Genomic DNA, 144179 nt, shown 5'->3' with positions numbered 1-144179 from the left:
AATTTTTAGGAGACAATTGTGGCTCTTGTTCCATCCTTCCTCGAGGAATACGGTTTTAATTATGTTCGGAGGTAGAATTCTAGCCGACTTCTGATTTCTAACTGTCCTATTCTATTCCTCGTGATCATCGAACGTCCGAATTGTTCTATCAGATAGCAGGCATGGCCTTGAATGGCATCCTGAAGATTGGTGAACGGGAGGAGGCTGAACGTCGGCTCGTTGAGCTGAACGATGAGAAATTCAAAACAATCTTCGGGCTTCTCTACAAGGTCAACGCGAAGGTCGATCTCTTCGCCAAATACAATGTCGACGAGTTGTTCGAGTGCCGAATCCTCAGCGTCGATGAAAACTTCCGTGGAAGGGGTCTGGCGAACGTTCTGATGGCGGACAGTATAGAAACTGCGAGAAACGCTGGCTTCAAGGTAACTATACCACCGGTTTAATTGTTGTGATACACTTTACGAAGTTTCACACACACACACACACACACACACGCACACACATGTAATTCCGTGTGTAGATGTTCGCTGCATGCATTGAGTTCAGTCAAAAAAAAAAAAAACTTACTTGTCCCTCTGAAACGATGCTCCATGACCTTCATCCACTCCCTGACGCCATCGTGTTCTAATTTTATGGCACGCCCATCCTCCCCTCAATGTGGAATTGTAATTTTCAACAGGGTCCATGTCATTGTTTGCATCTTGACGGTTTGAACCTATTACAAAACCCTCGATCCCGACCTAAAGAAAAGGATACAAACAAAATGACGAAATTTAACTGGTTTTCGATCTCCTAAACCTGCCAAATGACGTCGTCGCGGGACAGCAATCAGTTCACATTCTGTTTTTGTTTCAGCATGTTCTTCGATCGTAAATGCATGGGGGTGATTGTTCGTTTACCAAGATGTGTAATTGCATTGCACTCGTTACTTTCGCGGGAGGTACTTTCCTTTGCACGCGGTGTACTGTCGAAGTGTATGTAAATGTTCGTGTAAGACAAGAACCTCCAAAGAGCTTGGTTCACGAGTTTTGTCGATGTGTTTGCAGGTGTTCAAGGCGGATGCCACCGGGATGTTTTCCCAAAAGGTGTGCTCGAAACACGGTTTCCAGGTGGAGGCGGAGATTCCGTACACGGAACTCGACGAGTCTATCCGACCAGCTCCGCCCCATGAATCTCTAAAGCTGATGGTAAAGATATTGAATTAAAAGAGACAGAACAAAAACAGGAGATTCAACATTATTTTGAGAAATATTCGATGATCAGAAAAGATCTTACGGATGAACAAGTAGAATATAAAATTATATGTATCGTTGTGTGACAATAACAGCTCTCTAATGTATGTTCGTCTAAAAAAGAAGACACAGTTACAAGAAGTATTTATAATCTAATAAGAGGGGCTGGGATGCGCGTGTTTCACGTAGAACGTATTAAAAAAATTCGAAGCATCGTCTCCTGTCCCCCTCTCTATGTTTCAAGCAGAGTTGGGCATAATTTTATTCTAATAATACATAGTGAAAGGCAGCAGTATCTAAGATCATCATCTTCAGCTTTAAACAGTTAATAAGATTAAACAATTGCTTGTCAAGTGTCTACTCATTCGAGAAGAAATGTTAATTTATTATAAAAATTGAAATGTCCAAGTTTAATCAACTAAAAATAGTGAAATACTTTTTTATTTTTTAATCGTTATTCGAAATTCTTTATCTAGATTAATAAATTTGCCCATCTCTGGTTTTGAACGGTGTGTTGTTACGCAGAAAAGAACAGAGGAAAAGCCTGAAAAAAAAAATATATTGAAAGACAAACGAAACACTTAAAGGATCTATATTTAGCGTTACGTTCGCTGAACTTTCGTTCCGCATTCTGTTAATTCAGAAGAAACTCGGCGAGGTCAGCTGATCTGGTTCACATGGTAGAAAAGGTCCACGAAATACAGTTATACATGTTTGTATGTCGTGTAAGAGGAAGAAAATGAAACCGCGGTTTCAAATGTCGTAGTTTGACATCTGTTCGACTCTTCTGTAGATTCTGCGGTTTCGCTGATGGAAAATTGAAAGTATATCGTATACGTACATAGTACACACACGCGCGGGCATTTTCGAGGTTTTCGGAATCGTCTACGAATTTTTTTACAGCCGTGTCATGGGTGATCACGGATCGATTCTGGATCCGTGCATAAGAATTTATGGAAAAACAGTGATTTAGCTCATGGTTTCAGGAATTACTGGATAACGGGTCCATTATGAGTATAAACTAAAATGTAACAAGGAATATTTTTGTTGATATCACGTGTTACGAAAATATATTACAAGTTATTTTGTAAGAATATCCGCCAAATAAATATTTATTACAAAATAAACATCCATGGCTCGTAATATACCCTTCTCACTCCTAGAGTGTAATAATACGGGAATAAGTCGTATTAAATAACTGTTAGTAAATTTAATAATGTTAATTTTAATTATAGAGTATCCTTCATCAAAATAAATTTGATATGGAGAGAAGTTTCTCATCGCTTGATCCAATAATTGTGACCAACAAACTTCAAGTGCAGATTTCAATTAAATAAGTACAAGTTTATTTCAGCAATAATTGTATAAATATGCAACGCAGTAAGCACGCCTAACAATTAGTTTAGCATAAAAATTCTAAAATTTAAAAGGAATGCAGTCTTGCAACAATATTTATACATGTTCTAGAGAGGTCTAGAAGTTTACTTGGGGTCTAAAGTATCTTTGTAATTTGTTCGCCTTAAACTGCAATTGTGTAGAGTATTTAGCTTGTATTCTCTGCATGTATTTAATATCCTTGGCTTTCTTAACAGCAATCTCTTTTTGAGTATCTGTCCATCCAAGAGCTCTATATTGTGACAGTACTTTTCGGATTTTTTCTTTCTTTGGTATTGCCACTATTCTGTTTGGATTTAAGTTTTGTTTATAGTATCTCATTAGAGCTCTATGGCCAATAACATTCCCTGATGGTAAGACCAGTTGATAGTCATTATCATCTAGCTCAGGTATTTCGACCTCTGTATCTGGATCACCATTCTCAGCATCGGGATAACTGGATGAATAATCATAAAATTCTGCATATTCTGCTAGCGCGTCTCCTTCATGTAGCATTTTACAATGTCCCTTGTCCACCATGTGTGCCCTAGCAGCATCAGAACTTTGGAAGCTCTTCCCTATTAATGTGTTAAATAATATAATATATGTGATAATTAATATATGGATTATTATAAAAGTTCTCAAAAAGCAACAGATTGAATTTCCTTACCAGAATCATTGCACCAGATGCACATATATCCTGCAAATATTTTTTCTCCAAGGTATGTAAGCAAACCTTTAATATCTGTACAATATTCAGGGTCTGGTATGAAGAAGGAATGTGCAACAGTCATATGCTTCAAATTGCGTACCAAAGACCTACTATGATGATCACAAAACAAGCAATCATTATTTTTTATTGGGTTCTCCGCATCCTCCATCCATTCATCTGAATCTATAGATTCAATATCAGAATCTAATTCCATTTCTTCTGCTGGTCGCTTGTTGGTATTGCTAGAACCTTCTCCCTGAATATTCCTCTTTATTACAGAATTAGGAGAAGAATCAGCTGTATTATTTATACAGTCATTGGTAGTTTCTTCTATAGTGCTTTGTCTTGCACATTTCTCCTTATGTTTTTTCGATAACAAGTGATTCTCATATTGATTTCTTGTGTTGAAGTTTTTTCTACATATTTTACAATTCGTTGTTTCTTCTTCCCTTTGTTTGTCATCTTTGTTCCTCTGTGCAATAACTCTCTTTTGGAATTCTTCCACAGTAACAGGAGGCAGTTCAGCTACTTTCCTCTTCAAGTTATATCTATGCCAATCCGATTTGTAATGCTGTCGTTGCACCTCTAAATCTCGAAATGCCACACGGCATGTGATACAAGTAAACGGCGAAGTCATTTTTTCCGACGCGTTTTGATATTCTACAAGCTCAACTTAACGATGAACATTAACAACTTATGAAGTTCAACTTTTACGACTGATAACGGTCGAAGTATTATTTATATTGTAATAACGTTCAACACGATTTATTCGTCATAATATAAGCAAATGTAAGTAGTATCAGGTATACCAGCAATTACATTTATTATAAATCAATGTATATACAGTTAAAGAGATGTGTAACACCCATCACGTGCGCATTTTCTTTTTGCACTGACGTTGAGGTTATATTGCCTGATATTGCCGATCACAGAGTCATCACAACTCTGTTACAAATATCACAATTAGGTATATCTGATGTTGCATCAGAGTAATATAAAATGTGAAATACCAAGCGCTACGTTTAAAAAGTATGAGAAATCTATTACGAATCACTAGGAAAAAGTCGTGTACTTGATTTTAGCGGCAAGTTTAAGAAACATATGAATGAACTGCAGATGTTTATGCAAATTCAAATTTTTGTGGATTAATTTTAGAAAATTAAAAGTTAGTAGAAATTGATTATCTTCCTTAATGATTCTACCAGATTCAAAATAAAAAGGACAATTTATTAAACTGTATTAAAATCTCTACTTCATTGCATTTTTTGTGTAGCATATCTAAAAGTATCGGACATTGAGACGATAACAAAGTGTGCATATAATTACAAGCTACACAGTTGCATAAATAATCACAGTAATAACAGTTCCTCATTATTTATATCTTTGTTTCCCATCAACGTTAACTAAGATCTTTATCATTTCATTATATAATGTAACAATGTTTCCTTCCTTCTACGACAATTATTTGTTAACACACTAGCACACTAGGTACTGTTACTTAAACACAGACTATGATCTACAATTAGACAAGACTACCATGTTGCCAAAAAGTTTTCTTCCTTAAGGTTAAGTAGGTAATTGGTTAGTAAACAATTTATACTTCGGCTTGGTGGGCAGAACTATAAAAATTTGCTTGGAAATAATATTAAAAGGACCAAATGTATAACTCTGATCGTCGTATTGCGTCATTTCGAATGATATGTGAGTATCACGTGATCACCGAAAAAAAAACGTTCACTGAGGCGGCGCTATCACGAACCGGGAATCCCTGAATCATGTTACGGCCCTGGTTTGGTCGTTCGTTCGCAGTTGTATTCAGGCAGTAGCCGTCTCAGAAGCCGGAACGTAACTGAGTGCACGTCGTGGTCGAATAAAGGTACGCACAGCACGTAAAGCCGAAGATTTTGAGTTCGTACAACGATTCGACAACAGGGACACAGCTTGTCGTCGAGCACGAAGAATCATTGAATAATTGGAAGGAAAGCATCGTCACGGTGTCACTTCGAAGCGACTGGGCTGTCTTCACGAGCGACTCTCGCAGGCAATATCGTGTAGCGAGACGTAAAACGAGACACTGGGGTGCACCCGACAGTGCGATCCATCTGTCGCGATCCACCCACGATCCACCCGTTCAATTTTCACGCTAGAAGGCGGCCGTCCAGCAGGGCGATACCATTTTATATGACTTTTCTTCGACGTCAAGGTGAGTGGAACCAGGGCAGAGTAACAACGACGACGTCCTATCCGGTATCGTTCCGTTGCTTTCCAACGCTAATTTTAGCGATCAGCCATTTTGGACACGAGAGAACGTGCGCCGATTCGCGTCTCCATTTCTACGGGAAATGAAACGTTTCTTTCGTCTCGTTTTCCATTGTCCCTATCCTTCTTTCACTCGTTATTCATTCCCCCTGCATCTATCCTGTTTTTGCCTCCCTTTCTTCGCGAGAGTTTTATTTGCTTCCGCACCGGATCGATATTGCTCACCGAAATTACTCTTGCACACGTCCGAAGCGTACCGAAAAGGCCTGGTTAGTTTCGCGGAACCGGATTCGTGGGACCGTGATAGCACGTGTAAATCGTAGTGCTGAGTAATTTCCATTTTTCGATGGCTGACGGGAAATAAACTATACGGAACGCGATGCACGTTGGAGGAAAGCAACGAATCGATCCAACTTAATCGTTTGTTCTAATTATACGATAGAATCGATAGTTTCGAGTGGTTCTGTTTCACGAATTCTTACACATGATATTAATATTTATTTCCGCGATCGCTGTAAAGCGCAGCGTCATCCGATTAGCGATTATGATAAATCAGCCGTTTTTTCAAGGAAACTGAATTGCTTCGTACCGAACCGATATACGTTTAAACTTTTGTGCTAGTTGATAAAACATGAAAAATAGATATCGTTGTGTACCTCGGCGCGATTACATGTTTTCTTCGAACGACCAAGAAATATTGTATTGATCCAAGTATGACACTACGCAAACTGTTGTATTAAATCGTGCCCGCACTTTGCACGCTTATCATGGTCGAATACGTTTCTTCAATACGAAAGCACATTTTTGTACGATCGTGTGTTTATCGACCGAGTGTATACACCTCTCAAAACGTAAATAATTCAATTGCAATAACCGGTTGCGATTGCAATGGAAGTTTTCATTGGCGACGATTGTTTAACTACACTTTCGCTGTAAACTATTTTGTAAATTAATTAAATATGTGTTTTATTATATTATATTATACATATAGAATTATTTTTCTGTTTACGTTATTCATCCCCTTCAGTTTGAAACCAATATGGCGTACCGCTGAAATCAACTAAAAAATACGTAAAGCATCATTAAACTCTCGATAATTGTTTTTTTTTCTCTACAGATTGCTACTCAACTTGTCTGAATACGAGTTCGAAATAACCATTTTGCAATTATTTTAACGTCCATCACATCTAAGCATATTTTAATCGGTGACGAATTACGAATCACGAGAATATTATCGGAATAATAATAATAACAATTGTGATCGATAGCGAGGCGTCGATTTGTGCAACGTGTATTTGTATACGTTCCAAGAAACAATCAATATCTCGAAGTATCTTCGATTTCGAAATCAAATTGAATGTAGCACGGGATTGATGTAAAGTGAGATTATACAAGGTTTACTCTTAATTCGTTGAATATACTTGTTAACCGTTCATACAGTATTTATGTTTCGGTCCATTGATCCGATTCGGTTTGAACAAAATTTTAAATAAACAACCAATATAACGTCCGCTTCAATGAATATTCTGTTTCAATCAAATCCCTACGCGTGTATGCTCTGTAGAATAAAGACAAATAATTATTTCGAATAAAAATGATAACTATGCGAGGCTTTGTCGCCCCCATTAAGAGTACAAACTTCGTTCCTGCAGAATTTACTAAATAAGAAAAAAAAATTGTTATTCCACCGTCGGTGACCGATAGCCCATTAAATTATACTCTTCGTATACACTTTACGATCTCATAAATACAACGAGTAATAGCGTGTACGTACACAGAGATTGCAAAAAGCTTAAACAGAGATATATTTTATCGTCGAACGTTTTGAATGAGATAAAAAATATTTTATAGTCAGTCAGTCGGTCAATCTTTGCGAATTCAGGTTCGGGTCACGCTGGTCCTCCGATCGCGTCTCGAAGGAAACGTCCGGTTCTCAAAACCGATTCCCCGAGCGGTCGCGTCTCGTTGTAATCAGACCTTCTTCTCTCGTTCCTTTCGTGCGCGCCGCCTCGTCTTTTCTTTTTTTCCTTTTTTCCATTATCTGCGGCTTAAGATGGCCTGCTTTGACCCTAAAGTATGCACAGGGTTGGCACACGATAGTGATGCAAAATAATACCTCTTAATCAGTCTCTCAGTGGCTCTCAAACGTTCGTGTGTGTACCGCGAACCGGAAATCGGTTCCAAGCACGCCACGCCACGCCACGCCGTCCACCAACGAACGAGAAACACGCAAAACACGATTCCGTCAACGTCGCGTATACATATACATAACTGTTTCATTATTTTCCGATCGATCTGTATCTATCTTCGCCTCTTTTGTGTGTGCGCGCACACACATAACAGACGCATAATGACGGTGACGCATCGAAGATTAACTCTCTTGTGACGTCTGGGACCGATAAACAATTAAAACATTAACGATTTGCCGGAAGATCAACGGAAAGCCATTTCCTCAAGGGGTTCTTTTGCTCCTCTTCATTCAGGTTGAAACTGCTTCTGATATAGTGGTCGGAGACTGTTGATTTCTCCTTTTTGCAAGTGGTGCCAGGAACTTATGTATACATACATATATCTCCAATACTGCGTAAAAAAACTCACGGTTATTAATATTAATGTTTTCAGAGTGAATAGATAAGACCCTCCACAGCTGTTTATAGTATCTTCCACCGTGTAAATGTATTAATAGGATTATCGGATTAGTTGCACATTTTTTCTTGTTATTCGTGTAATATAGGAAATGCAAGGAAACTTGAAAGCACCATTTTCTGCACGAAATACACAACGGACTCGTCTTATACACCTATAGTACATATACAGAATGATACAAAAAAGGGTTCATAACTTCTGGGATAGATAGTACTCGCCAAATAATAAAAAAAGGTTTTAATTTTTTCTTTAGAAATGATAGTCACTTCCTTTAGCCGAAATAAAAAATTGTTTATAACTTGGAAAATATTAATCTTCCGACCCATGCTTACTAGAATATTTGTTCATCATTCTACGAGTACTATATACCCTAGAAGTTATCAACTCCTTTTCTTGCATCACTCTGTATATCACTATATCATTCGCCCACGGTTTTCTCGAAAGATCACTTCTTTTCGAGACCGGGCACGCGCACGCACGCACAGCTTACGCAACGTGTTTCACAAAGTGAAAGTCGCCCCATCCCCCCTCGGTTGGCGGTTAATTTAAAAACTTGCTCTAGTAAACAATCGCTAAGCCACCGTACACGAGGATCGATTCCGGTTGGTCGAGTGTTGTGTTGCACCGGCCGTTTTCTCTGTGTCAAGTTCGGTCAATGCGCAATTATCACCTCCTGCAATATAATCCCCCCGCAAGCCGTAATTAATAGTACGTAGCTTTCTTGCGCCTCGAATTCCCATCGTGTTCCACCCTTCTCGATCGAATCGTATATCTGATGCACACATACGCACCAGGCTTTACCCTTATCCTCCCGGATTCCACCATTTTTCTTGCTATTTGTCGCTGATACTCTTCAATTTATTCTCAGTATAATATAATCTGTGTGAATTTTTATAGCTTTGTACCATGCTGTTGGGTTTCTTTCATTTAATTTTTCCATACTGGGATTTTATTTTCAAACAAAATGTGAAGTTTGATACTCGCGAAGACTGGAGTAGAACTTCTTGGAATATAGAGCTTTTGAGGGGCCGTGATCGATAGAAAGCAGAATGGGTATACTCCAAGGAACTGCATCGTCGATCACAAGTGACTGCAGTGTCAGGCATCCTCAAAATCGATGCAACGAAATGTATCAACGCTAAACGTTCTAGTTTCGCGAAAAACCTTCGATAGCATCTTTATTGGGCAAAGTCTTCTTTCTGCAGAAACGCATCGAGTTAACGTGGAACCTAACATTACAATACTTTCAAAAAGGACCCAACGGATGTGTCCGTCTTCACGAATTTCACGGATTCGATATTACCATACCCGATCACCGTTCGAAACAGGTGTCAAGACTATTATTTATATCAGTTTTTTTACTTACAGTCTCGACGGATTTTAGCATACTCGATTTCGTCTTCCATCGAATGTCACTTTCTCTACATTTTTCCATCGGATAGATACACATCGAACCATCATCACTTGGAGAGAGTTTCTGGCTTTACAGAAACCGTGAACTCAATGGGGCGGCAAACCCACCGTTAACACGTTGGCGACCGATTTTTGACCTATAAAGGGTTAATAGCTGTTTCAAATAAAAAAGGCACATAGGTAAAACTGTTGGTCGACGAGCTGGAGGAATGTCACTAATTTCCTAATTGCCCCCTGAAATATTAAAATTGCCTCTCGATGTTCTTCCGGCGACGTGTTACGCCCCGAAGTTGGGAAACACTGGTTCAGAGAAAATCTTTCGATCGTAAATCCTCGCCAACGACTACTCGGGATTTGCCCTTAACCACCATCACAAAATCATTTCCATCGATTACATCACAGTTCGCTAAAGTCAGAGGGAATGGTCATCGAGAGAGCATTTTCTTGGATTTCATGATTTTCCCATTGCGTCAGATCTAGTGTGGCTCCATAATCAAGTGAACTACTCGCAAATAAAGTAGATTTTTCATTTCCAAAGTCTACTAAATTTGATGTTCGTGTAACAACACTGCGACAATGGACGCCAACGCGTCAAAGGCTCTGCTTATCTATCCGTGAATCCGTAAAATCAGCCCGGTCCATTAGTGGCGATAAAATTTGGTCGTATTCCTGCACACACACACACACACACATACACATATATATATATATATGCACGAATAGTGCCGCATTTCGCAGCCATCGTAGCAACCTTCACCCTTTGCTGCCGGTTCGCGAAACGTTTGCGCGCGAGCCAGCCGTATTTGCATAAGGAGTTGCATGCGGCATTTATCGCGTCTCAAATCTGTCTCTCGGGCACGATACATAACGTCTTTCCGCCGACGCATCGGGGACCATCTGGCCTTGCCCGGAACTTTACCTATCTGTCATAAAAGATTTATTGTGTCCAGAAAATGCATAATGCATACTGAACTGACCCACCCTCCTCCAATGGATAACAACCATACTACTAACTATATTAGTGCATTTTGACTGTAATATTGTTCTGCCTGAAAGAATTTGTATATTCATATATCATAGTGTAAATTGTATATTACAAATCACTCCCACATATTTTTCTCGAAATTACATCGTTACAAAATATTTATACTTAGATATAAATTAGAGTACACAGGCAAATTGTGATAAGAGAGAACAAGAAGATAAAATCAAATACCGATTACAATTTTGCCCGAGTTAAATATGAATTGAGTATTGTAATATTTTTCAGCATTATAATATACAAATTCTTTTACACAGAAAAAATAGATTACAGTCGAAATACACTAATACATTGCCGGCAATAATTTCCAATAGAAATAAATCGCTTTCGAACGATTTTATTAACAATAAATGCGTTGCAGTCCACCTCAATCTTAACGATATTTTAACGACACTATCGATCTCTAATCAAATTTCACGCTGACGTCGGTTTCCTTCCCGATCCAAGCGAAATCCATCGTAACTCACTAGTCCTTTTTCCAATTCCTTTTCTCACCAGCTAATCCATAGAAACGAATGGTTTGATTACCCCCGTCGATCGAGCCCTACTTCTACAAACCCTTCAGAACTAAGCACGACGACACTCTTGAACACCGCGCGTATACGATCGGGAAAGCACGAGGCACCACCATTAGAGGAGGCGCCGGTTCCTCGTGGCCGCTGGATCGCCTGAAATCTGACCTTGCCTGGAGTGTCCCAGGCGGGGACGGCGCGCACGGTAGCATGTACATACTAGAAATTCCGCGTCGTCCGTCGTCGTCGTCGCCGTCGTTTCGTTACATCCGGATCGGGCCACGTTCAGATCAATATACGCCGTGTCCCCCAGCCCCCAGCGGTGGACGCGTGCGCGAGCACCACCACCGTAGGGAGACCTCGTTGGAGTAGGTCGATCCGGGCGCAACCGAGAGTGCCGCCGCGCCGAGCACGCACGCACGACGACGACTACGAGGATTCGAGTTACGACAGCCGGCAGAGACTACTCACGCGTGTCGGTTCCACACAGGCCACGTCGAGCAGCAAATAATCCGTCGTTTTAACGTGTGTGCGATTCATCACGTAAGCCCCTTCCCAGCCACGTGAAAAACCGAAACGAAATATATAACATCAAACGGGAACCGTGGCGCCGTGGATATAATATCCTCTTTCTCGATCTGTATTAGCTCCTCCGGTTTGTCTGTGGCGAGAGTTTCGAGAGGAAGCCACCCAAAAGAAAGAGAGAGAGAGTGAGAGAAAGAGAGTACCGGCAGCTGCGGCCACGCTGGCAAATCACGACTTATGCGTCTGTACCGAGCAGGTAATGATCATCATCATCATCCTCCTATTGCTTAGGACAGTCTACTTAGGCTGTAGTCGATGGAGGTGTCTTTTGGTGCTTAGGGAGTATATGCTTCCGATCATGGGGGGATCATGTGGGGATTGTCGTCGCTTAGACCAAGAGTGCTCCGAGAGATTGGATGAGATTTCGGAGGAGATAGGTGTGATTCACACTTTGGATCATCTGTGATCGGCGAAAGCTCTTCAGGATCATCATCCTCCCACTGGAGTATCTCGTAAATGTCTACTGTATTCCGTGATCACCCGCACGATTCTCTCGCCCCTTACGAGAGAACGGCGTAACGTGCATTGACGTGTGGCCTCTTTGCGCATTCCGTGTGATACACGGTGTGCAACGTGACACACCGGTAATGTGCGGTACACGGTGGTGTGCACCGATTTTTCGTTCTTCATTTTTTCTCTTTCTGTCGTATCGAAGTGCTCTGGCAAGTAACTTATCCACCGAACGTTTACATACTACGGATTTGGTTTTTTTTTTTTATCTAGATCCCGGTGGAATGGTTGAAACGTCAGTTGCCAGTGAACGAGAAGTGGGATCACACCAGAGAGAGTCTTCGTGATCGAGGATACCTGGGGATTGAGGAATCCTTGACGTGTGTATCTTCTGTGGAAATTTGGGATTCTTCCTGGATGTATGCGTCTGACCGATTGGTTTTTCGAAGACTCCATTGAATCCAGCTGTCAACCGTTTGGAATCATTTCCACTTAGCCAGAAACCTTGCAGTCGCATCGGTTCAACGACAGTTATATCCAAGTTGTCCAGATCAAGGATCGTTATCGCGTTCAAGATTACATACATTCCTTCCGACAGAAGTATACCTGCCTTCTGTTTGTCCGTTAGAGGTTTCGTCGTCGTCGACGAGCAAATCAAAGATTATACACCGTACAAACTCTGCTCTGACGTGTTCACCATCGATTGATTGTATTTTGTATTGCCTTGAATCTTCAATAATCGTCCGACAACTTATACAAAATTCCCCGATTTTGTGACACTCACCCAGTTTCGTGCGTAGCCGACGATCGATGATACTCTTCTTCGGTTCTCCAAGGAATCTATCTCTGTTAGAGCCCATTCCTCTTTCGTTCGTTCATTAACGTTCCCAAAATGGAAATCGAATGATGTTCGCGTCGATAACGCCGTTAATTGGGCGATATTTCACGGTTCGTATCGCCACCGTACACTTGACTCGATCTCGCAGAGTATTGTCCGCTATGGCGACCGGAAACCGAGCCGCTCCAGTTCACGATATGAAACTTCTGTTTCCATTTCGAAATGGATCGATAGAGGACGAGGGGGGAGAAACAGCAGCAGCCAGCAGCACTTCGTTGCTCGTCGCCGCATTGATAAACGTTTATCGGTACGGGAACCGCGGCTTGGAATTCTAGGCTGTTATTTTACACCGCGTGACCGGCATCGACGCTCATCCCTCCACATCCTTTACCTCCCCTCCTGCACGTGAGAACGTGAATAATTTATAGGGCGTTGATGAAGCGCGGAGGCATCCTTCGGAACCCCGAGAAAAATACTCTCCTCGATCTTATTTTCCTCGAGCACACGTCCTCCAGATTTATCTGACTCTTCCGTTTTGAAATATTACGTCGTTCGTCAGAGCAGGTTGGTACGAGATGTTAATCAAGCAATAGAGGCGTACAGTTTTGGTACCGTGAAGTTCCGTATGTTGGGTCCATTCGTGTCCTATCCGATTTTTCTGTATCATTCGATGGTGTATTATCAGTAGACTACGGATTGTATGTGTTTACGTAACATACAACCATCAAAGTAGATCAATAAAGTTTCTACTTTATTGTCAATTTAATAGATCAGAAATATAGCTGGTGGTTGCACCCGAGGACGAGATTCAGTGTCTTCTGGTCTAGTCGAATCGAATGTTCGATTACATTTCAGTGATAAGTTTCATCTGTATATTCATCTGTAGAAAATTGTTCTCGGTAAAGTTGCCACACGACAAAAATCTACACGGGCGCTTCCGTGTGGGGCGACACTCGTATCGCGTTCCTCGATGCGATTAACAATCGCCTCTTATCTGTTCAGACCCGATTTACGTGATTCAGTCGCCTCTGATGATTACACACCACGAACGTCGTCACCCGTGTCACCGTATCTCTCGAAAGCGGATTACTCGTGTGTTTTTGCATAATAGGATTTCGACCACCTATCAGAACACCAATGCAAACCCTAGGCAAGCGCCGATAAAACCACCGGGAGAAATATGTTTCAATATTTCGTCGATCGTTTCCCATTCACTGGATTCTTATGATCCATTTCACCGTCGCGCTTCCGTTCTCCTCTTCTGAATATACTCGTCGAGTATATATACTGGGTGAAACGAACAAATGAAAAAAATCTCCTCATAAACATGGGTGGAAAAATTAATATTCTCAAACAATGAAGGAGAATTGTAAAAAACAATATCTAATATGAATGGTAGAAAACCTTCTGTAACCAGGAAAAGAAGAAATAATAAGAAAATTCATTGTTTCCATACGATAGCTCCCGAAACCGAGAAAGTTACTCGCTCTAACCGAAACCGAAAATTATTTATAACTTCGTAAATATCAATTTTTTGACCCATGGCTTATTAGGACGTTTTTTTTTACATAATTTGGCAATTACTATCTAATCCCGAAGTTACGAACCCTTTTTTTGTTTCATCCTGTATACCCAGACAATAGAGACATCGTTTCTCTGTTCCATCTTTCGCATTCGACATACGTAGCCGGAAGCGTGCTCATGGCTTTGCGAATCCCTTCTGGCTTCGTGTCGGGAATCACTGTGGTTATATTAAGACCGATACGTAACCGTGATCGTTTTGTCCATCGGTTTCTTGTCCTCCGATCACGCGCGGTGGGTCCTGTTCAAATAGATCTCTTAAAACGAGGGTCATTCAAAGAGATAGTAAAGACAATAAAGTACCTCACGTGGATGTTAAACGATCTTCGAGGGACCCTTTTAATCATTCGAACAGATCAGGAAATCTCAAAACAAAAAACACTTGTTGTTAGACACTCTTATACGATTCTCCCAATTCGATAAAAACTAGCCCCACACGATGACCGCTTGCATAAAACATACACCCGTCTTCGAATCGATGGAAATCAGGGAAGACTCGATCGACCCGTTATCAGTCATCGTTTCTCATTTGTCGTCCATTTTTCGTTTGTTCGGTTCACACGACGATAGAAGAGATTTAGTGATGATCCCGTGAAGCCTTCGATTTCCCGGCTCCCGACGACACCACGAAACCGCGTTTTCTCTCCGGCAAGCACGTCCGCGTGTGGCTTTCGCTATCATGATTCTGGCATGGTCGATCACCCTGAAATGTCGTCCAGATGACCGTTAGTTTAAGCCGTGGATAAATGAGAGACTCGGAACTGGACAAAATTCTGGAACGACGATCATCATCGCAACACCGCCCCATAATCGGGAAACAGGCAGTCGACGTACAAATGACCGAGCAGCCGATGTATGTTCGCGCCCGAGTAACCTGCTGAAAGTCATCATCATCACTCACCACCACCACCACCGCCGACGCCGCCAAACAAATGGTCCCATCGACCGCAGCAGAACGTTTTTAGCAGGCCCCACGAAGCAGCAGCTCTCCTTGAGTCGTCTAAAGTTGCCTTTTGCACACGAATGGAGAAAGAGGCGACCGCGATAAATTCGTTTTACAACGTTTTACAGTTATACCGTTTAGCGTAAAGAACAAAACCTCCCCCGATGGTCCGTATCCCCCGTTCCTCCTCAGGTTGCGATGATTCGGGTCACTGAACACAGGTTTGTGCATGATCGAACAGACACTATGTAGAATACGCAGCAGCGTTCGAAGAGTGCACAAAGACGCCATTTCGTTTTTAGTTACCCTGTCACATCCCCTTTTGTATTATCATTGTATATTTTTCTCTTTCCGACGAACGTTTCGTTGATTCGAGTAGAATTGAATTGGACTTTTATATTCCGTTGACAAGTAATAACGTGGGATTTATATTTCGTTGCAGAAACATCCAGGATATCATCCAGAGGGAAAAGATCGGTGTACAGCAAAGGTGGCGGTAGTAGGACACTGTCCAAGCGATTCATAAACGGCAACACCATCACCTTCGCACGGTATAATCGTTCGTTACGAGCAACCTGTGAGTTAACCACTCCAACCTGGTACTATCCAGGCTTTCTTAGTGGCACAAGCAACGGACAGGCAGCGTGTATGATCATTGAAAACCATCCCCCTCTGCTCACCAAACCGAGGCAATATCTGCATCAAGATACCACCCAACGATTTCTGAACCATCTGGTCCTGCCTAAGCACAGGACCTCAAAATTTTCCAGGTTAGTGTCGCAGGTATAGTAAATGTAGACGAGAGGCAGTAAAGTATAGAAAGGCCGTCCGTTCAGAAAGCTTATTTTGTGGGCCTGGTTAGAGTTCTCGAGCCACAGTATTGTCTTCAGCGTCGCAAACGTTATTAGAACTGATCTGAAAAAAGTAATTAATTTAGAAAACGCGTGAGCATTGCACCGGTCTAGGCGACAGCTGATTTTACTGCCTGACGCTGTTTTATAACCGAAAAATGTACTTTTGTTGTTCAAACAGAACTTTAGGACTAACACATGGTTCTGTTACAGTAATAGGCATCGGAAGTTACAGTCGTTCAGAGAAACGTGACTGACGTCGGCGGGTAGTGCGGCACACCTTACCGCAGATAACGAAAATCACCCTGACTCGACACGTAAAGAGCTACCATCGGGTAGCCATTACCTGGCAACGTCGCTGCACAGCAATCAAACTGCCGCTGGGAAGCGTGAAAAGTAGATCTAGAAGGACGAGGACGAAAACGTTACCTACCTGAACCAACAACAAGATAGAGGCCGGAGGGATCAGAGCACGATATCCTTAACCAAGCGAGAAAGCCACATACGGCTTGAACAAAGTCACTCTGCTCGCCGGTTGTTGTCAAACGCGTTCACAACGTCTCGTCAGGGGTTGCTGTCACATCTGAGGGGGATTAAGTCGGTAAGAACAATAGACAGAAAACAACGACGGTCACCATGGGGAGCGTCAACGTTAATCGTAACGTCAGCGATGCGTTCTATCGCTACAAAATGCCGAGGATCCAGGCGAAAGTCGAGGGCAAGGGTAACGGTATAAAAACCGTTATCGTGAATATGGTCGACGTGGCTAAAGCAATCGGCAGACCGGCCACTTATCCGACCAAGTACTTCGGCTGCGAACTTGGCGCCCAGACTCAATTCGATTTCAAAAACGAACGATTTATTGTAAACGGTTCCCACGACGCTACCAAATTGCAAGACCTCCTTGATGGATTCATTCGGAAATACGTACTATGCCCCGCCTGCGATAATCCTGAAACCGAGCTGATGGTCAGTGCAAAGAAGGGTACGATATCTCAGGGGTGTAAAGCGTGCGGCTATCATGGCTTATTGGAGAGCAATCATAAATTGAATACTTATATATTGAAGAACCCACCGAGTCTGAATCCGGCAGTCCAAGGCAGCTCCTTAACGGAAGGGAAACGCGGGAAACGTTCGAAACGCGCGAACGGCGACACCACCACCACAACGACCGCTACCGCGAACGGTGATCGATCTGGTTCCCCGGAGAATGAAACCAGCGCCACCGACATCGTGATCGAAGCTCCTAAAAAGATCGCCGACGAAGAGGGAGACGATGTTAATTGGGCAGTCGACGTGTCAGAAGAAGCAGTCCGAGCTCGTCTGCAAGATCTAACAGATGGGGCGAAGGGGATGACCATCACCGATGATCTCGAGAAGACTGAAAAAGAGAGGATGGACATGTTTTACAAGCTGGTTAAGTGTCGTCGCGACGCTGGCCAACTGGACAACCATAAAGAGCTGGTTGGAGAGGCTGAACGTCTAGAGATCAAAACGAAAGCGCCATTGATCTTGGCCGAGTTACTCTTCGATCAGAACATTGCTGCTCAAGCCAAAAAATATCGAGTACTGTTACTTCGTTTTACCCACGATGATATTAAGGCACAAAAGTATTTAATCAGAGGTATCGAGCAAGTGGTAGCCCTGCACAAGGATGTTTTAATGCCCAAAGTACCCGGCATTTTAAAGGTAAGAGGAACCAGCCTAACTTTCCGATGATTATTTAGAGTAAATAACTTGATCGGTTGCATTTGTTCGTAGCTCTTTTACGACGCTGATATTTTGGAAGAAAAAGCCTTATTCGAATGGTCGAGCAAAGTCACTAAAAAATACGTACCAAAAGATTTGTCTCAAGAAATTCATGATAAAGCTGCGCCATTCCTGATTTGGTTGAAGGAAGCAGAAGAAGAGGATTCCGAATCGGAAGAAGAAGATGATGATTTAGAAGTCAGTACAAGTAGAATACTGCTTTTAATTAAATGCAGCTTAATTGATGATTGAAAATTATTATGTTTATTTTGTTTTGCAGATTGAATATGATGATAGAGCCAAACAGTCGCTAAAACCGCAACAGTCACCGCCTGCGCAGAAACCTGCTGCAGTCAATGATGACTCGGATAATGGAGATGATTTTGATATTGATGCCATTTAAAGTTGAAAAGATGCTCAGCAGTCGGACATGACGAAAAATATCAAAGGAAGGAGGCGAAGAAAAATGTGTCCGATAAACAATGATTAACGATCATTTCTCACATGATACAAAGAGTCGCAATGCAATCTCTTATTATACATAGCATTTTGTTATTTTAGGCCAAGGAGTGATTATAATGTCTTTACGCTGTACGAAAAAAATTTTAATTGTTTCCCAAGTTTAGTAATATTTATCTGTACGGTAAAAATATTTTTAATTGTTTTTAAATAAGGTGATTATGAAATACCAAATATCGTTATTCCTAATTATTATTGAAAGGTTCTTTTAAAACGATCCATGCTTCTATACCTTGATAAAGCGTCTCTTTCAGAAAAAGAAAATGAAAAACGATATTAATAGTTCACCACTGTTACTGGGATGTTGGCCTGCTAAAAGCGTTCTCTATTGTATCTATTTACTATTCAAATAATAATTATTCAAATAAATATGGTTTACTGCAATTTACAATATTATGTATTATTAAATTTCCCACTTTACATCTAATATAATAAAATTGCACGTGAAAAAAAAATGATTATACTTTCCTCTGATAATATGTCTTGAACAACATATCTAAATGATGGACTAACGAGCAAGTTTACGATTACTTCAATTGTTTCAATCCGTTAAACTGTAAAAAGAATTTCCACTGCATGACTTGAGTTAATTTTTCAGTAATACCGTAAGACTTCCAGGAAAAGCATTGTCTCATAATAATTCACCAATGTCCTTACACATAAAAAGTACATACAGATCAGTTTCTCACATTCGTAAGAGGATTGCTTCGAAAAGGTGTTCAGTAAATTTTTCGTCTGAATTCGGTTCATAGAAACCACCGTAAGGTTCAGTAAGTTCTGGCGACTAGCGCTGCAATCGGGAAGTCGCTTCAGTCGCGTTTTTATGATCGGCTGACGGTGGTCTTTGCAATACTTCAGATTTTCTCTTGATTTTCTCCTCTTGGGAAGTGGATTTTCCTTTTGCATGGTATTTCACGAGAATCTGTTGTGTAACGGGGACGAAAAGCAACGTGTAGCACTCGTTCATCACGAGTCTAAAAAGTAAAATATGCGGTTGTTGTGCTCGCATTAAGTTTCACGGTTCTCGCCATCTTAGTCTGTCATCAAACGTGTGGGCACAAAATTCGTGCTCCGTCTCGCGTTCCGTAAAATCGTTCGCGACAATATTTTAAGAACGACACTTGCCACTTTCTTTCAAAACCGTGGCGATCCCTCCATGGTGAATTTGTAACCGGTGAGAGTGAAACTCCTTTTCTTTCCCAACCTTATCGCTGGCAGTGTCGTTGCCGGACAGATACAATATCATCTTACAATCTGTGTAATTCTTTTATTTGGAAGTGATAATACCTGAGAACGCATTTTTGACAGTGCATCGAAGATCCTGTTCTTCAAGGAAGTGGGATGATACACTGAACAGAGAAGCAATCCTGCATGGACCGTTCTGAAGAGTAAGTCCAACAGCTATAACTTTCCTAATGTTTTTTAATGCTCATTTTTCTTGCTCTTTTTCAAACATGTATGATAAAAAAGCGTATCATTTTTCTGGACTTCAATCGCCACGCCTTCTGTAGCCAGGTACTGCCGGAAGTACTTAAATCGTTTCAATCCATTTCCGTAAGATCCTGCGGAACCATGACAGAAAATCACCGAGCATGACGACGATTGTGATGATAATTATCCCTGTCCAATGTGCTCAGAAATGAACGCGTTCCGACGAATTTTCGCTAATTTATTATAATGGAACGAAACTCGAACCGGAAAAACGTTTTCACTCTGTTGTTATTCGTATGTTGTGTGTTCTGCGTGCATCATTACATAAATGGAGACTGATTACAGACTGTCAGATAAACGAAAAACAGATATGCAGAATAACAGACAGTCAATGAAATAGATTAACAATATAATGATAGGCTTCTCTATACTCAAAAGTTGTGCACAATTCCATTCCAATGAGAAATCAGAGTGAACGAAATAGTGTCTAAGAAAGTTAAGCTTTTCTTGAAATATTATTATAAACTGTTACTATTATTTGTTATATGTAAACGAAACTCCATACATATATGCGATTGTCACACGATCCGAATGTTAATCAACCTTTTAACTGTTACGTCTTACAAATATAGACGTACAATTGTCTTACGTTGTCGCGCCATTTGTGGTTGAAAAATTCATTGCACTTGTTCGATCTGTCGTTGACCCCTTTCTACTTTCGAAAATCCGATACGGAAACTTCATTCACGGACTGCATGGTATTTTATATTTAGTGCACGCCAAGATTGTACAAAATACTTATATCAGGGTATAATGTATTTTTGTTTAGATATTTTTACACCAATTGTTTACTTACAATTAGTTTACGTAAGATGCCAAAGTGCTTGCCCTTTTCAATACCGACATCGATGTTTCGTTCCTCTACTTCGTGAAACAAATGCAGCAAGAGTTAAACTCGCATTTCGGTTATCGGAACAAAGAGTTGACAAAAATATGGAGCGAGAAGTGTCTTGGGGTCTCACTGAGGGTCGTGACGAACTGTCTAAACTTTATATCTTATGAATCTTCCTCTTTACCTAATCTAAACCCTGACCCTATGCCGTGTTACCTGATATAGATGACCATCTTGAAAGATACAAATAAGAAGACATTTTGTTATATTTGTCAACGCCATACGACAATCAATGGCAGTTATTTTGAATAATTTATCACCGAATTTATCACGTTGACCTGAAAGTTCACTAAAAGTATACCCGAAAAAGCAATTTCAAGTGATGCATACGCACCTGCATATAGTACACTTCTCTACGAGCGAGCGCACATGGTACAGTACTTCCAATGTTCTGTCGTCATGCCGTGAGTCATCAGCCACCAGTCTCTGTTCCTCTAGAAGCCGAATGATTGCGAAAACGGTGTACGCGCTGCGGTTTTTTGCTACGAAGTACACCGAAATATTCCACCGAGCCTGTCGAGAATCTAGTTGGCGAAATAATTGCTATGTGAAATTTGATTCGCCATCGACGATATGTATCTGCGTCGGAATTCCATTTAACGCGATACGGTTTTAAGTCTGGACGTTGTGGCTAAATATGCCAGCCTAATTGGGAAAGAAAGTTGGGAGGAAAATAGGTAAAGGTATATACTCGTTAATTTGTAAAACGTACAGTTGTTCGAACGAGAGTAAAACGTATTTGAATCTTACAGAATCGGCCACTAGGTGGCTATTGTACCCAGCTGATTTTCGCGCTGTGAAAATTCACCGATGTTTCCTATCTGCAGGCAACCTGTTCAACGTCTGAGCACTTTTGAAGTGTGATGTTGAGTTCAATGTACTTTCATAAAGGAAACATATTTTAAAAGAGTACTTTCTTGCATTTGTCTTGCATTCGGTATAACACTTCAGGATAACGTTGATAATACATTTTTATTTTCCTTTAATATTGTACTATCATGTGTAACACACTCCCTGTATATTCTCTGTTAGGTTTTGAAGGGGAGATCATAAAGGTGGACAACGAACCCCATCCCTCCGTCTGTGATGCGTTAAAGTGTCATCCACGCGTCACCCTCGTAAGAGCTTCATTCATCGCACCCTTACGCACCCTTGGATTATTCTTACTGACCGACTGACGCCTATTTGCGTATCGTTGTGCTGACGAACGTATCACGAGGCTATCTTATACGGAAACGTGTATCATTCATTCCGTCATATCCATTGGACACTCGTGTGTCCGTGCACGTATTTCGTATGCAATATACAGTAACAACCCTCTGGAATTTGAAACGCATGCGCAATCCACCCCCACTCGCCTTACGACTCCACCGTTTCATGGCTGAGGGTGCGAAGCCAAACGTAACCCCCTCAGTAAAGAATTAAACGCGATTCCGCGAGGTGCCCCCCTCTAAACCTTAACACCGCGGGCAACTATAGTGTACATACATATATACATATATATATACATACATATTCTATATTTTTATACGTTTCAACCGAGCAGATAAATGAATTTTTTACAAAAGATTCGATTGACTGAAAGTGACAATACGTCCGCGACTGTCCCCGAAGAAACGGTAGACAGATCGACATAGTAGAAAGTTCGAAACTCTTTTTTTTTTTTTTGCGAATTAGGTAGGTCCAACAGAGTCCAACTTTACCGATGGGTAGAACAGATATGTCCAAAACGCTGAACGCTTATAGAATGTGAGTAGTTCACCCCTACTTACAAATCTTCATACACCATTCCTGATTATTATATCCGATCCTTAGCCGTTTTTTCCTTTTCGTTTCTGTTCCCCTTACACCGAACGCCGTCGCATTCTTTTTTACGTAAACATACCAAGCTCTAATTGCCACGCACTTTCATTAGAAACCTCACACGATCCCCGTTTTTACCATAGCCCCCTCAGCCAGCGATCACGGGCCATCCACATCGTACACGCGATCCAGGAAATGCCTGTAACTACATGCTAGAGACAAAGGGAACGAATTACTCGGTATCGCGACGTCGACGTAGAAAACACGGGGTTCCATCGGCTGTGAAAATACTTTCCCCGATCATTTATCATGAACGCAGTTTTCCATGAAAAATCAATGCGTCCAGCCGAAGACTTTCGAGCATTTCCTGCGGCATCCACCATTAGTTACATTGAAAAATCCAGACACAGTGGTTCTCGTTTATTTGGCCCTTTCAGATCGATTTCCTTTAAAGCGTAAAGCTAAAGGAAACTACCGTTTATGGTCTCGTACGAATCATTCGTTAGACGGTAGCATTTCAGCGAGGTCAAGGCTCACGCGGAAGGACGATTGTACGAGGTCAAGGTTTATACAGATGCGGAACTTGAATGTCGAATCTTTATTTTTAATAACGTTACTATTTTTTTCGTGCAGCTATATGTGAACGGATACTTTCATAAACATTTAACGATTTTACGAATATCCCTTCTTCCATTGAAAATCTGCTGTACCTATATACATTCTGTCGCATGAAAGAATACGTTTCGGCGCACGCGCTGGAGTATCGAGCCATTGATTTTGCTGGGTTTAACTGGGGTCTGGTGCATGGGACAGGTTTCCCGTCAATTTGAATATTACTCATAATTGTTCCTTGTGTTATCAATCGACATTTACTTACGTCGTCTGGATCGTTTACGTATCGTGGTATCGGTTATCATATCCTTGAAAATTCACGTCACTGAATATACTGTCGTGTCGCATAAGAAAAAAGCATCTTGACAGTTGCGCATGCGAGTACGCATTAAACCATTGATTTCTGTGGGTTTAACGCGGCCCTAACATGGGGTAAGTTTTACTTGAAATTAATTCTGTTATAATCGGTCTTAACTGTTTCGAAAACAATCTCGAATGGTTGTAATCGTCTATAGAGTTGCAAATACTTGTATGTTTACGTAAAAACGAAATATTCTGGTCGGCTTTGATCTGGAAACGCTCTCCTCTGCGCGCGTTACCAATGCCGGATACGTTCTGGTTACCCCGACCGAAATACTTCTCGATGCCTATTTTTGAGTGTGGTTAATTATTGGCGCGTAAAGCAAATCGTTCCAAATACCTTTTACCGCTGTCTTACCTTTTTCTACGCGCTTCTCCTTCCAAGTGTCGGCTAACATTTGCAATTAAAACTAGGAATGAAGCTCTGCATCTAGCTACAATATATTTTTGCTTGTTAATTTACGTTGAATTACCTACATTTTGGTGTTTTTGGTTGCAGCAAAAAAATAGAAAATATTGGTAGAATGACGGCCATGACGCAGGAAGAAATCGTGGCTGGCACCAGAACTGTGGCCCAGGGTCTGGAAGCCCTTCGTGTTGAACACGAAGGACTTCTACAGGGGCTACAATCTCAGGATGCACCGGCTGCAAGAGACAAAGCCAGCTTACTGTCAAAGAACATTGAGATGATAGAGTTGGGCCTCGGTGAGGCTCAGGTCATGATGGCTCTGGCTAACCATTTACAAAAGGTCGAGGCTGAAAAACAAAAGCTTAGAACACAAGTTAGGAGGCTGTGCCAAGAAAATGCCTGGTTAAGGGACGAGTTGGCTGGAACACAGCAGAAATTGCAAGCTAGTGAGCAGGCAGTAAGTAATCGCATTACAATCAGTCTGTGTTGAATGTATGCAAGGAATTTGGCCTGCAACAATAATATCCATGATTCTTTGTAGGTAGCCAAATTGGAAGTAGACAAGAAGCAACTAGAATTCATGGAAAGTATGAGGCAATATGATCCTGATCCTCCTGCTGATGATGAGACTACTAAAGACAGACCAAAAGATGATCCTGTGGTCGATCTATTCCCCGATGACGATGCGGACGACCGAAATAGTAAGTGTAGGTTCATCTTTGATTCCTCTAGCCAAGCATCACCTGCAGATGCTTGAATTTTCCTTTAAGTCTGTGTGAATGATACCGATGAATATTACTTGATTCTGCTTTGAATCTTTTGTATCTGAGAGTGTATTTGAAATGGTACCCATGTCGTGTTATTGACACCCTTATTATCGTTACGTAACAATGCTGCAGTGAAATTCTGTGTCTTCACGCAGACTTGATTCTTCGATACGGACCACTTTTAACAATGTTCGATATTATTATTACAGCGATATCGCCGACACCGCCATCGCAATTTGCACAACAAGTGAACGCCGGATACGAAATACCTGCGCGCTTACGTACACTGCACAATTTGGTTATTCAGTACGCGGGCCAAGGTCGCTACGAGGTGGCAGTGCCTCTTTGCAAGCAGGCGCTGGAGGATTTGGAGAAAACTTCCGGCCACGACCATCCCGATGTGGCTACGATGTTAAACATTCTTGCTTTAGTATATAGAGACCAAAACAAGTATAAGGAGGCTGCGAATCTATTGAACGATGCTTTGTCCATCCGCGAGAAGACACTAGGCGAAAATCATCCTGCGGTAGCCGCCACGTTAAACAATCTGGCCGTTTTATATGGAAAACGAGGCAAATACAAGGAAGCAGAGCCGCTGTGCAAGCGTGCTCTTGACATCAGGGAAAAGGTTCTCGGACGAGATCATCCGGATGTCGCGAAACAGTTGAACAACCTCGCGTTACTTTGCCAGAACCAGGGTAAATACGAGGAGGTTCAGCGTTATTACCAACGAGCACTTGAAATCTACGAGGCGAAACTCGGGCCGGATGATCCAAATGTCGCGAAAACGAAAAACAATTTAGCCTCTTGTTTCCTGAAACAGGGGAAATACAAGGATGCCGAAGTTCTGTATAAACAAGTACTGACCAGAGCGCACGAGAAAGAGTTCGGTGCTATTGCTAGCGATAATAAACCAATTTGGCAGGTAATGTTGTTTCCATAATTCTCGGTTATATTACGAAGTGCACTCGCGAAGGGGATTTGTTACGACGGGTGCTTGATCTTCAGGTCGCAGAAGAAAGAGAGGAAAATAAGCATAAAAATAAAGAGAATGCTCCTTACGGAGAATATGGAGGTTGGCACAAAGCAGCAAAGGTAGACTCGCCCACGGTTACGACTACTCTGAAAAATCTTGGTGCATTATATCGAAGGCAAGGAAAATATGAGGCGGCGGATACTCTGGAAGATTGTGCTTTGAGGTCACGAAGGGAGGTTAGTTAAATTATTATTCGATCTAGCTATACACGTTCATCCACAAGGTTTTACTGTAGAGAAAAAGTTTTAATTCACGTAGTACAGCGAACGAAATATTTTCGATACATTATTCGTTAAGTTCAAGATAGGGTTGGATTTAATATGCATACTTGTTGCTCAAGTTGTTTGTTTCTTTTGAGGCAGACATTAGAGTTCGTGAAGCAAGGAAAAGTCGCGCAAATACTAGGGGATGAGAAAGGATCGACAAGACGCGGCTCGCGGTCCAGTTTGGCAAACAGCGAACACGAGCAACACGACGAGGTAAGTTGTGTTAGACAGTAATAGATATAAATATTAGTCGCACTGCATGTCGTAGCACACGATTAGTCGTCTACTATCCTTTTCTTCTTTCTTTTTGTTCTTTTTTCGTTATCCGGCCCGTTCTGATGAATTGGCGATACAACACACAATCACAGGGCTCGCTGCCGCTGGTACAAAGGGCGCTACACGAAGGACAGTCTGGCCACCACGACGCTAGTCCTAACAAACCCGGTTTTAAAAACAAGTTCTTTCAAGCTCTCGGGATTCACTCTTCCACGTAGGATTATCCTTCGTCTGTAGTATTGCTACTGTTGTTCAATTATGCCCGATCACTCGCAGAGATTTGTCGGTATATCACTCGAGGTCTGTACTCTTAGGACGAGTGAGAGCGAGAGAAAGAGAGAGGAGAGAGTGGAGATATTTAATTGCTGATAAATATTAACTAGCATTTATCGGAAAAGTGCCTGTCAGTGATTCCTCTTGTTATTAAGTCCGAGTGTTCCCCGATTAAGAACCGCCTACGGACATAATTTTTGTAAATAACGCCAATCATTGGGAGAGGCATTAAACGTGTAGTGGAATTCTAGGAACGGGTCTTTTTGATAATTCTGGGCATTTGATACTGTTTTCCGCAGCCAAGTATCCCCGGTAACAGCACATCGTAACTGCACATTCTTTTAATACATTTACAGGGCGTTACGAGTAACGTTCGTTGCTACTTCCACGATTGTTGCGGGAATGTATTTCGCATAGAAAAAAATACTGAAGCCTTTTACAAATCACTTCCATTCATAAGCTGTGATAACAATGTTCTTCGATTAGCCTCGTTTTTTGCTTTCCTTTGTTATCATTTTTAACGAAATAAAACGTCGGAGATATTTGTATGTCATATTTTGAAGAAAAAAAAGTTAATCAGAATTCGATGGAGGTGTTTTCCAATGGAGCATTTTGTTCTCCGCATTGCATTATTTATATTTGTAATTGACAATAGAAAGATGGACACTTTTATTACGCTTGTATTATACACAGCCATATATAGAAAGCGATTAGAATAAACGAAGCTTCCAGAGGTCATTATTTTCGTAATAGAGAATTACTGTTTACCGTTTTCACGTGATATTCTTGGCTGACAGAGAGCCGGCAATAGTGGAAACGAAAGAATCGAACCGTTCTTTTTTCCTAAAGCCAAAACACTGCGAAGCTACGCACATAAATTACTACGAGTAGTCAATTCTTAGCAGCAGCTTTGCTCAACTATATAGTCCAGTATAGATTTGCAAAGATGATCATTTTGATATAATTGATGTACAGGGAAGATTAATAGTTCTGTGACCATCGACAGGTGAACGAGTGAAGAAAACACATTTATTCTCTGTAACAAATATCTCGTACGATATTTTCGTATAAATTATTCTGATTTTAATACACACCAAACACACACGTACTGTCTTCTTCGAGTCTTACAATGCATTGTATCATCAATTTACATTCATTATCCCGTTTATGTAATAATGTGTTTAATTTACACTTTTTAAATGAGAAGTTTTATCTGGCTTAGGGTTACATTGATTGTGTTTTATTTATAATGTGATATGAGGTGCCTCGAAATGAATGTAACATTAATAATTCTCCCTTCAGAGTAATATGTATTTGTAAGGAACGGATGCAACTTGTGCAATTCATGTTATTTATATACATAGTATATATTATACTATTATTATGTTTTTAAATGAGTCTCATTTGTGTGACAAATGATTATTATATTTTAGGAAGATCTCAAGAGCGTATGAAGGGTACATTAAGGCCGTCCTTCGAGGCACCTTATATCCAAATTTTATTAATTACAGATGACACTTCGTGTTTCCATTTAGACAAAAGAGTAACGAATACATTGTTATGTTAACCGATATATGGTATAATGTTTGAATTTGGAATCAATAACTACGAACTGGAATAATTTAATATAAGTAGTGCCTTGATACTTTAATGAGCGAATGAATAAATTATTTTCTAATTGACACAATGTATCTTGGTTATTCGATTTACATTCTGGGATATCCTATGTACAGGACCTTTTACATTTTTCATGTGTCTATGTTCATTATGACTATTGTTTTGTTAATAATGACTATGTGTAGAAAGCACACGATCTTCTTCTTTTGTACAAAGCAGAGAATGTGTATAACCGGTTTGCATTATTAATTCTCCTCGCACGTATTTGTGTTTTTAACCACCATTGTTACAAGTCGTCTTTTTTTTCGATATCCTGCGTTGTCGTTTTGTTTCGCTTTGATTTGAGTACTCTGCGGGCCGGGACTTAGATAAAAGGATGTCATCTTACGGAATACGATTATCGTCTGGACCGAAAACGGAACAAAAATAATCTATTTAACAGGTGCGTATTCGTAGATACATGTATATGTAGAATGTATTCCATATTATTTAAATGTTTTTCGTGTCGATGCACAGAAAAGTCTCTTTTTGCCATTACCAACTGTTATATATATATATATATATATATATTGCCTGACTCACTCTTTTTTCCTCTATTTTTTTTTAGATACTGAAAGATGCAGACCTTTCTTTTGAACTGTACCAAATATATTAAAAGTCGTGTGTTATCTTGTTGGCAAGATTGATTACTGCTCCTAGCATGGAACGTTTAACAACTACCATATGTACATATACAAATTCATTTTCGTACGAGCAGTAATTGATTGCACTGTAAATGTTATATTGTCGGTAGATTATAAATTTGCTTGTGTCATGTATATCGAAATTTATATCATGTTTTTTCAGCTTCTATATTGATCAGAGTTATCCAAGGGTCTTGTGTCTTCGATGAGAATCTATGAGAGAGAAGTCTATGATCAGGAAATCTTGGCATTTTAGAGGGAAATCTGGTGCAGAATACAGCGGACGTTGAGTATTAAATAAATCCTAGAATGTAATCCTCTTTGAACTCTTCAGCCTACCCTCAAGTATCATTACAGTTGAGAATCTCGTTCCTAAGATTTATTTATACTTACTTCCATCTACATTTTGCACCAAATTATATCCAAACGAGAAGTCCCGCTAATCCTAGACTTTCCTTTTCAGAGAACCTTCTCAGTAGACAGTGTTCTGTCTAAGAAATCTGTATCAAGCGCCGAATTGTAGACGAAGCACTAAGCAAATCAAATAAAATCGAAGACGCAGGATCATCAGTGTTGCTGGAAGGGATCTCTCTAGAAACATTTCTCCTTCTGTTTCAGGACAGGAAGTATTTCGTTCGTGCGCAATAGAGGATACTATTTAAGAAATGTATGCGAAGCGATGAGAATTCGGATGACGTTCAGGGCTCGGCATTGTTTAACTCGGAAAACATTGTCTGATGTCCGCCCTCTGTCTGGATCGTTTAACGTATACAGCACATTCCAGCTGCTTTTAATCAGACGCACCGTTAATGAAGTACTTCACGTTGCTCGATTTAAACCGGAATTAATTACTTTTTCGTGCTAGCGACTGACGATTTGGAATAGCGAATGGTCACCAGGTGGATTTGGACTACCTTGCTTCGATCGTACTATCTAAATCAAAAAACTAAAAAAGAATAGCATGAAAATTTAAGCGAACTATGTAGTAGCGAGAAACAGAACGGGAGCGAAAACTGAATTACTGACCTAAAAAGACCGTGATGTATTCAATCCCCCCTTCGCATCGTACAGAACGATGAACAGTTTCAGACGCGTATACATATCCTTTTGTTGCTCATGTACGTTACGACCGACTACCGCGACAGGAATCATTCCATGAGCCAGCTTTTTTCGATCAACGCTACTGAAACGAATTCACGTTTAGAGTAATGCTTCAACATCGCTCACTTCAGCCCAAGCCGAAATTAAATACCATACCCGATTATAATCGAAAATCCTTTTAATTTTTTTTTCATATTTTTAAATAACATTTATGAATCGTTGTTATTTCTCCTTATTTCAAAGGAAATTTTCTTGGGACAAGTTAAGGAAGTCTTGAAGCATTATCATAAAGACTAGCAGAGAACGTTTGTATGTCGCTTAGCATTAAATGTACTCTTTACACAACCATGCACGTTAGAATTATGCGAGTATATCATCGTCATTCATCATATTGAGACTAACGAGTTGTAACATGCTAGGAGGAAGAACCGAGGTTTCGTTTTCGTTTGTTCTATAACAGAGGTGAGGTTAACGCGTGATAGTAGCGGAAACATAGTACGGCAGGCGACATTGATTTCTTTGTCCTATTTAGAATTGTATTACTTAAGTACTTATACATATTATATGTTATATTATATATTTATGTATTCGAAATATTTATATTTATTTCTACGTTCGATTCGTTGAATGAGAATATTTCGCGTATAAGCACGACGGATATGTATTATAGGATCGCGAGTTAAGTCGAGAAGAAATTTAGAAACGCGTTTATTTAAATTATGTTCTGAAATTTCTATCGTTTAATGGGAAATAGGGATTCTCTCCGCGTGTGTATCACGACAACACGACGCATCGCTTGCATCTACAAACAAGGATCATTGCAACCGGCTGTGAATGCAAAATATTCATCGAATTTGAAATTGTTTGTTGTGCAGCTACGACGGAATGGAATGGTGATCGTTTGAATTAGTCAAATCCTCGTATAGGTTTAAGATCTTTTAATTAATTCTTAACACATCTTTGTTTCATTTTATATCTTTTCGAGACGGGCTTGATAACGCCTCATAATGTCCCTTTTCTCTACGTCTTTTGCATTTTCTTTTATAGAGGAAGAGTCATTATAGCAGCTGGAATATTAAAATGGTTAATTATTAACCTCTTCGTAATGATAGGTGGTATGGTTGATGATAGTGTTCATCATTGGTACCACCAGTAGCAACACAGAATAATTTTGTATCATTCTTCGTTCATGATGAGTTAATACTTTTAATATCATCATCAACCACAGTGAAAGGGTCGAAGGGACTCGAAAAAGACTATGTAGTTCAAAAGATTCAAGACTCACTACTTGCGCACATGATACCGCAATGATTCTTATCGCTGCTAGTGTGGTGACTTGTGATCCCCAAGGGAAGAATCACTGTACATATTATTGTGCACAATTATCATTTATAGTCGTAGCAACGACCATTCGTTTTAAATTTCGTGCAATTCTGAAAGCGAAGCAGGATTCCCTTTTTCATTTGAGAGTTACAGACGTGACTCGACCATCAGGTCTTGGGTTCATCAGTTATTTCTTCTCTTTGGTCGTCGTCTTCTTCATCCTTTTCATTTCATGTTACATGTTTTTATCTTACGTTCATGTGTGCTCTCATTACCCTCAAACATGCATTTATAGATATGCATATTCTGCGCCTGAGAGCTTGATGGCCTAGAACTGAAAATTTTATTTTGCTCGGATTCATAATAGACATTTTGTCTGTTGGTTCCGTTTCTCATTTTTAAGTAGAACGAAAAGACACGTTTGAAAAAAAAACAATTTATCAACCGGCACTGTGAGATACCTTTGGCGAATATTGCGTGCAATCAAAAATTAAAATTGTTTTACACAGAAAAATGCACCGCACATGTACCGCATATTTCTTAATTAATTAAGATGCACTTGTTCATGCAAAATGTGCAAGGATATATGTATTCTGTAATTGTTTTCTGATTTTAATTTTAAGCATCTGGAAGAAGATTCATCGATATTGCACAAATGGAAAATGTCCTGTGCAATTTTTAATTTATTTTAGTCAACTTTTTAATATTATATTTATTAGTGTATTACTCCTCTTCTGTAGTGATAGGAGGGTCTTGCGTTTTTTTAATTAGAAAGTTCGATTTTTTTTAAAATGATTAGTTTTCAAAGAAGCTATATACATCACGTGAACCACCAATGCTCTATTTTACACTTAAGGGATAGATAATGTGATACAGTATTAGGGTAAGATTAGTGTCCCGTTTACCGTCGAAAGTAGCTATTCCTTTCTTATAAAACGAGAAAACTTTAAGGTATTGTAGCTCTCAGGTGCGAGTACTGTTATTTAAATAATATGTAAGATTTGATTTATAATAAATATTTCCACTTGTAATCCTTGTTCATCTGCCTCTATCGCGTGGGTAAGGATGTTTCCAAAACAAAGGTGTATGTATTGAAAAAGACAAATCATTTTTAAGTTACATTGTATTGTACTCATCTTCCAATTCTATTAAACCAGCATTGCTCTAATATTCATGTTAATTTCGACCCTTTTAGTTGATATCCTAATTTGATCTTTTAAGTTCAACATCCTTAAAGTGTTTTCTATATGTATGTACATATTTTACTTTTATTTCAGTAGATAATTCCTTTTTGTTTGAAAAAAAACTCGCGCTTGAAAGACATGGTCGTGGCATCTAGCGACAAAAATGTGAAAGCAATTGGTTAGTAGCTTGAATGTTTTATTGTAGATGGTGTCACTGTTACAATAAGAAGAAAAAAAGTTTATACGTAGCAGTCACCGCAGCACACAGGAATAAACGTCAGAAGTTAGAGCAGTTAGAGGACCATGGCGCCGAACCAACGTCAACGTCAGCTTTTCGTTTCAAAAAAAGAATTGAAAAAGCTTAATGGCAGAAGATTCTCAAAGTAGAGACAGTATTTTGGGCTGTTTATTGATAAAAAATGAATAAGTTATTTTCTTTTTTTTCTATCGCGCCAAATAACTTGAAGCATATACGCCGGTTAACCATTTCTATTTATTTAACGTTATAATATGTATTTAGTTATGTATTACAGATCCTTTAAAAACGTTATAGAATAATATCGCGTAATTGATACGTTTTGCTTCATTTATATATTCTACTAATTTATGAAAACTTTGATGCAAAGTACTTAGTATTACACAGAAAAGTTGAATGTGAAATGTGGGAGAAGGTGATAAAAGATAAATAAAAAATAAAATGAAAGATACCTATATGTTTCAGACCAGAAGAATCATCTGATGCTGGTCTTATATATCCTGGGGTAGATACAGCATTCAAGCTGATTTTATCAGCTAGATTTTGCTCTGCTATATGGAGTCATATAACAGATTGCGATGAAGCATATAATTATTGGGAACCAGTAAGGAGTAGTTTTACCAATTTATTTTTAATGATTCAATTGACTATTGCTAAAAACAAATATATCCTTCATATTAGAAGTACAAATTTATACACTTGTAACATATTACTTTGTTTTAATAAATGTGTTGTTTATTTTAAATGGTACTTCATTTTATCCAATGTGCTTGATTGTTTTATTGTAGAGTCACTATTTGCTTTATGGAACTGGTCAACAGACATGGGAATATAGTCCGCAATATGCATTAAGATCTTATGTATATTTGTTGATTCATATGGTACCAGCAAAACTTTATCATTATTTGTTGGAACCAAATCCTGCTCTAGTCTTCTATTTTGTAAGGTGTCTCTTATCTGTGGGTTGTGCACTATCTGAAGTATATTTTTATAAGTAGGTTTTATTTATAGTATCATTAATGAAAAAGATTTGCAGAAGCATTGTCTAAATAAATATTGTTTCAGAAATGTGTGCAGGGAATTCGGAATTCATATAGGAAGATTAACATTAGTGTTTCTTATTGTGAGTTCTGGCATGTACATTGCTAGTGCTGCATTCTTACCATCTTCTTTTTCAATGTATGTACATATACGCAATAATGTTTAACAAAGCAAGCATAAAGTATTAAAACTAATCTTCATAACTAATCTCCCTTATTTTTAACATAGGTATTTAAGCACTGTTGCTATAGCAGCTTGGTATGGTCGTCAATATGAACTAGCTATATTTGCCACTGCTATATCTACTTTATTAGGATGGCCATTTGCTGCATTACTTGGGTATTATTATGTGTACATAGTATTAAAGTACCCAATATAACATGGCTAGTTATACAAATTTTCCCTTATCTTTTATTATTTAAAGATTTCCAATTGCAATGGAAATGTTAATCCAGAAACAAGAGTGGAGTAAATTTATGAAATGGGTAATTATATCTGCTGCTGTTATACTGATACCAATGGTTTGGATTGATTCAATGTATTATGGAAAATTGGTAATAGCACCATTAAACATTGTAATGTACAATGTTTTTACTAATCATGGGCCAAATCTTTATGGAACAGAACCACTCAGTTATTATATCTATAATGGATTTTTAAATTTTAATTTCATTTTCATTGGTGCACTTTGGGCTCCATTTGGATTGGTAATAATTATACAGTTTATGACCATTCATGATTCACAGTATTTATTAATATTTTAATGAGTCTTGTAGCTTTTAGTGTGGATGTTTGTACCAGCACGACCAAGAGACAGACAATGTTTATCATATTGGTATTCTCTGGCACCATTATACTGCTGGCTTTTAGTCTTTTTCTTCCAACCTCATAAGGTGACATAAATTAATGTGTTTGTACACAGAAGTTAATATAATATATGTTCCAGTATAATTAAATTTTATTTTTAGGAGGAACGATTTTTATTTCCTGTGTATCCAATGATCTGTTTGGCTGGGGCAGTAGCTGTGGATGTCGTCCAAAAATTATACTTTTTCATTAGAAGAAAGTTCAACCGTTTGCACATTTCTTACCATTATTTACAATACACTATTCATATTACACTTCTCACTATTTTAATATGCGGTTTTCTTGGAGTATCAAGATCATTGGCAATATATAAAGGCTACTATGCACCAATGGGAATAATGATTGAAACTAATAAACTTGGATCAGAAGGAGAAATGCCTAAAGATATCAATATAAACTTTTGTATTGGCAAAGAATGGCATCGATTCCCTAGTAGCTTTTTCTTCCCGTCAAATAAGTAAGCAAAAAGACGAATGTATCTATCGAGATGGTGATCATAAGTACATCATAATTATCAAACAACAATATTATTTTCAGTTGGAAACTTCAGTACTTAAAATCAGAGTTTAAAGGGCAATTACCACAACCTTTTCTAGGTCATGAAAACGCGACTAGCGTAATTCAGCCTAATTTTAATGATATGAACAGAGAAGAACCATCACGCTATGTAAGTTTTCCGATATAGCACATTCGAAAAACATTAGAATGTTCAATTTTATTAACAATTATGTTTTCAATAATTTTAGTTTAATTTAGAAAAGTGTCATTTCATATTAGATTTGGATATTGGTACTGAGACACCTTTAGAACCAAATTATTCTCAATTAAGCGACAATTTTACAGTAATAAAATCGTCTAAATTTTTAGACACTGCAAGGTATGTGCATTAAAGTTAAAATTTTCTGTATTATCATATTCGATCTTTATTACATATTTATTATTTTTCAGGTCACATCAATTTTTCAGAGCATTCTATATTCCTTTCATATCATATAAATTTTGTACATATGGTTCATACAATTTATTACAAAATACTAAATTTAAGCCCATTTCCCACTCAATGAAAGAAAAAAATACAAAGTCCTCTTAAGTGGAGGTTTTTAAATGTTTATACTTTTAATGTACAGGGCCTCTATTAGGGAAGTTGTACCAAAAATGGAGTAATGTGAAATTATTAAAAAAGTAATATGTGTATCGTGTCACTTTTTGAATTGTGTTGAAAAAGGTTGTAATAGAAATCGTGTTCCAAATTATCCATTATATACTATACACATGAAACAAAGTTTTTGTATGAACATTTTTACCAAGTCAAGTCACATTGTTCACATGAACAATACTTAATCTAATAATATATGATACTTATACGAATATCACATACATAGTACATACTAAACATTGTAGGTGGAATAGCATACGTATATTGGCTTGTTTGCATTTTAACATATGTATACACATGAGTATTTTATCATTGTGTGTAAAAATAGATTTTATCTCTTGTTTCTTAAAACAGTCCGTATAATAATGAGTGTAAATGAATTTCATTCTTTTTCACTAGAAAAACAATATTTGTTACAAATTTTTTATTGAACTCACAAGTACTTTTTGGTACAATTAAGTAGTTCATTTTTTATTCAACGGTTTTTTGTACATATGTTAGTAAAGGTATAAGTAGAATGTAGTTTTGAAAATGTGTATATTATAGGTTTCAATTGTAAATATACTATAAATTAAGTTATGATCCTTTAAAAACATCCATAGTTTCAATTTACTTGTTAGTGGTTCTACAAAAAGTTTAAGTAGTACTTCTAATTGTAAGTATGATGCAAATTCATTTAAAATAGCCTAGAAGACTTTTAATAAAGATGTATGAATACTTGTGATTTAATTGTTGTAATACATATATGATAATTTGATGCAATACATGGAATTTTATACTCTTATATCTACAAGTCACTGTCGTATAAGAGGATAAACTTTTGTAATTTTATTGTGTTTAAATAAATAAATCTCACGTAACATTAGTGATACATGATATATTTTTGCAACTTGTTTACTTATTTATTTTTTCGAAGGAACACAGAGTAGTTCTTATGCGTTAAATGATTTTATAATCACATATCGATATGACTGAAAATTTTTTAACAAAATCGTAATATGCAAATTGTAGTTATCTTAATTTATGAATGTTATCAAGTTGCGGCTATTATCAGGCCGTCTATCTTTTTGTTGTTGAGCATGATTAAGCATTCTCAATCGTGCTTGTCTCATTGCTCAAATTTTTACCGCCGTATGTATTAAATGGCGCCTCCGTCTGTGACATTAAATAGCCATTTTTAAATCAACAACGCTGTAAGTTTCAGGCAAACAAGTGTTTAAATTTATGTACACGTTCATGTGCGCCAAGAGAGGAGAAACTTTTTTTTGATGTACAGATGCGATATCGTCGCACAATGTTTGATTAATGATAAAACTTTTGTTCATCGTAATGTAGTTCTTACACCGCCAGCCAGGACGTAAGAGCACCAAACACGATTAGCGACACAGTGTCAGAAAAGAATCGATGTAAAATGGAAACGGCAGAAATCGACAACGAACAGGGTCATGCAGATCCCATAAAATTGCCAGCTGCGGTTGAGGTGTTTGCAAATTTGAAAAATGCTCAAAAATTCGCAATTGATATCGGTACGTATTCCATTTCATACTGAACGTCAGAGCATACTTACACTAATGTATACACCTATGCACACAATTAAATCATATTGGGTTTCTTCATAGGAGTGTTTACATGTTCTTATTAAAAATTAGATGTACATCACATTATGCTTTCTCTTTGAGATCATTGCTTTTTTTATTTTGTTTAATTGCAGGCTTATCATTGACAAAAATAGCTTATTACTCAACAGTTAGTTATCGTAAAGCATTGTATGAGGATGCAGGTTTAGGAAACAGTGGAGAGCGAGCATATAAAGTATATGAAGGAAGTAGACTACATTTTGTTAAGTTTGAAACACAATACATTGGAAACTGTTTAGATTTTGTAAAAGAGAATTTAGTAAACGTTGAAAGGTTTCATGGTAAAAGCATTAAAGTCACTGGTGGAGGAGCATACAAATATACTGCTTTATTACAAGAAAAATTAGGCTTGATGTAAGTGGTCTAATGTATCAGAATAATGTGACTTCATTACACATTGGCTGTATCACTTTATAATTCATAGATAAAAAGAATCAACCTGTTATTTTAGAGTTGATAAGGAAGATGAAATAGCATGTTTGATAAAAGGTTGCAATTTTTTACTTAAAAACATACCGTGTGAAGCATTCGAATTTGAGAGGCATGGAAATCCTGAATATAAATTTCAAAAGGCTGGTCCTAATATATTTCCATATATGTTAGTGAATATTGGTAGCGGTGTTAGTATTATGAAAGTAAGTAACAATGTATCAATTAAAAACTCACACAAAGAGTTGTTTCTCATAATTTAAAGGTTTGTGTAACATTTTTTAGGTGGAATCCGATAAAGTATTTGAGAGGGTTGGTGGCACAGCTACTGGAGGAGGAACCTTTTGGGGTCTAGGATCTTTGCTGACAAAAAGAAAGGTATGACTATGCTTCAATATTTCAAAAACTTATTAATTGTTAATGTCTCATTGTGATCACACATAAGTATTTATTAGAAACGTCACATTACCAACCTGCAGCTTAATATACATAAATCTCTTTGAGTAAAATGTATGTAGTAGTAATTATTTTATTTTAATGTAAAAAATATATTAAATTTTACATTTGCATAATATCACTGAGACAAATTTACACATTTAAAAAGTGACTTTAAAAATACCCTGCTAGGGCTTTGATGAATTGCTGCAACTTGCAGAACGAGGAGATCATCGTAACGTTGATATGTTAGTGAAAGATATTTATGGAGGTGATTATTCTTCTCAAGGACTACCTGGAGAGCTTATTGCATCTTCTTTTGGCAAAGCAATGTCTTGCAACAATAATAACGGTAAGAAACTTAATTATAAAAAAAATCGTAGGCAGTTAGATAAAAAAGTTTAATGAAGCCTTCACTATTTATTTTGTTTTTCCTTTAGGGCGGCCAAAATTTTCCGAAGCTGACCTTGCAAGAAGTCTTCTGTTCACAATAAGTAATGACATTGGACAAATAGCTAGTTTATATGCAACTGTGCATAAAATGAAAAATGTTTATTTTGGAGGATATTTTCTTCGTAATCATCCTTTATCAATGCATACTATTTCATATTCTATCAAATACTGGTCACATGTGAGTTATCAAATTTCTATTCTTTTAATAATATATTAAATAAACGATCTGTTATTTAGTGGTTTTTGCTTTAACAATAGGGTAACGTGAAGCCACTTTTCTTACGTCATGAGGGCTACCTTGGCGCAATTGGAGCATTTTTATATGGTGCTGAGCAATCAGATGAGCATAGCTGGTTAGAAAATTATGCAGGTTCTTCAGGATTTAAGGATTCAATATCTACTGATCTTGGAATTAAAGTTGATCAGCTGGAAATAGATCAAGCAGAAAATGCTGTTACATTTTGTCCATTTTTAAAGGATCCTGCAACTTACAATCCTGACACAACAGATCTTGCAGAAGATAAAGAAGCTAGGTAAATTATAGTGTTTTATGATTACTGTCAGTAATGGATTATATATTTTGACAAAAATTTAAACTTTGCAGAGATTATTGGCTTCAGTGTTTTGAAGAATCAGTGGATAAATTTGTGGCAAGAGCTATCCATAGTCAGCCTCATAGTCCAACTGCTAAAAATCGAGCAACAAAACTTAAAGAGAAATATGTTAATAGACTACATTATCTACATTTGCAACCATTGTAAGCTAGAAACATTAATAATATACTATGACATAAAATTTTGTAATGTAAGATTAATTATTCTTACATTATAGTGCATATGGAACCCTCACTGTAAGAGTATTATTGGATACTATTGAACACTGTATGAAGGAATTCGACTTCCCCGATCCCTATTTGCACGTAAGTTATTTAAAAAGCTGAAACATACTACAAGAGTTTAGTAAATACTACCATTCTAGCCTAATAAGCATTTTTTAACATGCAGCAAAAGAAAAAGGAAAATGAAGAAGCGTTAAAACACTTAAAAGAACGAATAACTGTTTTGGATAAATTGAAGGGATCAGAAAAAATAGAAACTTTAATATTAGGTGTTTTAAGCGGTAACATGTTTGATTGGGGTGCACAGGCTGTTGCTACTTTGATGGAAACATCGGACTTTGGTTTCGCTGAAGCTGAGGCAAAGATACCAGGTGCGAACAGTTGACTTAGTAAAATAGATAATTATAATAAGATTAGTGATCCATTTTTTTAAACCACAGGTAGACCATGGTTGCAGGACGATTTAGATGATTGGATAGAAAGATTGGAAACTGGACCACCCCATAAGTGTGCAGCTATTTTTGTTGACAATAGCGGAGTTGATATAGTGTTGGGAATTTTGCCATTTACGCGTGATTTATTACAGCGGGGAACGAAGGTCAGTGAAAGTTGATAATTACTAAAGTGAAATTACTAACTGTACAATAAATTGAACATGTAATTCTCATTGCTTCAGGTTATATTGTGCGCTAATTCTATGCCAGCTCTGAACGATGTAACATATCCAGAACTGGTTGTAACGTTAAGAGATGCAGCAAAAATATGTAAAGTTATTAAGCACGCACTGAAAGAAAATCGACTGATCGCTATGGAAACAGCTCAAGCAGGTCCTTGTCTTGATTTGAGGTGAGTATTAGAAAGTAATAATACTTTTTACAGATTAACGGTATTAATGAATTTAAATTGTTTAATATTTAATAGCCGCCTGAATCTCGACTTGTGTCTCGCGATGGTAAAACATAACGTTGATCTTATTGTGCTCGAGGGAATGGGCAGAACTCTTCATACTAATCTTTATGCAAAGTTGACTTGCGAATGTTTAAAATTGGCAGTTGTAAAAAATCGGTGGCTCGCGCTTCGTCTGGGTGGTGATATGTATGCCGTAATATGCAAATATGAGCGGCCACCAGCGAAAACGAAAATTTATGATATAAGTGTGACGGAAAAGTGTCCATCGGAATGTATGGAGGTAGCAGCACGAATTTGTACATGCGAGGATCATGATTGAACTACACAGATGTATGTAACTATATTTGACAATACATTTTGAAACATTGGTCTATTCAGAAATTTTATTTCAGTTTTGCAGACTGAAAAATAGTGTGTTAAAGTATTGATCTATATTTATGTATGTATATAATTACTTTGAATACTTTTTATAACATTTAGCGTTATTTCTTTCTAACAATGCAACACTACAAAATCGATGAACAATAAGGAAATGAACTTGGTTGATTTTGTATTATACGTGTTGTTTTACGACAAGTTAACGAAGCTTAATCTGATATTTTTACATTAACCGAACATTAGAATTTTTAATATGAAATTAACCAAGTTTCACAAATTACCTTATTTCTTACTCGAAAATGAGGATCGTAGCGTTGACAAAGAACACTGATAAATAATGATTAACGCCTAGTCAACGAATACAAAATTATTTTTCCTGTTGTTTAAAACAAGTTACCGTAGCTTAAAGAAAAAGTAATGACGACCAATTCTACCACTTGTGGACATGTATGTAAACTACGTTTCTCGTAGACGTCGGATGCATCGCACACCTACATGTACGATATAATGTATGTACAGTACATCTTCTGTGATAATGCAATACTGAACAAAAAGATTATATGTTTTTGTGAATTATAATCAAAAATACCTTTAGAAAGAATGTTCTAGACGTGGAAAGATTTTGTACAAGGATCTTTAGTGGTACAGTTTCATTAAGAAGGCAAAGATTATTGAAAGTTGAAGCAAACAAAATGGTGTCTAAAAATGCAAAGCAGATAACGGTTTGTTAATACTCAACCTAGATATATGTGTATGTGATATTTAATTTGATTTGAAATGTGTAAATAAAACGTCAACTTTTTTTTTTCAAATATAATTGCCGGGTATTAATGACTAAGTAACAGGATTTCATTACTATATTGTAATTTACAGTAAAATTTACCAACGAATTTTTATGACGTATTACGAAAAAGCAAACGATCTTTCTCGATTACAGTTTCACTTCTATTTGTTGGTCAAATGAAAATGCAATATTTACCGACGTAAATATATTTATTAAGTTCGGTATATAATATTTATATGTAATAACATTCAAGACGTTGGATCTTATACGAATGTACAATACCTTGTCGTGTAAATAGAATGGAAATGTATTTTTTAGTAATAAATTTCGTACAAAATATACCTGTACCCATCGACGCTTCGAATCCTTTTGCAGATGACCGGATGGATCGAAGTTGACACGAACATCGGTACTTATTTGCAGATGAGCCTGTTATTCCCATACCAGGCGGAAACACACAGAACCTCTCTTTTGTTTGTTCCGCTCTCGGATCTACGGAACTAGCGTTCCTCTCTACAGAATATTTATCCGAATTGAAATTCAAACATCAGTCTATATACTTGTACGGGATTCATAAACTCTGGAACTTCCTTCCCTGAGATCATCAAGATTCAAGCTTTTCCGTATAAAATGGAAATTTAAGCCAGCTGGGTACAATCTTTATCATTTTTCAGCCATGTCCAGTAAAGCTGCAGGAGAAGAAGTATCCCCGGAGCAGGAAAGAGATCATTCCTAGGAAATAGGGGAGAGAGAGAAAGAGACAAGTGTCGGTTAGTGAACTGGTTGCCAGGGTGAGAAAAAAACGAGGAGAAACCGAAGAACCGAAGCGAAGGAGAGAGATAGAGAGAGAGAGAGAGAGAGAGAGAGAGAGAAGAAGGGCTTCTATGCATGCTGGACACGCTCTACGTTCATTTCTTTCAGCCACGTCCTACGCAACGTCCGGAGGTTCGGCTTTATTAAATTCCCGTTCTCTGATATTGTCCGGTCCGTCTAACTTCGAGTTTGTTCACGATCCGCTTTTCGAACCCGCTTCGAATAGTGTTATCAAACCATTTTCTCACCCCCTATTTTTAACGCATGCATCTCAAATAATATTTTATTATCTTTCTATCTCTTCAGCGTTACGAGAAACCTTTCGTAATCGTCGACACCGCCAAGGAATACCAAGAAGAGCAGGACCTTTGCCATCGACTCCTCATAGCCCTTCCAGGCCACGAGCGCGCCACGGTCTTAATGCTAACGCCCTAATTACACGTGATTCCGTAATTTCATGCAGATTATGCAACCGGGCTGCGCGTGTGCGGTTATTTGCGAGCCCCGTATACACGCCACTGCGATCCTTGTATAGGTAGATATTTCGAGAGCGCTTCCACAGCCGTCAGCTTTAATTCCTTCACGGGATTCCTTCACCGACTCCGGATTGTAGTTGCGCCCACGTAGTGTATTCCCCGACCCTTAAACCGCTCGGTGAAAATTGCACGAGCCAGTGGTGTCGAGCATAGCTGGAATAGATAGAGCTTACGCCTAAAAGATATGACTGTTTCGAGGTGTTTGTCTTTCTTGATTTTTTTTTGATACACGTCGGATTAGAGACCAGGAGAATTTTCTAAAAGTACCATCGACGAGGTGTGGGAGTAAACCGGTTATTCAATGTATTTTTGCGGCCCAGTTTTCTGGGTCGCTAGCACTCCATTACTATGTACTACAGATTAGGTGGGTCGCCAGGTCCCGTAAGGTGACTGGCGACAAGTCTATTACTATACCTCGTCGGTGATAGTACATCCATTCGATGAGAAAAAAAAGAAAATAATCGAGAAAGAACTTCGATCGAATTCCACTTGGATTCGTGTGTGACGGATGACTCGAAATAAATGAAACCTTTTCGCAGGCAGCAATTTCACCGATTCGCTTTTACGGTGGGATCCGAGAAGTAGTATATCGAAAGAACGAAGAGGACACCGCGTTGGAGCATGTTCGTAACTCGTGTCTCTCCTATCGTGGAAAGTTCCCAATCTCCTGTGTGTCGTGGCGAGGCAAAGCCGAGCGTGGAGAGAACGTTGTATATACGTTTCGATCCTGAGCCAGCCATCACTCGTAAGCTCTATCGAGCTTCGACAACGACAGGAGAACTTCGAACCGCGCGTGTAATTTCGGCCTCGCGGGACTCAGAGGTCCGGGTACGGCATAGGTGCAATTGCGATCCGCAATCGCGGAGGAATCCTCCGACAGGGGGGCGGTGGGATTATAGCTGACAGGTAGAGCTCCCCGAGTATCCGATAGACAAAACGGGACCAATCCCTTGCTGTGATTCCAGGGCAAATATAACCTATATGTACAGAGTGTCGCAAAATAGCTTCGATTTCCGGAAATGGGGGTTTCCTGGGATGATTTGAAACAACGTTTCCCTTGGAAAAAATGTTATCCGAGGCTTTGTTAACGAGATATTAACGGAAAACCCTGACCAATCAGAACGCGAGTTCCCGCGGTAGCGTTGGCTACCAATCGCAGCGCGTAGATTTCCTAAACTATTTTGGGACACTCTGTATATACACTGTGGTGAACGGAACGGTTGTCGGCGAAACCACGAGGAATTTACGTGACAATAACGTTTCCTTATTCTTCGCAAGGCTTAAATATCCACGGGAATATTGTAAGTACGCCTCGGCGTATCTACGTGTGTATTTGCATATCCATGAAACTTTGCATGTGAGAACGCTCCCGTTGAATGCATCTCGCGGGCCAAGCGGCGGCAGCTTTCCGCTTCCAGCCTAGCGAGGATTATCGCGCCGCAATGGGGTGTATTCGCGAACGTTATGGACGGGGTGGGTTCGATATAATGGTCGTGAGAGCACATTGAAAAGGGAACCGTTATCGTTAAACTTCTTTTACGGCAAGTTCCCTCCGGTCCATGTGGAGAACGGAAGTGAAAGGAACTCTAGCGGTGAATGAAATTGATCTGTAATAAATAGAGTTTTTCTTTGACCGTACAAGTCTGCTTGGTACAGAAGCTTAATGCGTGGAAATTTAGCCTTCTACACCACCGAGAAGATCAATTATCGAGCGTTTACTGTAGTACTATACACTTTTCCGCCTTATTTTCATAGTCGTTTGAAAAATTTCCGAGCCACGAAACACCAGGGAGTCCATTCGTCATTTATACACGCGAAATGAAGTTATTAAGATAGATGCGACGATACCTGGGGGTATCTGATAGATGGAGAACGAGCGCAAGTACGGTACCGATAAATGTTCCGAAACGACAAGGCGAAATGATGAATGGTCCCCGAACGTTTTATTGTGGCTGCTCTAATTAACGTTAATTTCGTAATAGTAGCACGGTATCGTTCGTACGAAGCTTATTGATGCACGCGATGCATAAAATGTTTTAATTGGTTACGATTTTTTCAACCATCGCTAGTTGGCTTTAACAATTATGTGAAATTGGACGTTAAAACGTCCGTTCTTTGAGTCCTCGAAGTTTGTAAAGAGGGTCAAAAATCGCTGCGAAGGAGGGACAGATGAAATGTTTAAGCTTGGTGCACTTTTAAACACAAATTTAGGTAAATTCTCATCGAGTGAAGTCAAATTGTTATGAATTTCTTAAAGTTGCCTGTATAAATTATTGCAGAAGAATCTTCAAAAAATAACAACTAAAAAGCGCGTTAAAAAAAAGAATAGGCTCGTCTAGGAGAAGGAAGAACACGCGTTTATGAAAGAGGATGCTTTACGAGTGCCGCTCGGTTTTAATTTCGCCCGAAAGGCAGCCTGTTTATTACGATTTCACGGCGTTCAACGGTGGACTCGTGGCTTCAAGATCTCCCACCGAGAGTCGCATCGGATTCAAGACCGCGCATTAAAATAATTTCATCAGTCGGAAGTGAAATATTCTTCTCCCGTCCGGCGATTTTAATCTTCCCTGGCTTTTCATATTACAGGATTTATTAAATTTGAATTTCCTCAACGGACGGTGGCGGTGGTCCTTTGAATCGGGGAAACTGTCTTCGGATAAAGTTGTCTTTTAATTGCACACCGGAAAATGGAGTCGTTTAAATTTGCGTTTCTCTTTAATTCTGTGTTTTGTTTTCAGATGGAAGCAAACTCTATCGGAAAGATGCGAAATCTTTTCGGGAATAATAATTTTTCAGGCATTATTCGACAACGAAATACAAAAGGAAAGAAATGCGAGCATTTATGCCCAACGGACACCGTTCACCGTTTAATGCCTTCAACCTCGAACAGAGAGTGGTTTATTGCGATTACATCTCGGTCGGAGATTCACGTTCGCCACTGGATTTCCTTTTGCGCTTTCACGGCCGGGATTAACGATGTCGTTAAAACGACTTGGGAATTACCTATCTTGGCAGTCGGTGAAATTTTAATTCTCCATTGGAGCGGCATCGACGAAGATCGAACAGATAACGGGGAAACGAAAAATAGAGGCCAGTGTTTCCGACACGATAATTGGATTGTTGCTATTTTTATGAATACGTATCACCTGGTCCTTTCGTTTGTTAGCAGAAATCAAACTGAAGGTAAATACATAATTTAATCGTGTAGCATGTGACAGACAATTACATTGCATGTTACGTCTATTCGTCTGTGCCGGAACACCTGCTTCGGGCGAGATCTGCGAAACGTATTCGCGAGAGAAACCCTGGCTGACCACAATTGCTTCGTGCTACTGGAAACTTTCTCAAGAACCTGTTGATGCCACTTCCGCCGATGTTTTCCCGCGATCAGCTCTCGACAAGCTCGAGGATCATTTCTCTGCTTCGAGATCTCTTCTAGTTTGCCGATATTGTTTTTCCTCGAATTCATTTTTACCATCGTCGTTTCGTGGGTGGTCTGTGGCCCTGAGAGCATAACGGTTAACGTCGCATTAAAAGGTGATATATATATACATATTTTATATTAGCAAATAGGTGGCAAAACGATGAATAGTTAATCATCAGTATCATTATATTTTCTGTAGGTCACGAATTTCGGCCTGTGTTCTGCCAATATTTCGGCCAGGGTATCTTGGATCGGTAAGACAAGACAAAAAATTTCGTGAAAACTAATTAAATGTTTTTAGATATATAAATGCTTGATGCATTCAGTCATCGACTAAGGAATTATGTATCCTATAGTTTTGTTGGAAAAAGTCTGCACACAGAGATACGCTATGAATTAAGCCCTTTCATTCCCAAACAAGAATGCAAGAGGAGCGTATATTTTGAGAGACACGGGGCGACGATGGATTAAGTAGTTTCATTTCCCCCCTTCGCCTCACCCCTTTCCCAGCCTGGACAAAACGAGCAAGAACGGAGAGAGATATTCCCCGTGTGGAGAACCTTCTATCTTTCTCCTCGACGTTGTTGAGAGCGACAATTTTTTTTCACCGGCCCGTCTCGCGGATCTTGCTTAATCGTCCTTTCTCGTCCACCCCTCCACGTCTCCCTGCGAGCATTTTCCACGCGGGGTGGGGCCTATTTATCAACGTCCGCTATCCAACCACGGCCAGATAAATAATTTTACTTCGTTTCTCCGTGAGTGATTTTCGTCCGAGTTGTTTCATCTCCGTTCGGTTCCCCTTTTCTTTCTCTTCTTTTTTTATTTACTTATAGCATTTCAAGCTTGTAATGAAGCTGGTTTCTGCTTTACATTTATTATACATTATACAGGTTACATGAAAGTATCACCTTATACAGATTTCTGACATTGTTTCCAGTAGTTGAATATATAAGCACAAGCTTGAGTAGTGATCCAGCAATTAGATTTTCAATTTTTTGAGGTAATTGTAGTTTTATACCTATAATTTATCCATTAAGTCTTTTCGCTGTGCATTGCATAACGAGTATTGCCAAAGTAAGTTTAGATCTTGGTCTTCGTCTTGACATTTGGAGCTTTTTACTAAACCCACCCGAGCGAGGGAGGCTGCACAACTTTCTCTTTTATATTTCCCAGTAATAATCTAGTAAATGGTATGATTATGGTCTCCGTCTGAGAATTTTTAGACGTGTTTTGTTGCTAATTTACGCCTCATATTTCCAACAATGCGTGTGCGCGAGGGGATCCAAAGAAATTTGATTATTACATTAGGATTGTTATTCGAGTAATCTTCGCTCCATTTTCTTTCAATGTATTCGATCGCGAACTCTTCGTCCACTAGTGTCGATCAGCTATTCATTATCGAGCAGAACCGAGCGATAATAGGGTTAGAACAGTGTGCCGGTTCGAGTTACGGTGGGAAATTTCGAAAATGTCCGGTAATAGTTTGATGGCCGGAGGAAAATCACGTGGGGCGAGGCGATATTTTATCTCTCGTTGGTTACTGATCCCCATTAGTGTAAGTGCTGTTTACGAAGTTCGTTCGCATCCAGTGATGGGAACATTCGATCGGTGAACTGGTTTAGCTGTCGCCACTACTCAGGCCTGGGGGAAATTCGATCGCATCGATATTTAGGGATCCATGGTTCGCGTTAGCCTCTTAGCAAACTTTTCGTCGGGTTACCAGATCTACCCTTTCCTTAACCGTGCACAGCTTTGGCGAGTCCCTCGAAGCAATTTCTTCCCGAAATCTCGCTGACTTTCCCTTCTTTTTGCCGCAGCTACTGTAAACACACTTAAAGAATCGGTGGCACTGCAGGGGACAAAAATGTTCACAAAGGCTCCTTCAAAGTATTTTCTGTTTCTTTCAGAGACACCGAAGAATCGCCAAGGTTTCAGAGTACTTACCATTGCGGACCCAGTTTCTGATCACTTAACGTGTTAGCAAAAAAATTAACCAAAACCAGAAGGATTGTTGTTACTCGAATAAATCTATCGATCTAACGTTTTAAGTAAGAAGTGCAGAAGGAGCAATTTCTGATCATTTAGATCTATCTATGTCCTCGATCATATATCTGTATCTCACTCTGAGCTATCGAATGTTACGTGTCAATTTCGGCAATCGTTAATAATTATCTAGTACTTTTTTTTGAAAAAGAAACCTTTCATTATAATAGATTTATTATATGGTATCTATATACAAATCTGTTCAGGAACTGGGTTTGTGACAATACCTACGTTCGAAAGATTGCTTTCGGAATCAATCATTGTTGAATAAAATTTGAATACAGTTCTCCTGGCTACGTTGGCTTACGAATGTAAACAGTACTCATCAGTCAGAAACGGTCTCTTTTCTTCCGTATTCTCGAGTACAGTCACGATCTCCATAATTGAGGACACAGAGTCGTCTTCTTTAAAGCCTATTACGATCCTCGACGTTCGGTCTCGTACTTTTCTCGCGGGTAACGAGATCGGTAACAAGATCCTCGGTAATCACCTGCGTCGACTGTCGAGTGTGCCTAATTCGGTTCGCTTAAATTCACAAAATGAAACGTGGCGTTACGAGGGAGATACGAGCGAATCAACGACGATGCTGACGGTTAATTAATCTTAATCGGTGACTCAACCCATTATGTCAGCCGCGCGGAAGCCTTTTTCTTTTCACGTTCTCAAGATGAGAACACGGCGGTTTCATCTGTTTCTTCTATTTACACACTCGCCAAGGTCACCGAAGAAAGATCCTGAAAGCACTTACGTGTAAACTCGGCTTTCGTTAGGGAGAAAAGTGACATAGGGCAAGGGTGTCTCGTTCCATTCAGGAATTACTAAAATATATGCCAAATTAACAGTCGATTTAACATTTATATTTTAGTATACTTGACCACCAACCGTGTTTCGTGTCGAATGTTAATCACCTAAAAATCCACAGACGACGGAGGACGATCCAGGAGAAGGGATTTTTCGCGTTGGATTCCGTATCAACGGTGGACCCAAATTCATTACCGGGCACGTAGGGAGTTGTCAGCGGGGTGGTCGCTGCTAACGAGACCAGAAACAAGGCGAGATACACGTGGAAAACGAAAAATACTGGCGGTAGAGGTGCAAGAGACAAAATATAAATATAACAGAGATAAAAGAAAACATTTAATATATCAGGGACAGAGACGATGAGAAAAGCGAGAAATACGCGGCTGATTCAGTCTAGATAGCACATGACGTCTCGAATACGTCTATTTTATGACTATTTTAGGGTCTAAGACGCCCTTAAGTCGTTTTCAAGGTGTCATTAGACGTCGCGTGCTATCTGGGAGGAAACAGGCCTGCTGGAGATAAAACGTGTCAGGCACAAATCAAATTCGAAATCCTCGATAATGTTCTTCTAATCTACGCGAACGAACAAAAAGATAAAAAAACGTTTCGCCGGGTTACAGGTGCGTTTTACGTTTTTGTTCGGTTCCCGTGGAGGCAACGTCGATATATACAGTCGCGGTAGTTACGTTCATGCGCGTCAGTCGCGAACGCAGACTGCATACAGACGGGGCGAATTTGAATTCGTCGATGCACACGGTGTCTCGCGAGAATCGTGACCTGAACGGGGCCACTCGACATGAAAAATCGAACGGTGTGCACGCGCGTTTCGACGGAATCGTTCGATGCTCGAACTCGATAAACCGTGTTATACCTATTTATGCGATGATATTGCTATATCGAATGATTGTAGTGTTATAATACGATTATGGTATTAGTATTTGTATATCTGGACCACAGAGCCAGGGTATGTTACGTTCGTTTTATTTAAAAAAGGACATTTCTTATGAAAAAATAATCAAATCTGTTCATTTAAAGCTTAGTTTTCAAGAAAATCGACTTTGAAAATCTGTTAGGTACGGGGGCAATTCAATATGACTGGGCTAGCGCGTCTGTTCATTGAATCAGTTTCTACTTACTACTATAGTGAAGTCTTGAAACTAAGCCTTAAATGAACAAATTTGATTATTTTTTCATAAGGAATCACCTCATACCCGTTAGTAGATGTTATTCAGCTGCACCATGTACGTAAATATATATCTGACAAAAATTGTTATATTTATGACAGTAGAATAATTCAAGCTGATCATGTTTCGTGGTCCACCCTGTATATATATATATATACATGGTTATTTACTAGATAGTTCGTGGTTTTTATCGGGGTGGAATTTTCTTTGGGGACACTCTGCAAGAAAGATCCACGATCCATCAGCCCGTGCATCGATCGAAAGAGATACGTCTGGCCAATGGCATACTTACTCGAGAAAAAAGTACGCGTCCACGTTTCACGGGGCCCCCCACTAATGCCACGGATCTTTTGCCATCATTACGCGGTTAGCTCGCGTTTCATCCGCGACTTAAATATCCATTACTTTAAGCAGGAAGTTGGCCGCCGCCCACGACGACCCAAAACAAAAAAAAAAAAGACGCCCGGGGCTCAGGAGATCGGGAAGGTCGGTTTACCTGGCTCTTGTCTCTCCCCGTGAAAGCCGACCTTTCTTCGGCAGTTTTTCTCGGAGTTTCCTCGACAGTTGCCCTCGATCGATTGATCGTAGAGGACGTTCACGGTTTTTCTGTGTTATCTTTTCGACAGCTCAGTATCAACTTGCGAATATTCGTGGTAACAAGTATGTTAATATCGAAAAATGTGGTTGTGATATTTGCGACGAAGATATTTCTTTCAAAGTTGGTACAACTGTTATCCGTGGTGTGTCGCTGGTCGTGATCGAATGGGAATAATCGTTTTCCGTATCGTCAGTTTCGAGTTGTTTGCCTTGGTTTGTTCGCGTAGGGGAGACTTTGGAACAAACGTAACACTGGATGAATGCAACAACTATAATATAAAAAGAACTGCCAATCGAACAACAATCGTCTCGTTCCATCTTTCTGTACCAATTCCATCTGCCCTCCACGTCGGTTGTCGTCAACACGCAACGGTAAGTGGTTTTCCTAATATGCTTAACCTATAAAAAATATCACTTACAGGCATCTTTCCTATTAATTGGTTTTCGTTATTTTCTTCAAATTAGATAAGGTATTACAATTGTCCCGAGTGTTAGGGACAAAAGTGACAAAAGAGTCATTTTAAAGAAAGTCTTATTTCAAAACATTCGTGCAATATATATTCCAAGCTTTTAGGTACGATTAGGTTGTCCAATAATCGAGGTTTGTTATCATGGGTCGAATTATTGAGCAAATTCGAAAAAGGATTCGAAAGTTCGAGACTTAGAAAGACAAACTGCGTTAGGTTTGTGCTTGGTCTCCCTTACAGATATTACACAATCGACGCGTTGAGATATAGGGCTGTAAGGGAATCGGCGCGTAAGGGAATCGCTCACGATCAACCGAGCATCGGGCCGCGTCTCCCACGAATTTTCCACGGATGATCGACCTAGCTTGTGTCACGAGTGTTAGCGTTCATTGACCATCCGTGACTCTGTGTACAGGTGCTTGGAATCGGTGTGCTCGGGGCTCTTGGCGAAACAGGCAGACCGTAAACAGTTTACAGTGACGCGATTTCAGATGGGCTGGAAGGACAATGAACACAGATCGTCGGACCTTATCGAGGTACACGTTATCGGTTCTTGCTGAGACTGATGGACTAATTTAGACCGAGAAAATAGTGAGTTTCAATGGAATTTTCGATTCTAGGTATTGATGTTTCAGGGGACAGAATACAGTAGACTCACGTTAAAGTAACGCTGTTGGGGTTATAGACGGGTTTTTCCTTGGAACGCTACTTTAATATGGACCAATGGGCACGCAGGATATCGTGGCAGTTCGGTTGACCCAGCAATTGGATCAGAAGTTTAGTTACAGAAGGTGACCGATATTGGGGTGCGATACTGGGGCGTTTCTACCGTTACTTTAACGTGAGTCTACTGTACCAGGATATCTATATGTACGTTTATCGATCGAGAGTGCAAATCTTGGCAAGCAACGGACTAGGTAATGATATGTTTGAACTCGCCGATACACGAACTCCGTTAATACGGGATCGAACGCAAACATACATTGTTGGACGCAACTGTGTGTTCTATTGTGATAATACGTACATTACCGCGCATTACATTACGCATATGAACAGGAGTACGTGATGTGGGTTACGGTGATTCTTGCTGTTTCGAAGCGGTCATTACCGAATTACGAGTAATTTCGTCCACTTTGCCCGTACGGGAACATTATTTCCCCCCGTTCATCTGCGTCCGTGCATTAAGAGAGACAAACACAGCCGATCCCATTACGCGCTCACGAATTTTAAAGCCTTCTCGATAATCCGATGCGACGACGCATATCGCTGCTCGTTTCCCTGGAGTTTTGCAATCCGTAACATGTGAGTGAATCGATCAGTTAATACCGTCTGTTCGAGCTCGATTATATTCGACCGGTAATATTTACCATATTTGCGTAAGTTCCTTTTTACGCGAGATTACCGGTCACGTGACTTCTTCTTGAACCACATTCGTTTTGTAATTGCACTGTTCAACACGTATTAGGTGTACAAATTAATTCGTGGCATTTTTTTCATAGATTTGTTGTTTATTTATAAAATAGAATCTAATAGTTTTGAAATTATTCCCCATCATTTTCTGCATATTTACGCCATTTCTGGGGCAGTTGGCCAATACCCTCTCGAAAAAATTATGTAGGGTTTTGAGTCCATAATTAACTGTTGCATCTATGTGACGCATGATGTTTGGACACCGTCGAGAAGTAATGTAATTCAACACGGGATTCTAGACTCTCTCCGGCGAACAAGTACTTTCCAGAAGCATCAATCTCGACGTTCCAGTTGTTCGGGCATCGATCACGGTTAACCGTGACCGAAACCAATAGCGATAACCAATATTTAAACTGACCACTCGATTGCTCGCGTCAACGTGACAAAGGGGGAAGGGTTACCTTGGTGAGAACATGAAACTCAAATTATTCAAACTAGGGTACATGTCCCAATTACTGTCAGCGTCCCCAATACTATCACTTTATTTATTTTACTTAATAAAAGTGTAATGTATAAAGAATTGTATAGACAAAGTTTTATTACTAAATTGGGACTCTGATTTTTATAACAATGAGGAAATACATGTACTTATCGGGTATTTAAAAATTAATGTTGATAAATGAAAATGCAATTTGATTGAATGAAAGAGATGTTAAATAATGTTATGTTCCAAACTGAGATGATTTTTAAGTGTAAATAACACGTAAAATAATTAAATGAAGTTACAGTACAGTCTTAAAGTGGCAGTAATTTGGACATCTATCCTAAACCACAGATGGCCAAATTCGTTATTTAGATAAAGAGTTTCGAGTAACGAATAAAAGATAAGAAAGATACTTCGTTATTTTTTAACATTTAAACGTGGAAATTTCAATTTTTAGAATAAAAAAATACTCCTAGAACGAGTCGACATTTGGTAAGCAATTCATTTAATCTCATCAACTGTTTCAACCTCAGAAGGACGCCCTTAGATACTGTTGATTTTCACTATGTATTCTTGAAATAGAATTGTGCTTAACTTCCGTGTGGTTTCTCCCTACGGGGTCACACACACACACGCCCAGCGAGGATTTCCCCATGCGTGGATCAAAAGATCCAAAGGGGATGTGTATGACGGTCGTCGAAATCCATTTGCAAGGTCAACAACGGTTTCCGTTGGTATTATCGAGGTGCACACGCAACACACTGTTTGCCACCTATGATCCTGTAGCTCATAGCTATTTCCGTGACCTCTGCGTTTTCGTCTACCATTCGTGCGCAATTTTAACGATCGCGTCGCGTGTCGTGAGGTTTCTAGTTCCCAGTGGAATTCCTTTGAGAGAGCTGCTCTCTCGACTTCTCTCCCTACTTGTTCTCCGGTCTAATGACGAAACCTAATCTTTTGACAGTTCACCAAGAAGCCATTCTGCGAACGTTAATTGAGGGGATGGCTGTGGGATCGTGACGTTATTTGAACCACTCGTGGGGAATTGATTCTCTTAAAAAAGCAACATTAAAGAATCGATCCAAAAATTGTAGAGAAACATATATTCTCTATTAAATAGGGAAGGAGTTAAATAAGAATTAGAGGTGACGTTAGTATTTTGAAGTTTTTAAATTAGTTAGAAATTCTTTTAATAATTGTAAATTAATTGATAATTTGTTTAATCGTTCGAAATTTGCCTTCTTTCCTTTCCTTAAATGGTTCGAATTCATTGCTAATAACTTGATTGGTTCTCAGGAATACGGTTCTGCGTAGTTATTAGGAAGAACCCACACCTCAGCTATTGTTTAAAAGCTAGCGAGGTAAAGCTGTTGTAATTGGTCTTTCTGTTGGAGACTAATTAATTCTTAAACAGAAAGATCCATCATACAGCTTCGCTTCTTCGACGTTCAGTTAAATACAGTTGCGTTGCCAAAGATTCCATAGTAACGGAAACAAATTGAAGAATGAAAAATTTTCCGAGTAAAGTATCGATTCCCAGAAAAATCGAATAGCAAAGAATTGATTCAAAAGATTGATCTTTTAACCCAAAGAATCTTTTTTTGAAAAATTCAATTGGAATCGAACATCCCCTACTTTTCTCTCGACTGTTAACGCTCTAGGTTAATATACAGAAGTTGGTGCCTCTGATAAATAATTAATTAATTTTTGTATTTCAGCACTACTAAGATGGGACAGAGGGGAACGTGCAATAAAATTCGTCCAGAAATTCGTAATGGCGCAATGTGTATGCAAAACGGGGCTTCAGGTGTACAAGACGACGTACGCGAAACGGTGTACGCTCGAGCGTGAGTTTTCAAGTTTGAAGTACCAAGTTGGGGTAAGTTTAAATTCGATCGGTAACTTTAAATTCCCCGGTAAGAGTGTCCATCCACAGCCAGTACATTATGCATTATTGCGAATTTTATGGGATGTTATTACAAAAGAGGGGGATTAGAAAGTGCTCGTGAAAATTTTGTCACGTCGAGGAACATCAAACTTCCATCTCATGAATGTCGCTGCTAAAGATTCATGGTGAACCTTATCTTTTCTTGTAGGTACTTTCTCTAAAACCCTCTCCTGTACTTTCTGTTACAACATTACATAAATGTAAGCTTTATTCCTGTGTTCAGTTTATATTTGCGGAGAACCGTCCTGCAACGGTCCAGAACCAAAATTTCGTGGGTCGTGCGATTGTTTAGCTCGAGCAAGAAAATATTATTGAAATTTTATAAATTGAATTTAAATAGAAGTAGATAAATGAAGAAGTTTTCATCAATTTTGGTGAATTGTCAGTGTTCTCGACATCTCCATGGAAATCTGAATTTTTAGGGAATTTTTTGTCTAAATTTTTTTTGGTCAGATTGACGATACGAAAGGGTCTAAGGGGAAAGTAAAAGAAATTTGCTTTAGACCACTCGAGCTTCTAAATTTTGATTCTGGACCATTATGGGACGCTTCGAACGTTCTCCATGCGATTCGGTAGCCACTGGTATAACGTAAATATCCAAATGGTTGGACACGTCCTGGTGATTGGACACTATCGTGAATTTTTCCAAGACCAGCCAAGTCCCTAAAAATGGCCATTTAATTTTGAAAGCTTTATCTAACATTGCTCGTGGATGTCTGCTCGAAGCATGAGCTCTGCCACTGACGTGGCTCAAGCCGGTAGTCGTTTATCGTCAAACTTCTCCGAAACACGAGCCAGACCGACTAGTTCACGGAGACACGAAAGTTTTATGCAAGTGGACGCGTGTACGGAATGCCACCCGGTAATTGAATCTAATTCTTATTCCTCGAACGTGTACACGGCGAACTCCCTGCTACACTTGTTTCCCTCCTAGTCTTTCTCTTTTTTCTTCATCCCCCCAACCCCTTCCCATTTTCACGTTATATTTACTCACCGTTCGTTTCGTTGCTCGTGATTCCCTGTTTGCCCGTTTGTCTCGATACTCGTTCTTTTCTGTCTACACGGCGGAAGGGTTCCCGCGAAATTCTCGAACACGTTATACAAGATTGTGAACGAGGTTTCGTCTCTTGGGAATTTGAACGTTCGGTTTTGTGAGAAATTGGAATGAAACGAATATCCATAAAAGTTGCGAGCCACCTTTGTTTCTCGATGCATCGTGTTCCGATAGTTTCAGAGATGAATAACCCAATCCCGTTAATTGATTCGTCGATGAAGCTGATTCTGTGGTTGTTAGAAAAAACGCCGTGTCTCACGTGCTTTCACTTTCGAGATATCGTCGTTTAACGTTCTGAATACCAATAATTCTTGTTAGCAATATTTTCTTGTTCTCTTTTTACGATACGTAAATGTACGTTTTCTTCTCTTTGCATAATATTCTTCTATGCGTATTGTAGTAGTCAATAACATTTATTATTAAATTACGTTCTGGCCTCTTAGTTCCACGATTACCGTGAAAATTTTGGAAAATTATGGGTGGCCCTAATTTTTTGGCCTTGGACTGGGTAGTTCGTTTGAATCGAGTACACAGTACGCAGGGAACTTTGTCATCTGACAATGACAAACGGGCCTCCGTTTCCCTCCTAGAGACGTGGCGTCGTCGTGGACGTCGAGCAATCGACTTTCCGAAACGGCGCACCGATTAACCCATCAATGGGAATTAGCACTTTAATTGCCCCGTGGGTGTTCAACGGGATTACGTTTGTCCGGCGGGGATTCTTTTTCTAGAACGAACAGAGAGGAGAGATCACGACCTTTCCGGCCGGAACAAATAAGCGAATTAATAAATTAGTTAATAGCCGTGGACGATGAATCGTCCGATTCCGGACAGGAAGTCGGAGACGACTCATCGTGAAAAAAACATTCCTTGTCGACTCACGGTCGAATTTCGAAACACGCAGCATTGCTTGGTGGCTGCCACAGAAATAGAGAAATACACTAATAATCTCACAGATTCTCTTGGGAATAATGTTTTCGAGTATATCACCATCGACGAGGTACAGGAGTAGACTTAACGTCCAATGTATTTTTGCGGGCCAGTTTTTTGTACTGAACCCTAAACTATGACCTGAAATGGATACAGACGAGAAAATCCGACCCGAGGGAGATAATATTTAGTGGGTATCTTTATCCTTCTTTTTTTAAAGTATATACTATCCTGTTGTAAAGTTAGGTCTAGCTGGTATAAACATTGTAACATTTATTTATTCGGAACTACAAGTGACGGTCATATTGGGTAAAAATTATAATTAATAATCAATTGTTAGGGTTGCTTTTTGTGCCATTATCAGATGATATAATACTTATTCATCTAAAATACATACACGTCAGTACAATTCAAAGTTCGCAAAAGATCTACAAAGAAATTATTTTACGGATCGTCCTTCCTTTTCTTATTTATATTAATTATATAAATAATGGAGGGGTAAACATAAGTCATAAGTATCTAACTTGGTAAAATCTATTTATAGAAAAATATAAACTAGTAGAATCATTTAAAAACCAGTTAGGACAAATAAATTACTCAGTTTCTAAAGCCCTGAAAAGCACGTAAAAATCGTACGGGGCTCCAAACATTTCGAAAAATCTTGCCAAAAGATAATTCGTTAGATTAGACATTATAATTAAGAAGGGTGGAAGTACTGTACCTTGTCGGTGGTATCGACAGAGAATCGATTTTTTCGCACCGTAGGGTGATGAATTTCTTTTCCACGATGAAATAACGTGAGGTGGCAGACAAGCAACCAACGCACAAGCCACGATAGACGGTCCCGAAAGTTGGCCAGCTTCCTCTTAAACGGGTTAGACCGGTACTCTACACCGTTTGGCGAGGCGGCTGCTGCTCCGGATGGCGCTTCCGGTTGCCTGACGCGGCCGAGAGATCCAAACGAAAACTTTTCGAGTACACGCCGCGGCCGGCCTTTGTGACCCCTCCTGGATCCCTTTGACCGTCGGCTTATGCCGTAGCCGAGAGAAGAGAGATAAAGTGGGATGGGTGAAATTGTTAAGGAAAATCGAGTCGGGACGAAGTAGTGTACTGCCGACAGAAGAATACACTTCCCCCCTTGAAGACCGACTGCCGGATGAAAACGGCGAGATATTCCACGGAAACTGGCAGAAGAAAGTGACGGGGGGGGGGGGATGGGGGACTTGAGATGGAAATGAAAGGGGGACGATCTAGAGATGGATCTATGGGAGCGAAACAGGATGGACAGGGGCTTTCTTTGGATCTGCCCTGGAATCGCGAGTTCTCTTCCAGCGATGCACACTCTCTAATCTATTTTCTCTTTCGAGGGAATCGAGTAAACGGGGGGGTAGATTTGATTCGCGATGCGATCATTTTCTTCCTATTTCATCTGTACCGTGGAAATCGATGGCCGATTTCAAAGCGTCTTTCCCTTCTTGGTTCTCCTGGCAATCGAAGCAAGGCTGTGTAATTAAGACTTTCGTGGAATCGGGCCATCGTGGCTGAAGACAAACCTTGAAAAAAAAATGTTAGATGGAGCGGATAGAGCAGGGGGAGGACGCAGATATACTGGGTGTGTTAATTCGAATGGTATCGAGTGATCCTGCGGACCCAGTTTTCCTTCAAATGTTGCTTTTTTTCCTCGAAGTTTTCAAGGTCGTCAATGTTTTTTTTTTAAATGACTAGGAAATATATTTTTCCTATTGTATAGTGTTGCTTGTGAACAAATACATTCGTCAGCAGTATCACGTTTATGCGTTTTATGGGATCTAAATTAGCCATTGATGATATATTATAACGATCTGGGAGAAAAGTCCGCGTAAATCTGAACGATCTCGTGAGCCCATCTAAATTTACCAACTCAACGAGTTGGTTACTTAAAAAAAAACATCGATGACCTTAAGATCTCCAAAAAAAAAAAAAAACAGCATTTGAATGAAAACAATGCCTGCAGGATACTGATAACTCGATACCATTCGAATTACGTATAAAATATTTTTATCATTTTCACAATTAAAACAGATATTCTGGGTGGAGTCACACTTAAATGGGACGCCCTGTATATTTGCGGGCGTTTTGTTCCGGTGGCGGTGGATGGGGTTAATTGCGAAATTAACCTTAATTATCGGTCTTCCTGGATGATCCCGTTCCCTGCCTCGCCAATCCACCTAATTTCTAACTGTACGGGTAAGGTTGGCAGCAGGTAGGGTTCGGTGCGGTGGCACCTTCCTCTCCCGCGATTAAATCTTTCGTCATGGGAATAGAAGTCGTCTCCTGCGGTACACAGGCGCCGCGTTACGTAACGCCGAAAGCTTTCTACCCCTTGATTCTTCCGCGAGCTTTTTAGTATTCAAGACTCATGCGCTAATGCGATCTCGTTACTTCTTTCGTTCTCCTCACCCATCTCCCCCTGCCCCTTCCTCGAGCTTTATGCGGTCGTTCGTAAAGCGCTCGCGGTGACGAGTGAAGTATACGGGGTGAGTCAATCAGAATTACTATCTAAAATAATTCAGTACATATTGATTGTATCAGAAAACGTTTTAATTCTTTTTTTTTTTTCGAGATATCAAGGTGATCGTGAGCTTCTTCAAGGTCAATGGATCTTTTTTTTTTAATACGATCAAAAAAAGATGTATTGACCTTGAAGAAACTCAAGGTCACCTTGATATCTCGAAAAGAAAGATAGTGGAATCAAATTATATCCAACCGATGCGATCCTCAAAATGCTATATAATTCATCAAAACGTCTTTTGATACAACTAATATTTAATGAGTCATTTTAGATAGTAGTTCTTATTGACTCACCCTGTATGTCCGTATCAGTGATCGTATTGTTCACTCTGTCAGCGTGTTTTATTAGGCTTCTTGAGATCCATCTGTTGTTAATGGTGAACGAATCAAGATGCGATAGGACGAACGTAGAAGTTACATAGAAAGATCCCTGGAAACCGTCGAAGTCATTCTTTATTGTTTGTTTTTTTTTTTTTTTCATATTTATACACATAATAAGCATACGATTACATCGTATTAGGTACTAGATTAGGTACGCGTTTTGTACAATAAATAAAGACTCTAGAGCATTTTAAACATAACATGGCGTACACTCTATCTTTCTCTCTCTCTCTCTCTCTCTCTCTCTCTCTCTCTATCACACTCTCTCTTTCGCGATTGCCGTCAAGTGTGTACATACAATTAATTTAACGAGTTCCCCGTACGTATATCGTCATTTTCAAATACTCGTCGATGCTCTGCGACTACACAACAGGCAACTCGATCCGAGAAGATATACAAACTGAGTGAATAAGAACTACTACCTAAAATAACTCGTTACTTATTGGTTGTATCAGAAGACGTGTCAATGAATTATGTAGTATTTTAAAAACTACATCGGATGGATATAACTTGATTTTTTTTATATCTAATTTTTTTTGAGATATCAAAGTGACCTTAAGTTTCTTCAAGATAAATGGATCTTTTCTTTAATACCACGTTATTGTCATTGAATGGACTAATTCAGCGACCTTTATACGAAGGTATTACAGAAAAGATGCGTTGACCTTGAAAAAACTCAAGATCACCTTGATATCTCCAAATAAAATAAAGTAAAAAAAAATCAAATTGTATCCATTTGATGGATTCCTTTAAAATGTTACATAATTCATTGAAACGTTTTCTCATACAACCAATAGGCAACGAATTGTTTTAGATAGTAGTTCTTATTGACCCACCCTGTATGTGTATGTATATACAGGACACGAGTCTCTGCCATCAATTTTAAAAATTAATCAGTAACATGTTCTCACTTACTTTTGTCGGATGTAATCGCATCGGCGCGAGAAGCAGCGAACTTTACAAAAACGCATTAAAACGTCTCGCGCTACACTGGAACGCGTTCGCTTGCTCTGTGAAATATTACGAAAATACATACGTAACGCGCGATAAAAGCGGCCACCATGCCACCTGTGGGCCAAAATCCGTTCAAAATCTGTTTCAATTGCAAAGTCTGTTCGAAATCTGTTTCAATTGCAAAGTTGGCAGCTTCAAATGTCGGTATTGTGAATCACATGGTGTCTACGTCCCATAAATTTTGCTACACGAATGCTCTGTCATCTGGTAATTCGACCTGCGTTTGGCTCATTACATATCGGATCAGTTGTTCCGCGATTATAACGTACACGGTAACTCCCACAGGCGGGGGGACGTGCTAACTGGCATTCAAATGGAATATCGTATAGAAAACGTGTGTGTGGAAACTGTTCACAATAAGAATTTCGCGTGTAAGTTCGTATAAAAATGGACAGAGTACGCAAAAACCTGTAATAATCGAATGGTACCATATATAAAAAAGATCGTCTGAACGAATCCTTTGTAAATTGTGTATAAAACGATACGATTCAGCGACGTGTGAATATTGATTATTCCCCCTTGTTTTGTGAAAAGCGAGTGCCGAGATCTGTGTAATGAACGACACACGGGGCTACAACCCTCGACTTCGATCGAAAACCGTTTTTGGGTCGCTCGGGCAAGGAACTCGAGCTCCCAAGCGACACAAGAATAACATCTAACGAAATTATTTTACACGATCGTGCAACGCTGTTCCTTTTAACTCCCCCAAATGTCAGAGAGCCTATAATTGGTAGCTTACGGTTAAAGTCGAAACTTGTTTACGTCTAAACGAGAGCCGGAAGTGAAAAGACGTACAGGATAGATCGTGATGCGACCGTTTCGAAATGCTTGTATCTCCTCGATTAAACGAGGAATAGCTGAGACCACGAATATTACGTTTCTTTTTTTATACGAATTTCAAGGGTCGATCGTCTCACGTATGAATCCTGTATTCTTTTGTTGTCCTTTGTGAATCGCGCGGACGAAATGTTATAATTATGTTATGAATCAAACGTCTTCGGATTTCTTTGGTAACATTCTCTCCTCCGCGCTTGTTTGAACGAGAGACAGTAGATGAATCTTAACAATGTGCTACTGTATCGATCTTCATAGAAGAACACGATCATATACAGGGTCTACCAAAAAGACGAGTACCCTAGATTAACTTGGAAGAATTGAATTTTAGTGAAAAATGTTTGATACAAAAGTTTTAGAGTTTAAAAAGAGGCATCTGATGGTTCTAAACCGTAAAGCTTTTGTATCAAATATTTTCTTCAGAAACTGCATTCTCTCGACTTTGAATGTGGTGTCTCTGTACGAACAACGATTTGACTTTCAAACGACCTCTAGAGGGCATTTTAGGTCCCTTAGGTTATTTCGATCCAAGGAGGTGACTACATATCTGAAAGTTTTCCGTTCTTTCCATTTTTGGTACTAGAAATGGGGGTTCCCGTTTGAAAAAGTTGAATTGACCTCAAAACGACCTTTAAACTTGACTCCTATTGATATAGATCAAGGTCACCATCAAATGCATCTTTTTAAATCCTAAAACTGTTTTGTATCTAACATTTAATCTTGGGTATTCGTCTTTTTGGTACACCCTGTATATCGTTTCGACATTCGCTATTGTCTTCATAAATTCACGAACCGAGATACATACAACATGCACTTCTAACGTGACTAAATGTCCTCTCGGGGAAGCTCGTTTGCTTTCCGTACGAGGATTAATCTTTTTCAGTTGGAAGAACAACGGGCCGCGATCGACTCTTTCAGCCCACGGCTGTAGCATTGCCTGACACGTCTCGTGGATAATTATTTTCAAACAAAATTTCTCCATTGTGCTTTTTGTTCGTTTCGTTCATCCTCTCGAAGCTATCCCTCGAGCTTTAAGGATAACTGATGCACTGATATGTTTGTCGTTCCACGACCATACAGTCCTCTCATTATTCGGAATTGGTACGACGAAACAAAATCAACAGATCACTTAACTTCTTATACATCGACGAAACGGTATATTTCGAGATGTTGCTACGGGCCACGATTGACCCAGCTGCCGTTTATGACAAAGGTTAAAAATGCAGAAAACGAAACGGGATACAATGAAAACGGTTAGTTAAAAAAAAAAACAGAAAAATAATCGAATTAACTAGATCCAGGCCTGAAAGAGTCTCGATCCGCGAGGAACCCTGAACACTCGAATAAATCCCCTTTCTTCGACGCGGCTAATATATAAATACACGGAGGTTTTTATCGAGCCTCGGGTCCATCATCTGTTTCCAGTCGAGAAGTAGAAGCTCGAGGGACAATTCCGTCGAGGTGGTAAAGAGAAACGGTATCGTGATAAAACGGCAACAGAAAGAACTGGGGCAACGGGAAAATACCTATACGTGGACTCGAGGCGCGACAAAACGAAACGAAACGAGATGGACCGTCCAACGGATCTCGGTACAAGGGTGGAAATTACATTATTCCCCCTTCTTTCGAGAAACAGGAATTCGTTGACGACTAGCGAGCAGTAGTTCGGTGATTGTGTGCCCCTTTTCTCTCTTTCCGTAGTTACGAACGACGCAACCACACCAGCAGCGACGTGGGACGTGTTTCTGGCATCGAGATTCTGCGGTAGTGGTTTGTGTCCCAGCGTGTTCTCCCCGGTCGGACAAACCGAACCGAGATTCTTATTACGATTTCGCCTAGAAGCTTGATTCCGGAGTGGAATGGACAGATACGAGAGTGGAGGAATCGTTAGCCGCGTCGGCAATTAAGGGGCCTTTCTTCCGCGATCAAAAGAGAGGGACCCAAGAGGGGTGATGGTCCTGATATATCGACTAGAGGTCGTTTAACGACCTGTCTCTTCGTAACAGATGCTCCCAGACGCTATAACGTTCTCTCTCGCTCTCCCCTGGAGGGCCGTCCGTCTCCTTTTACGAAATAGACGCGAGAAAGATTAAAACGGCGGTGTTATCCTCAGGTCGGTCGAAGAAGCTTCCTCGTTTTCGTGGTAGACGATACTTTCCCCTCTAAGATCTTCCGTCGCCTACCCTCGATCACCACGTGAGTGTCGAGAACTCGGAGATTCTTCAGGCAATGCAGATATCTTCTTTGGAAGCTTCTTCAGAGTGACGTTGAGAGGTTTCGGCCACTACCATCGACCTGACAGCAAGCCAGTGGACAGCACGCCCATGAACGTCAGCCAACCGATCAGCTGAAACGATCCACCGGTCTGGCCGGCGTTGTTCATACAAGTCTCACGGATGCTGACGATCTTCAAGCCTCGACGACCGAGAAGATTATGGACGCCACGTTTGTCGCTCTTCTGCAGTATGTGCTCGCGTGCGAGCAGCAACGAGTACAGCTGATTGTCCGGTCGGCCCGAGCAGAATGTCAGAACCATGTCCGAGGCGACCGCCTTCATCACGTTCACCGTACCGGTGAACTGGTTGTACTTCCGGTCTCTCGAGGTAGCGAGTGTTCCTGTTGACAAACAGATCGGACGATTACAGTATACGTACAATAAATCCTCGATGAGTGTCCGAAGGCTCCTTGGCACTGAATATTAAATATTCCATAAATGGCCATATGCGACTGAAACAAATTTCATTGGTTTCTAAATGTCAAGCTCTGTCACGGTGCTGAATTTCATTAAAAAGTCAGCGTTACACCTGTCGAGGAGCTTTCGAACACTTATTGGGGATTTACTGTACATACAGTGATATCTATCGTAACAATTGTGTTTCCCAGTTGTCCATTTGATCCCAGAGAGAGGAAAAGATAGATATATAGAGAGAACCTCGATTCTAGTTAGGCAGCGATCGATGAACCGCGCGAATGCAATAGGACAATGAGAGGTGCACGAAACAGAGTGGAACTGAAGTTAAGAGACCGACGATTAAAACCGATACAAGCAGGTATTCCCGAGCGAGAATACACACAACTGATACGAAACTTTCGCAGCATAAACCTCTGGCATAACAGAGTTCAGGGGGGTTGGATCCGAGTTGGTTCCGAGTAAGTCTCCGGATTAGGCGTAACTCGGCTGAATTAGGTCTGTACAAGATCTTGATTAGTTTGAAGTTTCCATCCGTTCTACGAAACCTTGAACCCTTCGAACTCTCCGTATATACACCGTGCACACGTTCGTCTCGAACCTGCTGGGTGGTCTTAGCAGCTTCGAACGCTTGTTAACGTCTAACAGCAATTTGTTGCTTAAAAACATTACTAGGAAACTACTGTCATCCGTGAATTCCTCCCTCTGGTCTCTTCGGAAACATCTACCTCCAGAGGTTCTCGATTGCGACTGACAAGAGGATGGCACGGGTATAGAAATCGCTTTTGGAATGGTACTTTGTGGAAGTTATAGTACACGTACCGGGTGTTGAAAAAGAACCATTCAATATTTACAACATAGAACACACACTGAGTAAAAAAACCTTGAAATTGATTCCAGAGGGGGATGCCCCAGTGGTGGGAATAACACCGTTGCTCGTATCGCATTCATCGAGGAATCAGTGTATACAGATTTTTGTATGTTAGTATCCTTATTGACTTACTACTAGCTTTTCCATATTTATAGAAAGTGTCCCACTTCACTTCACCTTCTTTTTTTAGTTTCTTTTCTACATAAATCGCATATCTGCCATTTCTTCGTTAGGGTAATACGTTGACTAAATAGATCCGTAATCGCCAGTTGATGACAACTAATCTATCGTATAAACATTGAATGTTTCTTTTTTTTTTGAACACCTTGTATGTAGAATACTGTAACTTCCCACACAGTGCCGTTCCGAAAGCGATTTCCAGACCCGTGTGTTCTCTCCTGTGAGAATCGAGCCAAGGGATTCGAGCGTTGAATTTACTCGATTCTTCGTCAAACGGTGATCGTCGTCCGGGAAGCGCCGTTTCCACGGAACCGTTCCCCATAAACGACCGCGTTATAAACGGTTAATTAACCGACCCCCCGACTCGAACAAAGTGGGAACAAGTCCCCGGTAATTAAACTCCTAAGGTGGCCCCGGGGACGATCTTAATGAATTCCAGGTATCCGGGGTGTGATTATCGGTTAACTGTCGGACCGTCGCGATGGGCTCCAAAGTCGTCGTCGTCGTCGAACTCGTCGCCATCCAATTATGGACGTCGGCTGACGGAGAGGGGGTGGACGGGAGAGTCAGGAAAATCCGCGGGAAATCCGACAACGCGGCCGACGACGCGGAAAATAATTTTTCAAAAGTCCCTTCTTACCGTCGTTTCCCTCCTGCGGACGTTTTCTAATTCCGTGGGACAGATTCTTCTGGCTCGTGTACGAATGCTCGCACAATGCATCGCGGCGGCTCGAGATCTCTCTCTCTCTCTCTCTTTCTCGAGGCTCCTTTCAAGTCCCGTTCCCCTCTGTTCGATTCAACGGCGAAGATTTGTCCTTTCGAAATCACGTCCCCGTCGCGTGATTCTCGATCTTCGAAGACGTTTATTAAACGAACGACCGTTCGATTGTTCGATGAAATTGCGTTGGCCGAAAAATACCACGAGACACGGACCGTCAGGGAGTTTACGGACGAGATGGGAATAACGGGGAATTCATAAATTTTTTGCATATTTCACTGATCTGGGAAACACTTAGTGGTCGGACAAGTCCTGAAATTCGTCGTGTTCTCTGTTAACCCTTATAGTACCTTATATGTTTCTCCAGGAACCGTTCAAAAATCCCTTGAAAAATATGCGAGTTTTTAGGTATCTATTACAATTAACACAATTTCTTAAAAATGAAGACAGTTTCACTTTTTTGAAAAATTGTGTTATTCCTATCCAGTGAACGTATGTTCCACTATATAAACTTCTTTTATAAAAATAAAGTATCATTACATGTGTTTAAATTATATTAAAAATGGAAAGCCGATATATCGGCTGAATGTATTTTTTGGAAAACCAACTACAAAGCCGATATATCGGCTCTAAGGTACTAAAAGGGTTAAAAGCGTTCGATGGAACGTTCGTCCGCGTGCTTTTCAATGTGATTAAACAGCTATAACACCGTCGCTCTTGATACTCTTTACCCCGCTCCATTATGTATATTTATCGGAAAATAAATTGAAATCGAAATTCTGTTCGGGTAGAAAATGAATAAAACACAGTACCGCTCGAAAGTATTCGAACACCTGGATCAATTTAAGAAAACACAAAAAACTTTTTTCTGGGATTAGTTTCTTTCTTCTTGATGATATTCCACACACTGATCATCGATATCTTTAGTTTATTTGAAATATTACCAATCGTGTAGCCTTCGGCACGAAAAATGCATACACATACACACTGCAGAACGTTTTTCAACTGAAATCGCTGCAACTTTCGGTATTTCCAGCACGTTAGAGTGAATATTGCTTCGTCAAGGGATGAACGAAAAATGATTAAGGATATTTTTTTTTACAGTATTTCCTCCAGAAGTATAGGGCTCCACCTGAAGACTTGGTTTCTCATGGTACCAATTGTGAATAGAGAAAAAATTACAAACGAGAAATGCTTAAGAAAAAGCTGAATTTTGTATTTATATTAATTTATAATTGCGAGTACGAAATTCGTGGAAAATTCGTTCATAGTGGTCCGAAAACGATCTATCAGTGACACATTGATATTCTGGTTTTATTATGAATTCATAACAAGCAGCTAACAAAAACGATAGGTCCTGTTCCCTAAACAATACGTACCATTGGCTGAGGGCCGTACAATGTATACCGTAGTCTAACCATTGTCATAAACTTCAAAAGTCATGTCGTTCGAATAATTCCGAGCGGTACTTGTATAATGGTAACCGATCGATTATTCGAGGTGGTTGTTGTCTCTCGGTCAGAATTTCGCGTATTCGCATGTAGTGGATACAATTAATCTCATACGATGAAACGTCAATATCACGGGAGGCTAGTAGTACCCGTTTGCACGGTGAAACGATTTAATGCACAGCACTGTAATATTGCGATCGGTATGCCCTATAGAAGTGATTACGATTGGCAGGGTACTAGACGTGCATGACATATTCATTCTCCAAACTATACAATCACTCGCGAAAGGCTGTCACTTATATTTCACCAAATCATTTACCAAAATGCGAAAATTATTTCAAATTTAAAGAAGAATATATCACAAAAAGACGATAAACATAACGGTGAGGAAAATCTGTAAATGAAAATCCCATAAAAGTTGCTCATAAAAAAGCATCGGTGAATCGAATCATGGAATCACGAGAAGACCATACAAGTCGCACACGACACGTGACGTCCTGTAATAATTTCGTCTCCACGTATTCCCAATCAACCGCGTAAGTACATCGTCAACGACATAATGGCGGGTAAATGCGACAGATCTTCTAGCGGGAGGGCACGCTCTGGCATTCCCCAGTCGTCGTAGACAATAATCAGACCACCGATTCCCTGATTTCCGCTGATGATTCCCCCTGAATCGCGCTCCACACGGTATCTCCCCCCTCTCTGTTTCGAAATTATTCCGCAGTTAGGTTCCCTAGCTACGATCTCACAGAAACACAACCAATGTATCGAACTACAGTAAATCATCAGAGAAGTCCCCAGGTGTAATGCTGACTTTTTCATGAGTAGACTGGGGATTTTATGCAATTATAACCTCTAGAATCTGAAACTTTCATTGAATGCGTGTTGTTTTTTGGCGAAATTATAGCGACATAAAGAGCACGTTCATAATTTCGTTAAGTAGTTCAAGTACCTTCGAATCGATCGAATTTTACCTTTCATTTATTCCGCAAGAACTTACCTCGAAAATTCATCGATTACGCTGCTCGACGGGTTTATGATAATCGCCTTTGAAAGAACTTGCCAATCCACCGTTCACGGTTATCGAGTTTCCGCGAGAGAAGGAAGCGAAGTTAGAGGAGATACAGAACGTGGCGTTGTTTTTTCAGGCCACTCACGAATTATTCCACCCCGGGGAAATAATTGTCCACGATAAGTTAAGTTTGCCGCGTTGAAAGACCATTAATCGAATAAATTTATCCGCGTTAACCCCCGAATTATTGAAAATAATACTTTACTCCGGCTTTCCTTCCCAACAGAGTTGGGCATAATTTAGATGAAAAATTATTTAAATACCGACTCGAATAAAAGATACTTTATTCTTTAAGTCTTCGAATAAAATATACAGATCGAACATGAAAATTTTCTTCGACGCTACAAATGAAACGTCTTCGTACAATGAATAAAACTTTTGTTATTTTTTATTCGTTATTCGGAATTTTTATTCAGACAAAAATGTTGCGAAACTCTGCTTTCGAGACTGTCGAAGGAGAGAACTCGCGTTGGTGTGTTCGACTGATTTCTTACCGTTCTGCTGGGAGCTCGAGACCCAGACGCCCGGTTTCCTGGATATGTCCGGTATCCGGAAGGTGTACTCGAGGTTACCAGCCTCCTCGGTCCACAGAAGCCTCAACGACGAGTACTCGAGGGCCCTCAGCTTGACAATCGGACAGGAGTCGACGATGTACGATCCGCTTACTGGTTTCTGGGGATCGCCTTTATGCTCCAACACTTCCACCACGTACCACTTGCCCATTATCTGAAATCAATACAAACCGGCCGCCCGGTATGGATTTATTGCGCCTCCACACACGCTTCGCCGTCGCGTTATGACGCGCGTTCGAATCGCGTTAGTCGAAGCTCTCCGCGGTCGGATTTCGCGAACGGTAGAAAGGACATTGCAACATTTGCAAATGTGTGTGTCTGTGTGCGAGTACATGTGTTCGCCCTTGCAGCGAGAAAATTACCACAGACACACGGTATACATTGAAATGTTAATTATTTTTATTCTGATCCACCATTGTTGGCCTCACTGGTTATTTGTATTTAATAATAATGTTTAATAATGATTTTATTTACGAGGTAAACCCTCTGATATGCAAAAAGAAAGTAGTGCTAGATAAGAAAATTAGATACAAAGAAATAAATAGAATATATACAAGTAAATAGAAGAAAAAGAATAGTAAGAAGAAGGTAAAACAAAAATAATCAATTCAGTGAGTATAGATCGTATAAATATGGATAGAAGTGCTTGTATAAGAGTGTTTAACAATTTATGTCTGAATGTGCTGAATGACATATGAAAGAAGTTGAAAAAATCATTTAGATTTTATTGGCCACCGTCTACTGCGGTTTAATGGTCTGAAATTTCCATAATTGGTTCTATGAAATTGGGCTTGAAATAAATTATGAATTCTACTGTTCGCAATGCTCGAATTCGACAAGGGAACATTTGCAATTCGCTATCTCGATGTTTTTCGTTGTTCCAATTTAAATGTATGAAAATTCCTCGAACTCGATTTTTAAATCGAATTTTACCCACGAAATCTGATTCGCCACGGGTAATTTGCATAATTATTAGAATCGAGTCTCATCGGAATCACACAACTTGTGTGCTAGTCGAACGAGTGTTTTTATGGCTTTTTCCCAGGCCCATTGTACGAGCTATAATTTACTTTAATTTAGATAACAGAAAAACCCTTTGGTACAAAAAGAAATAGCGATAAAAATAAATACAATACAGACTGTACAAAATAAGGATATAAGTCCACTGATCATTTCCATCCTATGGTAACTGATTTTTCGTACAAAAGGGCTATGTCTGTTTATTTATATTAAATGAAATAAATAAATATTCATTTGTATTTATACAATTGACAGTCGAGTATGGCTGGAAAGATAACTCGAGCAGAATCTAGTGTGCCCGTAAATGATTCTTACTTCGCTAAAGCCGCGTCGATTTAAATTAAATCGGTCGATTTATCGTGGATTCCTCCGGCGGTGGGTAGCCGGTAGGGAAATGTATTAAAGGCGATTTAAAAGCACATTAACTTGCAAAATCGTGGAATGGCCATAAAGATCCCACGAAGAAGACATTTATCGCGGGAACACTTTCGCGAGCTGTTAACGATTCCACGTGCGAAGGCACGGTGACGCGACGGTGGACAAATCGAACGCGATCACGAGCGACAGGAATAACCGAATTCGACTAACGTGATATTCGAGGACGATCAAGAATGCATTAAAGGTTAATTTACTGCGTCGAGCTAGCAATATCTTCAGAGCCGTGAGGGAGAGAGAAAGACAGAGAGAGTCTCGGCTGGCGAGATAATCCAGAGAGACTTCGGGTGTGTTGGTACGGATAATTCCGGGAGGTGCTTGAACCAAATTAGGGACGATTTATTGGTCGTTCGGTCGCGCGGTGATTAAGCCCAGGGAAATAATATCGGTCGGATCTGAGCCACCTCGAGGTATTGCCCAGAGGTCCACCCAGCTGCGAATAAAAATCACTACTATTTTCTCTCCGATAAAACACGAACGAGGGAGAGAGGAAAAGAGAGAGTTTAGGAGGATGAACTAGAAATTCAGGCATGAACTGGAAGTTTACATCGAAAGCAACTGGAATTGCGTTTCAGTGTCTATACAGTAAAAATTTGGATTAGTGCACGAAAATTGGAAACGAAGCAGTCGGGCGCTTAGGAAATAGGGGAATTGATTCTGAATATCTGGACCCCAGAGCCAGAATTTATTAAGTCACACAGTTCAAAATTTAAAGGAGAGCAAATTAAAGGTACAAAAAAATGGTAACTTTGGAACTGTTCGGTAAAAGTTCAACGAGAAACATACCTTCGACCTATTGAATGGACTTAAGACGAGTCTCGATATGTAGAAATAGAGGACATTACATTAAGTCTATTAGTAATCTTAAAAAAAAAAAAAATCGAAATAACGCGTGTCTGGCCACGTACCACCTTTTTCACTGTGGAACAGTTAACGCATGTATCAAGGATCGAGCTTCTGCTCCGAACAAACGCATTTCCGCTTATACTCGCGACGATTTTCAGCCGTGAAATGCGTTCCGCTTGACCAATCAAGGTTCATCCAGGACGACACTGCGTAACGAGCACCAGAGATACACAAAGACCGTCCACGGGGGATAGTGATTAAAAGTCTCGCGAGCATGTTCCACGTTGAATCTCATTGCCGATGGACGAGCTTCGACCGACCTCGTTTTAACAAATCCACCGAACAGAGGCGGGATTAAAGTAATCGGAGCCATTCTGTTATTCGAACTGAATAGAACTCGTGCAGCTACAGAGTACACAGATACACGTGTGTTCGTTCTGTTTCCTCTAATAATCAGCAAAATTTCATTTTCCCACCGCGAACTTCGGTCCAGTTGCGAGTCGGAGGATCGGCGACGATAACACCGGTGGTAGTGATAAAGATATCTCTCGTTTTCGCTGTATACGCGTGAAAGCAGGAGCAACGTTGCTTCGACCTTTGAACCGAGACCAGCCAATTTCCTTTATTTCCGTGGCGCGAGAGGTGCTGCGATCTAATTTGGCGAACTTATTCGAATCCAGAGTGCACACGGTGAAAAAACAACGATGCTCGAAACTATATGTGTGTACAATTAAAATAACAAATGCTCTGGACCAGGGCTGCCCGGCGATTCGAGCGCGAAAACGGCCGTTGTTGCTCGGCTGTCCGAGCTGGTTGCGACGCTCAGAAACCCATAGACAGAATTTATTAAAGCAACACACATCGCCGATACCCACCCTGTCCTGGGTGCATTCATTTGGATGGAATTGCACGGGGGGGTAGGAATACGGACCCTTTAACACCGGGTTCATAGTCGCGCGTAATTACGTTCACGCAGAGTTTTATGAAAGGCATACCTTCGAGCTTCGCCCGACCCTTCGTTACTCGCGGATAGCTCGCGCAATACCTATGTGCATTTCCCGGTGCAGCGTGTTCATTTTTCAGGGATAATTGCACACACATATATACCAACCCCCCACTCTTACACCTGGGTGTATCCAGGTCGTTTGTAACAGGATATTACGATATAATTGCCGGTGCACTTGTACCGTGGGGCGGTTTTCGTATCGTTTGTCACTATTCCGAGTCAGATTTAATAACAACCCTGAAATGTATTTCGCTTAAGGGGTTACGTACACTACCATCTGATAGTATCCTCAGACATAGTATACATCATGAATATCTGTGTCACTATGTTCCAAAGGGAACGTAGAGGTGCATCGGCCTTTACTGTTGTTCGCTGAATCGAATAGCTTTCTCTGACGAGAACCTAATGGCTGAAGAAACTAAATTTCCGCTGAACTAATATCACACGGGGTAGTCAAACTATACCTACTCATAAGTCCAAGGTCATTAGAAGGTCATAATGTACAACATCGTTGAACTTGTCTTGTCATCAGCTACTACATTATGAAGTAAAAAATACACAATACCATTTAAAAATCATCGATGACCCTCAAAAGACCTTGAAGACAAACAGAAAATGTTTTTATATCATATTTGTCATCTTTGTACAGTACAATTTTCCTCTTTAACATTTTCTTCTATCTTCAATCCTAACGGAGACATAAATGTTCTGTTTCTCGTGAATCATCCGGTATTTCAATCGTACTTCCGATGTCACGGAAAAAGTTTGTTATCCAGATAAATAGATTCCATCCTGTTGCCCGAGTGAATCCGTTAACTGAAAACAACGAATTTAATTCGTGCGTATGGTATATACTGACCGGTGTTTACCTTGGCCTAATAACACGGCTCGACGAATACCGAACGCTGAAATATTTCATTCGACGCAGCGTAAATTCACCAGTTCATTACTTTAATTAGTTCACCGCCCGCCACTGCGAACTCCGCCGGTGTTTAACGGGGTTGGAACACCGAGGACCGACGGAAACAGAGCAAACGACGAGCCGCGGTCAAACGTTGTCTTTAATATAGAGAATGGCTACCGTAATTAACTCGGTATGTACGCAGGAACCTCCGGGACACAGTGTATTCGCGGAGAAAAATCGAGTAGCGGTTTTTCGTTCGAGAATTAAACTAGATAGGGTAACCTACCCAATTACGGATGGTGTCCGTAATATGAACGGTTAACTATACTTCTATGAATTAAAAACGCTGTATTTATACAACGTCGGAAATAATTTTTTTTTTTGTAATGACGTTCAGTCCCGCTTTTATTCGGAGGAATTAAAACATTTTTAATTTAAACTCTTCTATTTATAATGTCTCGTATTTTAATGTTGGATCTGACCATTTGGTCGGGATCCTTCAAACAGTCTAAGCGAAAGTGCTAAGTCCCACATGCACGAAAATAAAAATAAATACTGTACTTTTGGAGCAAAATAGAAAGAAACATATATATATATTTTTTGTTGATATATAATAGAAAAGATAATATTACTAATTAATATTAAGACGCTAAATATTATACTTTTAATAATACCCTTCATAATAAGTGCAAAAATCTTTTTTCGTTCGTTCGGTACTTCACTAATTTTCAATTATTCCATAACAAATTTCTTTTTGGGAATTCCAGAAAAATGAAACTTATTTCTTAACATTATTCTTTAATTATTTCTTAACAAAAACAAGCTTATCGGGCCACTAATCTGTCCGTAATTGAGTTTCTTACACAAGTCCTCGTTCACAAACACACGATCGATTTATTTCTCCCTTCCCTCCTAGTAAATTTAATACCTTTTCTAAACCGCGATTCGAAGGAATAACCATGAACTTTGATTTAATACTGTTCAAATGCTCGTTAACCGACGATATTAAAAACTCTCCGCTTAATACCGTTCCACCGCGAAACAATTATACAACGAACGAAATTAAATTTCACTTCGCCCGGCCACGATTCTGTTCCCCCGTGTCTTAAAAAAGGTAAAAATAGTGGGGAGGGAGAAAGAGAGGGGAAACCACCGGAAACAAGGAAAATATGTATCGCGAGCACATTGCTCCGCGGACTATAAATTTCAAACTGCGAGGGTTGAATACCGTTGCATCGCCAAGAAGCTTTTGCCGTGCGCTCTGTCTGGCGTGTTGGCGTTGCAGAAAGTGCTGGCTGCTCTTTTATATTTGAAAAGAGCGGCGAAAGAATCACCAAGAACGGAGTAAGAAGTAACATCGCGTGGGGATATGTTCGTTTTTCAGGGGGTTGTACGCGTACCGAATTGGAATTTGAATAATGGAAAATATCGTATGCGTAGCTGTGTCGTCTTCTTATCGCGAGAAGTAACGTCGAATGGTTCAAGTTGTTGGAAAATGATAGACCTCTTAAATTACAGCTGTGTCGTTTGCATTCTTCAGCATCGACCGTACAGTTGTACATAATGTCGTAATTTTTCAGTAAATTTAAGGTTCTTTTATTTCTTGAAATTCTTCGTAATGAATCTTCAAAAAAGATCCCACAAATACTGATCGTCCTGGATGGGCTGGAAAGATATATAGAGAGTTTAAAAAAAAAAGAGCTTCAAATTTACTAAAAATATTACCGACCTGTTGACTGATTTGAAAAAAATAAGTCATTACGTACCGGGATACGGAAACGCGCCCATTTGTCACCGATATTGCTTCATTCACCGTGCAACCACTCGGCCACGTACGATGTTCTTTTATGAGCTGACTCGCGACAACGCGGCTCGTTGCAAAATTCACTGATGCCATACACATACACACCAAGTGAGGCGCCTTTATTGCAGCCGGGAGAACCGACGTAAATCAATGTCCACGGGAGCCTGGACGTAGGACCACACAAGGGGGGTGTGGCCTGGGGAATTAACGAGATAATAAATACGATCACCGTCGATTTAACTCCCACGGAAAAACGTGAACTCGTTTACCCCTGTACCAGTGACGCGTTTAAGGGAAAAATAATCGGTTTCCAGTCGCGGCTACTTTTACCAGAAAAAAACCGTCTTTAATGATCATCTCCATAGAGCTTCGCGATTATGTACGTCGACGATCGGCGGCCGTTTCATTAACGAGAAAACGGCGAGTTTCAAGGGTGATCAGAACGAACGGCCTCGAAAATTAAAAAGTTTCAGGCCGTTTGAACGTGAACGGTATATCGAAGTCGGGCGATTCGTATGGAAATCGTATGGAAGGGTCGCGCGGTGATTTTACGGAGCTTGGAATTAAACGAACCAAGGAGTTAACGAGCTTTTTTCGGATAGCGAATGTAGAATAAAAGCTACGAATCGTGACGAACTCGTTGACTATTCTGTATCAGGTTTAATCGTTGTTTCTACGCGGAGATCAAATTCATTATCTAGATAGAGTTTCGAACAACGAGTAAATGATAGAAAAATAATGTTTTTCCAAAAAAGGGTATAAATTATATTCCCTAGAAAAAACGTGGGTTTGTTTTTAGTTCAATCACAATACATAAGGACTGAAAATTTTAGAGTGGTTTAATAGTTATGCCACACAGTGTATATGTATACGTACATAAGAAATATTCCACGTTCTTTTTTTGCTCATCTTTGGTCACAGCATTTTTATCAGTGCTATTTGTTAATGAATCGTGTTGCTCTGCTCTTCAACTTTGACAATAGAATAACGAAAATTAATATAGGTACGTATATTCGTAGAATATTCACAGATTTCCACTTTCGTATTTAAGTGTCCGGATACTTACGGACGGTAGTGTATGTGTCACAGAAAAAGCGTGAAGTTTAGTAAATGTTATACAGAAAAAAATGAGATGTACAAGAGGAAGTCGTGCAACGGCTTAAGTAGTATTAGCAGTGTATGGTCAGACATGATTGAATGACTGACTTATACTACTTGCACACGTGTCAACCGTGAGCATTATTACTCATTTGCGATTAAATACGAGTAAATTAATAAATTATAGTTGTTACAGTGTTATCAGTACCCATAAAATGTTTCTAGAAGTAGAATAAGTAGTAAACTCTAGTGGAAGGCCAAAAAATTTAATGATACTGGATGCACGAATTGTGTCACTTTATCATTAACGGCAGTCTTCGTGTCTCGTTTATTGTTCCGACGGTTTCATGTCGCGTTGTAAACTTTGTTATCCGCAAACAAAGATGTCATTTGGACGAAACGTGTCGAGATATTGAAAGGATCGTGAACAATCACCGAAGCTTCCTGGGAATGAAGTGCCAGACCGTATCGATTTCGGAAACGGAGGCGGGGTGGAGGAACACAGGTCGAAACTCTCGTGAAACTATCGAATCGATAAGCCACACGGAAATTAAATAGGCTTCCGGCGTATTATCGTCGCCACGGTGTCGATAACGTTCGGTCGGAGAGTAGTTCGCGCGAAAGTAATTAGAAAGTACTCGAGGTTCCCATCCTGTGCGGTACGGTTCGATGTTAATTAACGATTTCTGGACGAATCAATTTGTCCTTCTGTTTGCTTTTCAGCGAACAAAAGATACAAATCACTTGTTGCGTTCAGACCCTTGGATTGGGGTGACCTATCGACGGAAGTGAAGAAAAAAAGAGAACGGTGGAAATAACAGATGTTAATTAACCTTTGATTCCGTTCGGTCCAGACGCCTCGTTATCCAGCAGCAATTCTAACTGTCATTGTTAGGCGCGACTGGAGTACGTGTCGAGTGGACAGTAAGAATAAATTAAATTGTATTGCGAAATAAACTGTGGGTGTTCTAAATTGTTGACACTCCCACGAGACAGTAGACGAAGCAATTAGAAGTTTATCGAATAGAACAATAGACAAATTGCAATGATCGTCGAGCAAATTTAGCTCGCAGGGTGGACACGAGAAGCAAAGAAGAAAAAAACCAACTGCTGGGTGATGTTTGGCCCTTTCAATCAAATATTTTTTACTATCACCAAAAACAAGTGAGATATTCAAGGTGCTCGCGTCAGATAGGACACCCTGTATTGTAACTGGTAGGAAAATGAAATTTTTGTTCCGATATCGGTCGAACAATGTCGCGAAATTACAGTTGCAATAGGAAGTAATAAATATTCCTTTTGTCCGTCGTCGTCGGACCAACGGAAAATGGAAGGCGAATAAACAAGCGGCGTCGGAGGCGGGATGCGGTGTGGCAGATAAATTTTCGTTTATTGTCTGCGCGGTCTCTGTAGTCGCGCACTGTTAATAATTTATACGAGTAGCACATACACGCGGCAAGAGATCCGTGCAAACGGACGCGAGGTTTGCGACGTTCTTTTTCCCAAGGGTATTACATCCTGCCCAGGGTGTAAACGTTACGGACACATTCTCGATGGGGTCCTGCTGTCGGAAAAGCGCGGTAAAAGGAACGGTGTGGTGTATGCACTGGAGAAAAAACGATAGAAAAATTGGAAGGTAGGAAGAGAGCCACGAGGAAGAAGCAGCTTACGGTGGTTGGTGCATTGAGAACAGAATTGAGGAGCTGACAAGGGACTCGAACTGTTCCATTTCGATTTTATCGATCTTTTGCAAGGACGGTAGAATACATATGTACTTCCAATGATATTTGTGAAATATTAGCTGTAGTTGTTTAATAGTTTTAAAGGTATAATTAATTAGTTACATACCTAGTTATATATGTACTATGAATACAGATGTCTGTTTGTGATATTATTCTAGAAAATTAATTACATTTTCTTGTACTAATTAATTTTCAACAAGGCACTTCGCCATCGCGAATTTCACAGACACCTATATGCGTAGTACATACATCTATAACTAAGTATGTAACTCTAATTAATTATACCTTCAAAACTATCAAGTAACTATAGCTAATATTTCACACATGTCATTAGAAATAGGTATTCTATCATTCTACAAAAGATCGATAAAATCGAAGTGGTACAGTTGGGGTCCTTCTCTTGTCAGTAGAAAATGGGCCAATGTTTTTTTTTTGTATCAACAACAAACTTTATATGTATATAAATTTTTGAGTCCTGATTTGATAGTAATTGCCATTAAACTTAGTTTTCCTGAAAATAGTTTTCGCGTGAACGCATTGGTGGCATGTGCCCCTCGATTTTTCAAGACTTGCCAGTTATACAATGTTTTCCATTGGGGGACAAATGTTTGCCACCTCAGGACCGATTAAGGAGGGCAATATCGTGCACTCGGGGGTGGATGAAAGGTGTGTTTACTCCGCCTTCAGCCATCGAGTCGAGTGGCTTTTTCCGATTCGGATATTTCGAAGTCATTCTCGCGAGGAATATCGATCGGTCGACTATCGTGACCCGATTGACCGTGTTCAACGGAAACTTTTACAGGTTGTTTGCCACGTGAAATACTACTTTTGGGGTTTGATATTGTATTATCTGTTTTCTTACACATTCCGGTCTAGGACAACAGAAAACTCGGAATTAGATGTACATAAATGTCCCAATTACTGGCAGTGTCCCTAATACTGCCACTTTATTTATTTTACTTCATAAAAAACATGTAATGGCCTGTAATGGATTGTGTGGAAAACATTTCATTGTCAAATTGCGACTCTGATTTACATAAAAACCAAGAAATACATGTACTCGTGTGTACCGGATATTTAAAAATTAAGGTAAAGGCTGAGTAATGTATGGAAAATTAGAAATTCCGAGTGGAAAGGGTTAAGTGTTTTCCTTTAGGAAACTTTCAGAGTGACCCACGTCAATAATGATGATGATTCGCGGAAGGGATGGTTTGTCCTCGGATTCATGTCGCGGGCTGGTTCGCGGTAGATCGAGAGAAGACAGGAAGAGTAACGCCGCGTGGTCGTAAAGATGCAAATGTGTGTGTCACGTGGAAAAATTGCCGGCTGTCAGGGCCGAAACGGCTCGAACTCGATGGAATCTCAGCGTATGCCGCGTTCGCAGCAAAAGCAGCCCTGCAGGCTCTTGTTCGATGTGGGGGTGGGAGGGTAACCGCCCTCTTGGATGATACGTGGCAGTATTTCATCCCCGCCAAGCCCCCGAGAGTTTATCGCGTTCTCCGTTTCCCTCCCCGAAACCCAACGACGACCCCGGTCATTAAATTCGGAATGAAAGGGACGACGGAATGCCGGGGAGATCCGTTCTGCGAGGTTTTTCCTCGTGAGAATCATCTCACGGGAATGGAGACGTTTCCGTCACGCTCTCGTGGCGCCCTGGTTCGCGTTCTTCGTGGTGCTTTCTAGAAATCGGGGGAATCGTCGACGAGAGTATTTGGGGGGGGGGGGGGGGGGTAAGCAATGATAGATTTGTGTGAAATGGGATACGAGAGGAATCTTGAAAAAAGTCGGCATATAGTAAACATTCGATGAGTGTTCGAAGGTTCCTCGGCCTTGAACATTAAATATTTCATTTAAACAAATATTATTGACTTCAGAATTTCAAGTTCTATCATTGTAGTAATCCTTAGTGAAAAGTCAGCGTTACACCTAAGAATTGCGCTTTGTCAGTGCCGAGGAGCCTACGAAAACTCATCGAGGATTTACTGTAGTTTCATCCGCGATGAATCGAAGGCAAGTAGTTCTAAATATAAATTCTCAATTGCCGTCGGTGCGGCAAAATTGTTTCGGTGTGCTCGTTCTTTTTCTTTCCTGTTCCCGCGCATTCTTTCAGCGAGGACGTCCATTTTCTCCGAGGTCGTAGATCTCCCTTTGCTGCGCTTTACCCCGTTTCACGTCGTGGGCTTGGTGCCTCTTTGGGAATGCTTTGAGACACACACAGGGGCTTTGATATTTAGATGGTTCGCTTTTACGCTTAACCAGACTCTACGTCGATTAATTGATAATGGTTCCGCGATGCTACGTGGGAAATAACGAAAAGAAAAAAAAGTACAATTTGTTGATCGTGTATGTATGGTAAAATACGACGCAAAGTGTTCGTGTACGTGGTCGAGAATTCATCGAGCGACCAGATTGCCTCTCTGTTGGGTTTAAAGATAAAAGAGATCGAAGGACCCAGTGTCGGGATACGACCAACCAGCCAGCCAGCCAGTCGACTCTATCTTGTTCGTCTAGGATTTCCGTTTTATATTTAAATCGATACTCCATCGTCGACGACGCCGAGGCGCAACGATCGTTTTTTCTTCGGGGCCGAGCGTGGAAAGAAGGATGGTAAAAAGTGGCTAAAATGGTTCTTCCGGCGTCTAAACTATTAATGAGAGAATATTCTATATGTTCCAAGGATCTAGGAATGCATAATTATTTCCCGTCAATGTGTGATGGGAAACTTGCAAAAAAAAAAAGCAGATGCGGAGAATGGTACATAGAGCGACATATTGGGAATTGAATTAAAATAATCATAACTTTTAAACGAATCCATGAAATGTAATGATTTAATCACTATTTAAAAAATTTACAAAAATTAATGTGTTCAACGAGAAGACTAGTTGCTTTCGTATTCTTCAGATGATAATTTTTCAGAAAAATAATTCTCATCTTCACCTTCATTCTTCATTTGCTTGTTTTACAACTTTCCCATCACATCGGAAAAATGAATAATTTAGGTGTCGGAAAAACCACAAATTTGGTTTCTTCCGTCAACCAATCGACGAATTCCTCTCTCTCACAGTTCGCCCAATGGAAAAATGGCCGCGAACTCGAAGAATCCTGTTCGTCCTCTTCACGGACAGCATCGCTAAAGCAAACACTATCCCGAAAAAAGTCCCGATTGCGAGCAGTCTCTCGTTTCTGTTTGAGGAGACTCCCCCGACTTTAAGGCTGTTTATAAACAGCTCCCTAACGGAGTGGAAGTCGACCAAACGCGACAAAAGTTCTTTTCGTTGTGTGCTCGCTTCGAAAAACAAAGGAAAACATGGGGACGAGCGACGTCAATACGGACGTACACGTTCGCCGTTTTCAGAATCAAAATTTCACATGGGAATCCTCCACCTAATTGGTTAACATTGGAGTTTGGAATCGGTGTTCCTTGAGTGGCTACTTTCGATTACAGTTTCAGTCAAATATTTTTGAAAATAATTTTGTTCACTGGCCGAATATGCCTAATAATAAAATCCTTAGTTAGTTCGCAGTGATTCACTGTTATCCAATTTGCGTTTGAATATCAAACTCCTTCGTTAGTCGTGGATTCAAATTTCTCCCTGAAAAAAAAAAAAAAACGGACACCCCCGATGATGGATTTCTATGATTGAAAATTGATACGTTTCTTCCTCGGATCAGTGTCGCTTCAAGTGACTAATTCGTTTCCGTTCGTTGATCGTCCACGGATCTAAATCACGTCCGTTTCCTTTCTTATTACCGTTTCTGTTCCTCGTCCTTACGGACAAATTCCATTTCCGGAATACGTAACACCGAATTCCGTGAATTTCCGCGTTCTCGCATGTTGGGTCTGGACGTACAGTTTGATGGAAGACGGTTTAGAGAAACGTGTTGCCCCGAGAAATCCCTAGTATCCTCTCGACTTGCCGCGAGTTTCCGATCGAGAACGGAAGGAGAATGTTTTAGCTCTCGAGAGCATCGTCCGATTAAAAACATTCCTCGATCTACAGTAAATCTTCGATTAGTGTTTGAAGGCTCCTGGGCACTGACAAGAAGAAGTCTTTAGGTGTAACGCTGACTTTTTAACGTGGTTAACACACGATAAAGCTTGGAATTCTGAAGCTAATCATATTTGTTTCAGCCGCATATGGCCATTAATTTATGAAATATTTAATGTTCAGTGCCGAGGAATGTTCAAACACTCATCAATGATTTATTATATGTAATAAACTGATCAGGAACTAGGTACGTGATGGTTCAATAACGAAACGGGTCCTGGGACAGTGAACGTTTTCCTCTGTCCAGGAATTCAGGATGTTCGATTCCGAACACTCATCAAGGATTTACTGTACTGCTCCTTTCGATTCTCCGGAAATCGCTGGGGTTGGCTTATTCGATTGTTATCCACCTTTGTTCCCGTCAGAATTTTCAGCAAAATTATGCTCGAATTCTGACCACGAATCTGGGGGGGGGGGGCTAGGGAACACGGTCTGATTCGATGTACAATTTTCCAGGGCGTAAATATATACGCGGTGCGTTAGCGAGCTCGAGACAAATGGCGGCCGGCACGCCACTGGGTTATATTTGTTCGACCGCGTTGCACGGCTAAACTGATGCCTCTCTCTCCCCCTATTGTTTTACGAGCCACCTAATTATGCATTGTGTAAACCAGCGGTCACTTAACCGCCGTTGGTGCCGTCCGATATAATCGAACAAGAAACGACCGTGTTTCCGCGTGATATTTCCATGGGGATGATATGCGCGTGAGATTAGTAATTTAACAGGTATTCCTGTTTACCCTTTTCGTTCATGAATTATTTAAAACTTTCCGAAGAAATATTTTGTTGTATTTTTCTGCATATATTACATAATATATGAATGATTCACAGGAACATTTTCACATTTTGAAACCGGGTAATGCCATTTTTCATTCGTGGCCGTTTGACAATATTTCTACTGTTATCGTAGTAATATATAATTCACAGTATAAGTTGGTTGATTTTACAACGAAATCAGGAATTCGCTTTTAGTAAATCGGTGTTTTATTAAAGGTGTGTGTTCATCACCGAGTAAAGTATATTTATTACCATCGTCTGTCGGTCAACGCGTCAATAGGGTTTCATAAACCTTGTGAATTCCGAAGGATGATCTCGCGAGAGGGTGGTTGAAAAATATGCGCGCTCGCTCGGCTGTAATCGATGAAATTAATTTCATGGCGGCTATAAACAACACTTGAATAACGTTTCGACACGCTTCAGAAAATTACACATTACCTCCCACCCTTCCCCACCACAGAATGTGCAACGGGTGTATACACGTTGCGCACCGTAAATTCTCCCCTTGTGCGCGCGCGCGCGTGCAAGCCTCTCCGCCGTGCCTTGGATTAAACGCTCGAATAACTTTGGAATTATATTTGCCCGTGAGTAATACGGCTCGATGTCGATATATCCGATGATTCGTCGATCCGATATGTATATACAGTGTCCCATTTGAATCGACCCATTGGGATATCTGTGAAACTATTGACGATATTAAAAAATGTTTAGACGAAAGTTAAATGTTATCAAGGGCCACACTTTCTGATGTGAGTAGCTTTTTTCGATGTGGACGCGTATTTTGTTTTTTTTCAAATGGGATCGTATATCTTTAAATACACTGCTTGATGATACTCGTTATTCCCTGTATAAAGTACTAAGTCACTTGTGGTGAATTAGTGCATTAAAAAATATACGATTCCATGTTAAAAAAAATGGACCTCCATATGACCTGTACGCACCCACATAGAACAGTAGTAACTAACTTAACGTTCGTCTGAAATATTTCTTAATGTATATCGTCAACAATTTGGGAGATATTCTAGTGAGTCGATTTAAATAGGACACCCTGTATATATGTATTCGCGGCTCTGAATTTATATACACTCTTTAACGTTCAGGACGGAGATGAACCTACGATAAATATGAAGCTTCAACTTTCGTCGAGATTAATTTCTGGTTCGATACGAAAGCCCTGTCGGTTTTCACTTGGTACGCGATCAACTTTTTCGAAGATTCAGGAAGGATTATTTGTTACGTCGTTGACGAGGCAAGAGATTGGAGTGGAAGCTCTCCGATCTCGAGTCGGGCCACTTTGAAGATCCTAGATATCCGTTCCGGGGAATCTTCATGGAACTAATCGTTAAAACTTTCGACCGATTTCAAACATTGTCCGAGCCCTCCTCTGGATACGGAAATCTCCCGACCTTTTCGAAGTTCCGAGGTTCTTGCGGCCGAGGAGTCGCGTTCAAGGAGCGCACCGTCGAGTTTCGGTCGGAATTTTCGTCGACTCGATTTCTTCTAGAGAATTGAAATAATTAGCTTATCAGTGAATCGGTCGGAGAATCATCGAAAACTGAAAGCACAATATATCCTTCTTGAGAATAGTTTCAGAATGTATATTGTAAAAGAATATTAATCATTCGAATTCAAAAACTGAGAGGGTACGAATACTCCTGTGACTCACTGTACGTGTAAAGCATGTTTTCTGTTTATATTACTAACATGCAAAGAAGTAGTTCAATTTTATTGTAGTAAATACATAAACATATATTATATGTTAAATTATTATTACTCTATACTAAAACATTCATTTTTGTTTACCACAAGTCGTAATTTTATTCGACTGTTAATGGATTAATAGACATGTATATTATTCGTTTTCTTTGAGTCGAATTGAAACACTGTTTCGACTGTTACTTAACATTTTCGATTTCGAGTAAATGTTACATTTGCCACAAGAATAGAATACCTTTGGTATCTGGGAAATTATTAACGATGAAGTAATTCTAGAGATTTTAATTTTATAGGGCAGGGGGTTCAGGCTATTGTTTATTCGTCCACGGGAGATCGTCAAACCGTGTTCTCCGTCACTTTTCGGTCGGTGTAAATTGTAAATTTAGCCGCGAAGCCTGTGTCCAAAGCAGCCAGCCGCAGGATCTAAAGCCATTCGCCGACATGCGAAGTTTTCCCGCTAACGTCACGAAACTCGACCGAGTTTCCGCCGGAAAAGCCAACGTTCCACCGACTCCGCGAGAGCAGTCTGCGCGTTTAATCAAGATTACGACTTCCCCGGGCCGGGGATCGAAATTCGTCGTGATTAATTCCCGCCTAGCAGCCATTTCGCGTTCTAAGCGCACATTTAGCACCCTCCAAGCGTTCCACAATTTTTTCATTTTTTCTTCTTTTGTGACAAACTCACGGAAGTTCCCGGGGGACTACTTAGCGAGGTCATTTTACGTCGTAATGTTTCACGTTCCGGTTTTCGATGCGGTTCAAAAGACGGATAAAGGGGAATTTACACCTTTTCACTTTGGATCAGTCCTATTCGACACTTCGATATTGATCGTTTAATTAGCAAAAATCTTAGGTCGTACTACTATCTAGTTGACCACTTGATATACTTTTATATATATCTCAATATACTATTGTATATACAGAAAGTTACATTAGTTACATTTATGCGAGGTTAGTATTCTTTTTTGTCTTGAATAAATTATTTTGTAACATTTTTATACTTGTCAGTGCCATTTCACTACAAATGAATTTTATTTCACATTGAACAATCACTTTCGATGAAACACGGATGAAAACAATGTTTTTCGATGCTTGTCCGTAGTGAAAGGGTGCAAAATTCGGTGTAAGTGGAAAAGGTACGCGGTCGAGTCCATCGATTGGTCGTGTTATACACCTGAAGTGTGGCGTAGATATTAATCAGGCTAATTCGACTACGTATCAATTCAATACGGTACTACTCTGTTCGGTCGGCGGACCACCGCAAACGCGGACGGTTTTGTTTGTACCGACCACAGGCATCGTTCACCAAACACGTGTAATTGCACGCTTTTGCGCCCCCCACCGCCTGTCGAAACGATGCACGCGTTTGAACCGACACGACCGATTAATCAAATCCCCAGCCCCACCTTCGGGCCACCGCCGTTCCGATATTTTCCGACCGATTAGGCGGGATCAATTGGCCCTTTCTCGGGACGTGTACCGTTTCCGGGAATTTTAATGTTCGCGAATTAATGAATCCCACTGGATGATTTCGACGAGCGAACGAACATTTGCGTATCGAAACTGTCCACCGTTAATTCAGACATTCCGATGTAAATGATCCTTTTGGCAAGTTTTTTTTTTTACTCTGTTACCCTTCACGATTACCTTACAGGGAATCTAACAGTTCTGTGAAAGTTAACTTTATCACGAATTTAGTAGGTCCAGAAAGAATATTTTTCTTATTTTTCGGCTGTATATATAGTTAAAATACATTTATCAATATTAACGACGATTATGTGGTAGAATATCCTTTTTTGTTCGGTAATTTCCTTGTGAATATTTAATCACAGTTTCCGAATGATGCTTCCAGAGGTTAATGACACACGATACTAATGGAAGTTGTTTACGTAATCGAATCGAAAAATCGAGGAAACAAAGTTCCTTTTGTCGAACCCTTTAACTTTGTTTCTGTACGCTGCTTCACCGAGTTTTCTCCTATTACACGCTATTTTCGCCGAAATCAAATCTCCTCCGGGGTTAACAAAGTTGTCTCATAATTCGATTCACGTGACTCGCCGAGGCCCTCGTCGCTAAATCTGGCCGTTTACAGGAAACCTGGCGAACTAAAGAGCAGACGGTGTACACCGGGAAACTCCGTCTAAATTGATAGACGTGAACAAATATCTTCCTGTGAGTTTACATAACAATTACTGTATCATATAATATAAATATTAATATATTATGCGATTTAATTTATTATACATTCAACGCTGGTAGTTCTAGTGTTAACGTTTAATACCGAGGAGCCTTTGAACTCTCATCGATAATTTACTGTTGCATTTAAGTTTTCGCCCGACGCAATACAGTGTGTGGAGCAATATTATCCTCGCGGAAGCCGTTTGTACAATTAGAAAAGCATGAAATTAATTAACAGAACGGCGTGCGCGCGCGATGACTACAGACGTTTCGTTGCTTTATCTTATAGGTGTTCTTCGGGAAGCGTTCTCGCGTGAAACACGGGAAATTATATTTCATCCCGCCACCCGTTTCGACCCCCGATAACACACAAACTAGTATCGAATTTCACGGCGAAGACCACCAGAGGCGGCGGTCGTTCGTTTGTCTTGAAAATGACAGAAACTGTACTTCCGTTCCATTAATCGTTACTTAGCTTCCCTTGGCCAGGGAGGGCAATTCAATCAAGCGAGCCCTCCGTTCCGGAACAGCAGGGCCCCGGTCTCTCGGTCGTTTTCGTCTTTCTTTCAGCACTTTTCACCGCGACAACCGAGCAGTTAGCGTTGCCGGGTGAAATGGAACACTGGGAAATACGATCACGTGCAATTCCGCGAAAGTTCCCCGGGAACGGGTCGATCGTCGCTTCAATTTCACTCTATTTCACTGGACAGATTCAACGTGTAACAGGTACTAGAGGCTAGTGCCTTTCGAGAAACGTACTTTCTTTGCAACTATGACGTGTGTCATTAAAGAAATTAAGAAATAGAAAAAAACAGGTCTAATAAGAAGAGGGCTCCGACTTCAGGTAGTCGATTTTAACCCCCTAATGGTGAAGTGGGTTTTAACCTCTTCAGGAACGAATTTATTTAGACCAGGAAGAATATTTTGGTATTCTTCAGCTGTATTTAATTAAAATATATTTATAAATATTACCGACAGTCAACTGGTAGAATTTGATAAGTGCAACTTAATACACTCTGGCTCCTGGGTCCAGAGATTCAGGGTTTCAAATAACGAACAAAAGATAACAAAGTTCTTCGCCATGTTTCATTTGATTGAAGATAGAAAGAATAACTTCTTCATTGACAAACAATTACTTAATCTCATTACCTGTTTAAAGGTCAGAATCACAATTAAATACTGATGCTTTTCAGTATATTATTTATTATTATTATATATTATTCGAATAAAATTTGTTGCCCAACTTTGGTTGGGAACCTCTTCTAGTAAGTGGTCGTAACCAAGTACGGCGAGACCAAAGACAACTCTGAGTGTTGTTTCATAGTCGAGAAGGGGTCGGCACCGGGAAACGGTTTCAAAGAAACGTTTTGGCGACGTATTATCGTTAACCTCACCCTTCCCCTGGGAAACTAGAAAATTCTCGTGCTTCCGTAATGGTCACCGGAGCGGGAACAGTGAACGTTGTTTACAGGAAGTCCCGCCACATGTCGGCACGGTTCGCTGGACGGTTGGTCTCTTATGGCGCGGTGGTACGCGTTTGCGGTAAATTTTCGCGCGGATGAAAGGATCTTGGCAACGAAGTGCACCTCGAAATACAGTAACGAAGAGATTCTCGAAGATATTCACGTGATCTTCTTTGCTTCAGCGTTTGTTTTTTCGAGAAGCATAACATTTCGAGCAATTGACCTGAAAGACTACGCTGGGATGCTTGGAACGATGTTTGTTGTTTTTCGAAGGGAACAAAAGTGGAGCAAGTAAATGTTATGGCGTTTCACGGATAACTTTATGTAGTTCGAGTCAATATCATCGGACTATGCGAGTTTACAAGTGGTGCGAATGTACAGTGTGCCTCCGTAAGTTACGTACAAGCGCACTGATTGCTTGTGGAAAGATAAGAGAAAAATAAATGTACAATGACATTTTTTCATCGGATGCGTCGTTTTCGAGAAAATTAAATTCGCAAAAGGGCACAGCAGGATAAAAAAATAACCTGTATCAATTTTCAACTCTGTATCTCAACCAGGAAGGTAGTACCAGGGATATTCGGATTGAACAATCCATTTTCCAGCATTTCTTTCTTCAAGTCTCAAATGAAAAAATGTTATTCGATGTTATCGACTGATTTTTTCTACATAACTTTGGGTGGCACCCTGTATATTCCTCCGTTCCGAATACGGGGAAGTGGTACGTGTCAATGATCCAACGTGACGAGGTAACGCACACGTTCCTCGCACGATTAAACAGTAAAAGGTTAGCGTTTCCGTTTCACGTGACTTGGTATTTCATTAGATATTCATTTAGTGGATCAGAATCGACTGATGAGGGGCTCCTCGATGAACTCGACGATTCGAATAATAATGTTTCAAGTTGCCCCCGCCCCCTTCCTTCCCAAAGTGTAATAAGTTCTGGGGGTGCATCGTTAATTGTGTAAGTTCTCACCCTACGCCAGAAAGTACTTGGCACTCCCCCCACCCCCTATTTCACCACACTCGAACACACTCTTTCACCTACCAGCATTTCGGAACTGCGTCGTTGGAAGTTTTGCAATATCTACTGCCGCTTAATTCTAGCCGTCGATTCGACGAGCATCTTGGCGCACGGGCGGTGTTTCCCCCCGTATATCGTTCAACTAAGAAGATCAGACCGTTTTCGCTCGGTTCCCCGTCTTTCGCCTGAGAAAACAATGAAACGAAAGCGCGTGTGCGTCCTTTGAACACCCGTTAAAGGGAACCATAGAAATTTTCCATCCTTTTCCCAGGAACACTTTTCATTTTATCATTTTTCCCTAATACTTCCCTTAACACTTTAACGTCCAGACCACTTCAATCGTTATTTTAAAATTATTAGACTGATATACAAGGGTGTCCTATGCAAATGGACTCCCTCGAATATTTTCGAAACTATTAACGATATTAAAAAATGTTTCAATTCATGTATATTATATATATTGTATACGACCTTCGTATATATGTATTGATAAATCTTTGAGGGCATATATATATATACGCCTTTCATAGTCAAAGGGTTAAAATGAGTGTTGCTCCAGTGCAATACTGAGAGTTAAAGGGTTAAAGTAACGCTTTCATAAAATATGTAATTTCTCCATCTGTCCGTAATAATTCGATCACCCACTGTAATTGAAAGTATAAAGGCCCTCGAATTTCAATGGAGAGGTTGGAAGTTTCACGAGACTTCGAGAGATTAGCCGGGAGAGCGCGTAGAGTTCATCGAAACGACGACCAAGTTTTACGCATTTATGGCTTCCGGGGCACGGAGGGAAACGGCGTTCAAAAGGGTTGCATGATGGTCATGGGGGTGTTATGCGTGTCCCTTGATGTCTGTGTGACCAGCTATAAGATTTCGCGAAGTTGTACGATCGCAATCCGTCGCCTGTCCACGTTACTCTCCTTCGGTTCTCGATCGAACGAGCCCTTTGCGCACTAGGCTGCACACACTGATTGGATTGTTCGGTTTAAGCTCTCTTCCTCTCTGTCTCTCTTTGTCGTTCACGGAAAAGTTCGTCTTCGAAGCTTGTATGCGTTCCGTTGCGTTTGCCAAAGATTCGTCTTGCCATACGATTATTTTTACGACCTCATTCTCAAGAATTACTTTACCGTTAACATTATCCCAGATATAAAAGGAATTCTATTCTATTTATTATAAACCTTAAAAGTTAATGCCAGCGAAACAGTATTTCACGTCGACTCAAAGGAAACGAATAATGTACATGGTCACTAAATTCAGTTTGAAATCGTTATCACGTGTCTGATTCGATGTTGTAAGGCAAAGGGTTGACGTTCGATACATTTCGTGATTGTTCGAGCTTCGAAGTATCTTAATTTGCACATTTATTATTTACTTATTTTAGTTTATGCTGTAAGGGTAACTTTCATTTTGCTATTAACACATTGATGTTGGATGATGTAGTAGTACGTGCTTTCAGAAAAAAAGGCTGACAGCGGTCGACGTTGTAGTACGACTTTCTTAACCCTTTCGCTATAGTAGACTTTGAGACATACCGCCTGTGATGTACGGTAGAACTTTCTATGCTTTGAACCACGAAAATTTTCGTGAGTGTGCATTTTTCAGAAGTAATGTGGAAATCATCAAAACACCGAACCTTACTACATTAAACTCATATCATCAACATTAATACATAATACAAATTTAAGAATAGCATTAAGTTCTATTCAAAGAAATATATTTAATATATAATATGCCAACTGTTTGTAATAAACGATACGAAGTGGGCGTTCATAGGCGCCAACAGTATTGACAGGGTTAAATAAGATCGAGTACAGTAAAAAAATAGGGAAAATCGATTTTCCTATATGCAAAGTTTGACAAATAAAAGTGGAGTATAGTAGTTTCTACATAATTTTGGAACACCTGCGGTTGCAAATTCTCAAACACAAAAACCGTAACTTCAGCAAAATTTTAATACACTCGAATTTGTTCCTCCGTTTTCTTAAGGGCTCGATTGATTCGCGGAAAGGCGAGAGTTAAGTAGCCGAGCCATCCGCGGGGGAAAATTATACGAAAGTTTACAAGTACCCCGTTTGAAAGCGCCTTAAGTAGACCAGATGTAAAGTATGAAGGCAGTGTACGAAGAGATCTTAATAAGCTGTTAACGAAGAACTTTGGTCAGTGTGCACGCCCGCGAGGCGATATTATGGGGGCGGGGATTACGAGTAGATGAGAGTTGGCCAAGTGAAATTTTCCAATTACCAACAAGCTATAAATTTAATTTTGATCGTTCGTGAACCCCTCGACACGGTGAAATCGAAATATTACATAACAAACTGTCGTAAATGGCGCCATTTAGAGATTACAACTCGAGGACAAACAACCGGTGAAATGTAAATTATTCTCGAGCGAGTACGAACGAAGAGAATCGCATTATTTTCCGAAAAGTTTCCACACACCGTGTCTCGTTGAACTGGGGGGGGGGGGGCATTTCGCAGTGTCGCGCCATCGTCCGGCCCACGCTGTGTCTCTGATAATATTACCGAGTAACGCGTGGTGTAACGACTGCTGCTCACGTCTCTCGCGCGAAATTTCACCGATATTGCCTCAATATGTTGCCCGACAGAGTGCATTTTATGGACGAGTGTGTGCCGCTGCCGGTCAGCGCTAAAAAACACCGAGTGGAAAATTGCTGCCCCTCGTTTAACTCTCCCGCGATTTCTTTTCCAGGATCGTCTATTTTTTTTTTTTATTGCTTCGTGCATCTGCCCTTATCGACTCACCATATATACAAGGTGTCCCATTTAAATCGATCCCCTCGAATATCTCTGAAACTATTTGTGACACCGGAAAATGTTTCATGCAAAAGTTGAATGGTATCGTGGGGAATATAATTTGATGTCAATAGTTTTATATGATATTCGAGGGGATCGGTTTAAATGGGACACCCTGTATACATATATAAAAAAGAGAAAAAAAAAACCCTCGAAGATACATTTCAATCTCGTCGCAATTTAACTTATACAGAGACGTACATGCCAGAAATAGTTGGACAGAGTGGATATATTTCTGATTCGTGTAATTTCCGTAACTACAGAGACTTATCTTTATACGCAATTCCCTTGCATATTACGCCCAGGGAGCTTTCCCCCGCCTGAGTACTATCGTTTATACGCATCTTTCATTACGCGGAAGATCCACCCTCAAAGACCTGTCTTCCCACTGTACCAAGAGAAAACGGAGATGGATCCCACGTTTCTTCAAAAAACCGACGAGAACAAATACCATTTTTCATCAACGTTCCGAAATACCATTTCTCCTCTCACGAGGCCAAGAATTTCTGCCCGCGAGAGGGTGGTCGAATGCTAGTCTTCTAACAACCAGCGAGCGTGGTAACGAAGCTTCGAAATTCCAGGTTATCTATCCCCCACTAGTCGGAATTGTCCCGCGTTTCGGTGCTCCTTTTCACGTCCTGGATTACCCAGCCACGTTGCAGAAATATAATTTATTCGCGGCAGCATGATAACAATAACAAAACAACAGGGGAACCGCAAGCTAAATCTGCTCAACCTCTGTATCGCCTGCACTGGAGACTTTAATATTAAATCTAGAACAGGAGAGATGGAGATGGAGAGACTGGTGAATTCGCAGCGTTTTCCTCGAGAATCGGGCGAGGTATCCCAAACGTCGACCGTGTATGCAAATCGATTCGCATAAGTTAGCATAAATAAAGGACGGTTCTTGTGTGTATATACGGAGTTCAGACAACTGATTTCGCGTTGAATAGGAACAACTTTTCGGATGAGGGGTGGCGGGGCAGAAGTCAAGCTGGGAAGACTATGTCCATATCGTAAGCAGCGCGTTCGAAGACGTAATACTATAGGGTGTCCTACTTAGAATGCAAGCATTATTTCATTACAAAAAGTGGTGTTTCTTTAACCAGAAATATATGTATTAGGTGTACAAATTAATTCGTGGCGGCTGCAATTAATTATTGACTCAAGAGAGTCTTTATTTTGTCGAGAGGGATTCTTCTGCTGCCTGAGCCATTCTGACCACCGTTTTATTTAAGGTAAATATTATTTTCTTAATGTTTTTGTTTTGGTTTAGAAGGAAAATTATTTCTTATGATGCTTGCCGAATTCCTCACATCCGCTACAAGATCACGTTTCCTGGTCCACACCTTCCGTAAATGTTCGGATACTTATAGACGGTGTAACATCGTCCGACCAAGCACGAGGATATTCTACTTACACGCGCCACGTTATTCCAAGGAACCCGTTCGGTACGTCCGACCCATTGTTCATGCTTATTCGCCTCGACGAACGTGATTCCATATAATTCGCTCATAATTTATACGAGTACATTGTTCGGTTACGAAATGAAATTCGCTGAAAACTACGGAGGATTGCAGGACTTATCGATATACGAACGTAAAACAGAGGAGCAAAAAAAGACGCTCCACGGATTCGGATCTCCTGTCTATGGCACGCTATGTATGCAACCGATTCGCCGTTGAATCGCTGGTATACACGGATGTACACTCGCGTTAATCTCTGGAAAATCCATTCGAACGGACCACGGTCGCGGTAAAATATTTCGAAATCAGAGGAATATTCGATATAACACGAGAGATGCGTATCCTATCCTCTGTACTGGGTGTTCACGTTTTTATTAGCCGGCGTTTTTCTCATAAGTAGTAAGTATTAAATAAAAATGAAATAGGAACAAGTTTTACAGCTTTCTATGACCAACACAATAACGTTCATAATTTTTTTTTACGTTTGCAATATTTGTAATTTTTTTAAGGAAATGCTGTATATTTTTTTAACGTCGTATGAAAGTATATGTCGAGACGAATTCATGAATGTGTTATAGAATGACCTTCGCAGTCATTCAATCTCACATTGGTACGAAATATTAAAATGTTTTTTAATTTCTGATGTTATATGACTAAAAATTAAAGGTGACCTTCGTCTCTCGAAAATTATTACAAACATAAAAAATCGATATGAGCTATTATATTAGTCATAGAAAGTTGTAAAATTTATTCCCCTATTATTTGTTTCTAACACTTACCATTTGCAAGAAAAACGCTGGCTGGCAATAGCGTGAACACCCTCTATATGCTGCAAGGTACGTGCGTCATTTTATTTATTTTTCCTTTTTTTCTTCTTCTCTCTCTCAACTCCCGCTCTTTACTTTCGCGTTGTTCGCCCGGCGCGCGCTTCCCTGGCGCAAAAAATTGGAAATGGGAGAGATGCTGCTTGTCGGTGACTGTCAATCGTGTTCAGATTGGATTCTGAAATCCCGCACGGCAGGGAAATCCAGAATCGAACTGTCGACGAACACCGCGGCGTTTCTTCATTTCGGGAACTGTTGGGACTTTTCCGTTTGTTTAAAACGAGTCCGACGACGGTGTTTCCTCGTTTCAAGTTCCCTCTTTCGAGACACGGGTAAATCGTGACTGTTTCATTTCACGGAAAAATCGACGTCGCGGAAAGTTTCTCACGAGGTGGAGGTTGGGGCAATTCGTACGAGGAAATTCGATCCTTCGAGGAACGAACGATATAATTCTCTGATTGGATAGGATGTCCTAATTACTGCCGCGTTAAAATTGTAGTGTAACTTCATTTAATCATTTGACCGTGTTGCTTAACCTAAGGATTGTTTTAGTTCGGAACGTAATATTATTTAACTTCTCTTCCATTAAGAAGAAAGTAGTTTCATACATTAAATATGAAGAATTAATTAATAATTAATTAAAAGCTACGACCAATCCCAGTGTCCCTGTAACTGTCATTTCGACAATTAAAGTAATTCTTATATACTTTAACAATTCATTTTGTAGAATAGACATAAGTTGAATGATTTTGCCACCACTTCCTACTTACGTAGTCGCGTCTCTGACGCTAAAAATTTTTAATTTTTCAACGTTAAATTTTGAAATACTAGGTACACAGAAGTACATGTATTTCTTTTTTATGTAAATCAGAGTCCCAGTTAAATAATACAATTTGTTCCACACAATTACGTAACGTTGTTATTAAGTCGAACAAATAAAGTGGCAGTATTAGGGACAATGAAAGTAATTGGGTCATTTACCCTACGTAGTTAATTTTCAAATATCGCTGACTCGACTTTGAATATCGAGAATACGCGATCCTTTAATGGAGGGAGGACACAATATGGCTGGGATAAACGTCGAACGGTACGAAATTGCAAAAGGTATCATTTTACACGGCTTCGTGGAATTCGTTCGTTATCGAAGCAAGGGTGGAGAGAGATAGAAAGAGAGGTCGAACTTCCACTGTTCGAGAAACTTCTTCCTGGATCGTTATGGTAACTCGACGCGAACTTACCAACCATCTAAGTTTGGTTAAATACAAAATATAATAACGCCTCCTCGGTGTGGAGTAATGGGATCCTCCACCCTTGTTGCCACCCCTTGGTCCGCGGTGAAACTTGCTCACCCCCTGTTCGGGCGTTCCGAGTTTCAATGCAAATCTTGTCGCGAGCCGGCTGCTTGAATTACCCTCGACTACATTTTTTTCTTTCGTTTTCTTCCATGTTCACCTCGGGTGTGCTTCAACTATAAAGAAAGCGGCTCTGGAAATTCGTCGAGTGTTCGCGTGGGACGAAACATAATACCAAAAAATAGGGCTCTCGAAGAAATAACTCGTTACGTTTGCTTTTCAAAGTTGTCAGAGAACAATAAGCGAGGGGGGCACCTTGACAACAGTTTCTAACCGGTCAGAAATTTCAGGAAGAGTTCTAAGGCTCGAAATAAAATAAAAAATCGCAAAAACTGAAGCTTCTTACTATACTGCAGTTTTCGACTGTCAGGCGGTTTGCCTAGCGTTATTTTGTCAACGAATGATTTATGATTGGAAGGACGTGTCCTTTAGTTATCGGCCGTCGTAGGTTTGTTTATGAGAAACAGATGTTGCGTTGCCTTAAGCATAAGGACATTGTTTCTGGAGAATCTGGCCACGAAGTGGGGATGGCAGGGGTGCCCTCTGTTAAAAGGTGTCAGACCGCAAGGCAGTTATCCTAGGATCTCTGTGGAATACAGATCCTATTAAAAATAGAGAGTTTCTGACATATCAATCCATAAAATACGCAGTCTAGGCCACAAGTGCTTCAATTTTAGTGTAAGTGTGTGTGATAAAGTGAAACTGAATTCCATAATTGATTTTCCGCCGACGCATAAAATAACCGTCCGTTTTTTTAACGAAACCGGGCGGTGAAATCCAGTGGCAATAACGTGCAGTGTTCTGATGGATATCGGAAAATGGACGAAAATTAATATCTTTTTTGAAAAAGAGTTGCATATATTCGTTTATATTAAAAGGTCTTTTTTATATACTTGTTATACGAGTATATGTGCACTAAATAAATATCACAGACATTTCGCCGATGGCGAATGTGTTCGACACAATGCATCGATATTTGAAATGCCTGTAAAGTGTCACTTTTGACCAACAAATTGGTAAATTCAACAAAAGTTGTACAGATAGCATTAAAACCTACGTTCCTCCGTCGACATTCGAAGACAGTAAAATTTCTAGATCACTTCCGATTCTTTCCAGCATTCCATCGAACACTGCACAACGAGTGTCGCGAGCGTTCGAAAAATCCACGGGGATGCTTTGAATAAACAGGCAGCAATCGTGTTCCCTCCGGTGTGGGTCACATTCTAGGATCGAGCGCGTGTCAAACATTTACAATCCGTTGCTTTATTCGCGATCTAGCCCGCTTAGTTGGGTCTCGACGGCACCCCCTCTTTTTACGTTCGAGTAAAGCAACCAGCGGTTTGTTCAGTAGAAGCAAATCGTCGGCGACGTTTACACGGGACCTCGTGCGGCAAAAGGGACCCCGTTTGTCGTTCGAAAAGCGTGTCTGGTGCAACGCAATTGTCCTCGATCCCCGGTGCGCCGCAAGCTAAAAAGTTCCGAGAGCGACCTGTTCGTCACGGGGGAGACGTGGTTCCCGTGGAAATTACTGTCGCGTAATTGCTCCCCGAGAGACCAATAAATGACTGGCTTCGCGGAACACCTATTCCTGCGTTTCACGGAAATTTCGTGTTCTATACAGGGTGTCCCAAAATAGCTTTGACTTCTGGAAATGTGGGGTTCCTGAGATGATTTGCGATAACTTTTTCCTTAGCGAAAATGTTGTCCGAGGCTTTGTTAACGAGATATTAACGAGAAACCCCGACCAATCAGAGCGAGTCTGTCGGTCGAGGTCCCTGCGGTATCGTTGGCTATGTACTGCGATTGGTTATCATTGTTGTTATCATATATTATAGACAATCAAATGTGTTATATATTTGAGACATCTAAATATGTCTAAATAACGATTAAAATGAAAAGGAACACCGAAGAAGTTATTTAAAAAATTAAGGGTAACTTTCCTCGACATCATTCTTAACAGAATTTCTGGCCTATCGCGTGTTAGGGTTAGATTTTCTTCTAGAGCCTTAATGTTTGAAATAAACTGAATTTATTTCAAGTTTATAAATGTATTTTTTTTTTTTAGGTAGTAACAGTACTTTATTATTGATTTAGTGAAATTACTGAATAGGTTAAAGGAACCGTATCGTCTAAACCGACTGTATAAGGATATTTTTCGGTTTGAAACCGTGAATTTTTCCACACTTTTACCTTTTCTAGTTTTTCCCGACAGTTGCAAAAATATGTTTCGCGTTTTTCTCACACTCAGCCTGTTCTCCTAAAGCGTGTGCAGATTTTTCAATGGAATCTTGTCGCGCGATCAAATAATAGGATTCTCATTGCCTGGAAAACCATGGTGGGGGGGGGGGGGGGAGAACCCCGACTACGCGACGCTTCCTGTCTCCCGTTTCCATTTCGACGGGTTTTCTGTTTCGCGTGCGGAACTTTCCCAAGTTTCCAACGGCGCGTCGAGTTTCATCGCCCGTTCTTTTCCTCCCTCCACGAAGAAAGCCTCGGCTAAAAATTATTCGAAACTGCTGCTGGTGGTCGCGGCTTTGGCGCGAACAAAAGGCGTCTCTGGTTACAACGCGGACGGCAAAAGAGGAAGGGAATAATGGGCGTTGCACGAGAGATACCTTGAACCACCCCCTCGAGAGAGCAGCAGACTTTTCGCGACTGGGAACAAGACGCGACAGGCTCTTCTCCGTTGTGCGGTTATTAAAATTATAAATTAACGCCGCGTCAACCGGTGACTTTGGCCGCGGGAACGCGAAAAGCGCATTAAATCTTTGCTGATTCGTGGGTCGACGATACGTTGAATTCTCTACAGATTGTTACGAGGTACACTGTACTTTGTGGAGTGAGACCCTTTGAAATCGTGGGGAAATATTCATCTTGCCTCCTTCGTTCGCTATTTCTGGAATATATACCAGCCAGCGTAATGGAATTTATATTCCACGAATAACTCGACTATGCATCTACCTACCGATATACAATGTGTTTGGGTTTTTTAGGTTGTTTTTTTTAGGGATGTTCGAACTCTATATGCATCTCCCTACCGATATACAGTGTGTTTCGCTTGTGAATATCGAACAAGAGTCGGTTTGACAGGATATACGTTTAGTTTTTTATTCATTAGTTGATAAAATATTTAATGTTCAGTGCTGAGGATTTGAACACACATCGATAATTTACTGTATATCGTTTCGTTCCGTTTTCGACTCGAACGTGTAGCCTGTTGAACCGACTCTCGTTCAATATTCACGAGCGAAACACACTGTATATCGGTAGGGAGATGCATATCGAGTTTGAACATCCCTACCTGTTGGTGAGGTTGTAACAACGAAAATCCGTTCGACACAACGCGGACAGCCAAGGTTCGCTCGAGCCCCTTGCTCTAGTCGTAATGTACATTAATAAGGTCGCAGACTAACCGCGCGCGCCGCGACGATGCAATTGCCCCTGGGGGCACCCATGACCTGATTCCACGAGTTGGGTAGCATCCGATTATTAAACTCGTCGTTATGACAGGTTTACCATCTGTATATCGTCGCTATTGGAAATGCATTTGCAACATCGGTCGTTACATCCCGTTTATAAACGATAATAATGTACCATCCCTGTTTGCGTTCTCTTATTTTCCATGGCAGAATTAAATGTCACTCATTCGAGGAGTTATGCCATCATTGTACTGGGATCACGAGCCCATTAACGTTCCATGTACAGTAACTCATCGATGAGTGTTCGAAACTGCTGACAATCAGGGCAAGAAACCTTCGAACACTGATCGAGGATTTCCTGCACGTACCAAAGCACTACTTACAAAACAGTAAAGGACTTTTCGATTTGTATTTGCATGAGGAATATCCATATTGCAGTCCATATTTTTAAAACACTTTATATATACACAATCATACTATTTTCCATCGAGGGACCAGTTACTGATTCACCAACGAGCAGTGGCGAACCACGAGCTTGTATCGTGTGTACAACGGAACAATTTATTTAAAACTTTTGCAACGAATTCACTCCGAACGGTATTTCACGGTGATGGTTTTCGGACTTTCGTGGTGGGTTTTTACGCTAACGAGGAAACTCGAAGAACATAATATGTTTTTTTCCACCAGATTGTGTTTCCGCGAAATTGCTCGGCGTGGCCCGCGTTATTACGCGTTCCTCTCCGTTCCGATTCGACGAGAAGCGATAAATCCGCGGCTCGGGTTCGGTATATACTACATCGTGTTCCAGCCGTCGGAATCCCCGAGTTCACGTCAGCGAAAGCAGCTTTTAATGGGCGTTGGAGGCCGCGGAAGTTGAATCGTAAATTTGGTCGGAAGGTAGACACGGATGGGCAGAAGGCCGGTCACAGGCGTATATGTACAGGGTGTCTACGCGCGCACAGTGTACAGTCGGTTATTCCCTAAACTATTTGAAATATGAGAAAATCGTTTCTATCGACATTTAATGATACGAGGGGACTAATTAACGGGGCCCAGTCGAATGTTTACACAAACTAATGATGAACACTACTAATTGATTGTTGTTAATATATCTAAATATATTTTAATTAACAACACCTGAAAAATAATTAATAAATTCATCTCTGAAGGTTAAGTCCTCCTCCAAAGTCACCATGTAACAGGACATCTGTGAGAAATATTAAATTCTAAATTGAAAGAAATAAATACGAATGAATCCCATACTTTCAAAGTGTATATTCACTTTTGACTCTCACTACTGTATATCCGTGGCGCGTGTTGGAAGCCAACCCAAGTTTCGGTGGCCACCCTCTAATGTATCGTACACACATACAGGAGATGGAGGGAACCAAGGACTCGTGGTCCAATGGCCTACATACGACAACCCGCTTCTACCAACCGCAAACGCAATCGGCCGCGTGTTACCACCGATGCGCAGGATGATCGTATAGGTATTGTGTACACACGCGGGATATAGCTACGGTGTTCGTTCGGGCAACAGGCCTGCTGCGAACGACACGCAGAAGCCACACGCTTCCGAGCCGACCTAGCCAAAGGAGGATGGCTTGCGCGAGGCCTACGAATAATTATGGGATCAATAGCAATACTATTGATGATATTCAATCGATACAATACCGAAAGTGCTCAATGGGAAGTAACGATACGTATACAAATTTTGGGTACAGTGAAAAAAGGTGCTTTACACCGTTTATTTTCCTACCATCGAGCTTCTTTTCATCGTCGTAACCACACGCGAGCATCTATTCTCGCATAAGCGTATCGTGGACGCCTTATTGGCAACCAGTTGCGCACGCTTGCGCAGACAGTCACTCACACTATCGTTTAAAGAACCATCGCAGAGTATCGACGGTCCGTGAATTTTACTTTTAAAACTTTGTCGAACAGATCCGTCCCCGTTAGAACAGGATATAGTTATTTCGAGTCTGTGCATCCCTCGATTATGCGATAATCGATACGCGCAGGTCGGTTTTATCGCAGTTATATTCTATGTGTTCCGATGGTAATATGAAGTTTCTATCAAATTTTGGTCGCGCAAACATAATATCGAATCTGTAATCCTGGAAGCGGCTGCTGCTTTTCCATCGATTTTAATAAATCGTGCATTACCTGGCCAGGTGTATTTTGCGCACCGTTAAATATTTACCGTATCAGAATCACGTCTTGTTGTCTCGGCGATGCTTCGCTCGGGTGATTACGCATCATGGAAATTTCATACAGGATCGAACATTCACGAGAAAATATACAAGTGTGGTCAGTCGAGAGTTGTTATTGTTCGAACACCTCGTGGAATCGTTTAATTCGCGGTCCAGGCTGACAAAAGTTAAATATCAATCGTCGACAGAATTTGATGCTCTTTTAAAGTTAGCGTTGCCCCGATGTTACACTGGGCGATACTGGGTTAAATGCTTAAGACCAAACGTCTCTCAATCACGAACGACGTTACACAATCACGGATTCAGAATTTACTCGACGAATAATTTCTCATGGCACCGCACCGAGACGAGCTTCCTCGAGTTCGCGCCGATAATTACTCAGACTGATTAAATGTCCCGTAATTATGCCGGTGCGCGTCGGTCCGACTGCGTTCGATAAAAGATACGTTTGTCATTCCTTCTCTGACACGATGAAAATTAATCGATCTACAGGCCTTTTTTCGTCTCGTTGTTGCGCCGACGCGATCGTAATTACGCAAAACTGCGGGGATCGATTAATCTCGCGAGGAAACGTTCGCGAGGTACGCAGACGGCAATTCGTATATTGTTATTTGCTCGTTTTTTCCACGATTTCCTTCCCTTTCTCAATTAATTTCATTGCCCGCTGATACACAACGTCCATTGTATCGGTTAAAAGAACTCTTCGACCTGATTTTCTCCTCGATACAGAATAATCTGGCAATATGAAGGAATAAAATCGTATGATAGGGCGGAGTGTAATTGCAATAGTAAGTTATATATAATAATAAGTTCATTGTGTAGACGGTATACAATTTTCCAGGTCGAAGTCGAATAACTTATACGTAACATTGCATAATAGAACGAAATTAAAAAAAAATTCCCAAGTGCTCTTTATATCGCTATAACCTTCCCAAGAAGCAAAGCAGCGAGAATGCTTGACAAAGCATCTAAAAGTAGAGATTCTACACTTTCGAAACGATTCCATACAGATATCGAAACGACCATTTGAACGTGGCACTATTTTTCAAGCGTTATAAATATTTATCCCCCCTTTTTTTTTTCGCAAATCGTATGATTTGTGTCCGATACTGATTCCGTAACTTTTATTATATCGTAACACAATAATTTCTTACCGTTCCAACTATGAACTCTGGTCCCATACTTGTGACCGTTAGTGAACAATCAATGCACACCTGGAAAACAGTACCTGGTCGCCAGATCGAACAATTTTGCTTCCAAAGTCCAGTAAAATGGTAACGAAGACCCTAAACTCCAAACGTTTACGAACTTTTCAAACGACCGAATGATTTTCTCGTTCGACCGTGTCGCGTCTCCGTGACGAGAAGGTCAGACGGTTTTCCAGTCCAGTTTAATTGTCCGCGGTGATTACGCGAGTGACGTAATCTCGTCTCCATAGGGAACAGATTTATCCGGCCATTAACGGGAACAACGTTCAATTATCCATTGATTAAACCGAGAACAACCGCAATCAAAGGATACCGCGTCGCAGTAATCTCGGGGCTGTTCTGCTCGAAAATCGTGTCCCCGGAAGTAATCCACGTAAGACGGCCCCGTGTTTTCTGTCGTGTCTGTGTGTGTGTGTGTGTGTGTGTGTGTTCTGGGATCGTTAAACGTCGAGTGACGCACGACAACAACGTCTGGCACAGGTGACGTATCCCGGTGAAAATGCATTTCCACGCCGAGTCGCGCATACTGACTGACCCACTTTGCTCCGTTACGTTCGTCGCGATACGTTGACGTGTTGCCTACCTTCTATTCGTTCTCGATAGAGGATCTCCCCCGTGTGTCATCCCTTGGGACTGGAAGACTCTCATCCACCCTATCCGTTTAAATTTCTCGCGAGGCTAAGAAGCGTGTTTGCTATCAATTATACAAGGGTGATAGCAATAAATGGGTTCATAATTTTAAATGACGATGAAAACGTCTTGATAAACATAGGTCGAACAATTAATATTCTCAGAGTTGTGAACAATTTTTTCGTTTCGGTTAAAGTTCTTTTCCTGGTTACAGAAGGTTTTCGGTAATTTTTATTAAGATGTGTATCCATTTGTCACGTATCCTCGTATCGTATCATCGTTGCATATCATGGTTATCGTGACATTTTTTTCATCGTTTGGCAAGTACTATCTACCCCAGAAGTTACGAACCCTTTATGTTTTACCTTTGTACATCCAGTATATCGAATTCAAAGTCTTGTTCCTGTGTCCTTTCGAAATTGACGGTTTTAAAGTTTTCAAGCAAGATGGTGTATGAATGCCAATCTTATGTATTAAAAATTTTGAAGTTTCGCCGATGCAGCCGCTCGTTATCGATAATAAAATCGCGCTCGCGGAAGCTGTAGAGCCGAGAGCCGGGTGTAAGATAACGTGTCACCGTAGACCCGATGAATTTGCATTTACGAGCGTCTCCTGGTGTGGCTTCATTCCCGTCGACAGAGAGAGACGATCGTAAAAGCTGGAAATTTCATAACCACGCGGAAGGGTTATCGTCCAGTCGAAAACATCGTGGTCGAATTGCCTGGTGATTCGGCGAACAACGTCGCCTTTCCCCGTAACTTTCTTCATAACGTCGCCTCACTCGCGGTTTTTCTCCTATAACCAGCCCCGAGAACTTTCGTACACGTGGCTGATCGTTGTTTCTCCAACATTACTACCACGACCGCAATGTTTTATTAATGGACGTGACGTTAAATCCAGGAAAAAAAGGGGGGGTTGGTTTTTGCGGCGACAGTTTTCTCGAGTCCAGAATTTTACATATGGAAATAAATTTTTCTACCGGTGAATATTTATAACGTTGGCCATCGTTATAATACGAAATTTCACGGGAGGGCGGAGGAGATTATGCATAGCAAACGAAGAGGGTTCCGCGCTGGGGATGCTCGCCCAACGATAATCGAAGACAATTAAAACGCAATGTTATGAAAGATACACCCGGGATTCGTGCGAATGATCAAGGGAAAACGGCCTCGAATGTTCACTAACCAGTCCCATAGATTATCATATTTCAAGGTTTCTATTGAAATAAATGTTCTTTACTGTATGAAAATTCTCTTGGCAAAATTTTTTAGCGTCCATTGAATACGATGTTAACGAATATATATGTCGTCGTTTCGCAGTGCTTAGTCTTAGTTCACGTACAAACGATAATTAATTTACACACCCGCAGCCTCGGGGGCGCGCGTTCCCACTTACTTTAAGGAGAAACTAATGAATGTTAATATATTCAGCATGTACAATATTGCTAAGTTTACCTCTGTTTTCGGTTCAGTTCGCAGTCGTCTCTCTTTCCGGAATGTTTCGCCTTTCAGACACGTCGCGGCTCAGACCCAATCGCCGAACGAACTTGAACATACATATTTCTCGTGCAAATACAAATCGAAAAGTTCTTTACCGTTTTGTGATCTGAAGCTCCATTTCCGAGATATCAGCAGTTAAAGGAACTCCAATCAGCTGAGCGGTGGGCCACACAAGCAGTGCGCTTGTTGACTGTATCTGCGCGTCTGGGTGGCCCACCGCTCAGCTGATTGGAGTTCGTTTAACTGCTAATATCTCGAAAATGGATCTTCAGGTTACAAAATGGTAAAGGACTTTTAGATTTATATTTGCATGAAGAATATGTTTATTCAGGATTGTCCTATCTTTTTGGGTCACCCTGTATAACCGAATGCAACAATTGTCCCCCAACCTGGCGGAGCCTTCGCTCGTTCTTTTATATACCGTGTTTCGCGTAATGCGTTACATCCGTTTAGTATAATACTTCCACGTGCATTCATTATGATTCGTAATGTAGGTTAGGCATAATGGCAGGGCAAAGCCGAGCCGAGCCACTGCACTAGATATTTATGGTACTCTCCGAGTCGATCGAACAAAGACGTTGGTAATTATATTATTCGTTCGTGCACTGTTCGCGTCATTCAGTCGGCACGAATAAATTACGCAACTCTGTTACATATTGTGTATACCCACGATGGCCAAACTGCGGCTCTTTTAGACCCTTACTGCGGCGTAACTATTGTCTACCGAGCTTTAAATTTCCCTAGACAATATTTATTTCAGACCTTCAACAATTTCGTAATATCTTATTTCATTTACTTCATGTACAGTAAGTGTCCAAATATATACTTATGAATGGGAGTGTGCATATACGTGACCCAGAAAATTGCGTGTATACAACGCTGTTACGTAACTCTTTAGAAACAGAATTCCTCTCTGAATACGCGATACACGAAGGAGAGAATCGAGCGAAAAAACGAATTCGTCATTCTCAACGGGACAAACCTTTCCGCCAGTGGATCGAAACACAGGGGACAATCTTGCGCGCGTAATATCTAAACCGGAAGCCCTTGACTGTCGGTAGCTGTCCTATCCCATTTTCAGAGAGTTCGGATCCGACGGTGAAAAGTTCAGGTTCGCAAAACCACGTGGAAACCCGAGGCTAAAAGCTCCTACCCCGGTGATTCTCTCAGCGTTCGTCCGGTAAAATGTTTCATAGCTCGACGAATAAGGAGCAGAAGTGGGGCTTTCAACAGCGAGAACTTTCGACTGCTATAGAGTTACTGGGTGTGTGTGTCTCTCAGGAAAATCTGTCGCCATTCTCTCTATGTTTCACCCTTTCGCAAAACCGCGTGTCTGACGTGTCGGCCTTTCTGCGCGAGCTTTTAACTATCGACGAAATGGCGGCGAAATGGAAACCGGAGAAGCATTTTGTGTGCCCTGATATACACTTTCTGCTGGATCGATAGACGTGTGTGTATTTCGTGCGACTTTTTTCAACCGCTCTAGGACCACCTAGCGCTGTTCCTCGATCGGTAGAAAAGCTTGGGAAAAACGAGTCCGAGAAAATGATCACACCATGCAGGGGAATTTTTCGTTCGAAGCTCAACCCTTTAACGACCAGATACCTAAATCGTTGGTTTAAAATTATGAGACTTGATATACCAGTGAGAGTCGAAAGGGAGTATACATTTTGAAAGTATAGGATTTATTTGTATTTATTTCTCTCAATTTAGAATCAACTCATTGAAAGTGTTTTCCAGCAAACAGTTTTTTACCACCTTCGAAGCCCCGTGAATGCACTAGTACCTGAATTTGATTTTAAAATACTTCAACATCCAGTCCATAGTACTAAAAACCGGTAAACATAAATTCCGATGAAAGTATCACTAGGATTTCAGTAATTGTAAAATAAAAAATTTGAAATCTGTCATTTCGACGGATTCGGTATTTCTAGTGTTAAAGGGTTAACGGCGAAACGAATTCCGACGCTTGCTGTCGCGGAAAAAAGCTTCCGACAGATCTACGCTTTCCCGTGAAATATTCACCGTCATTGCTGCGATAACAGGATCGTAACGGATAGCTGTACACGTGTCAGAGTTAACAGCGACGTGTACAAATTGTCCAGAGATTTTTCCGTCCGGGAACTCGAAGGAATATACCCAGCTCATCCTCTCGAGACACTCGGATTTTCAAACTCTTTCGGTTACTCTAAATCTCATTTTCGAAGGATTCCCGCTTTTTCTATCAGCTTTTCTGCCCCTCACCACCCTTCTACTCGACCCTATTTCGATGTACCCGCGAGGGATCAGAACCTGGCGAGCGTTTTTCCAGTCGCACTTTTTCGTTTCTCGACACGACTGCAGCGGAATACAAATGAATCATGCCTTGGTGCAATCCAGATTCAACGATGCACGTGTAGTCCACATTTCGGGTTGTGCCGTCACACGTTGCCCTGCCGTAGAATCATAATCCGACGATATCGCGACGATCACTGTTCCCGAGAGCGAAATAGAGAGGCGTGTTTACGATGTTCCCTACCAGAAATCTTTTTCCTGCAGGTATACACCGACGAAAAAATCCACGGAACGCTGGTTTCACGGCGGATGGAAAAACTGGCAAAAAGTTCCGCGGGAATAACCCGTTGTAATGCAACAGGAACGGGTAACAACGAGTTTACCTCGGGAAAAGTAGTCCGTAGGAAGTTTCGAATTATCCCACGCATTACGTTGCACCACCTACCATTTTTCCTTCTACCCTTTTTCACCTACCCCGTGCATTCCGGGTTTTGCTATTTTCTACAGCACCCTGGCACGACCAGGCTCCGTGAACTTTTGTTTTTTTTTTTTTAATGAAATCGTTCCACGCCATCGAAAGGGTAACGATTATATCGGTCGAGTCCGCGAGCGGAATTAAATCGGACGCGTGATGAAAGAAAGAAGAGGAAGTATAGGGTGGTCGATAACTGTGTTAAACAAAATAAGTCGAAAATATAGAATAAAATTGTGCCATTTGAAACACTGTGTTTTTGTTCGAGAAAATCAACTTTGAGAATCTTGTTGGTTATGTCTGGTATTGAATGGGACTTTATTATCGCCTGTCTGTTCATTGCATTCCGTTTCTACTTACTGCCACGATGAATGCACACGCATTTCAGATTAATTTCCAAAGTCGATTAATCTTGAAACCAAAGCCTCGTACGAAAACATTTTATTCTTCATATTGAACTTATTTTTTTTATGTGGAATCGTCCCGTTTCCGGTTCTTGGGTAAACGCACCAATGAATGAACACTCGAGAGCATTTTAACGGGCGGGTTCTGCTGTAAAGATTTCTCAAAATAAAATCTTTTTGAAATACATAAAATTTGAAATACATAAAATAACAAAGTAATTTATTATTTGAAATTGCTATTGATTCAAATGAATCGATATTTTCATTTACAAATAACAATATTGAAAAAAATGCTCCGAAATAAATTACTTCAAATACTCATTTCTTATTTTCACTTCAAATAAAATTTGCCGAGGTTTGCTTGTATGCAGTCGTGGTGATGTGAGTTCGAGGGAAGGAAAATTGTCAACGAATATTGCGAAAGCTTCTTCGAGGTCACTTCAGTCGACAAATACTCGCAATAACCAAGCTGACCAGTTGTTGTTCGACGCGCAACGGTCAAGCAAAGAGTAAAACGCGTTTGTCGTGTATTGATTTGTACCTATTTATTTCGTTTCTTTCGCTCCGAAGGAGAAACATCCAGAGCTTGATAATACATGGGAAGGGGGAAGGAAAGTTTTCCGGAATAAGATAGAGGTGTAGATACCGTGTATTATTCGGAGACGGCGATACTAAAGTTGTTTGTCGGGGAAGTTGAAAGATTTTCTGTTCTCGCGTCTTATCGAAGCCCCCTCTCGGCGAAACAAGTATACTCTTGGTGAAGTTTGTCGTGCTTATTTCGATGTCTCGCGACTCGACGCACTTTTCTCCGTTCTTATGGACAAGAGTATCGATAACAATTACGCTGCTTTGATCGAATTGTTTAACTTTCCTTCACTCTCCACCCATGGAGCGGGGCAGATCGATCGAGTCCTCTTTTCGGGTTTAACAAGTTTCGAACTTATTTTCGAATTTTTTTCCGGGATGGGGGACACCGACCTGGTCCCGAACGAACTCTCGAGAAATGAGATTCCGGTATAAACGCTTCTTCTTCGCGTCGAACGTCGTGGAAGCAATCCCGGGAAGTTTTCCGAAACTTGAAAATTTTATTTAGCAGGTGTCGCGCAAGAGCACGCGTTGTTTCTTTGTACACCGATAAAGAGAAAGATGATTAGCGTACGGTGGCCGAGTTTGGAGCTCAAGATAAAGCTACGTGTAGACTATATACATATAACACGTTATATAGCATAATTATAAAACTTGTTAGAAAAACAGAAAAAAAATGTTATATGCACATGATGCTGCATAACATTTTTCGTGATATATAGCAAGTTATATATTATCCACCAAGTGTGACGCCATTATTAATAAGGAGATACGAAATTGTGGTACAAACTTGTTACAGACTAGTCTAAAACGTATCATCTTGAATTGTGCAAAATTGAATCTCCAAATGTATCTAAATGAATCTATAAAATAACCTTGTGACAAGTTATAAAAACATATTATATAGAAAAGTTATATAACACTGTCTTGCAATATAGCGTAGAAGCAGCTTAACGTTCGAACAGTCTGAAATTTCATTCGCCGTTAAAAGTGTACGTCACACGTGTTTGGACTAATGATTCGTAATTTTTGAATAAAATAAACAACATTCGATATTTACCATCATCAAATGCTAACCACTCCAGTTAATTATGTACGAACGTTGTCGTTTATTTAGTTATTCAGGTTCTGGCTATAATGCAAAAGCAAACTGAAACTGGAACGTGATTGTTTGTATGCATCGTGATTTGTATGAATCGTGTTATTACATTAACATTCACTTCGCCACGGAAATTTCGAGCAAAACATTTTCGTTCCTCACCGTGGAACAAAAGAGGCGCACGCACAACCCTTATCAAGCGGAGGGAATAAAGTTGAATCTTATCTGGCCTCGCGTTCTACGCAAAACGTTTACCGTTCGAGTTGTAATTTGTCGGGTAACGCGCGCACGTACGTGCCCGGGAACTTATTATCACGTGGGAATAAAAAGAAAGAAATACGAGGAGAAAACGTAAATGGTCGACAATATAAAAATTTCCATATTTAAATTTCGGCCCTGACGTCACAGTAGCCACCGTTCCTCGTGATCCTCTTCGCCGGTTTTACGAATATTCTATGTTTTAATTAAAATCGTCACCCCCCCCCCCCGCGGGATGGTATTACACTTCTCTAATTCCAAAAGAATTTTCTTTTTTTTTTCTTGCGGCGCCACGAAACGAGAGCACATTATGTTTATATTATCCTCAGTGAGCTTGGACTCTCCGTTACGAGTAATCGAACGATTCGAATAAAAAGCACCCCCTCGTGTTTCACATTCGATCATTCAGCGTTCGTTACACTAATGAAAAGTGGGGAAAAACATTTCAGAGGCGGTTCGAAAAAAATGTTTTCAATTACGAACAAATCGAACGATTCATCGAGCCGAGCCTGTCTATAATCGGAACACGAGTTACGTAAACATTCAATCAGAGATCAATGACTTCGACACACCCAGAACTTCCGTGGAATACCGTGTTGAAGCGGATAGAATCAATGCGTCGATTATAGAGGCAACGATTCGACCACGCTGGTTTTGATCGATACCATCCGTATCGGGAAAAATTCAAGGGCTGACAATCAGTGGAAAAGGAGCACATACCACGATACTATAAATTTACACAACTACTTTAAGGAGAATCATTTTCTCAGGAAATTCGGTTGTAATTTCGGTAGTTACTTTCGTTGGTAATTGAAGTGGATGGTAATTGGCAATTACTGTCAAATCTTTACTTGAAAATTCATATTATATGACACGTTCTTTAACAACCTAAAAATGTTTCTGCTTCGCACTCCAAATCGGAACTAATAAAACAGGCATAATCATACATGTTCATAAAAAAATGTATTGCTCGAATAGCTGTAATCTTTCTGCCACTATTTGCCAGTTACTACCTACTGCAATTACCAACTACAATGACTACGAATTGATACAGAATTTCCTCAATTATAGTTATTCTTTCTAAAAGTCGTGTACATTTATTTATAGTACTGCGTAATGCAATTTTTCCACTGAGCCCCTCGATTGTCGACGAACAGTCTGCTTCTAGAAGCAATGAAAGTCTCCCGATAACTTAACCTTCGATCGATGCTGTACGGTTAACCAAAGCCCATAAACAACAACGAAAAGTAGACGAATCCTGGTTCAGGTTCGCGTGTACGGAATAATAGAAAGCGTTTAAAGCAGAAATCCCTCGTCGATGAAGGCCGCCTCTAACACCGTAAATCTTCCGCAATCTCTGCCCGGCCATATATCTCGGGAAGAAAAGCACTTTTCCGGATTTTCCGTGCTCGGTGGCGGAATTTAAAACAGATCCCGTAGTAATTGTCCGGACGTTATACCCTGCTCACCGGTGATATGTCGTACATACAATGAAGAAAAAGAAAAATACAGGAAAAACCCAAAGAAAGATCATTCGTTCAGATTTCCGAGGGTATAAAGTTCCCTCGAAGTCCCGAACCGTTCGAATGTGTATGTATTTCCAAAGTCTTCGAAGTCGAAGAGAAGTAGAAGTAGTATTAAACCGAGATTGCACGACGGTAAAACAAAGTGTACTAAAATCGTGAAAGCTTTAGTGGATCTTAGAGAGTACCGTATAAAGGAATCGAACGACAAAAAGGCCGGCGGTGATTAAGAACTTCTTTATGTCTGTGGCGGTCGCGGAAAGTTTGATCGGAAAAATATCTCGCGGAAAACGTTTATCGAAGTGGAAGAGGGTTAAGGACAAAAGAATTCCGGAGACATACAGTGTCCCACCTAACGTGAACACCATGAAATATTTCCCTTGCTTTTCATTGGCAGAAAATTTATTTTAACAAATGCTCAGAGTGATGTCCATCGATACATTTTTTCCACAAATCCCTCTATCGTAGTTATTTTATTATATAAATCTTATGAATTTTTCGTACGTAAATTCACATGAAGATCATTGGATTGGATAAAACTATTTGGTCCTATTAAAAAAAAAAACATCAATAACCTTAAAATTTAGAAAAATATGACCTTCAACAAAATTTTAGTTGTATTTGTTTCTTCTACTCAAACAATACCTTTTCCTCGCATTCTTTTGTATCTTGAAACAAGTGGAGATGTCCAAAGTGCTCACTTTAGGTGGGACACTCTGTATACTAGTAGGGGAAGGGGGTAGGTATCAAAGCTTTCTTCGTCCGCGATGGACAATTCATCGTGGACCAAGACTTTTTTCTATGACTGTTCGGAACACGCGTCGAAAGAAGAGACCAAAAACTCGTCGTCGGTCCGAGGCCCCAATAAATCTCCCGGTAATCCCGATCGATCCGTGCACCCGCGAAGAAAGCGCGCCGCCGTTTCCATGCAGCGGCGCGGAAACATTGAATTCTTTCCCCACCGGTGGAAAAGCACCGACTAGAGCCACACGACGTCGCGCGACACTGAAAGAAGGCTGTTGGAAGGGGGATTGGCGTGTGCAAGAGCGCACCATCAACCCAACACACACACACCATCAGCATCCCGTGGGTTACGGAACTGCAACAGCTTGCCCATAATACCGGAGGCCACACGACTTTTCTCGAGGCTTTATACATGTCGCGTTCTCAGTGAAATTTCCGCACCACCGAGCACTGACTCTTTCTCTCTTTCCTCGGAGATATCTCGAAGGGATTTATTTCTAATCAATCCCTCTCTCTACTCTCCCCCTCGATTTGATCGACCATTTTTCTACCGAAGTGTAACTTTGGGAACACACTTCCTTAGACGAATCGATTTTATATGTGGAGGGTTCAGAAGTCAATCAATGTAAGTCACGAAGTAAGTCAAGAGAGATAATTGTTTAGAAAATGAACGGTATGAAAATAATAACTGCTATTAAGAAAATAATTTATATTTATAGGGTATATATATATATATATATGAAATTGGTTACATGTAAAATAAACAATGAAAGTGTATTTACTACGGTAAATCCTTGATGAGTGTTCCAAGATTCATATTCGATAGAATCCTACGTATACAAAAGAAACAAATTTTAGCTGCTTTTCTCTAGTTTCTATTTCACATTTATAAGTTTGGACCAGTCATGTGTGTCATGTTTGAAATCGTGCGTTGAGAATTGTTTCTCCAGGAAAGGATAGATTATATTCCCTAGAAAAACAAAGTGCAGTTCGTTGTTATGTTAACCACAAATACATAAGGTTTGAAAATTTTATGTTTTAATAGTTATGTTAAGCAGTGTGTATTTATTCGTCGAATGAAGATAAACAAGTTTCGTTAAACGGCCAGGCAACTGGCATACTTTTTCGAACTCGCGCGCGCGCGCGCGCGCGCAAATGATCTCATAAATCATCGACAGTAATTAAAACTCACAGCGTTGAAAAGTTTTCGAAACCGTTTCGAAAGGATGAGAGAACAAAAACAAAAAGAACAGACCAGCCAGGGGATGGATAGAACGGAGGGGGAGGGGGTGGAGTTGTTGCTTGGCTCGGGGAAAATTTCCCCAGGACAGGCTGATTGCCTTTTACACGCTCGCGAGAACGCAGTCAGCCAGCGTTGAAACCAATTCCGCAACAGCTTGCCCATAATTCCGTTCGGCGGCGGTGCGCTTTCTCGCAATATATTCAGTACATGAACCTTAAATGGAATTTATGCTAATCGACGCCCCTCCGCTACAGCCGATCCGGGAGAAACTCTAAACAAAGACGTGAACCTCCGAAAAACGGGTTGACGTTTTTCACTTAAAACAAAACAGCCAATTCAGACGATACGGTTTCTTATTGACCGATTCGATAATTTATCCTACGTCAATATCGGTTTATAGCAATTCAATGGTAATAGTTCATTTGAATATTAATTAAGAATATAAAGTATATAATCAGCAAGCAAATAGCGTAGAAAATATATTATTATATGAAAAGCTGTATCTTCTGAACTTGTGAATTCCTGAAGCTCAAACTTTATATATTTGGCGCCCTTTCACGTTCCTCATAACACCAATCAAATTTCATATCGATCAATCACTGATGCCTTTTGAAAGTACAGTGATCCCTTAAAGAAGCTAAGTGTGCTTTCCCAATTTGAAAACCAATAAGAAAACCACATCATCTAAACTGGTTGTAACAACGAGCCATTCCCGAAAGCGTGTTTCGATCGATTCCTGGACTGGTCACAGAGTTGGGCAGAATTTTATTCGATTAGAATAGTCTAGATAATTAGATTGCCCATCTCTGACTGGTCAAGTGTTCAACGTAAGTCAACTATTTTTTTTTATATTTATAACTCGCTCCATGGACGACGCTTTCCTAAACAGATAATTTTCCCAGACGAGAATAGAACATATCTGGCTTATTCGGAGGGGAGACGAATGCTCAGGGAACGAACGGACGGCAATATTTAAGGAGTCTCGACTGCTGTCCGGAAATAATAGTCCCCTGATTGGGAACCACGTCGGGGAGTAATTTAATGGAACGGTCCAAGCTTTGATTCATTAGCGATCCGGCAACAAAGCCGGGCTTGTTGACGAAATATCATTCTCTCTAATTCAGTAACTCGATATAAGGAAAGGGGTGGGGGCTGAGATAGTGAACCGGCTGGTTGCGCCGTTTTCGGTTATGGCGATTCGTCCAATTAACCGTGGCCTCTCCTCTCGAAGTCTTTGGAAACGTGCCTGCGACTTGGTTTCTACGGTGAATTTAATCGTCGAGCAAATTTGCAGAGAATTCGCGGGAACTTGCTTACCCTGTGCGGAGGCTCAGAGAATCTGTAATTAGTTGGTTATTCAATTTTATAATGCGCAGGGCAATTGAAATTTGTAATAGAAAAATTCAGCATATAAATTCGGACTCTTTCGATTCTTCTGACATTTCATTTTGTTGATCGTCAGATAATATGGGAATTGAAACGGTGTAGAAATTAGGTTGGCCTGAATGGTTGTGTGTCTCGTCACGACCGGGGGGAGGACGCTCTCTCTCTCAATGGTACTCCCATTACAGTCCCAAGTTCGTCGTTATGATTGAAGCCAATGTAACGCCCGGCTACGTACACACAACATTAGATAAACGACGACGGGGGGAAGCGGGCGCTTTCACATGCACAAATGCGGACCCCAATTGCTCTGCCCCGGCGATCGATGCTCAGATAAAGTCAACAGATTCGAAACTTCACCGTGGCTAACAATAACGACGGCGAAACAGCCAGTGTTACGAAAAGTTTTTGGCTGGCCATAGTTTTCTATCGTCCCGTTGCACGCAATTTGTTTCTGTTCATTACTTTGTACCCTAGCAATAATAATTTGAACGAATGTTGTACGTCTGCTTCCCACGATTTTGTTCGTTTTCTACGAATAATCGGTCCGAGTCGAACCTGAAAATTTTCGTGCAATTGGGTTCCGAAATCGTCGGAAACCATCGATCTACGATCCCAACACGGGACGTTACTCTTTCTTTAATTTTTTTTCCTTTCGATATTTCACTTTTCGCCCCGGTCGAGCGATTCACGAAGTGTCGTGTCAGTGCTGGGAACGTCCCTTTTAGAACTTCCGTGGGGCAGAGAAACAATTAGAAAAAGTCGAGCAACGGTTTAGTCTCGACGGTGCACACTGTGGTATTTTCCTAAACCAGCTAAATTTAATTAAAAGAAAAAGTTGTGATATAAACAACAAATTTTTCGTTCACAGAAACAATTACAATAATTACAAGTTTTGCTCTAAAGCTTTTTATTTGAAGCTTATCAGTGGTGCTCCATGAATTTAGTTTCGCTAGATTTGTAAAATATCACACTGTGCGGTGGCGAGGCGGTAAAAAGTGGGAGGAAGAAAAAGGGGATACACGGTTAAACGGGGTAACCTAGTTGCGACTGGCAAATGCAGCGGGGCCTGCCGCTGCATTCGTGGCCGCGATAATATGTCACCGACGGAGGGTTCCAGCCAATCTCTCATCGCGACAATTCGCCTAAAAGTGTTTCATTTCATTTTGAAAACGTGCACTTCTGTGCTTAATTATTTATTAAGCTATGACTGTTTTTTTTTTCTCGAGATGAAAGCGTATCCAGCCTGAGAAAATTCGATAATCACGCGATCTCCGTACAATCTTTACCCCCTACCGCGTGAACGACGAGTCGAGAGGATACAATCTCGGTTTTTACGATCGTCATTTACGCCAGATACCGTCTCCCGTTTTTAGTCTAACGCATTATCGAACAACAGAGAGACCTCTGTGTGTATCTTAATTCCTAACGAGTCTGTAGGCAACGTCGATTTTCTTCTTTCTTTTTTTTCACGCGCACAGATTTTCCAGGCAGCATCCGTTCCGCGGAAAAGCACAGACTCACGGCGATTATGCTGTCGCGATAAGGAGGCTACCGTTAAAGCGGAACGAGCTTTCGAGTGGCAATTCCGCCGTTGTCCGCCTCTTCATTCCGCGATTTAAGAAAAAAAGTTTCGCAGGGGGCTTTGATAATCGCGGGAAGAAGTCTCGAGCGAACTTTCGAAAGTGCAATAAGCGGGTATAAGTATACACATCCAGTACAAATAAATTCTGACACAGACGTTTCCGTTTTTGTTTATTCTTATGATGATGTTGTAAAAGTTCTACCTTACAGAGGCATTAGTATTAATGAAAATTGAAGAAAACCTTCCGCCACCAGGAAAAAAAAATAATAAGGTAATCCATTGTTTCCATACGGTACGATAGCTCCCGAAGGGAGAAAGTTACTCGCTTCAAACGAAACAAAACATTGTTCATAGCTTCAAAAATATTTATCGTTCCACCCACGTTTATTAGAACTGTTTTTCATCATTTGACGAAAATTATTAACGAGTTTTACTATCTACCTTACCAAGTATGACCCCTTTTTCGTATCACCTTGTATAAACTCGAAACCGAAACCGAGTAAGAGTCTTCTTGTGGTTCGCTGTCGAGTCGTACGAGAGGAGAGCCGATGAACGTGTGTCAGAACACGAAATACACATTGGGAAGAGTCACAGGATTACGAGAAAGACGAGAACGTGTCAAGGAATTTCACTTGATGGTTACACAATTGCAAACGTTGGGACGTTCTATGTCGCAATGCCATCACGATGATAAAGTTGCATTCAATCTTCCACGCCGGTGGAGATCGCTCGCTGATTCAAGCTCACAACGACGTTCCATCATTTTATATCCAATGCATAAATTTTCGTAAGATTTGTTACGCTGTGGCCGCGACGAGACAACGGTCAGCGAGGCGGAACACGAGCTTTTACGGAAGCTTCAGCGGAAAAGACTTTAATTGGAATTGCTCTGGCTCGCGTAGATAAGATATCCCTTCGACGACTCTGTCGATTTTGTATAATCCCGTACGGTGTTATCAGTCTCCAGGTATTATAGATACACTCGAATCTACAGGGTGACTCCGATAACTAACTGTTCACCTAGAATATCATTGGTATTTTTTTAGAGACATGAAAGAACTTTGTTCCTGGATTGTCGAAAGTCCGCTTGTTAGGTAAGATGCTTTTCCTTGTTGTACTCCTTTATGGCATCCTTTACTACCATAGAATTTTTGTGAATCAAATTTCTCCATATTTCTCTAATCTATAACAGTTAGTTATTGGACCACCCTGTATGTAAACTTATATGTACAGAGAACTCGTAATTAGTCCCGATGAGATACCCCACTGGTTTTTACTTTAAAATGCTACTCAATCAAGTGTGAGGAAAGTAATTTCATGGATTTATTGAAATTCCATCTACAGGAGATGAAAAGGGGTAAAATATGTTTCTGTGCATTTCTCAATATCTCTCCTCAATCCAGATATGACATTCCACTGGGTTTTGCTTAAAAATGCTACTTATACAAATGCCTGAAAAATAATTTCAAGAATTTTTGAAGTTCCATCTCCAAGGGGTGCAAAGGTATCCGAATAAACAGTAGGATAAATTTAAAAATATAATATACATCTATTTTTTCCTTTCTACAATCCAATTTAAAAATTTTGTTCAAAAAATAATTTTGCTAAAAAAAGTTAGTTATCGATAAAATAACAAAATTAATACCGTTCGTGTGCATATAACCAGAAGCCAGAACCGACTCGACACAGAACGTCGCAGAGACCGCGTGCGCGCGCCGGGAACTCGGTAATTGTTTTGAATTAACGATACTTTAAAGCCACGGCTTAACTCCAGGCGGTGGAGTGGCCGAGAGGCTTTCTGCCTTTCGTTTCTTCGAGCTAACACGAATTTGCGGAGTCGAGGTTTCTCCTGGCTTCCATATCGCGAGAAATTTCCAAGATTTCTTTTTTTTTTTTTGTTTCCCACACTTTCCTCTCGATGCTCGAACGGGACGTTCTGTTTCGACGTCGGCTGGCTGATTCGTTCCAATTTATTCCGGGGGCTTCGACGACCGCGAACGCCAGTTACCGTGGCACAGCTAGTAACGTCACTCCGACTTGTAAGTAACGATGCTTCCGAGCGCAGCTGCGTTCTTTTCACGGAAGTTTGACTTTACGTCGTCTATTCTTACGATACGAAAAGTGTTTCTTTTATCTTTTACACTTTTTACGGGCTCTGTGCTTCTGTGTCTCGAGCTTCGAACACGGCGGTGTACTTCGAAATAATGGTGAAATATACAGGGTGTTTGCGATAATTTGTACCATCGTTTTTTTCGTAAAACAGAAGAAAACCGAAGAGGAGGAAGTTGTAGTATATTTTACTAGGAATATGATAGCGTATCTAAAGTTTTTGTATTTTTAATATTTTTCTAGAAACATAGGTCCCCTTAATTTTTTTAAATTAACAACTTCCTCCTCTTCGGTTTTCTAATGTTTACCGTTTACGAACAAAAACGATGCGAACACCCTGTATACACTGCTTAACATAACTATAAAACCACCCTAAAATGTTCAATTTTATGTATCGTGGTTGAAATAGAAACGTACCAAGTATGCTATGTCTCAAATCATGTTGAGAAATAATGCTTCTACAGAAAAAGATAATTATATTACTTGGAAAGAAGTAGTTCGTTTTTATTTTAACCACAATAAGGATTGAACATTTTTAAGGTGGTTTTATAGCTGTGCCACGCAGTGTATAACTGTCGTAATGATAAATTTAAATATCGATTATCACTAGAAGGTTGATGGTACATATTTCGTCGCGAAACCTGTTCGAATCCGCGGAGTTTTCGGAAAATCGCGACGACGACGCCGCACCAGCGAGGCCAGGGGCTATTGAAAACAATTTACCCTCTCGATGGAGTCGCGATATACACACGCTCGAACGGATTTTTATCTATCGAAGTTGACGCTGACCGGGGTTGTCTGGAAAAAAAAAAATAAAACTGGGGGTAGGACCAAAATCTCTCTCTCCCGTCTCGCGTGAAACGATTTTTTTTTTCATTAATCCATCCGATAAAAAGTGGAAAAACGGTGGACGGTTGTTTTCGAAAAAGGCCGCGACGTGTCCCCCCTCCCCCCTGGTGTTATCGATATTACATTTATCAGGCTGGTCGAGTATTTTTTTTCTTTTTAATTCTCGCCCCGGTAACAATCGACCCGGGATTTTCTGCTAGGATATCTATCGATTGGAGGCGACAGATAAAAAAGCATCGGGAGAAAGAGAGACATAGAGAAAAGAGCAGCTGTCGCACCTTTCAAACTCGCGACAAACCACCGACGTTATCGGAATCGCATTAATCCGCGGAGAGGTGAGACAGCCTGCGATCGCGAGATCTTTCCGGGATAAATATTCCGTGGTTGGGGTGGGGGGAAAAGATACAAATCATATTTCCCGGGGCTACTCTTTGCATTTTCATTTTAGGGGAGGGATGAACGATCGGTCTTGCGCAGCGATACGTATTTTTTTTTTCTTTTTCGAAAAATATGACGAAGACCGCTTCTTTCCACCATGTTCCGCGCTCTCTTTCGACCCTCTGACACAAAACGAATGAAACGAAAACAGCCCCTCACTACGTCGATATTTCATCCCCCTTTTTCAAAGGGGTTTTTCTACGGTGAACTCGGGGAATGACCAGCGTATCGTGTAAGCACATGCATTTTTGCAGGGTATAAAAATTCTGCATACACACAGCCTCCCCTCTCTCTCCCTCAGCTGTCTGTATATCCTTCTACGATCCTGTTCGGTCGAAGAACATCAAGATTTAACGGTGCATAAATGTTGTAGTTGTTCGAGACGTCGTTCGAAAAATTTGTATATTTTCTTGTCGATTATAAAAATCGCTGCTGGTTAATCATCCGGAAAGGAGAAATTTGTTATGTACTATCTTCGGTGGATTTTCCACGTTTCAGGTGGAACAACGGAAAATATATATATATATATTTCTCTGACTGTACTCTCCGCGACGTCGAATGGGTTTTTCCCTGTTCCTCTCATTAAAGATACAAACAACCCATTTCTTAGAAGCACTCGGAATAATTATCTCGCGGTAATCGTGGAAAAGCCTTGATCGTTCCACTCGACGTGACACGAATTTAATGACGCAATTAAGAAGTTCTCAGGGCATTGCGTTCTCCCCGTCGTTCTTAAGAGGAAGAAAAAGGTTGAATTCAGACGATCCCGACGAATCCTTCGCCCGGGGAAAGAAACCGTGCGAATGAATACCGAACTGTGAAATGGCCATTCGATTCCGACTGATACAGCGTAAAATTTCAATTTTCACGCGCTTCACAGTGCTCCGATATTCTAAATAAATTACTAAACTGTCAGTTGAAGGGCTTAGTGGAAACAGAGCGTATGCCACAATATTGCAAATTTACGCGACAGCTGCAGGAAAAATAATTTTCTCAGGAAATTCGGTATTAATTGATGGTTACTTTAGTTGGTAATGGAAATAGATGGTAAATGGCAATTACTATCGAATCTTGACTTGGCACAATTATATACGTCTCAAAAAAAAAAAAAGAAGAGTAAATTAATGTAAATTAACTGTAGAGCCAATTAATTCGTCATGACAAACCACTGTGTACCACTAACTCAATATCTGAAAATTCTGAATGAACAGACATCGTACACGTCGCGTTAATTCTGCCTCCGTGGGTTACGTAACACCAGAGAGGCTGGTCCATCGCGTGAACAATAAAGAAAGACCCAAAGGATAGACAGACCCACCTTGTCCAGATCGATCTCCTCCTGCGAGTTGAGCTTCGGGCACATCAGGATCGAATATTCCGAGTTGTTGACAGAGTTGTCGGCCCACGAGACACCGGCCAGAATCAGCATCACTAAACACCACATCATCGTATCGCAATATCCTCCCCTCCCCGTGGATCTCTTGGAACGTTTCCAAACTCCGTGGGTCCAGCCACACCAAGGATCACCCAGTGACGGTCCTGGTCACGCGCTCGGTAGCAATCGTGGGATCAGTCACTTCCGGTTGTTCGCATCGAACGAGGCGGTTCGATCGCGATCACGCGAGTCCAGCACGATCCTCTGGCATGTTCCGACGATAGAGACAGACCACAGAGTTTGACCCAATTTTTCGTCAAACGAACTCCAGATGACCGTGATCGAATTCCTCCAGTTCTCCAAGTCGTGACGGTTCCTTTCCAGGGGACGGAATTCAGCGAGTTTCGAGTTCAACGGTCACGGCTAATAAGAGGCAGCATATCGCGAGTGATTGTTCTTCTCGAGTATAATATTTTCCAAGCCGCGAACGAGAGTCACGCGACTGGTCCCCCTGTTCCTTCGCTTCTGGAACGCTTTAATTGAACGGCTCCTCGCTCATCCCCGCGCGCTCGTCCGTGATCGATGCTTCAGCGCATCGCTAGCTCTCTCTCTCTCTCTCTCTCTCTCTATCACTCTGTCCTTCCTCCTCGTTCTTCTTCGATCTCTCTCACCAGTCTCGATCGCCCTTGGTATTTTCTGGTTCCGGCTGGATCGAGGAAAAATCTCTATGGTTCACGTATCTTCTAAAAGCTCTACCACTCTCGTCGAGCTAGCATAGTCACTGAAGCCCTCGATAAAGTACTGAATGATCGATGTACATACACGATTATTCAACGATAATAAACACGTCGGCTTGCGGGACAGCACCACGTTTCTGGTTCCTTCTGGAAACAAACGACGGTGACGAACAACAACGAACGATCGATTGTATCCGTCGAATGTTTCCGCGACGATTCTTTCGATCTTTTTCTTGACCCCCCCGTGAATTCAGGTGTATCGACGCGTCACGTTACGAAATACACTCTGGTGGAACGTTTTCTTTTTTTTTTTTGTTTTTTTTTCCCGAACTGTGTATTCGATCGATCGATATTTCCGTGGTGATCGATGCCAGAGAATTGCGACGAATGACGAAAGTCGTCGAACCGCGCACCACGGATCCAGAAATTGCGAGAGGATCGAGAGCAGGCCGGGATGCGCGCGCGACGCAGTCGTAGGGTACTCTGACGTTCCCCCGGTCTCTCTGTGGCGCTCAGCTCTGTGGTCCTCTCCTACGTCCGTGTCCGTTCGTTCGTCGCGACCGCCCATCGTCGATCGTGGGAGGGGAAGGGAGGATGGGGAGGTAAGAATGGACCGAATTCACGCGAAGAGGATTCGATGGCGTGAGTTGTAAAGAAAGTGGTCGTTTTTTTTAGTTTCTTTTTTGTTCCAGCTGAGAATCAATTTTTGCGACTGGGAGAACGTGCGCGACGAGACTTTGCTTGAATGATAATGAGCACGAAAGAGCGAACTTGTTCGATCTGCTCGTGACGGAGAAGCAACTTTAAGGGACCATGCTCGGTCAGGAGGCCGAAAAAAGAGTGTTCTTTGGGAATTTTTTTCTCAAAAACTATAAGACCTTTTTCAAAAAATGTGTTTGTCTTTCGAAGATTGCAGTTTCTAGATTATAAGGTAATTTTTTTTATTTAAAAATAGTTATTAGTAAATGAATGGTGAGCGATCTCCCGGATGTCTCTTCACAAAATGTAGTCCGCCGTGTGATCACTATAACTTCGTAACGGTTGTCTTTGAACGTCGGGTTTTTCGAAATATTGATTAGGAACAAGTTTTCGAGAAATATTGATCACCGATTTGAAAAATGTAGTTTCGAGAGAAACCCGTTTAAACTTTACACTTATATAAAATGATCATTTGTTAACGCCTGTAACTCTGTCATTTTTAATTGGATTGCCTTGAAACTTGCACAGAATATTCTCGAGATGTTGTACTTGAAAAAAATGTAGAAAGTGAACAGTCGATTTTTTGAAAATTTTTGCAGAACAGAAGAAAATGGTTGCCATTTAATTATAAACCGTTCCTCGAGTCGATACAAATATTCCTGGAAATGGGATTCCCATGGCAGACGAGTGCACGTCGCGATTTTTGCTCTTCTCCAGCGCGAGACGTGGAGTTGCCTCTCGCGGAAGGGGTTTAGTTTGATCGTTTTCCCTGACGGGTGTATAGGTACGTACGTTCGTTTGTCGTACGTCCCGAGACGGAGCTCGACGGAGCACGGGGAAAATTCTAGCAACAGAAACAAGAGATACGGAATCGAGAGGATTACGGAAGGGGTGAATCGAAAGGAACGTAGGAAATATAGGAAAACGATTGTCCCGTTGAACGAGTTTTCAATTTTGAGTTGGAAGCCGGTTACATGCTCCTCGGCTAGAAAATGACTGCGCACGGAACTGGTACACGCGATTCGAGCAATACCATGGGAATATCTGTTCATTCATACTTTTCTCGCATTCGTCGATTAATAGTCGTGGTTATCGCTCTTGAATGGAATCGGAATCGTGAGTGGGAAGTAATTTCAGGGTCTTTCCAGCGTTTCGATTCGATGAATAGATATTCTGTCGTGTGGAGGGAGGCGTAATATCTTGGGACAATAAAAGTTACGTAGGGTAAATGTCCCAATTACTGTCCCTAATACTACAACTTTATTTATTTCACTTAAGTAATGTATATAAAGTAACTGTGTACAAACAGATTTTCTTATTAAATTGCGACTCTGATTTGTATACAAAACAAAGAAATGCATGTACTTGCGTGTGCTTGGTGTTTTAAAAATTAATACTGAGAAACGAAAGTGCAATTTGAGCGTCAGAAACGCGACCACGTGAGTAGGAAGCGTTGACGAAATCATACTAAATGAAAAGAGTCGTGATTTTACGATTCCATTCTTCATATTCAATGTAGGAAACTATACCTTTTTTAATGAAAGAGATGTTTAACAATATTTTATAACAATTACATGAAGTTAACGTGGCAGAACATTGGGACATCACCCTATAACATTTTCCGCAATTCATCTGGAAAATACATTGCCCAACACCGAACCTTGGCTCCGCTTTTCAAACTCTCCTCGTGTCACTTCAAACTGGGCACACTGTCTGGTAGCGGGTGCACAGCCAATTAGTGAAGTTTCACTGGTGGTTACAGGAATTTCGAACGTTTTTCCGTAACTCATAGACTCCAGAGAACCGGTTTTAATCGCAATTATTCAGATTCGTTTTCGTGGTTTCCCCGATCTACCGTCCGAATTTCAAATGCATCTCGATATCTCTGGAGGATTTCGCTCGAATCGCTCGAGGGAAATGTAGGAAGCCACAGTTCGAATTGCGCGCGCGAAAGATAAGCAGATCGCGAGCAAAGACACAGAGAATATGATCGTCGAGTTGAATAAAGGAGACAAAGAAGACGCTGAGGTAAATGTCTAAATTTCTACTTATTTAAGCATGTACTCGTCACAAGAAAGATGTACAAAATTTGCAAAGTAATTGATTAATTCCTTAATAATAAATCAATTGGTTAACAAATATTTAAAAAAGATATCTCGAGTACAATACTCTAAATGTCCATACTTTTGCTCACGAGAACTGATGTATCTCTACTCACCATTTGTATAAATTTCTGCTTACATAAATGTTGCCTTTTGTATTAAGAATAAATTATATGCAAACAGCAATTAAAAAATGGTAGAAAATCTAAATCGAGAGCACAATACAGTATCTGTTTTTATGATTAAACAAGAACTTTTACTGCAAAGACTGTCCGATTTTATCGAATACCAATTGAGTCGCTAGTCTCTACCCAAAAAACAACTGGAACACGACCAAGAAAGACAGGTTTCTCATTTAAATATTTTTTCGTTTCCTACGCTGCACTAAATATTCAAATAATTTAGAATTGTTTGGTTACAACCATAATATGAACGTACTACCTATAATACTAAAAAAAATACGAAATAAGTAGAAATCGGGACACGAATAGAAATTGGAACCCTTTGCCTTATATAATAGCTGGCCGCAACGCGTCGGGTCAATAAAATGTTAATTTGTTCATTCAATCAGGCCGGATGATTCGGGCTGCGGGTCTCATAAAAGTATGCTGACGCACTCTATACAGACATTTTATCGGAGGCTGAATTCCACGAAGAGAGAGGGAGATAGACAGTTGCGATCTGGAGGAAGAAAAAGTATTGGCAGGATGATTAATCGGTTCTCGCGGAATCGACGGATGCCTTTATTTAGCGACTTCATTTACGGGAGTGCGCGCACTCTTGAATTTCTCTCCGTCGTAGAACAATGGAAACTACTGAAATTTTCATGTCATTACGGCAAGATTCTCCTTCGACAGTCGTGTTCTTAAAAAGCAGGTTCAACGAGCCAGCAACACGGAAACTTTTTAATGGAACAAGCCAATGAATTTTAAAGTACTTTGATGAACGCTCTTGGAACCGGGATAACGTTTTCGGTCGAAACATTTTATAAAATAACACGCTCGTTCAATATTTTAAGAAGCGGTTCCTTCTTGCGGCGGGGATATAGGAAATGCGCCTGATTTTAGGCAACTCTGTTTACTCGTCATAAAGAAGGTGTAAACAATTTTTTTAGGGTGAAAAATTTGCAAAGTAATTGACGAATTCCTTAATAACTGATGAAAGGCAACAAAAATGGGTTTTATTACGTATTATTATACGTAAAGTTATTACTTTATTTAGTTAATTATTACACATAACTGTGATAGAAGTAAAAACAAAAGATGTCAAATAGCGACGAATGTTAAACTGTTCTTGTGAATCATTTATATATGTCCTGCAATCTACACAAAAATGCAAAAGGGTAATATTTGCTCGTAATTGTCAGATAACTTGGGAATGAAAGGGTTTTATGCCAGTAATTCTTTCGACGATGAGACAATTCGAGACGTGTATTCTCTTTAACAGTACATTCATTTAAGCACAATATGGATTATGAGACCTATGCTGCTCTATTGATCAGGATACCTTTGCTGACAATGCTTGACAACAGTTTTCCCGACCCTATCAACCGTATTGTGTCGCGAAACTGCGTCGCAATGTATCGTGTATCGTCCGAAGAAACGCAATATTATCCACAGAGTGGTAAGAAGCCTTGAAACGAATAGCATAGTTGATTCTCCGTTACGTAAAAAGAAAAAATAAAGAAACGGCTCTTTCGTTTCGCGAGTTTCTCGCGAGTTTTTCGCGAGCGGAATTACCGCGAATTACGGCACACGACGTGGATATATATAACCGGGAGTAACGTTTTCGGCCGCCATTACGGTGGTTTAAAGCAAACAGACGAAAGGGATGAAAAAAACGAGTGGGCCTCGAGAAGAGCGCTTTCCGAGAGATTCACAGGACGTTGGTAGCATCGCGATTACACTCATAACCCTTTCTATTCCCGAATTATTTAACGATTGCTAAAACAATTTTTTTACTGTATTTTTGTCTCTAAGAAATGTTCATTTACTCAATGTTGTTCATTCACTGGTGAAAATTTTACGATGGTTTTATAGTTATGCCAAGCAGTATATACAATACTAAAAGAGACTATTATACTCAAAGATATGAAAAAGTAAACAATACTAATATTTTATTTCGTAATTTACGTAGTCATGTGGCATCAGTAGGAACGGAACAGTCAAAACTAGCGCCTGTCTGAAAAATGCTTGGCTGTATTCCCGTCGACGTGATAGCAAACATTCTAATTATGAATTTGAACGGTCACAAGTTGGATTATTTAGCGACGAAAGCGATCCGACGCCGATATGAATTTATTTCCCTGAATTTATCGCCCCCCCCTACCCTGGCTGGTACTTCGGTTATTTACAACCCCGCGGGGAGTGGCTGGTTACGCTCTCGATTCGTTGGAATTTTCATAAAACGTGATCCTCGCCACGGAGAGGAGAACAGATTAATTCTATCTGGACCGCTGGACGAATCGTTGCAGGGCCACCGGAAATGCGCTTTTTCCTGGAACCGGTCGACTGGCTGTTTCCCCAATCGTTATTATGGACGCATATTGGACACAAAGAACTTGTTTGACCGTGGGAAAAAACAGTCGATTTCTGATAAATCACAGTGTTCGACACGTAAAATACGTTATTAGTTTAAGAAATATTTTATGTTCAGTGCCGAGAAGCCTTCGAACATTCATCGATGATTTACTGTATTCAGTTATACCTAATATTCACGGAAGAGAATCAAGTTAAACAGATCGTTTAGTAAAATTTTTTGTGATCCTTGCGTTTTATCGATTGATACTTAAATAGTGTAGATTTTCATCGGTGAAACTAGACCACAGCGATATTTATTATGAATAAAGGAGCGAAATGAAACGCGTTTCAGCGGGGCCAGTCGCGATGAATATTCAATTTCTTTCGAAGAATTCGCAATCAGAATCGTTTCACCGGCCGATCCAACGAGAAAGAGAGACGTTGATCGTACTTGGACTGTTTCAAACCCCGTTTTCCAGTCCTCCGTGCTAACGAATCTACTAATTTCCGATAGCATGGTCCGAGAGGGAAGTTTGAAAAATTTCCCAGTGAAAGACGCCCAATTAAAAGCCTTTGCAACGACGGAGGCGGAAAGCTTCTTTCGTCTGTCACTTGGTTTTTCTGCACGCTCGAGTAACGGAATAATCTATCGTAACTGGTCGTGAAGCAACAGAAGGAATCGTTTAAATCGTTGCTCCGATCAACGAATGAATTATCGTATAATTTATTCCGAATCGCGTGCCCCTTATCGACGTGTTCGAATTGAACACATACACAGAGCTTTGTTATTTACTTTTATTGTTACAGCATCCTGCGAAAAACTGTTCTTTCAATCATTTCTATTGTTCATCATCGTTTATCAGGCTGTTCGAAGGAATTTTAAAACAGTTGACAAGGTTTATAGTAATCCATAGAGAAGCCAAACGGTTCATAGACCACATTATGTGTTTTTTCCTAAAAGTTACAGTCCGCTATCGGTTCATGCTGCTAACGCAACTTGTATTTAGTTTTCCTATTAATATTTTTAATGTTGAACATGTTTTACAAAATAGAGTTTGACCAGTTCAGTACTCAAGCGGCGATATGCCTAAAAAGAGTGAACTGAGTGACCATCAAACGGACGTTAATTTTTGTTTGTTTAAGAAGTGTCTACAAGTCAGAAATAAATTACTGTGATTATCACAAAATTATGAAAAAAATCATTCTATTTACATTTCAACAGTTTGATTTCGTCCTGACAAATAATATTTTTAAGAATATCCAAAATTTTATGGGGTATCCCAACACTTGGTCAAGGCTATATATTTGTATAAAAATATTTATCTCGACCCAGACTTACGTTTTTTTTTTTTCCGAACGGAGAATTGCAGATTTTAAATTCCTCGCCTACCGTTCCGCGAGCCACGAATTCCGAATCGGGCGAACAGGCTGAAAGAAAACTATTTTCCAGTAATTAGTGAGACGGGTAAACGTATTCAGCGAAACGTTTCGGTCGTTATCACGGCGCAATTCTCCAGGAAGGTCTATCGCGAATTTTCGTTCGGAAAAGATCCACTGGGAGGGGTGGGGCACGTAAAAAGCTGAGGGGGGAACACGCGAAAGAACAATAATTATTCTCCGTTGGAGAGCAACCGGGGCATAGGGAACGTCGCGAAACGTGCCGTGCCTCTAGACTCGCGAGTAATACGAGTCAGTAACGAGTCAGCCGTTCGTGTAAGAAACGGGGAGGGGGTAAAAGGAACGAGAGAACGGACGTCCCGCGCAGTCCCTTTGGTTAAATTAAATCCGAAAAACAAAATGTTTTCGTTTACTTAATCCACGTGTTTCCGTTTAAACGTTTTTCCTTCTCTTTCTATTCAATTATTGAGGGTAGAAGTAGAACCGGTGCGTCTGCAGTCAGACACGCTTTACGTGTGTGTATAAATCATTTATTTCTTCCTTTATTCATTAGTGCTGCTTTTGTATACATACATATATATTTTATAGTATATACTTACAATGGGATTTATCCCGTTTATTTAATAAATATCAAATAAGAATAAAATTGTATTTAAATTGTTGGGATATCGAAATTTTTGATTCAATATTTATGTCGATTTAACTGTTAGCTATTGATAAGAATATCGACGCACTTATTTTATTCAACTAATCCAACGGCAGTTATACAATAACGATGAAGATTTAGTTTATCAGCTTAGTTATTCCTCGAAGGATACACTCAACGATCGTCGCTATCGAGTCCGAATAAACTATTGTAAAATACCATGTATTAATAACCGACACACCGTGTGATTAAGTGAGCAATTATTTAATTAATTGAATTTAATAATATCGACGTAATACGAGAGGTGCAAGAGCGTGTAACGAATGATCCTCGTTAATGCGTGTCGAATTTATGCTACCCTGGAACCGGTAATTTATACTTTCAGGAGGACCATTAAAATCTGTAGCGTGCTAAACGACGAATTTACAGGCGCGTGCGCGCTATAAAACGAGCATCTCGTCGCTCTGTGGAAAATTCAGAGGGAGAGTGTACAAGCTTTCGTTGAGCGTTGATTTAAACTATTTACTCGGACGGAAACGGATCGTCGTATTTTCTTCCAAATAATTTTATAAAAACCTCCATGCTCTTTATCGTCTACAAGATGTATAGAAACAACCTCGACGATCTTTATAAACAGTCGACGCGGCTTCGTTGATTAATGGTGCCAGTGATCTTCACGCGAACTATAGATCGAAACCACGTTAAACCTTTCATTCTCAAATTATTTAAAAATTACAATGAAATATTTTGTTGTATTTCTGTGTACACTGCGTCGCACAACTATAAAACTACCCTAAAATTTGCTATCCTTATGAATACTGGTTGTAATAAAAACGATTCACTTTTTTTCTGGAGAAACATTATTTCTCAACACAATGTCAGAGATAGTAGACGACATGGTTTATTTTTATTTTAACCATAATACACACGAATTGAAAATTTCGAATCGGCTGAAAGACCGAAAGGATTCTGAATCCCCGAGAAGAATTTGACATTTTTCAGTGATCCTTGTGAAATTCGACTCTACCTGAAATTTTGATATATCTCATCATCGAAAGTACTTCGATGATGGGAAAATACTTCGTCGACGGATTTCAATTATTTTGCACAGCGCCCCATGTTACGACTGTCCTGACACAAGCATACACGTGCCCGTTTTGCACTGCCAGGGATTAAATCGGGGATCCTGGTTTTTCAGTCCCATAACGATGATTTTATTTCATTCCGTTCGGCATTGTAGATGGGGTTTACAATACCGATTTTCGTCGAGCGGACGAACGCGGGCTGATCGCCGAAATAACATCGACAGGCCGAGTTTTGATCAATGTGTGAAGTTTAGCATCGAATCAATGGAACCGCGGGACCAATCCTATCACGGGAATCGGGGAGGGAACGCAAAGGTTTATTTTCCCCCGTGCATTTGTTCGTGCAACACCGTGTTACTCCGCGCGAAGAATGAAAATCGTGTAATATCCAATGGAAAAAACGAACTTATGTACGCACTTGTGCCTCTCACTCGATGCGTCGAAAATTAACGTTGAAACTATTCGATATCGAGGATTTCGTGAAATTCCGAATTGGTGGATTCCCCGAATATATTCCAGCCGGCTGTGTACCGTTCCCCTTGGAATCGAATTATTCGGGGAAAATCGTAATTGAATGGGCGTCCAAAAGAAGGGCGTATATTACATGTCATAAAATTTGCAAAAAAACGTAAAAGTAAATTATTGCTCACACATAGCGATTAAAGAATAATAATTCATTTTTTCTGTAAAGCTCCTAACTTCTAGTGACCATTGTAGACTACTAAAACTTTGCCAAAGCTCCTTCTACACTACGCTGGTCCTGATTCTATGGAAAACCCCGTTTCGAAAAATTCGTATATAACACGCCCTTATTTCTAGACAATCATTCAATTAACCCCCGTAATCGGAGTCGTCCATTTTTGTCACACAAACAGGGCCATAAAGTCTCAGAGACTACTTTTAAACAATTCAATATTGTCAAGCTTACATTTATTTCTAATATCTACTACAGTTATCAATGTCTTCGTTGCACATTTTTAGAGACGTTCATGCATATTTTGTCCAAACCACTAAAAAGTGTCCTCATGGCGTAATATATTGTAAAACAAGACGGAACAAGGTCTGTGGTTGTCGTTGAGCGTGGAAAGGACGAACTCGAAATGGTACGCAGGGCGTGAAGAATAAACCAGCGAATGGGAGAGAGGAGATTCGAAGAGGAGATTCGGAAGAGTTGGTCGGAAAGAAGGAAATGGGGCGTCGACGTAACCGGGCGAAGTTCGAGCACTACCGTCGGGTTAGAGGAGTAATTAATATCAGTTTAACGGGAACTCAGAAGACGCAATAAGTTAATAACCAAGGGCTCGAAGTTGAGCTCGCCCGAATCCGCTTTAGCATCCGGTTCCTGTGGGCCCGATCTCCGCCAAGGAGACTTACTAGCTCACCGGCGATCATGATTCACGCCTGAAGGCTAATTAACCGCAACCCAAAGATTTCCAGGGCACTCGATGAGAATACGTACAGTCGACGGCCACGATATTACGACCTTGTGAAATCGTTAAGGGGGGAGCCTGGCATAAACAGCTGAAAATGAATGAATTTTTGGGAATTTATTGCGAAGCAAGAATGGAATCAATCTCTTTGACACTTTGGAAATACTTGCTTTAAGAATAGAATTCCTTTTGTATCTGGAAAAATATTAACGATGAAGTAATTCTTGAGAGGGAAGTCGTAACAAAATTGTATAGCAAGGGGTTAATGAACCTTAGAAAATGAACAATGAAAACAAGAACAGTAAAGTAGTAAGTAGTAGTATTGCCATAAACAGTAGAGTATTCCGCTCGTACGCGACCTATACGTCAAAAGTATGCCTCGGCGAAAGGGTTAAACTTCGTAAAGTTTAAACCCAGTTTAGAAACCAGTTGGAGATAAAGAAGAATCAAGGACTAGTTTATATCGGTTCGAGAATACTAATGAATCGATTGCGCAATAATCGACTCTGTGAATGGTAACGTTACTGGATCTGCTATTCGAGAATCGGTTTTGATCGGCAAGAAAGACGTGTCAAAGCCGAGGCTCTTTCAGCCGGGAATTCCAATTTCACGGGAATCGAACGATCACGAGGAGCCGGTAATCATCGGGTGAGCATCAGCCAATAATCACTGGGCTGACACCAGCCTGGCAAAGCCGACGTGTCGCTAATAGGTAAACACCACGTGCGCATAAATACGGCGGTTGCGATTGTCAGGGCGGCGTATCAACCGTAGATGTAACGGCGAGTCTGCTTTCCGGCCGAACTAACATGTAACGTGTATATGATCTGCGATCGCGTCCCAGGAAGCACAGGGAGGATTGGAGAGGGGCTTATGCAAGCTCTACCAGCCAGCTTAAGGCGGCTAACGGGGGGTGTTTGCACGTCACGTTACACGAATGTTGCGTATCGTGACGCGACAGCGAACGCGTGGCTTTAACCGCCCTCCCCCCGGGGCTGATTTACTGCGAGAATAATTAGCCCGTGAAACGTGTGTATCAGTCGTCGTTTTTCTTCCTCGCGAGCGTTCGCTTTTTAGAGAATAAGACATTCGTTCGACTGCAAAAACGATTCGTGGCGGCCACAATTTATTATTGACTCAAAATCGGAATTATTTATAGGGAGGGGGTTCGCCAACAGCCTGAGGGACGGCGTGAATCTGTAGAAAAATGATGGGGCAGATTTTCAAGACTAGACTGTATTTTGGTTGTTTGTAAAGAAACAAGAAATTTAATATATACCGGGTGCTTCAAAATGATCGTATAAATTCGCAACACGCATATTCCTCGTGCAAATACAAATCGAAAAGTCCTTTGCCGTTTTGCAATCGGACGCTCCATATCCGAGATATTGGCAGTTGAACGAACTCCAATCAGCTGAACGGTCGGCCACACGTACGCGCAGGCGCAGGCAAGAAGCAGGGGCCAGTCGGCTGGGTCCCTGGATCGCGTGCTTCTAACAGGGCCTGTGCGTACGTGTGGTCGACCAGTCAGCTGAATGGAGTCCGTTCGACAGCCAATATCCCAGAAACGGAGCTTCGGATTATAAAACGGTAAAGGTCTTTTTGATTTGTATTTGCACGAGAAATATGTGTATTGCGGCTTGTACCATCATTTTGGCCAAAAATATGTGACCAGGTTCGATAATTAACGAAAGAGAAAAATATTTTTCTGCAAAGATTCGATAAAAATAATGTGTTAAAAACTAATTCGAAATGATTTGTATATGTACTGATTCTGTAACTTTTATTATATCGTAACAGAATAATGAGTTATTGTTCGATCGATCATGAACTCTGGTCCCATACGTTTGTAGTGTATATGTTCACCCTATTATCCTATAGCTTCGTTCGTTAAGCTCATCCTTTACGCACTCTCTATTCATTTAATTCCATTCTGTGTTTGAAATTTTAACGTGTTCAGGATGCGCGGAACAAACACGTTGTTATTATTATTCGAACGAAACTACACGGTCCTACAATCTACTTCTACGTCATTCTGTAGGCAAAACTGAGTACTGTGCACACATGTGAACGGTGGGAATACTGTATCGGGACTTTCAAGGCTATTAAAGCTTGTAATCCGCTTCCAGTGAAAAGTTTCGAGGTGTTCTCCCCATGAAGGGAACCGTGTCAGGTGTCTGGAACTTGTACGGGCCCCCTACCTGTTAAAGATTTCGACACCGTTGATGCGACGACACTGCTATTCCTGATATGCAAACACCATCCCCCGTAGGTCTTCCGACTATTCCCGTAACCACGTTCGACTCTGATTGCCACCGAATTTCCCACGGACTCCCTCGACTACGACTGTGTCGAGGTAATATTAAAGATTCACAGGTGATTAGCATATTAGCCTCAACGTATTTTGAGTGTAATCAGAGACGGATGGCCAGGCCGCTGTGTAATATATTTACTCTTTTTACTTCTTTCTTCCCTTATTTTCACTATGTTCCATAGCCATTCCACCACTTCTTGCACTCTTCTATCCTGCATTATTTTTTGCATAAGTACTAGACAATTTTCCACCAAATGCTTTATCGTCCCAAAGTCACTTTTACAATATCCTACATATTCAGTTCTTTTCTTTCATGACGAATAGGTAATATATGTATACACACGTGTCATGGGCCAATTACCAATCGCGATTATGCGTGTGTCTCGTCCCAGTCCATCCAGTTACACACGAGGTGACGTGCCAAACATCGCCTTAGAGCCCATAAGCTGGCTTGATCCTTCATCTGCCTTTCCCTGATCCCCTTCCTTAACGTCACTCCGTGCTCCTCGGTGCCTCGTGAGTATTGGCCCTCCCAAAGATCCTTTCGAATTGAATTAATACGATATTAACCCTTTCATTCCCAGTGTCGCCATACGATTACGTACTCTAAATTTCGAAATAGAATATTAGTAATCGTGCATTTTTTCTAGTCCTCTATAGATGGTATGGCACAAACTTGAATGTGCATTTAAAAGCTTATCGGTAAAATAAGACATTATTGGTCCTTCCTCATTCATTCGATGGAATTCAAGTGTTGAGTAACTTGTTGCAAATACAATAGACACTTACAGAACTGTAGATTCTTTCTATAGTTCTAATAACTGTAGAATATTTCTATAGTTCTAATATATAAAATTATATATATAGTACTATTTATACATCAAACATTTATAGTACTATATAAAACTTTCATCAGAAGCAACGACTTTTTTGTTTTATTCTTCACCTGATAAATATATTTTCTGATGAACCTATATAAATATAAAACGATACTTAATAGAACAAAGAAATTCCTGCATTTACTCGTATCTTTACAAATTACACTATAAAATTTTATTTTGCATAAAAATCTGCAGTCTAGTCACCAGTAACAGTCGGGATACATATTCAGGTGGCTTGTTTTAGGGTGCCTCGCCTTGTATCCTACCTGTCTGTCATCGGGCGATGAGAATTCGTTCGCCAGAAGTTTGCCCACGATCCATTTAACCTCCCCTCGAATCGTGTCCTCTACACGCACACACACACACACACACAGACACACACACGAGGCAAGTGATTTATCTCAATTAGCGAAGCCGTCGGGATACGTTTAAAATATCCCGAACGGATCCTTACTTGCGACGCATTAAACCGATTCTCGGTCTAGATATTAAGGCTGCTAGTATGCATATTTATATCACGCACGGGTCTCTACGCTTTGATCACTTTCCGATAACCCTTCTCAGCGTACTTTCATTGTATGTACCCTCCGTTCACACGTTGACTGTCACAGTTTTTACTATATTACAATAATATTCAAATTCACATCAACATTTCAGTTCACAAGGAATGAATGTAAATTTAAATCGAAACGCAAATACTTGGGTTTCTAATCAAATTACCTGAAAATGAGTTGGAATTCAATTCAAATGTGAACTCTAATCCAAACCAAAAAGTTGAAAACTTACCTTCACAAGATATAATTGATTTACTCAGCTAATAATACCAATGATACAGGTTGGTTTATTATCGTCTATTAATTATTAATACAAAATTTACGTTACTACTGCAATTTCTAAAATTATGAAAAACAAATATTTCATAAATTCAGAAATTTTTTGTTTCTATGTTTGTTATTAACGATATAAGTATTCACACATTGACTTCAACACTAATTACTTTCATTATTACTTCACTACTAATTATATATACGAAACGATAAATGTTTCTGTTTAAAAACTGACTATTTCTTTATATAATTTAATGGCTCACCGATGATCACCATGGGTCACGTGTTAATTCCTGTGATCTAATTACGGATTCGTACTCGAGATTAATTCCTGGCTCTCAAGAGACAAAGCCCCCCCCCCCCGTATTTCTATTTCTATTTCTCTTTCGACCCCGTTCGATCCCGTTTTTCAATTCGAGGGACATTCATTATGCGGCGAGCCTCTGGCGGTGACTTTGAATTAATGGTCCGAGAGGCTGTACGTGTTTCACGAGATGACGTCGTTAAGGGCTGCGGGGTAGCCATACAAATGGGGGGCCACCGTGAATATATACTTTTTAACCGGTTCGAAAGAGAAATCTCGGAATGAACCGCACGTGAGCAACGCAGTTTATTCTAATCGGTTAACGATCATTGGTAGAAACGGGAAAAATCGGCTGAAATGTATTTATTAAATTTTCATTACAATATCAAATAAAAGAAAGTTATTAAAATCGATCTTTACTATTTTCTGCACGATTCCAACCAGTTGCAACTCTTTCAAACATTGTTTTCACACATCATTTAATAAACCAATCCTTCTAACTTCCCAAAAAAATCCACGCCACTTCGTCTAATTTTAACGAAATTTTCTTACATCATTCATTATACATCTCAGAACACGGGACCATAGATCGTTTCTATTTTACCTTGAATCGTTCGTTTACAGTTTTTCACCCAGTCGTGCGACATCCTTCACAGTAGGTATTCCCACCTGGCTTGCATCGGTTAAAAGGGGTTGGGGGGTGGTGGAGTTTAATGCGCGACAGCTGCCGACTGAATTTTCGAGCCGTCGTTGATTCTCTCGGTCACGGTGTAATCGCGAAAACCACACAACCGCCGCCTCCGCTGGGAAGTCAAAGTTTTAGGCTCCGATGCGGAGGTTTGGCTAGAAACACACTGTGTGAATTTCCAAGGTAGGTACAGTCTGCGAAAGGGTCGACGACACACACTAGGGTTTTTTTTGAAAGGGCTCTCCCACGACGGAAATTCGGAAAAATCTTTTGTAAAAGAAAGGGGTGAACTTCCGAAAACCACCCCACCCTGACTTCGACATATTCTATCAAGGTAACCCTCTCGAGTAAACTTTAAAAGATTTAAACCGCAGATTATTGGTGATTAAAAAGGTATTAACAAAGAAAGATTGAAAAATTTATCGTAATTTTCCCAGGAATCTAAACTTTTGTAACATAGTGTGTCTTTAAAAAATGCTGTTGAAGAGATTATACCAATCTGAGTTAGTTAAAGCTAGTTAAAAAAACAAAATGGTAGAATAAATACTTGCTGATTTCGTCGTTTTTTATCCGCAAAAAATCCAAGTCTGAATTATTTTTCTCTTGAACTGTCTCTGATCAACTTTGAAACATTATGCGAATCACGGTTGGTTGGACACACTTCGAGCATCTTTATTTGTTCATAACTCTTTAAGAACCAATAATCTTTTCAATTAAATTGTTCGAAGGTTATTCTGATCTTGGTAACATACAATTTCAAGGTCCGGGTCATCGGCTGTGGATGCTTTTCGGAAGTTAATCCAAAGAAAGAAAATAGTGTCGACTGACATGAAGCCAGGAAAAGTCGAGTAGATTTCTGAGTAGAATAGGGGAGGAGGAGACTACGCGAAAACGACGGACTCATTAAATCGGGGGATGAAGGCACGACAAAACCGCGCGGGATGGCACAATGGCCTCCTAGAGCTGGTATGGTTCATATATATACATATAGATAGAGAACCCCACGTCTGAGGATTCATCGCCGGTAAATCGAACGAGCGATAACAAACCCGCTCCATTGAATGGCCCCAGATTCTGGGACGAAGCAGCCTCTTGGAACACCATCGACGAAATGGGAACGATATCTGAGAAACTGCGAGCCTCCCTTACTTTGTATTCTGGTGTCACCTCGACGGTTTTGGTCGCGTACGTATAATCGTTTTCAGGCAAAAAGGAAGGGAGAGAAAGAAACGAGAATCTAGAGGGTTTAATGCTTTTAAACCGACGACATTCACTCGTCGAGAATCACCTTTGAAGTTCGTGGTCCGATCAGATTTAGGAAAATCGTCCAGACGAAGGAAATCCGTGGATGGCAAAGTCTGCAAAGAATATAGTTTCAAATGGGGCTGATACTTATGTTTAATATGAAATTATGATGTATAATTGGGACGAGTTGTGCAGAAAATTATCAACCCTCAATGATTTGAAATTAAGTTTTATAAATAAATGCATAAAATCCGCAGTCCAATTATTATGTAAGGAAGGAAAATGAATAGATCTTAGTGATTTCGGAAACGTTATATACTTTAATATCAACAGATTTCGATATGAGGAAACAAAATGGATACCAATTCACGTTCGAATTTCACCTGTTTCATCCCCTGAAGAAAATTCTGTAACGTTGGCCCAGTTTACTCTACGCGAGTAACTAATCTTTCTAATCCACGAAGACATTTCAGTGACGCTAAGATAGACGGTACTCAGATTCACACGTACACCTGTAATTGATTTCATCGAATTTAATTACACGATTAGAATTCTGATCGATACTCATTTACGTGAATTAATTACAGCGCCCAATGAACGAATTTATCGATTTATCGAGAATCGAAGAAATGTTATCGTGGCCTTTACCGCGATCGACGGGGTAAAGCTGCGTCTACACTGTATAATATAATAAAAGAAGTCTTATATAACAAATTGCTATACAACATGTTTTTATAACTTGTCACAGGATTCATACCTTTTGGTATGACCTACCTTATAGTAAAGACCGTAACAAGTTTGTATAAAATTTCACGTCTCATTATTATTAATGACGTCACACTGAAATAACGTAGTAACTTGCCAAATAACACGAAAATCGTTATACAACATCGTGTTATGTTTTGTGAAATATTCAAAACGTTTCTTCGATTTCTGACCTTGATCAACCTTGAAGGTCATAATGTTATATACGAATGAATTCGTTCTAACAAACGCTTTCATGCAATATACAAGAATATACAGCATTCCATTAAAAAAAAGTGAAGCTCACCTTCATTTCTAAAAAAAATAATGCAAATACAAAAAAATTACATACAACATGTTGCATGCAAAAAACGGTACTACTTTTTCCTCTTTAATTTTTTTCTAACATTTACTATTTTCAAGAAAAATTATCGTCAATAATAGCGTGTGAACACCTTTAAAAATTTCGCCCAGCGAATACGTACCTGTTCCTGGGCTCGTTTAATTCATCATCATTGGAGCCCGCTGTCTGCACGGCGTCGGATGACCCTCGTCACAGCAGAGTACTTCTGCGCTCTTCAGACCGGTGAACTTCCATGGGGTCTGATCACACATTTTCCAGTAGACGGCGACCTAACAGAAATTTCATCGTACAAACTCGCTGGTCTTCGAGGAACTTAGGATTTTCAATATAAAAAAAAAATATAATAATAAATATCCGAACGAAAATTGGAAGAATCGTATCGATCCTATATTTTCTGAAATAAGAGATATAGAGAGGAGATCGAGAGACTCACCTGCAGATTCTCGACGTGCGAGTTCAGCTTCTCGCAAATCATCTGCGGTCCCGTGTCTTTCATGGACATAGCCTGCACAGAATTGAACAGAAATTTCCATTTTGCTTCCGGTCTCCAGTGTCCGATATGCTACGTATAATATGTATTTATATTAATAGACCATGGATGTTTATGCATATAAGCGTTCCTTAACATGGAAAAGCAATAAAATGGCGATTTTTAATGAATTCTAATACTATTTATGGTGTTGATATTAACGTACTAAAGCCTTTAGTTTTGAAATTCAAAGCTTTTTCTCCATTTTAATTTTTAGTATCTGAAGTCGCGAATTTGCATAAATTTTCACAGTCTAGTTAGTACACGTGTACACGAATTATCTTTTATTTTTGTAATTCTTTATTTAGTACTGTAGAACCTTAATGAAATTTTCTTACACTTTCTGTATACATATACTACGATAAGTTTTTGTAAATTTAATATATAGTTAAAATGTGGCGTAGAAGAAAAGTCTCCCAGCACTTACTAAATTTATGTCAAGTACAGAAATAAATGTTAAACCGAATATTAATTTCGCATAAATTTCAGTAACTCCCAAAACTAAATGGTAGGAGGCCTTTCGCCTACCTCACATTTTCCCTTAGTGGAAGCCTAATTTGCTCGTCGGGTTCGTAACCCGTTTATAAATAAATATTATTACTATTCACTTACCATAGCAATGCACAGCCGTTGGCATATCTCGTCTCCCTCGGTGTCGCACTTGAATTTCACCGGAAGCGACTGTTCCATGATCGACTCCGAGTTTCCCACCGAAAATATACCACACACGCACGCGCCTGTTTCGGTGGGCTGCTGCCTGGAATTATTCAAAACGGCCAAGAATATAGTTAGAACAAGAAGTCGAAAAATTGGAGAATGAAAAAAAGAATGAATCGAAAGGTAATTGTGTTACATCGTGATCGTCGGAAGAACGATGACAAAAAGAAGGGAGCGGAAGAAACGACGATCCATTCTAGGCACGACGAGAAAAACTAGGTTTAGTTGCGATAAACGACTGTCCAAAGACGAAACGATCGAACGAAACTCTCGGTTTATATATTCAACATGTGCCCTCTCCTCCCGCCGAATACCGATCGTGGATCTATATACACGATCCAATTGTGTACGAACTCCATCCTTCCGTCTCGAATTTTTCGATCGATAATTTGCGCGACTCGTTTCAACGCGGGAAACATGATAATCCGGTGTCGAATTAGCCTGCGCTCGGTCAAACCGTAATATCTCGTTCTTAGAGAGGTGAATAAAAAGCATTCGTTAAACTGTTCGATTCTTTAAAATAATATTCCATTGATCGTTAAGAGCAACGATTAGTGCGCTTTTGGAGATTCCTAGTTTCAACGGGACATAATCGTTGTTTCGATCAGTTCGACAAAGTGGACTTTGCACTTGTTTGGAAAATAAAAAAAATGAATAAATCTGCAGATTTATTTGTTGTTCGAATGGCAGGGATAATGATTTAGTCGATCGAAAAGTCGATCCACGACAGTATGGCAACCCCTCTGGTACTTGGAACAATTTTTCTATTTGTAATTACTTCCCGTACCATAGAAATGGGATTTCTGGAACTTTCCGCGAGAAAAGGACAAGGCATAAAAGTCTCTCGGCAACAACTTGAAACAAGTTCGAGTCGTAAATCTAACAATAGGAAGTACGAGCAATCGTCGCGATTGAGGGTAATTCTTCAAGCACGGGAAGGAAACAATTGCTCGTTTAAAAGTAAAAACTTTGGCTTCGCATTGCTTTCCATCCAGCGAAATCGATTTTATTCCTTATATTCTGTAGATCTTTCGATTGGAATAGAAGAATTGCTGGAACTATGAAGATTTTCAGAGGGTATTGATAGAAATTGAACTTCGAAACTTTTTTAAGTGTTACAATGAAATTTCACCGGCCTTGATAATTAACCGCCGATCGAAGATAGCAGGATATCAATCGCGAGCGAACAATTGAATTGAATAGCGTATCACTCGTATAGATTAATAAGCATTTATGTTTCTTTTTATTAAAAAAAAATCATACCCACACTATCTCCACTCCCATTCCTAATTCCAATTTACCAAAAACATAATAAAAAACAATAAATAATAGCAACATAGTACATTCCCAACACTTTTAAAAAAGCGCGGGAAACGGCAAATGCAACGGTTCACACTGTATCCCATCATGCGTATCCTGTTTAGTTCACTTTAAATAGCTCTTCCAACGTTATATGGACAAGTTACGTCTTGATCAAGCATTCAGTTTAAAGCTAAAAGAACGTAGATTAATCTCCTGTCATTGAAAATAACAATAAACGACCAGAACACTGTTAAAATCGCATTTAATTGCGGAATACCACTATTTTTTTGAACGGTGGCGCCACCCGTGGCGAATCGTTGAAACTGCTAGCCATATAATTGGCTAGCAATTTCAGCGATTCGCCACGGATGGCGACACCAGTCAAAAAAATAGTGGTACTCCGCGATTAAATGCGATTTTAACAGTGTTCTGGTCATTTATTGTTATTATCAATACGAGTGGATTAATCTACGTACTTTCAGCTACAAATTGAGTGCTTCAGCTAAACGAAAGCTGTCCGTATAACGGTGTAAGAGCTGTGCAAAGTGAACTAACCGGGGTACGCATAACAAGATACAGTGTCAACCGTTGGAAATAAAGTGTGATTTTAACAGTACCATTGCAAACAATTGTGATTTTAACAATGTTCTTCTAATTACTGTTTCCCAGTCGTTAAAGAGTACTAATCTACGTTCTTTAAACATCGAATTTAATGCGTGACGAAGAAAATTGATGCCTGTTCAACGGTGTAAACGCGATAGGAATCTTCTGAAAGTAGGGTTGCCGCTCAATAGGGGTCTACGTTAATACAGACATAAATAATTTTACTAATTCTGAGGTTCTGTAGTATTGGATCGATGCATTAAGTCATTGGAAATCTTTTGAGACTAAGGACGTTTATTTCGGGCGCCTAATTACTGAGATATTCGCATTTTTCCATCATAAGGAATATTCACTCACCTGTCGGTATAATTTGGCTAGCAGTTTGCGCAAATTGCCACGGGTGGCGCCACCGGTCAAAAAAATAGTGGTATCCTACGATTAAATGCGATTTTAACAGTGTTCTGGTCGTTTAGTGTTATTTTCAATGGCAGAGGATTAATCTACGTTCTTTCAACTATAAACCGAGTGCTTGGTCTACACAAAAGCTATCAGCATAACGTTGGAAGAGTTGTCCAATGGTTGAAACAAATTTCTTCGTCGGACTTCGTCAAAATGCGCGACGACCTTTATTGAGATTGCCTACAACCATTTGAAGCAATCAAATCGACTAGAAAGGTTGCAATAATTAATTGTTTAATAAAATTCATTAGGCGCAGCAAAGAGAATGGTCCCTAGAAGTGCTGAATGGTTTAATCACCGCGAGTCGGTGGTAGTAGCTAGGTAAGAGGGGTCATTGAACCCCCGGAGCATAAGTAAGTGACCTCGTGTGCGAGTAAGTGGGGTCATAGGACCCCTGGTAGAGGCGCCAGAGACCCCGTGTGGTGAGAACGTGGGGACATAGAACCTCCGGAGCATGCGAAAGTGTTTTAAAACGTGAACCTTTATCGTTGTTGCTCGTAAGAGTCTCGAGCTCGTTTTAATGTTGCTCGTGCAACTGTCGAAATCTGACTGACACTTGTGTGTGCTTCCGTGAGCAAATTGTATAGTAACCCCAGCAACCATGGCAGTTTCTGCAGATACTACTAGAGCCCAAGTTTAAAAGACGTAGGCAGTAATTAGTTTCTGTAGTAAACTGGTGAACCAGACAACTATAATTAGTATAGGATTGTACAATATTTATGCAGTTATATTTAAGACAATTCGATGA

The 144179-nt window shown here is 40.4% G+C and overlaps 8 protein-coding genes across 12 annotated transcripts in view; 5 read left to right on the top strand and 3 right to left on the bottom strand.

Moving 5' to 3' along the window:
- The window catches only part of LOC107191740 (dopamine N-acetyltransferase-like), a 1971-nt gene extending 658 nt beyond the window's left edge, over positions 1 to 1313 (top strand). Inside the window, 2 exon segments of the mRNA XM_015580841.1 lie at positions 153 to 422; positions 1047 to 1313. Coding sequence (XP_015436327.1) covers positions 153 to 422; positions 1047 to 1205 — 429 coding nt within the window. The 3' untranslated portion in view covers positions 1206 to 1313.
- A 1392-nt stretch (positions 1314 to 2705) lies between these two features.
- LOC107191721 (zinc finger protein 622) lies at positions 2706 to 4091 on the bottom strand. The gene is made up of 2 exons (XM_015580820.1): positions 3277 to 4091; positions 2706 to 3184 (listed from the first exon to the last, which is right to left on the bottom strand). Exons 1-2 carry the CDS (start codon positions 3953 to 3955, stop codon positions 2706 to 2708), a joined length of 1158 nt encoding a protein of 385 aa, XP_015436306.1. The 5' UTR covers positions 3956 to 4091.
- A 1046-nt stretch (positions 4092 to 5137) lies between these two features.
- On the top strand, positions 5138 to 18803 carry LOC107191616 (eukaryotic translation initiation factor 5). Of its 2 annotated transcripts, none has more exons than XM_015580691.1 (5): positions 5138 to 5521; positions 16030 to 16357; positions 16652 to 18127; positions 18200 to 18385; positions 18468 to 18803. In XM_015580691.1, the coding sequence occupies exons 3-5, from the start codon at positions 17075 to 17077 to the stop codon at positions 18588 to 18590; spliced, it is 1362 nt and encodes a 453-aa protein (XP_015436177.1). In that variant the 5' UTR covers positions 5138 to 5521; positions 16030 to 16357; positions 16652 to 17074; the 3' UTR covers positions 18591 to 18803. The 2 variants fall into 2 exon arrangements, with proteins under 2 accessions (XP_015436177.1, XP_015436178.1); XM_015580692.1 differs by lacking the exon at positions 5138 to 5521 and adding an exon at positions 11936 to 11971.
- Positions 18804 to 20059: 1256 nt separating this feature from the next.
- Positions 20060 to 30051, top strand: LOC107191829 (kinesin light chain). 4 transcript variants are annotated; one of them, XM_015580958.1, is made up of 7 exons: positions 20060 to 20094; positions 24364 to 24730; positions 24815 to 24980; positions 25250 to 25965; positions 26049 to 26252; positions 26439 to 26555; positions 29810 to 30051. In XM_015580958.1, exons 1-7 carry the CDS (start codon positions 20078 to 20080, stop codon positions 29837 to 29839), a joined length of 1617 nt encoding a protein of 538 aa, XP_015436444.1. In that variant the 5' UTR covers positions 20060 to 20077; the 3' UTR covers positions 29840 to 30051. The 4 variants fall into 4 exon arrangements, with proteins under 4 accessions (XP_015436444.1, XP_015436443.1, XP_015436442.1 ...); XM_015580957.1 differs by lacking the exon at positions 29810 to 30051 and adding an exon at positions 26711 to 27244 and having other exon boundaries at positions 24815 to 24974; XM_015580956.1 differs by lacking the exon at positions 29810 to 30051 and adding an exon at positions 26711 to 27244.
- Positions 30052 to 33081: 3030 nt separating this feature from the next.
- LOC107191529 (alpha-1,2-mannosyltransferase ALG9) lies at positions 33082 to 36053 on the top strand. Its single transcript, XM_015580592.1, has 11 exons — positions 33082 to 33182; positions 33521 to 33659; positions 33844 to 34049; positions 34121 to 34234; positions 34325 to 34435; positions 34521 to 34803; positions 34873 to 34989; positions 35065 to 35420; positions 35501 to 35630; positions 35710 to 35840; positions 35912 to 36053. The coding sequence occupies exons 1-11, from the start codon at positions 33103 to 33105 to the stop codon at positions 36051 to 36053; spliced, it is 1809 nt and encodes a 602-aa protein (XP_015436078.1). The 5' UTR covers positions 33082 to 33102.
- A 1292-nt stretch (positions 36054 to 37345) lies between these two features.
- Positions 37346 to 41139, top strand: LOC107191528 (pantothenate kinase 4). The gene is made up of 13 exons (XM_015580591.1): positions 37346 to 37645; positions 37831 to 38110; positions 38208 to 38391; positions 38471 to 38563; positions 38813 to 38972; positions 39061 to 39251; positions 39332 to 39606; positions 39678 to 39830; positions 39905 to 39992; positions 40078 to 40282; positions 40352 to 40509; positions 40588 to 40757; positions 40833 to 41139. The coding sequence occupies exons 1-13, from the start codon at positions 37531 to 37533 to the stop codon at positions 41137 to 41139; spliced, it is 2379 nt and encodes a 792-aa protein (XP_015436077.1). The 5' UTR covers positions 37346 to 37530.
- A 23600-nt stretch (positions 41140 to 64739) lies between these two features.
- On the bottom strand, positions 64740 to 122201 carry LOC107191527. Its single transcript, XM_015580589.1, has 3 exons — positions 121782 to 122201; positions 69934 to 70165; positions 64740 to 65071 (listed from the first exon to the last, which is right to left on the bottom strand). Exons 1-3 carry the CDS (start codon positions 121908 to 121910, stop codon positions 64740 to 64742), a joined length of 693 nt encoding a protein of 230 aa, XP_015436075.1. The 5' UTR covers positions 121911 to 122201.
- Positions 122202 to 139958: 17757 nt separating this feature from the next.
- On the bottom strand, positions 139959 to 142351 carry LOC107191526. Its single transcript, XM_015580588.1, has 4 exons — positions 142335 to 142351; positions 140963 to 141107; positions 140255 to 140326; positions 139959 to 140090 (listed from the first exon to the last, which is right to left on the bottom strand). The coding sequence occupies exons 1-4, from the start codon at positions 142349 to 142351 to the stop codon at positions 139959 to 139961; spliced, it is 366 nt and encodes a 121-aa protein (XP_015436074.1).
- Between the last annotated feature and the right edge of the window lie 1828 nt (positions 142352 to 144179).

The sequence above is a fragment of the Dufourea novaeangliae genome, unplaced genomic scaffold, assembly GCF_001272555.1.
Source record: "Dufourea novaeangliae isolate 0120121106 unplaced genomic scaffold, ASM127255v1 scaffold228, whole genome shotgun sequence".
NCBI lineage: Eukaryota > Metazoa > Arthropoda > Insecta > Hymenoptera > Halictidae > Dufourea > Dufourea novaeangliae.
This window is presented reverse-complemented; position numbering and strand designations above follow the sequence as displayed.

What these genes read in the sequence shown, in the direction of transcription:
- LOC107191721 (XM_015580820.1), bottom strand. Translation starts at nt 3,955, where the DNA reads ATGACTTCGCCGTTTACTTGTATCACATGCCGTGTGGCATTTCGAGAT. An exon ending in CATCTGGTGCAATGATTCTG is followed by an intron (nt 3,185 to 3,276) that starts GTAAGGAAATTC and finishes ACACATTAATAG; the next exon opens with GGAAGAGCTTCCAAAGTTCT.
- LOC107191616 (XM_015580691.1), top strand. Translation starts at nt 17,075, where the DNA reads ATGGGGAGCGTCAACGTTAATCGTAACGTCAGCGATGCGTTCTATCGC. An exon ending in AAGTACCCGGCATTTTAAAG is followed by an intron (nt 18,128 to 18,199) that starts GTAAGAGGAACC and finishes ATTTGTTCGTAG; the next exon opens with CTCTTTTACGACGCTGATAT. An exon ending in AAGAAGATGATGATTTAGAA is followed by an intron (nt 18,386 to 18,467) that starts GTCAGTACAAGT and finishes TTTGTTTTGCAG; the next exon opens with ATTGAATATGATGATAGAGC.
- LOC107191829 (XM_015580956.1), top strand. An exon ending in TGCAAGCTAGTGAGCAGGCA is followed by an intron (nt 24,731 to 24,814) that starts GTAAGTAATCGC and finishes GATTCTTTGTAG; the next exon opens with GTAGCCAAATTGGAAGTAGA. An exon ending in AACACGAGCAACACGACGAG is followed by an intron (nt 26,556 to 26,710) that starts GTAAGTTGTGTT and finishes ACACAATCACAG; the next exon opens with GGCTCGCTGCCGCTGGTACA.
- LOC107191529 (XM_015580592.1), top strand. Translation starts at nt 33,103, where the DNA reads ATGGCGCCGAACCAACGTCAACGTCAGCTTTTCGTTTCAAAAAAAGAA. An exon ending in TCTGAAGTATATTTTTATAA is followed by an intron (nt 34,050 to 34,120) that starts GTAGGTTTTATT and finishes ATATTGTTTCAG; the next exon opens with AAATGTGTGCAGGGAATTCG. An exon ending in TTTTTCTTCCCGTCAAATAA is followed by an intron (nt 35,421 to 35,500) that starts GTAAGCAAAAAG and finishes TATTATTTTCAG; the next exon opens with TTGGAAACTTCAGTACTTAA.
- LOC107191528 (XM_015580591.1), top strand. Translation starts at nt 37,531, where the DNA reads ATGGAAACGGCAGAAATCGACAACGAACAGGGTCATGCAGATCCCATA. An exon ending in TATCTACATTTGCAACCATT is followed by an intron (nt 39,831 to 39,904) that starts GTAAGCTAGAAA and finishes CTTACATTATAG; the next exon opens with TGCATATGGAACCCTCACTG. An exon ending in TATTACAGCGGGGAACGAAG is followed by an intron (nt 40,510 to 40,587) that starts GTCAGTGAAAGT and finishes TCATTGCTTCAG; the next exon opens with GTTATATTGTGCGCTAATTC.
- LOC107191527 (XM_015580589.1), bottom strand. Translation starts at nt 121,910, where the DNA reads ATGATGTGGTGTTTAGTGATGCTGATTCTGGCCGGTGTCTCGTGGGCC. An exon ending in AGGAGATCGATCTGGACAAG is followed by an intron (nt 70,166 to 121,781) that starts GTGGGTCTGTCT and finishes TATTGATTTCAG; the next exon opens with ATAATGGGCAAGTGGTACGT. An exon ending in CTCGAGCTCCCAGCAGAACG is followed by an intron (nt 65,072 to 69,933) that starts GTAAGAAATCAG and finishes GTTTGTCAACAG; the next exon opens with GAACACTCGCTACCTCGAGA.
- LOC107191526 (XM_015580588.1), bottom strand. An exon ending in AACGGCTGTGCATTGCTATG is followed by an intron (nt 140,327 to 140,962) that starts GTAAGTGAATAG and finishes AATTCTGTGCAG; the next exon opens with GCTATGTCCATGAAAGACAC. An exon ending in CGCACGTCGAGAATCTGCAG is followed by an intron (nt 140,091 to 140,254) that starts GTGAGTCTCTCG and finishes AATTTCTGTTAG; the next exon opens with GTCGCCGTCTACTGGAAAAT.